The 142,388-nt window shown below is 41.8% G+C and overlaps 6 protein-coding genes and 1 non-coding gene across 31 annotated transcripts in view; 4 read left to right on the plus strand and 3 right to left on the minus strand.

Annotated features, from left to right (window-relative positions):
• The window catches only part of PHF20 (PHD finger protein 20), a 138,152-nt gene extending 108,994 nt beyond the window's left edge, over nt 1-29,158 (minus strand). For 2 of the 4 annotated variants that reach the window (XM_029219879.1, XM_029219877.1), the window contains exons 1-2: nt 21,458-21,518; nt 1,234-1,349 (exon numbers count right to left, since the gene is read on the minus strand). In XM_029219879.1, coding sequence (XP_029075712.1) covers nt 1,234-1,316 — 83 coding nt within the window. In that variant the 5' untranslated portion in view covers nt 1,317-1,349; nt 21,458-21,518. Of the gene's footprint in view, nt 1-1,233; nt 1,350-21,457; nt 21,519-29,096 lie in introns of those variants that run through there. The other 2 variants (XM_029219878.1, XM_029219880.1) reach the window with 2 other exon arrangements.
• Nucleotides 23,040-23,146, plus strand: LOC114895120. Its single transcript, XR_003793427.1, has one exon. It is a non-coding gene; the product is annotated as a U6 spliceosomal RNA (small nuclear RNA).
• Nucleotides 29,159-45,669: 16,511 nt separating the features above from the next.
• RBM39 (RNA binding motif protein 39) lies at nt 45,670-75,730 on the plus strand. 12 transcript variants are annotated; one of them, XM_029219854.1, is made up of 19 exons: nt 45,670-46,027; nt 46,640-46,703; nt 46,930-47,002; nt 48,446-48,495; nt 51,771-51,842; nt 53,113-53,307; nt 55,901-55,966; nt 56,062-56,115; nt 59,185-59,302; nt 59,820-59,972; nt 62,355-62,492; nt 64,772-64,837; nt 66,820-67,024; nt 67,568-67,645; nt 71,373-71,423; nt 73,487-73,568; nt 74,049-74,154; nt 74,599-74,677; nt 74,766-74,941. In XM_029219854.1, exons 9-19 carry the CDS (start codon nt 59,240-59,242, stop codon nt 74,864-74,866), a joined length of 1,122 nt encoding a protein of 373 aa, XP_029075687.1. In that variant the 5' UTR covers nt 45,670-46,027; nt 46,640-46,703; nt 46,930-47,002; nt 48,446-48,495; nt 51,771-51,842; nt 53,113-53,307; nt 55,901-55,966; nt 56,062-56,115; nt 59,185-59,239; the 3' UTR covers nt 74,867-74,941. The 12 variants fall into 12 exon arrangements, with proteins under 12 accessions (XP_029075687.1, XP_029075682.1, XP_029075686.1 ...); XM_029219849.1 differs by lacking the exon at nt 51,771-51,842 and having other exon boundaries at nt 48,446-48,499; XM_029219853.1 differs by lacking the exon at nt 51,771-51,842.
• A 2,087-nt stretch (nt 75,731-77,817) lies between these two features.
• Nucleotides 77,818-79,395, minus strand: ROMO1 (reactive oxygen species modulator 1). Of its 2 annotated transcripts, none has more exons than XM_029222092.1 (3): nt 79,319-79,395; nt 79,001-79,131; nt 77,818-78,013 (listed from the first exon to the last, which is right to left on the minus strand). In XM_029222092.1, exons 2-3 carry the CDS (start codon nt 79,129-79,131, stop codon nt 77,905-77,907), a joined length of 240 nt encoding a protein of 79 aa, XP_029077925.1. In that variant the 5' UTR covers nt 79,319-79,395; the 3' UTR covers nt 77,818-77,904. The 2 variants fall into 2 exon arrangements, with proteins under 2 accessions (XP_029077925.1, XP_029077926.1); XM_029222093.1 differs by having other exon boundaries at nt 79,001-79,147; nt 79,319-79,373.
• On the plus strand, nt 79,396-95,522 carry NFS1 (NFS1 cysteine desulfurase). The gene is made up of 13 exons (XM_029222094.1): nt 79,396-79,576; nt 80,193-80,302; nt 81,018-81,134; nt 82,119-82,202; nt 85,306-85,458; nt 87,647-87,740; nt 88,428-88,562; nt 91,085-91,242; nt 91,650-91,755; nt 91,835-91,916; nt 92,553-92,636; nt 93,051-93,140; nt 94,776-95,522. The coding sequence occupies exons 1-13, from the start codon at nt 79,477-79,479 to the stop codon at nt 94,837-94,839; spliced, it is 1,377 nt and encodes a 458-aa protein (XP_029077927.1). The 5' UTR covers nt 79,396-79,476; the 3' UTR covers nt 94,840-95,522.
• Nucleotides 95,523-99,993: 4,471 nt separating this feature from the next.
• LOC114894396 (RNA-binding protein 12) lies at nt 99,994-137,541 on the plus strand. Of its 10 annotated transcripts, none has more exons than XM_029220998.1 (18): nt 100,007-100,182; nt 105,583-105,635; nt 108,287-108,429; nt 129,424-129,552; nt 129,651-129,830; nt 129,984-130,058; nt 130,157-130,228; nt 130,367-130,447; nt 130,617-130,706; nt 130,824-130,910; nt 131,042-131,128; nt 131,222-131,281; nt 131,361-131,494; nt 131,600-131,654; nt 131,898-131,949; nt 136,084-136,217; nt 136,361-136,597; nt 136,809-137,145. In XM_029220998.1, the coding sequence occupies exons 4-18, from the start codon at nt 129,424-129,426 to the stop codon at nt 136,947-136,949; spliced, it is 1,614 nt and encodes a 537-aa protein (XP_029076831.1). In that variant the 5' UTR covers nt 100,007-100,182; nt 105,583-105,635; nt 108,287-108,429; the 3' UTR covers nt 136,950-137,145. The 10 variants fall into 10 exon arrangements, with proteins under 10 accessions (XP_029076830.1, XP_029076831.1, XP_029076821.1 ...); XM_029220993.1 differs by having other exon boundaries at nt 100,025-100,182; nt 105,551-105,635; nt 130,157-130,279; nt 136,809-137,541; XM_029220997.1 differs by lacking the exons at nt 105,583-105,635; nt 108,287-108,429 and having other exon boundaries at nt 99,994-100,182.
• Nucleotides 137,542-141,056: 3,515 nt separating this feature from the next.
• The window catches only part of SPAG4 (sperm associated antigen 4), a 4,434-nt gene continuing 3,102 nt past the window's right edge, over nt 141,057-142,388 (minus strand). The window contains exons 9-12 of the mRNA XM_029220999.1: nt 142,345-142,388; nt 141,843-142,010; nt 141,316-141,405; nt 141,057-141,228 (exon numbers count right to left, since the gene is read on the minus strand). The exon at nt 142,345-142,388 is cut by the window's right edge and continues 72 nt beyond it. Coding sequence (XP_029076832.1) covers nt 141,079-141,228; nt 141,316-141,405; nt 141,843-142,010; nt 142,345-142,388 — 452 coding nt within the window. The 3' untranslated portion in view covers nt 141,057-141,078. The remainder of the gene's footprint in view (nt 141,229-141,315; nt 141,406-141,842; nt 142,011-142,344) is intronic.

The raw sequence follows: 142,388 nt of genomic DNA on the forward strand, positions 1-142,388 counted from the left end.
CCAAATTTAAAAACAATTCTTTCTTTTGATTAAGCTGCCTTAAAAAAATACTGAGGGGCTTCCCTGGTGGCGCAGTGGTTGAGAGTCCGCCTGCCGATGCAGGGGACACAGGTTCGTGCCCCGGTCTGGGAAGATCCCACATGCCGCGGAACGGCTGGGCCCGTGAGCCATGGCCGCTGAGCCTGCGCGTTCCGGAGCCTGTGCTCCCTAACAGGAGAGGCCACAGCAGTGTGAGGCCCGCATACCGCAAAAAAATAAAAAATAAAAAATACTGAGGGACCAAAAAAGGGAAATAATTACAGAAATACAAACAGCCTAAAAACAACTAGGTGTTCAAAGTGTCTCTAATTTTTATATCAAATCTCTCAGCCCCAAAAGGCAGCAGAGACACTTTCTACCCCAGGCATTTCCCCTGCTTCCCTTCCCATCTTCTCTTTCTACACCCCAGGAGCTGGTCAGCCTATTTTGAGATAACCCTCAAGAGCACTATACTCTTCCTTATGAAAATTCACAGAAAGATTTGAGTTCTGAAACTCCCACTTTCACCTTAAGCATTAACAAATGACTAAATTCTAGGATATCCTCAACAACAACCATCACTTTACAGTTTATAAGGCCTTTTCCAACATATCCTATTATTTGATTCTCAGAAAAAAGTCTGTGAGGTCAATATTACTAGTACCCACATTTATAGAGGAAGCTGATGCTCAAAGTGGTTAATTACCAGCCAGAGGTCACAAGTCAATGACAAATTCGGGACTACAACCTCTCAGCCTCTGAATCTAATCATCCCTAAGATGTGATGACTGAGTTTCAACTGTACAACAACACATCCAGAAAACAGGACTTGTTCACAACACACAAGCTGTTCCAATCTAACCCCTTTTCTTCATTCTTCCCATCCCTGATCTTTCAGACAGGCAGCCAAGAGCAAGAGAGCTGCCACTATTAATCTTCCCTTCCCTGCAGCCACTCCTGCTTCTTCTTCCCATAACTCCTTCAGATGAACAGGCAGAGAAGGGAAACAAATATAACAGGATGGTCCCCTTGACACAGGGATCCCAGCAGCAAAGACAAAGGACATTCCACAGCTCTAGACTTAAGTCTCCTTCCACCTTCCAAGAGTCAAGGAGCAGGAAAACACTACAGAAAAGCCCAGGCTACCCCTCTTTATCAGTGCTGGCAAAAGTCCTTTACTGAAGGGATTTAATTAACAGAAAAATGTAAAAGTACCAGTTTTTTAATCGGTCCCGGGCTTCCAACTGGGCTCCCACTTCAAAGCTGATTCCTCGTCTGTTAGGTGGATGCTTTGTCATTTTCAGTCATCAACGGGGGCTGCCTTTATTCTCCTGAAAAAGCCAATTAAAATTTATGAAACTTAGGCAAAGTCTGCCCAGAGTGGAGTAACACTCACTACACAGAAAAGACAAACAGGCATTATTCAAAACACAAAGCTCCAGGAAACCCTGTCAGCGCCCTCCTTCACTCCTGCCCTCATCCTAACACAGGTGTGTCCTCCACTGTTCCTCCTTCTCTATTATGCAGCATCCTGTAGTCTCTGGAACTGTAAGGAGACCCTCCCTCAACACTGTTTACCAAGAATTCACCTATAAGGGGCACCTCTCAGAACACCAAAAAAAAATCACTCTCAGAACTAAATTTAATCATTTGCTGAAGTATGCAACAAATACCTGCTGAGAGATTATTTAGGAAAACAGTCATCAAGACCAAAAGAGACACAGTTCCTGGCCTCATAAAGCCTCCAGTCTACTGGGGGAAAACAAAAATGTAGCCAGTAAACAGACAAATGACTTAACTGCAAGCTGTAACTGCTATGAATTTTAAGTGCTACAAAGGAAGCGAACAAAATCTGAATGCTGATTTCTGGCCCTACTTTTGGAAGGCTGGACAAGAAAGATCTATTTATTCATTCTTTGATCTATTTATATATTTTTTGATTTATTTATATTTCTACCCATTCTTGAGTACATTCTGACAATTTATTGATATATTTTCCCAATTCTTTATCGAGCCTTTTGGTACTGGAATTGGTGGTCATTTTCTATATGAGTAAAATTTATCTTTAGGGGCTACTGGTGGTTCTGATGGAGATGCAGCCATTCTGAGCTCTTGGGGCACTTGAGCAGGTGACCTCCATAGAGCAAGGCTAGCCCTGAGTAAATTCTCTCCCACTGAACTTTGGAACCCAACAGCCTGCACTGCCAGGGCAGTATCTGCCTCATACCAGGAGGGCAATCTTTGCAATGGATGAATGAGGAATAATCACAAAAGTGGGACCTCACGGGAATTCCCTGGCCATCCAGTTGTTAGGACTCGGAGCTTTCTTTCACTGCCCTGAGCCTGGGTTCAAACGAAGATCCTGCAAGCCGTGCAGTGTGACCAAAAAAATTAAAAACGGGAAAAAAAAAAAACACAAAACTGGGTCCTCACATCTAATGTGTAATACCATCACATTTTCTTGCAATATATTACATGAAAAACCAGGATGTAAAATTACACCCCTTTGAGCTCAAATAAAACTTCATGTGCATTAAAAAAAAAAAGCAGGAAGAAAAAAAAAGGTTGTAAGTGATCTTTTCCTCTTAAACAGTTTCCTAAACTTATTGTTTTCCATAATGGAAATTTTCCATAAGAAAAAATATATGTAATGTAAAGGATGAGCTATCCATTACATTAAACAACTCATTCCGAAGGGCTGATATTGGAGAACGCACAAAGCAAATCAGACCAAGAAAGGAATGGTTGACAGTTGTAACTAAGGAATCTGAAACCTAATAAACTGAAAAGCTACGTCAAATAAGGGTATTTGGATTATATGGACCCTAGCAAAGGGAGAGTCAGAGATTTGACTGGCTATACTTCACACTCTCCAGGAAAATGAGATATGAATCTGACGTAAGTAAATCCAATCAGTAGAAGAGTCTTCACTTTGACTTAGGAGCAACACCACCTCAAATTATCTTTTTATTTTTGACTTCATGTATACCAAGTAATAGTCTCACCTCTCAGATTATATGAAAAGGTGAAGCCAGACAAGAATAAAGACAGAGTGGCACTGAAAACTCACCAGAGCAGGGCCTCCCTGGTGGCGCAGTGGTTAGGAACCCGCCTGCCAATGCAGGGGATGTGGGTTCGAACCCTGGTCCGGGAAGATCCCACATGCTGAGGAGCAACTAAGCCCATGCACCACAACTACTGAGCGCCCGTGCCACAACTACTGAAGCCCACGCAGCTAGAGCCAGTGCTTCACAACAAGAGAAGCCACCGCAATGAGAAGCCCGCGCACTGCAAAGAAGAGTAGCCCCTGCTCGCCATAACTACAGAAAAGCCTGCGTGAAGCAACGAAGACCCAGTGCAGCCAAAAATAAATAAATAAATTCTTTTTTAAATTCAAAAAAAAAACTCACCAGAGCAGCTGGTATTTATCAGACTTCATGCAGGGAGACAGCTCCCTTTTATAGATGTCATGTAATATAGTGGAATGTAACAGGATTAAGTGCTTAGCCTTTAATCCTCAGCCCCACCCTTTATTAGCTGAATGAATTTGGGTAAATTACTTAACCCCTCTGAATTTGTTTCCCCTCCCTAAAATGGGGATGGTGATAATAGTACCTATCTCCAGGCAGTGGGTGTGAAAACTAAATGAGATAATCCATTTAAGGAACACTGGTACAAAGTAAGGACTATACAGTTTGTAGCTACTAATACTTCTATTATCACAAATGAAGAAATTAGGTTTAAAGTAATTGGGCTAAGGTTCAGGAGCTAAGTGACCAGCCCCAGAACAAAAGCCCAGGTCTGCTTGATTTCTGAATTAATTCTTTTACCACACAACTTCCCTAGGATGCCTTCCATTAAAGTACAGGAGTGTGGGGACAAGGCAGTGAATGAAAATGAGCAAATTATTCTTAATGGCTCAAGAAAACCAATTCCTCCTGAGGCTGAATTGTCGAAGGTCTTCCTTATCATGAACTGAAACCTGTTTCACTGTAACTCTGACCCACTTATTTGTTTTATTTATTTATTTGTTTTATTTATTTATTTATTTATGGCTGCATTGTGCAGGAAGTGGGGGCTACTCTTCGTTGCAGTGCGTGGGCTTCTCATTGCGGTGGCTTCTTCTTCTTGTTGCAGAGCATGTTAGGCACACAGGCTTCAGTAGTTTCGGAACACAGGCTCAGTAGTTGTGGCATGCTGGCTCCAGAGCGCAGGCTCAGTAGCTGTGGTGCACAGGCTTAGTTGCTCCACGGCATGTGGGATCTTCCCGGACCAGGGATCGAACCCGCGTCCCCTGCATTGACAGGCGGATTCTTAACCACTGTGCCACTAGGGAAGTCCCTGAGCCACTTATTTGAAGCTTCACTCTCTGTTACCACACAGTACAAGACTAAGGACTAATGTGGCTTTTATGACCCATGCCCAAATCTTCCCTCCACTCCTCTGGGGGCAGCAGAGTTTGTTTTTAAATTTCACATTTATTCATTCAACAAACCATTAGTGAGCACTGTCAGTAAGGCACTGTGCTGGAAATCAGGAATCAGAAATCCAACTCAGTTGCAGCTCCAGTCCACCCAGGAAGACAAACACAAATATGAGAAGAGATGAAGGAGCTCTAACAAAGGGCAAGGTGAGGGACAATCACCGCAAAGTCTCAATTTAATTTGGCAAATCTACTGAAGAATAAAAAAGAGTTCAAGACAGAAGCAGGAATTAAAAAGATTACATAAGAAGTACGTTTTTACTCCTAAATTTAGGGGTTTTTTTAAATTTTTTTTAATTTATGTTATTTATTTATTTATTTTTGGCTGCATTGGGTCTTCGTTGCTTCACATTTAGTTTTAAACACAAATTTTTCTCAAGAGGCAAGAGGGCTAAGATTCTGTAGCTTTTAACTTACCCATTCTTCAGGGCCTTAGTTTTTTTCTACCAAAAAGCTCTAGCTTCCAGAATAGGAAAAGGAAATATGTTTAGTAAGGACATCCAGAAAAACTATGAGAAAAAATCTGATGCAATCTGTATTCACAAATGATTCCACTTAAAGACCTTGGCAGGACTTCAAACTACCCCTTTACATTCAAATTTCCCTACAGGGAATTCCCTGGTGGTCCAGTGGTTAGGACTCCACGCTTCCACTGCATGTGGCATGGGTTCGATCCCTGTAGGGAACTAAGATCCCGCAAGCTACAGAGCATGGCAAAAAAAAGATTTTTTTTTTTAAACAAGTTTTCCTACAATGTGAGCTCACTGCTACACAGGAGACAGAGAGCCCAGCTTATTTCCTTAAAAACAGTATTTGCAGTCAATGCCCCTGTATCAATGACAATGAAAACTTTAAATGTACACTGTGTAACACAGTTTAAAGGGCACTTTCACAAACAACAAACTGGGAGAAAATAACTGCAACACATATGACCAAAGGGCTAACTTCCTTTATTAACAAAGAGTGCATACAAACGAAGAACGAAAAAAGTTAAACAACTCACTTATGGGCAGAGCATATGGGCTTCCCTGGTGGCGCTGTGGTTAAGAATCCGCCTGCCAATGCAGGGGACATGGGTTCGATCCCTGGTCCAGGAATATCCCACATGCCATGGAGGAACTGAGCCTGTGCACCACAACTACTGAGCCTGTGCTCTAGAGCCCGCAAGCCACAACTACTGAGCCTGTGTCCCGAAACTACTGAAGCCTGCACACCTAGAGCCTGTGCTCCACAACAAGAGAAGCCATCACAATGAGAAGCCAGCGCACCACTACAAAGGGTAGCCCCCCCTTGCCGCAACTAGAGAAAGCCCGTGTGCAGCAACAAAGACCCAACGCAGCCAAAAATAAATAAAGAAATTTATTTATTTTTAAATGGGCAAAGTGTAAGAACTGGCAGGTTCCCAGGGAAGGGGGAGGTTTGGGGGGGGGCGGGGAAAATATAAAGGTCTAATAAGCATGTGATATTATATTATCCACGTAACCTCACCCTAAATTAAAGGAAATGCAAATCAAAATAACAATTTTTCAATTCTCAGACTAAAAATTTCAAGGTAAAATACCCAGTGTCTTCAGGGATGAGGAAAAAACGATGCTTATACACTGTTGGTAGAAGCATAAATTGGAAAATCTTTTCTAGAGGCAACTTGGCGCTATCTACAAAAATGCAAATACCTGCAACCCAGCAGTCCCCATTGCCAGTAACTTATCCGACAGATACATCCCCCAAAGTCTGCCAAATTACCTGTAAGGATGAACAATATAGTTTCATAATTTCTGCAGCTAAAATGTCCATTAAAAAAGAGGGCTAGTTAAATGAATTATGGCCATCTATATAATGGAATGTTGTACATCTATTAAAAGGAAAAATGGCTGGGCTTCTCTGGTGGTGCAGTGGTTAAGAATCTGCCTGCCAATGCAGGGGTCACGGGTTCGAGCCCTGGTCCGGGAAGATCCCACATGCCACAGAGCAACTAGGTCCATGTGCCACAACTACTGAGCCTGCGCTCTAGAGCCTGTGAGCCACAACTACTGAAACCCGTGTGCCTAGAGCCCATGCTCTGCAACAAGAGAAGCCACCACAGTAAGATGCCTGCGCACCGCAATGAAAGACTAGCCCCTGCTCGCCGCAACTAGAGAAAGCCTGCGCACAGCAACAAAGACCCAACACAGACAAAAATTAATTAATTGATTAATTTTTTTTTTAAATGGCAATCTGTAGATGCTGATATGGAGCCATCTACAAGATACACTGTGAAATAAAACAGGCATGGTGTAGAGGCCTGTGTCTGGTATTATCTCTTTAATGCAAACAGATCTATTATAGTATATGCATAAAATTATTTCTTGGAAGGAAGAAAATAACTGTTTTAAGTAGTTCCCTTAATGAAAGGAATAGAGCATGAAAATTTAACTTCTCATTCTTTACCCTTCTGTGTTGTTAGAATTTTTTAACCTTAAGAATGTACTTCTGGGGCTTCCCTGGTGGCTCAGTGGTTAAGAATCTGCCTGCCAATGCGAGGGACATGGGTTCGAGCCCTGGTCCAGGAAGATCTCACATGCCACAGAGAAACTAAGCCCGTGCGCCACAACTACTGAGCCTGCGCTCTAGAGTCCACACGCCACAACTACTGAAGCCCACACACCTAGAGCCTGTGCTCCACAACAAAAAGAAGCCACCACAATGAGAAGACTGCTCACCGCAACTAGAGAAAGCCCACGCGCAGCAACGAAGACCCAACGCAGCCATAAATAAATAAATAAAATACATTAAAAAATAAGAATGTACTTCTTTGTTTTTACTTTAATTGTCAGCAGGGATTATCTAGTTGGTAAGATTTTAATTTTGAATTACTTCTTTATATTTTTTCATATTTTTAAAAACTAGATTATTTAAATATGTAAAAGGCCTTCATCCTTAAACTATTTTCTGGACCTACACAACTGCCAAATGATGTAGTTAGGACTAAATGTGATATTCCCATTGTACAGAAAGGAAATCGAGGTGCAGAGGGGCTAACTGCTTTCAAGGTCCTCCAAGGCAGGAGACATGTCTCCTATCACAGGTAACAGGATTTTCCCAGAGGTAGACAAACCACTTCTTGAAGGCCCTTCCTCTTTCCCTTACCAAAGTCCATGCTATGCTTATACTCATGCCTCTAGACATAAACATAGTTTGAATACAGGAAGATGAAGCAATTGGGTGCTTTTCAAATGTTGCGACAGAATTATTACACCATTATATAGCAAGTAGAAATATTTAATCTTTCAGAAAGGACAACACCTAAGCCGTGAGAAAATTGGAACACTTGAACCACTGCCTGAGGCCCTGACCATGGCCATCATTTTATACCTCAATCTGGAAAAAAGGAACAAGCTGTAAAACTGCTCCTACACTTGGAGTCAGTAATTTCAATCGGAAGGACACAGTCCAGGATAAAAATAAATCATTTGTGAAAACGAGAAAAAAACAATAGCTCTTTACATACAATGCTGGGGAAGCTAGATATAACTTACATGTTTAATAATAAGGAAGGGACTTCCCTGGTGGCACAGTGGTTAAGAATCCACCTGCCAACGCAGGGGACACAGGTTCAATCCCTGGTCCAGGAAGATCCCACGTGCTGCGGAGCAACTAAGCCCGTGTGCCACAACTACTGAGTCTACGCTCTAGAGCCCACGAGCCAAAACTACTGAAGCCCGCATGCCTAAAGCCAGTGCTCCACAACAGTAGCTACGGCAATGAGAAGCCCGCGCACTACAATGAAGAGTAGCCCCCACTCGCCGCAACTAAAGAAAGCCCGCGCGCAGCAACAAAGACTCAACGCAACCAAAAAATAAATAAAATTTTTAAAAATATTAAAAATAGGGGCTTCCCTGGTGGCACAGTGGTTGGGAGTCTTCCTGCCAATGCAGGGGACGTGGGTTCGTGCCCCAGTCCGGGAGGATCCCACATGCCGCGGAGCGGCGGGGCCCATGAGCCGTGGCTGCTGGGCCTGCGCGTCCGGAGCCTGTGCTCCACGACGGGAAAGGCCGCAACAGTGAGGGGCCTGTGTACCGCCAAATAATAATAATAATAGTAAGAGAATATTTAAATAAAACCTAATGTAGTAGGACTACACTTTAAGCTCCATTAGGGAAAGGAATGACTGATACTCAACAGATGCCTAATAAATGAAATAAAGAATGTTTACTCATTCTTTATTTATGATGATGTGAACCAACCTTACAAAAGGAGAGTAGAACAAGACCTACGTAAGAAACACTGACAATAGTAATAATAACTAATTCTACAAATGTTAAGTCATGTAATCCTTACAACCACCACAGAGATAAGTACTATTATTAATCCTCATTGTAAAGATAAAACAGAGAGGAACAGAGAAAAGTGAGGGACACCCTAGGACACTCATATAGAAAGGGGCTGAGCCAGGATTTGAATCTAGGCCCTGCAGCTCCAGATTCTTAACCACTACCACACATTAGTCTATGAGCTACATCTTTGGATTCTCTTTCTTAACTCATCAAATGAGGATTAATGGCCCCTATCTCGGGTGCTAAAAGGAAAAGATTTGCAGAACTTCTGTAGCGGTCCAGAGGTTAAGACCGTGCTTCCACTGCAGGGAGTGTGGGTTCGATTCCTGGTCAGGGAACTAAGATCCCACAAGCTGCGCAGCGTAGACAAAAAAAAAGAAAGAAAGAAAGATTTGCAAAACCCCTATATGTCTAGCACAAAGTAGGTACTCAAAACACGGGAGCAGGGCTTCCCTGGTGGCGCAGTGGTTGAGAATCTGCTTGCCAATGCAGGGGACACAGGTTCGAGCCCTGGTCTGGGAAGATCCCACATGCCACGGAGCAACTAGGCCCGTGAGCCACAACTGCTGAGCCTGCGCATCTGGAGCCTGTGCTCCGCAACAAGAGAGGCCACGATAGTGAGAGGCCCGTGCACCGCGATGAAGAGTGGCCCCCGCTTGCCACAACTAGAGAAAGCCCTCGCACAGAAACGAAGGCCCAACACAGCAAAAATTAATTAATTAATTAATAAACTCCTACCCCCAACATCTTCTTTTAAAAAAAAAAAAAAAAATGGGAGCAGAATTTTCTGAATTCATAATGCATTTATATTTAATGTTGTACTGACATGGACTCTGGATTTTATTTTGGGAGAGGTTTAAGAGTACTGTAGCCATGGTAGCTGGAGGTCCTGTCTCAGCAACTGCATTGTACTCGGGGCCAGGTACTGAGGGCTCAAAGTAGCAAAGAATTTGTGATAGGTGGGCATGGAACAAGAGCTTTCAATGAGTCGGCTCTAGACCGGGTTAAGGGAAAATAAACTCTAGAAAGAATATCAACCACCAGAAACTACAGAACAGGCTTTACAATAATCTAATAGTGCTTACACCAGGCTTGAAATTCAACCTCCATTAAAGGGTGATGGTGCCTTTCAAACTGAGGGACACTGCAAGTGAAAGACCAGCTTAAATCTTTATGCCTCAGGCTTCCCTGGTGGCACAGTGGTTAAAAATCCTCCTGCCAATGCAGGGGACACGGGTTTGAGCCCTGGTCCGGGAAGATCCCACATGCCGCGGAGCAACTAAGCCCGTGCGCCACGACTACTAAGCCTGCGCTCTAGAGCCCACGAGCCACAACTACTGAGCCCACGAGCCACAACTACTGAAGCCCATGTGCCTAGAGACCATGCTCCACAACAAAAGAAGCCACCGCAATGAGAAGCCTGCACACCGTAACCAAGAGTACTCCGGGCTCTCTGCAACTAGAGAAATCCCGTGTGAAGACCCAATGCAGCCATAAATAAATACACAAACAAATAAATAAATAAACCTACCTTTAAAATAAATAAATAAATGACAAGGAGATAGATAGATAACCTACCTTTAAAATAAATAAATGACAAGGAGACAACCATGTGAAGATCCAGAGGAAGAGAATTCTAGGTAGAGGGGAAGTCCTAGAGGCAAGGTGCCTCAGGAAGGAATGAGCTCCCCTCCCCTCACAGCCCTGAGCCTAGAAGGTGGAGATGCTCCCTGCAGCCCTCACCACTGTTACAGAAAAGCATAAACAATATCAGCAGGTCCAGTGACACCTATGTCTCACAGGACGAAGCTTCCAAGGGGACTCTGCCAAAGTTCTGTCTTGGAGGAAGGCCAGGGAGTACTTAGGGATGGGAGCAGACAGGTTTCAGACTCAGATTCTGGCGAACCCTGGCTCCACTCATTGCTGGCTAAGTGAAGATGAGAAAAATCACTGAGCCTCCCTCTGTTTGCCCATCTATAAAAGCAGATTAATAACCCCTACGTCCTGGGATTCTGAGGATAAGCGAGCTAACGGATGTCAAGTGCTTGGCACAGTACACACTAAATATTCAATACTGGTGATAAAATGGCTGTGTGATAGTAGTAGCACTAGCAAAAAGGACATCAGACACAAAGGATTACAGTCAATATTATTATGCAATATTAACAAATAGTATCCAATACAAAGAACATAAAAGAGCACATCTTTAGTCCTAGGGAAGTGACAAGTTGGTTCAAGTAGGAGCAAGGGCCCCTCCATCACTATCCTCTCCTCAACAGCACAGAAAGAAGACTGGGTCTAAAGCCAACCATTACCACTCCTTCAGGCCCTTGCCCAAGTCACACTAAAGAGCTGAATTAGCCTCTTTCACTTGAGAGGGTAAGGAAGGAAACAACGGGAAGAGGGGAGGAAAGTAAGGAGGCAGGAAGAAAGAAAAAGGCCCCACCAAAAAATTCCCTTACCCTCTTCCCAGATACTTGAAATACCTTCTCTAAGAGCCAACCTTTTCCTTCCACAATTAAAATTCAGACAGACAGCAAACACAGGTTCATTCCGAATTACTGAGAATAAATTAAGTCAGTGGATCTTCCCAGAAACAATGGAAAGGGCCGAGTGCCCAGGCTTGACTCCAGAATATATTTGCTAAATGACCTTTGGCACATTACTCAACTTCACTGAGCTAATCATCTTATCCTCACAAGTTCCTTCTCCTTTTCTCCCCATCACAGTTTAAGACTCCAAGACTGGCCAATGTGCCAAGCTAGAAACATGGGCATCACCCTTGCATCTCACTCTCAGTCACCATTTTGTCACACCTACTTCTAGGTTTCTCCCATTGCCCAGTGGTTGCCCAGTTCAAGTCCCCATCAGTTCTAATCCGATTACTGCAACAACTCTCAATGGAGCGCAAAACCTCCAGCCACACCCTCCCCAGATCCAAATCAATATTGTCTTACAAACTGACTTCTGAGTGCTTATTTTATGACATACAGTATTCTGAGTGCTTTACATATACATCGTCTCATTTAGCATCTACCTCATAGGTTTGTAATGAGGATTACTATTATTCCTGTTTCAGAGGTGCAAAAACTAAGGTTCAAAAAGTAAGCTGCCCAAATGACAAAGCTACCAAGTATTGGGACAAGGAGCTGAACCCAGGTAATCTTACTAGCCAACTACTGCACTGTGGCTACTCTTCATCAATGCTGCTACAGCAATATTTCTAAAGCACAAATCTGATCGTAAGACTCCTCTGTTTAAAACACTTCAGGTTATATGTCAATTATATCTTTAATGAAGAAAAAAAAAGCTCAGTAGTTCCCCTACAGAACAGACTTCAAACTACTAGTGCAGCATCAAGGCCATCAGTGAGCTAGCCATTATGACCAAACCAAACCGGGGGTTGTTAGAAACGGGAGATTACAAGGAGAGGAGCGAACAAGCTCAGCAGAGGGCCAGCGGCATATGGTGGTTATGAGCCAGAACTTCGAAATGGGACTGCCTGGGTTTGGACCCCAGCTCCACCATTTTCCAGATAACCTTGCACAAGTCATTTCCTTTCTGAGCCTCAGGCTCCTTATCTGTAAAATGGGGATAGTACCAGTACCTATTTCATACCTTCATACAGGTGCTGTGAAGATAAAAATTACTTAGCAGAGCCTAGCACACAATAAGCTCTCATGCCGCCCACACACCAAGACTCCTTGCAGTGCTGCTTCCTCTGCCTGGTCCTTCAGACTGGGCTCAGCCATCAGCACCTCGCCAAGGGCGCTGGGCCAGGGCCCACTCCATTATTCGCCCATGGCAGCCTTGCCTGCCATCTGGACCACAACCCAGCACCCTACATTGAAATTGCCTGTTTCTGAGCCTATCTCTCCTCAGGCATTTAACTCCTCATACGCATCCCCAGCAACTAACAAGCAGCGCCCTTACTTGGCAGTCAGATGCTTGTTAAATGAGATAACCTCAGCTTCCTCATTGCCAAAAAAGGAAGAAAGATAGGAAAGAGACCTGTATCACCCACCTTAAGGGATGTAGGGATTCAAGGAGACAATCATATGGAGGCTCTTTGAAAAGTGCTATCCACAGGTAAATGTAGGAACTGTTATCACTCCATGGGGGAAGGGGGAGGAAGGCAAAGCACAGGGAACGAGGCCCCTGAAGTCTAAGAAAAGCTGTGCTCGGTTTTCAGTCACAGGGAGGGCTCCAGTCTATAAATGGTGGAAGGCAGCTCTGGAGCGGGTTTGTGTGGGTTCCTCTTAGGGAAGGGAACCTTTTTTTAAATATACCTGACTAAACTGTTCTTACAGGATTCCTTAATAGAGGCATCACTATATTACAAAGGAAAACAATTTGGAGATAGAGTCAATACCCCATGGGACCTCCAAAGACATTTTCCTAAATTACAACTGATTCACTGCCCATGGGGTTTAAAGATAAAAAGAAATTATTTAAGTCAATTAATTACCTTATTCTTTAAGTATTAACTTTTGTTCCTGGTCTTTATTATTAACACCAGAAAGTGGCTAACTTTTACTGAGTTTTCACCACAGGCTAAATCCTTGACAAATATTTCATTCCCAACAATGCAGAGAAGTTGGCAGTATTATCCCATTTTACAGAGGAGGGAAAGGAGGCTTAGAGCAAATAACTTGCCAATGGTCACCTGGCTAGGAGGAAGAGCTAGGATTTGAGAAGCAGGACCTCCTCCAAAACCCACTCTATTTATACTGCGTTTAAAAGTAAGGCCTTTGAGGCAATTCCCTGGCAGTCCAGTGATTAGGGGGCCCCGGGTTTGATCCCTGGTCCGGAAACTAAGATCCCACAAGACGTGGCCAAAAAAATTAGAAAATTGAAAAAAATAAGGCCTTTGAACAACAAGGTCCTACTGTATAGCACAGAGAACTATATTCAGTATTCTATGATAAACCATAATGGAAAAGAATATTAAAAAAAGAATATACACATATATGTATAAATGAATCACTGCTGTACAGCAGAAATTAACACAACATTGTAAATCAACTATACTTCAATTATAAAAAACCACAATTAACATAGGGGATTTTACAAACATTTTGTAAGAGGAATAAAACAAAATAATGGTAACATATACTCAACTCTTCACAGTTCACCAAGTTTTAATAATCTTCTAAATTAGATTTTCTTATTCCCATTTTATAGATTAGGAAATGGAGAGAAAAGGGTAACATTTACTGTGAGGTAGTTATGATGATACTTGAGAAAGAAAACAGAGGTCCAGATATGTTAGAAACTTGCCATGCTGGAAGTCTGCCTCCAATGTCTGTGCTACAGGGAGGGTCCCAAGACGTTTGAGCCCCATGCCCAAGTGACATGTAGCCCCAACAGAGTGGCAGATGCTAGAATGCAAACGCGGGCATTCTGCCTGCAAATTCTGATCCTTCACCACCACATACCACGCAGCCTGGACATGAAAGGTGGCCTCTTAAACTATCTTGCCTTTCTGAATTGCAGATGTATAATTCTCATATAGATCACAGTATGACCGACGTCCTACTCATCAAAGCACTTTGGACAGCATTCACCACTCCATGAGACTTAGAGACTGTCAAGCAGACCAAACCAGCCACGCACCGGGGCCTCAAGAAGCGGAGAAATGGGCTTCCCTGATGGCGCAGTGGTTGAGAGTCCGCCTGCTGATGCAGAGGACGCGGGTTCGTGCCCCGGTCCGGGAATATCCCACATGCCACGGAGCGGCTGGGCCCGTGAGCCATGGCCGCTGAGCCTGCGCGTCCGGAGCCTGTGCTCCGCAACGGGAGAGGTCACAACAGCGAGAGGTCCGCATACCAAAAAAAAAAAAAGAAGGGGAGAAATGCAGCCTCAGCTGGGAGAGTTTGGCTTTTACAATTAAGAGATGTTTACATGCTCAGGAACAGAATCTGAGATGAGGTGGCAAGGCCACCTCTTCTCCCAACAGTGCCTCAGTCCTGCGTTCCAGGCTGCCACCTGTTTGATATTGTAACTAATGTGACTTATTCAAACCTTGAGGGAGAAAAGTAAGGCAGCTGTAGAGAGGAGGATGTAAGGGCACCAGGCTTGCAGGCAAAGCAACCTGGGTCATTAGCCAAATGACCTTGGACAAATAAATTACTTAATCTCAGTTTTCCTGTCTATTAGATGAAGATAATGGATAAATTGTAAAGATTCAATAAGACCTAATAGAGTGCTCCAAACAATGCTAACTAAAATGCCCACATTTCCAGGCTAGGGTTCCACAACCTATAAATCCCAGCACCTGCATAAGCAAGGAAGGCACGTCAATCCACCTAGCCATGTGCCTTTTCCACAGGAAAAAGAGACCTCTTGAAAATCAGGTCTCTACTAGGACAAGATGAGACCTCTTACATCATCTAAGATGCCTAGGAGTCAGTCTTTAAAATCTTAGGATTATGCTCCTGACAAGGGAAAAGCTCTTATCAAATAAAACCATCATTTAAAATCCTTTCCCAGGTCCCTCCTCTTCTTCCTTCCCCTAAGTCCACTGATTCAGGAACCACCTCCCTTTCATACAACTGCCCTATTTATGTTTGGTGACTCATACCCAGCTGCTAAAATTTTACGGGATTTCTAAAAGCTCACCTCTCCCATTATTTGGCCAAAGAAAGCAAAGGACAGTTGATACCTAGCACAAGATCTAGTAAAGTTGTCACAGCATTATTACAAATCAAGGTTTCAATTTTCAACAGGTTACCCCAAAGTTAATCAATAACCTGTAAAGGTCAGTTGCTAAGATGAATTAAGACAGGGACAGCATCCTCCCTCTCCAAACTTACAATCTAACCAAGGAGGCTCTGACTAAACACACATTTTGGTTTAAAGTATGTTTATCAAAAAAAAAAAAAAAAAAAGACAAAAAAAAAGGTTTATCAAGAAACATGTAAACATCCCATCACTTCCTAGAAAGATGAGGAAGGGGGATTCGGTTATATACATCTTTGATCCCTGATTTCCAGGCAACATCAGCAGCTGCCCTTGAGAATAATCAGGTGCTCTCAAAGAACTGTTAGCTTTACTCACTGATGAAGTTATTTAAAATTTAAATTTCTTATCATTGTCCTTAGCAACTTCTTGTCAGGTTTTGTGGCTGAGTGTGTTCCTAGAAGGAAGAGCATTTAGAAGTAATTTTTAAATGAAGTTTGGGGACTTCCCTGGTGGCACAGTGGTTAAGAATCCGCCTGCCAATGCAGGGGACATGGGTTCGATCCCTGGTCCGGGAAGATCCCACATGCTGCAGAGCAACTGGGCCCATGCGCCACAACTACTGAGCCCCCGCTCTAGAGCCTGCGAGCCACAACTACTGAAGCCCACGTGCCTAGAGCCTGTGCTCTGCAGCAAGAGAAGCCACCGCAATAAGAAGCACACACACCACAGGGACCGAGTAGCCCCCGCTCGCCACAACTAGAGAAAGCCCACGCGCAGCAACAAAGACCCAATGCAGCCAAAAATAAATAAATAAAATAAATAAATTTGTTTTAAAAAAATGAAGTTTGAACTTAGGAAACGCTTTCAAATTTGATAGGGTGTTTAAGCACCTTTAAAATCCAGGATGGGGCTTCCCTGGTGGCGCAGTGGTTGAGGGTCCGCCTGCCGATGCAGGGGACGTGGGTTCGTGCCCCGGTCCGGGAGGATCCCGCGTGCTGCGGAGCGGCTGGGCCCGTGAGCCATGGCCGCTGGGCCTGCGCGTCTGGAGCGTGTGCTCCGCAATGGGAGAGGCCACAACGGTGAGAGGCCCATGTACCGCAAAAAAAAAAAAAAAAAAAAAAAAAAAAAAAAAATCCGGGGTGAAGAACCAGCTAGCTGATTTCCTTGAGACCTTGAGACAAGATGGCTAAAAGCATTACATTCATTTTCCCCAAACTCCAGCAAAAGGCAAACTACCTGTTTCATTTTTAAATTTAATTCTACCTACTCTGCTAATTCAAAGCAAAAAAGAAAGCTGGGGTGAGGAGGAGGGAAAAACATTTTTAAAATACACATCAGATAAGGGAACTTGCAAATAAACAAAATTGCATGTCAACTACAGACTCCCTCTTACTGATTCAGGGAAGTAGCTAATGTTGAATGGAGAAGTCAAGGAGGACTTCTTTGAGAAGCTTAGACAGTTTTGAATGAAATAAAGCATGGAAATGGCAGAGGACACGGAGGCAGAAGAATGCTGAAGCTGGGTGTGAAGACAAGGTGGCTGCCTCGGCTAGAAAAGAGGCAGTGGCAGAAGTGACTCGGACATGGAAATGATTGGCAGCATGCCCAAAAGAGCACGTGAAGGAAATCAGATCTGCTACAAGCTCCCACAGACACTGGGTTTCTAAGCAAGGCACGAACAAAGGCTCAGAGCAGGGTAGACCTTGGAGATAATCAGCCCCTCACTTTACAAATGGGGAGAATGAGGTCCAGTAGTATTAAGTAACTTGCCTGAGGTCTCACAGTGAGTGGAAGAGCTGGGACTAGTGCCAAATCCAGATCAAATCCGTTACTGAAGAGGATCTATCTGACACTCATGTGAGGGATGGGGGGAAGGGAGAGGACCAGGACACAAAATAGTCTAGTCATTCAGGTTTGTCCTGATTAGGGCCCAGAATAGGATCATGCTGGGAAAAGTCCACGACAGGTGATATAGCCAGGGAAATAGGTACAGATGACCTAAGACACTTAGAAAGGAAAAACCCACTAAGACTTAAAAATAGATGTGGATACAAAAGGAGAGAGCGCATCATAAGCCATGATTCCCACCAAAGAATAATGTCATATTCCCACCAGCATTCACCTTTGTGAAGCTCCATACAGAGACAAGTTAGTAGCTTCCATTCAGGGTCCAGGCACCTGCATCTCCCAGGCCCATTTCCAGGACCTAGAAAATCAAGAAGGACTCCTTGGAAATTCCAATACCTGTGACCCTGTTGACTTGGAGTATCTCAGAATCACTACCCATGGTAGGGTAATAGATGAGGAACCAGAGAGGCAAGCTGGCTGATTACTACATAGGAGTTACTAGAATGATTTTATGTCAAGAGTTATGTTTACCTTCAATCAAGAAATAGTTAAGCATTTATTTATTTATTTATTTATTACATAAATTTGTTTATTTATTTGTTTTTGGCTGTGTTGGGTCTTCATTGCTGCGCACAGGCTTTCTCTAGTTGCAGCGAGCGGGGGCTACTTTTCGTTGCAGTGCACAGGCTTCTCATTGCAGTGGCTTCTCCTGATGCAGGGAACGGGCTCTAGGCACGCAGGCTTCAGTAGTTGTGGCGTGTGGGCTCAGTAGTTGTGGCACGCAGGCTCAGTAGTTGTGGCACGCAGGCTTAGTTGCTCCGCGGCATGTGGGATCTTCCCAGACCAGGGCTCGAACCCATGTCCCCTGCATTGGCAGGCGGATTCTTAACCATTGCGCCACCAGGGAAGTCCCAAGAAATAGTTAAGCATTTAAATTTGACAAAATACATAGGAATCAAACTCCTGGAGAAGTTCCAGCCGTGATTTTAAAAGTTTAATGCTAGAATAACTACAAATGAATATAAATAGTAGTCCTCCAAAGGGGACTTGTACAAACTCTAAGGAGTGCGTGTCTAGATAAAGAGAGAATGGAAAATAATGCCCCAGCTTAAAGCTAACCACCACCTTCCTATTTTCAAAGAGAAATCTTTAACTTTGTGCACAGAACCTAACTACTCAAAGTTTAGTTCAGTAATATTAACACCACCTGGGAATTAGAAAAGACTATACTCAGGCCCCACCCTAAACCTACTGGATTAGAATCAGCATTTTAGCAAGACACTCCCCACCCCAGGTGATTTATTTGCACATTCAAGTTTGAGCAGCACTGGTGCAGAATACTTTAAGGGTGGACTATATATATAGCACTACACAGAGTACCAAACAGGCAAATAAGAGACCAAGTACCTGTTCACTTTCTGTATACCATATTTTATTAGGTACTGCTCAGACAGACCTCCAACGCTTTTTAATGAATTTGGTACTTATTAATGACCACATGACATAAATGTGGGATCCATTTCACTTCCTGAAATAACACAGTTCTAGCATTTTCATGCACATGAAATTTAAAACAGCTTAGTTGTTCTGAAAATACAATAATGATTCATTTTATTCAAGTTCCAACACTGAGTTCAGAGCACTTCACCACAAGCCCCATTAATTCCTACAGGTTCCTAGGAGTATCATTAAATCCCCCAGCATCCCTAAGAAGCAGGTGCTTGGCAAACATCCAATCTTCAAATGAGATTCAGAAGGACGTGGTCCTGAAAATGCAGTATTTTTCTGCCTTGTCCTGCCAGGGTAGCTTCTCGGGCTCAAACTCTCTCCCGCACTGAGGCCTCATACAGCTGCACACTCAAGTACTTCCCGAAAGGGAGAAAGGTCAGAGGTGTCATTATCCCATAAGCACTTGAGATTCCAGCTGTGGAGAAATTAATCTGGTTCGTTCCCGCTGAGAAGCCCTGAGTAAGATCTGGAAAGACAGAGGGAAATACAAAAGAAAGAACCTACTGAGAGGCTCTTAGGAGAGGAGAGGTCTCAGACATTTGCAGATTTTAAGGAGGGGGTTGGGGGCAAGGCTTGGCAGATAAGTGAGAGGATTACGGGGAGAGGTAAATATCCATCTCCCACTTCTCCCCCAGAAACAACAACAAAAAAAGAGTGACCAAGAGATTCCTCCAAATGACCTCCTTTCTTGATAAAAGGAAGGAAAAAAGCCAATGCAGGGAGGAAGCGTATGAGTTGGAAGCAAGACTAAAGAATCTCTTGAGGGTTTTTTGGTTTTGTTTTTTTTCCAACGAAGGGAAATAAAGCAAAGGAGAAAACAGTACCCATCTAACCAGAATCTTATAGGAAGCAAACCACCAGGAGGATTAAGAGCGCTGTGAATAACCAAAGAAATGCAAGGGGATTCCTTTCCAGTTTAAATCCAGCGCTGGGGAGTCAAGCAGCCCTGGACTTGAAGCCACTTCCAGAGCAAGGGGAGGAAAAGGGCAAATCTTTACAGCCACCAATAAGCAGAGCAGTGTCCAAAGAAAGAAAGAAACCAGAAAAATGCCCAGGGATAGGGCAAGCCAAGAGAAAAGAGCTCCTGTTAGCAGAAAAGTAAAAGATAAAGTAGACGCATGGGAGACAACATGCAGGCATCCCCTTTAGGATGGGCGGGGAGATCCTCCCCTAGGGGGAGGGGACTTCAGGAGGTAAGACTAGGAAGTGTGCACAGAAAAAAGGCCCCAGAAGCAGAGAAAGTGTGGTGCTGAAGATATTTATTCACCAGAGGAAGGAAGAGGAAATAGGTGCACTGCCCTGACAGGGAGAGCACCTAAAGGGAAAAGGGGTTCCAAAGAGGGAAGGAAGCTGAGGAAAGAAAATATCTTGAATGGCAAAAAAGCTCAAGAACCTTGGACCATCGTATGGAAATGAACAAACTCAGAAAAAAGGTGCGCCATCCGAGATTTAACAAGCACCAGGAAAGTTGCTGCACCCTGAGAATTGTGTAACCAAAAGTAGTGCATGCTGTACATCTGGAGGGCACAGGAAACAAATACACTTTCAGATATGAAAAGTCTCCCCCAGGAAATAAGGTGGTCGGACTTAGAGAACTCATGAAAAACGGTGCAACCGCAAGAATAGAGTGACTGGAAAAAGTAGTGAATTTCCTTGTGTAAATACAAATATGTATCCTAAAATTTCAGGATTTGGATCTCATTTTCGGTAGACTCTGGAAATGAGGTGCACTCCCAGATTTTGAAAGAGCAGGGAAAGGAAGCGGCCCCTAAATTTAAGAAATTCTGGAAAGCACGTTGCCAGATTTGGGGCCTGGAAAAGGGAATTCTTCCTCGATTTTGTGCGAATATAAGTACCCCAAAAACTTTGGTTATTGGACCCCAGATTTAAGACTCGCTAATGGGAAGAACCCCAAAATTTGAAAGGGGATGTTTACTCAGACTGGAGGCTCGAAAAGGTAGTGTCCTCCCAGTTTTGGGGGTCGTGGGTCAAGGGATACATCCTTAGTTGGGCAGGCTTTGGAAATTTAGATAACGTCCCAGGGTTGGAGCTTAAGAAACGGGGTGCACCGACCACATTTTCTAAAAACTATAGAGAAAGGGGACACTCCCATAGTCTGGCGCTTGAGAAAGGCGTGTGCTCCCCAGAATAGGATAAAAGAGTCAGTAAAAGAAAACGCGTTCCCAAAGCACAAGGCAACTGCAGGGGCTGCTTGTGGAGCTCTCGAGGGCCACACAGCTCAGGCTCCGGCCCTAGCGCTTACACCCCACCCCCAACACGGCCCATTCCGCGCCCCGGGCCCCGCACCCCGCGGCCCAGCCCCCTCGGGAGTCGCTGATTGGCCGCAGCCACCGTCACTCCTGCGGACAGCCCTAGGGATTGGGCGCCGCCCGCACGCCCGCCACGCTCTCAGCAGCGGTCCCCGGGCCTCCCTCCCGGCTGGGCTAGCCGGGCCAGGCGGGGAGCGGGGCCGGGTAGGAGACCGGAGCAGCGGTGGCGTCCGTCACCGATCCCGCCAGCACGGCGCGCGCGCGACGCGGGCCCGGCCCGACCCTGCCCCAGCCAGCCAGCTTCACCTCGCCGCGCCTTGCCGCGACCTCACCTCACTGGCCCGCTCCGGCTGCTCCGCTCCGGGTCCAACCGACTGAAGGACTCTGCGTGCTGCGCACCACGTGACCCCGGGGACGCGCCCAGCGTATCCCCCGCCCCCCCCACACACGCACCATCGACTCCACCGAGTGACGCAGCGCCTCAGCTGCCCCGCCCTCGGCCCCGCCCCACCCGATCACCGTGGCGACGGCTCGGGCGGGACACGCCCACTGCCCTGACGCGCGGGAACAGGCCTTCTCCCGGGTCCGGAGCACGAAGTCCCCTCTCACTCGTATGCACTTTGATCACACGAAGGCCAGGACTGGACACTATCCATCACCTGTTAATTTTGCCTCCCGAATGCATCTCGAAGCCTCCTACTTCTTTGTATCCTGCTGCCAGCACTCCAGTCTAGTCCACCATCACCTCTCTCCTAGATGATGGTTGTCCTCTCCACCCAATTACTCTTTCCTCTTCCAATCCATTCACACTCAGACAGCGGGAGCTTTTCAAAACGCAACTATATTCACAGCCATCCCCTGCTCAAAGCCCGTTGCCCGCTGTTCTTCAGATTAAGATCTAAATCTTCACTGTGTGCCAGGCTCTTCAGACTCTGTACCTAACTTTCCTCTCTCACATTGGCACGCATTCAGCTCCCCCACATTCTCAGTTCTCAGCATCTTTCAAGTCCTCAAACAAGCCAGGTTCCTTTCCGCCTCAGGGCCTTTGCACTCATTTCCCCCCCCCCCCCACTCCGCTTCACTTCATTAGCTCCTAGGAAGGGATTCCAATTGCTGGTGTGGAGAGGAGCAGTATTCTGCCTCAGGGGACCAGGTCGGAGTTGCAGCCACCCACCAAGGGTCTGAGATGTTTTTCCAGTGGGACTTGGGAAGTTCCAAAGAGGAATGCAAAACAGGGCAGCTAGATTGCACTTTTTAAATGTAAATGTAATCATGTCACTGCCCTGCTTAGAACAACCAATCTCTCCATCACATCCTCCACCCTTGCTATTTCTCTGGCTACATTGACTTGCTATCATTTCTATGGTTCTATCCAAGCTCTGTCCAGGCACTGGGCCATTGACTAGGCTGTTGCTTTTTACAAACCCTTTAACAGCTTTCAGTTTGTCATCTCCTCGGTGAGGTCCTCTTTGACTACATTAGCTAGAAAGTGCTCCCCTTGATCTCCTGGCTCGTACAGGGAAATTGCTCTCTACCTTATCACTGTTCATTTTCATCAGAGCACTTAACATAGTTTGTAATTATTTAATTTGTTTGTTCTCTTGGTTTTATTTGTCTTTTTCCCCAAAATTAGAGTTAGGAACTATCTTGTATCTACTGAACTGTCAGAACCTGACAAATAGTAGATGCTCATTATGTATCTGTGGAAGGAATGAAAGGAAAGAGAATATTTGAGGGGAAAAATGATAATTGAAAATAACGAGTAGATTCTTCTTTAATGACCTGGCTCCATAGGAGTGGTCTTTTCAAATCTGGACTGGAGGCTGAAGAGAGGATTTCCTGAGCTGATGTAGTCAGGGCAGAGGGCAGTGCTTAGGGAGAGCTTCTAGGAAACCAGGGACAAAAGGTTCAGCTGTACACACTTTGACAACACATATACAAAAGTTGTAACCATACAGAGAAGTTTAGTGTGGCCCCTGCCCAAGGATAACATGCAAATTAGTGAAGTGTTCCCTTTTTTTTTTTTTTTTTTTTTTTTTTTGCGGTACGCAGGCCTCTCACTGTTGTGGCCTCTCCCGTTGTGGAGCACAGGCTCCGGACGCGCAGGCTCAGCAGCCATGCCTCACGGGCTCAGCCGCTCCGCGGCATGTGGGATCTTCCTGGACCGGGGCATGAACCCGTGTCCCCTGCATCAACAGGCGGACTCTCAACCACTGCGCCACCAGGGAAGCCCGAAGTGTTCCATATTTTTTTAAAAATTTAAAACACCTTCTGGAATTTGAGGACCAAAAGTACCTACATGAACTCAGATAAGGGCTCAGATACAGGAAGAAAGGACCTTCCCAGGATCCTCTGGGTTTATGTTTATTAACGTGAAATTGCTCAGATTTTAGTGGCTATTGTAGCATATAGAGAATTTTTTTGCCCCGCAACTGAAGTCATGCCACGAATCCATAACCCCATACAAATATAACATGTTTCTTTACTTATTCAACCTGCACATATAGAGACCCAGGCTTGAGCTGAGCATCAAAGACACAGAGCAGGGGACTTCATTGGCGGTCCAGTGGTTAAGACTCCGTGCTTCCACCGCAGGGGCAACGGGTTTGATCCCTGGTGGGTCGGATCCCACATGCTGGCAGTGCAGCCAAAAAAAAAGACACAGAACAGAATGAGATTTAGGCCCTGCTCTCAAGGAGTTTACATCCTGGTAAAGAAATCATCACAATTTGTAAGTTAAAATTCTTTTTGTCTGTTGCAAATACAAACCTGGACACTGTTGTAAGTACAAACAAAAGAAACATGTATTACAAGGATGTTTGGGGGCCCAGAGCATGCACAGGAGGGCAGCCTTGGAAAATAAGCAGCACAGAGCAGCTCCAGCAAGAAACAGCAGCTTCTGCAGCCAGCAGCACCACACATCACAGCTGGGATTCAATCCTAACATCCCTTTGTCTTTGAGTCACTCACTCAAGAGGCAAAGTCTTGGCGGGGAGCTGATGTTGATTGGTCAATCTCAGGTCACATGGATTAGTCTAGGCTGCCAGGGGAAGAGAGAAACGATTTGCCCCTAAGGATATCCCCCCAAATGAAAAGAGAGGGGGAGGACTGATGCTGGCCAGACAAAAATAACTTCATACAAGTATGAATGAAATACCTTGAGAGTTAAGCTTTTCCTGATTAAAAAACCTGTGGAGGGCTTCCCTGGTGGCGCAGTGGTTAAGAATCCGCCTGCCACTGCAGGGAACACAGGTTCGAGCCCTGGTCCAGGAAGATCCCACATGCCACGGAGCAGCTAAGCCCATGCACCACAACTACTGAGCCTGCACTCTAGAGCCCGCGAGCCACAACTACTGAGCCCGAGTGCCACAACTACTGAAGCCTGTGCGCCCAGAGCCCATGCTGCACAACAGGAGAAGCCCACAACAGGAGAAGCCACCGCAATGAGAAGCCCGCGCACTGAAACGAAGAGTAGCCCCTGCTCACCACAACCAGAGAAAGCCTGCGTGGAGCAACGAAGACGCAACGCAGCCAAAAATAAATAGAATAAACAAAAAAAACACTGCGGAAACCTGGTTTGCTTGCTTCTGAACTGAACAGTCCTGGGCTGCTAGTCACAGAATGCCAGTTTGAAAAGTTCTGGTCTAAACTCCAGGTCTCACCACTGCCTCTTTAGCAGCTTCCATTATTCTGCCTTAAGGCCCTCCCCAGCATCTCACTAGTAGTTGGTCTCAACCTCCCAATTCTTTCTTACCTAAAACCTTTCTTTGTCTAGATAGGCATTCAATTAATAGTTGTGATTGAGTGAACAAGTGATAGAATGAATGTACAGCAGCCTCAACTCCAGAGAGTAGAATCTCTCCAACCATTTCAGAACTGTGGTCCCAGCATATAAGATGACAGCTCCACAATGAAACCCTACATACACATGAGAATATACTGTAGCACCAGAGATATTCAATACCTGCGTGGAAGTGTCCTTTCTCTCCCTAAGCATCACTTTTCTTCAACTGCAAAATGGGATGATATTTACCCTCATTCACAGAATTGTCATGATTAAGTTAAATAACATGTGAGAGTGTACTGTAAACTGCATAGTTCTAAATAAATGATTTTCCAATTGCTTTCTTACTAGATTCATTGTCTAGAGTATTCAATGTCCCTAGCTAAAGAAAAGCAGAATTAAAGAACTGAGATAGGATATTCAATTAGAAAACTGATCTTTCTCAACCTCTACCCAGCAAACCTTTATACTCTGCCCGTATGCAACCCCAAGGCATTTACAATCAGTCTGTCAAGGGAAAAGGGGAAAACTAAAACAGAAAAGCAAGCCCCTTGGCTGTGACTCACACCCACAGATCCCATGTACTCAGAGTATCACCAAGCCTGAGCATGTCAGTCTCCAAAGCAGGAACAGGGGTATGACATCTGCAGCACCAAGCTCAGTGTGAGAACTCAGGAAGTCGGAAACCACAGTCACAGCAGCATCTGAGGTCCAAAAACCTCCACAAGGCACCAGGGGCCCAAGGGAAGTGGGTTGAGTCTTTGCCCTGGTCTGAGGTCTCTCCAATCTGGGCCTGACGGAAAGTTACTGAGCTCCTCAAGCCTTACTGCTCTCCAAGTGAGGGGGAGGAGAATTAAGTAGGAATTCCAATATATTTCCAGCGTTTTGCAAGATTATATGGAGGGGGTAGGGGCAGGGAGAGAAGGACGATTTTTATTCTTGCTATAGCCACTAAAGAGAGTGATAAAATCCACCTGGACTACTTCAAGGGCAGGGGTTCTCTTCTCCTTTGTCCCTTGGGAGTCCCAGTACCTAGCACTGTTCCGTGTAATTTAAGCATACTAATACTTGTTTCTTGTGGGTTGAAACTTTTGCCAGTTTAGAGATAAAGAGAAAGGGGGAGGAGTTTAGCCCCAGAGACTACTGGAATGGAAGCTATAAAGAAGTCAATTAAAGAAACAATCTCTAAAAATCTGCTAGACTCCAGTTCACTCCCCAGATTTCTTGTAATTTAATTTTAAATAGTCATGCTGTCCCATGATTTGAATTCCAGAAATTATATAAAAGGTATACAATACAAAGTCTCCCTCAAATTTTTGTTCCTCATTTGTCTTGTTTCCATTGGTAACTGCTCCTATCTTCGCTCCCGCACCAGAGATGGAACCCATGCCCCCTGCTGTGGAAGCACTGGGTCCTAACCACTGCATCATCAACTCTTACTTTCTTATGAATCCTTTCAGTATTTCTCTATGAGTATAAGCAAAGCTGAATATAAGTTCAAATATATTTTGAACTTTTTACACAAAAGAAAGCATTGATACATGGTGTTCTCCACCCTAATTTTGTCACTAAACACACTTTGGACACCTTGTACATTTTGTACAATGGTATAAAAATAACTTTCTTATTATCTTGTTTTATTTTACTGCTACATAGTATTTCTTGTGTGGATATACTAAAACTTGCTTAATCAGTCCCCTATTTAAGGACATTTGGGTTGTTTCCAATCCCTGGCAATTTAAAAACTGTGTTCCATTTAGAAATAGTTCAACTCATGTGCAGACAGAACTGTAGTCTATTCTCTGATATGGAAAAACTGAACCACAGGGGCATTTATATATATATATATATATTTTTTTTTTTTTTTTTTTTTTTTGCTGTACGCGGGCCTCTCACTGTTGTGGCCTCTCCCGTTGTGGAGCACAGGCTCCGGACACGCAGACTCAATGGCCATGGCTCACTGGCCCAGCTGCTCCGTGGCATGTGGGATCTTCCTGGACCGGGGCACGAACCCGTGTCCCCTGGGCAGGCGGACTCTCAACCACTGCGCCCCCAGGGAAGCCCTGCATTTATAATTTTGATAGAAATTGCAAGTTACCCGCTATAGATTCCCTCAAAATATAACTCCACAGTTGCAAGAGGTGTTACAAGTCATCTTTACTTGTAACACTTAAAATCTGCAATTTATTTATAGCTTAAGAAATAGAAATGCTTTCAAGATTATTCCCATAATGTTATTCTCACTTACATGCATTCTTGATAGTGAAATGAGTGATATTCCAGTTATCCAGCTAGGAATGTGTACAACCCACTTCCACAACCATGTATGTCATACAAGTCATCATCATGTGTCTTTTTTTTTTTTTTTTGCCCCACCATACAGCTTGCAAGATCTTAGTTTCCCAACCAGACATTGAACCCAGGGCCCAGCAGTGAGAGCGCTGAATCCTAACCACTGAACCACCAGGGAATTCCCACTATGTGTCTTTAAAAAAGATGTATTAGCAATTATCTTGATGATCTTGATGTAGGGGTAAATATCTATCAGACATGCAAAGGACAAGCCATTAAGGAAAATACTATAAATTCAACAACATAAAAAAATTCTATCCATGAATATATATCTACACATGGATGGTCTCAGGGCTATAGGGAAATGAGACAGGGAATGGAGGCTAAGGAAGAATAACTCAAAGAGGGACCATTCACTTTGTTTCCAATGTTTATAAACAATGTTGCAATAAACAATTCGCTTACTGACGATCTTTCACAATGATGTTTCCAGTTGCTTACAGACAATGCTTCAATAAACAGCCTTGTACATTCAGAAAAGGAAAAAGAGGAAAATCTGGGGCTGTGTCTCGCTTAATGGAAATTGTGCGCCAAGAAGCAAATGTGTGATTGAATGTATTGGTACAATTATGCACATTTGAGGTTAAAAAAGGTAGGGGGGAGGTGAAGAACATTGATAATTGATGCTCTGCCCCTCACACCCCTCTGGACTCCTTACCTGCTTATTGACTCACTAAGACCCAAAATCTCTCCCCTGCTTCTCAGTTGTTGCACATTTGTTAGTTTGAAATCTAACCTCCTTGACGTCACCCTACCCAACCCAGCTCACAGTTCCCCTGGGCCTAAAAAAAGTCACTGAAGTCCAATCTAGATTCCAAATTCCACGATCTAAATAGTACCTCCAAAAAAGTCGTTGGATGACAATTATGGAAAAATGGGTAATCACAGGTACGCTCACACCTTATTCCACTTCCCTTGTTTTCCTTGCCTATATCACTGTCTTTTTTTTTTTCCTTGCTACTTCATAAGCACTTTTAAGGCCTTTATGCTTTTCAAAGATTTATTTACCCTACATGCTGAATCATCACCCTTCCTCTTCCCACTCCTAGAATTGTAGGAAGTAAAATAAAGACAGAAACTTGGCTAAAGTAGAAACTAAAGGTACCATAAAACCCCAAGTGTTGAAATCTTATGAATACATAAAGAGCTGGATTCTACACACTTTGAACTCTTCCTACCCTAGAGAGCCTGTGTCTTCCCACCAGGGAAGACAGGGGTAAAACCTCTGACTTTTCAAAGGCCAGTTGGAGAAATAAGTTATATTTATATTTCCTATAGAGTTTCCAAATTTTCCTTTTACCCCTGCACACCACACTCACCTTTGCCTGTCTCCCCTTCCTATTCTACTTCAAATTTTTATCCCTTTTGGAAAAAAAAATAATGACAATATCTATTGAACATTCATTGTTTGCCAGGCACTGTACTAAGCCGTTTACATGAATTATTTCATTTAATATTGACAATAACCCCTGAAGAGAGGTCCTATGTATTATAATCATTTTGCAGTTGAAGAAATGGAAGCCCAGAGAAGTTAAGTTATTCATCTAAGGTCACATTGCTAAGAATAATTTAAACACAGACAGTTTAACTCCAGGTCTCATGCTTATTAAACCTGAACTCACCAAATTCTCAGTTGAGACTCCTCTAGTTCCCCTGTTCTCAAACTCTCTCCAATCTGGCCAATTCTACAAACTATTCAAGTTGCCATTCTAACATAATACTAATAATAAGCAAAGTGACCCTTTAAAAGCATGTCAAATCATCCACTCCTTTGCACAAACGTTTATAATGTTGTGCCTTCTCTAACTGAAAGTAAATTCAAAATCTTTACCTACCAGCCATTCTTTTTTTTTTCCTCTCTTTTTTTGTGGTACGCGGGCGTCTCACTGCTGTGGCCTCTCCCCTTCCCCTTGCGGAGCACAAGCTCCAGACGCGCAAGCTCAGCGGCCCAGCCGCTCCGCGGCATGTGGGATCCTCCCAGACCGGGGCACAAACCCATGTCCCCTGCATGGGCAGGCGGACTCTCAACCACTGTGCCTCCAGAGAAGCCCTACCAGCCATTCTTGATCTGCCTCTTGTGTTCCCCAGCTCTCTGACCTCAAATTCTGTTCTCTCTGCTTTGCTCACTCCAGTTGCACTAGCATCCTTGCTTTTTCTTGAACACACTAATCTCACATCTCCCTGGGGTTTTATACTTGCTGTTCCCTCTGCCTGGAAAAATCTATCCCCAGATACCCATAAGACTGAGCACCTCATTTCCTTCTGATCTCTGTCAAGGGTCATTTTATCATAGAGGCTTTCCTTACCACCCTAAATAAAACAGTATCTTGTCTTTCTCTATCTCCCTTAATCTCATTTATTTTTCTTCAAAGCACTTATCACCACCCAGTATATTACATATTTATTTTTCTGTTAATAATCTGTTTCATATCTTTAGAATTTGAAATTCTTGAGTGCAGGGACTTTGTCTTCTTTATTGCTATAACCCCAGCGCATGGAATGCTACCCAGCATAAAACTGGTGCTTAATATTTTGCATGAATGATAATACTAAATAATATTTTTGGAGTGCTTCCATTACACCAGGCATTCTAAATACTTTACATATGTATTTTCTCATTTAATCTTTATAACAATCTTATGAGATTTAACAACCTTTTTAATGTGATGTCCAAAACTTTTCAGTGGTCTATGAACAACTAGCTCTCTGAGAAAAAAAGAAAAGGTTGATTTGTAACATTTGTGATATCTGTAGTATAAATACTCACACTGTGGCTGATTGAAGACTACTAATATGAGATCAACTGGCTCACAAAATTCCTGGACACTTATTAATTTACTCATAAGCTGGTATGAGTATGCTGCAGCACACCACTGCTACTGTTCTTAGCAGAGCATGGAAACCTCTTCACAAATTAGCCCTTATCAATCTTTCCAATGGAATCTCCTCTGACTCTCCAACTTGCCCACACAGCCCACTTTCAAATCATGAAGAATTCCTGTCTGTGTAAGAACATGCCCTGCTTGTTCTAGACTTAATTGTCATTGGGCAATGTACTTTATTTCTGAGAAGTTCTTTCATCCTTCCTCACTTTGGCTCTGTACTGATGCATCTTCAAAGCAACACCAACTAATTCAACAAACAGTAGTTACACAACCAGCACATTCCAGGCAGGATGTTAGGAGCTGGCGGGTAGAGATAAAGGAGAAGCAGTTGATATTCCCAGAGTAGCTCACAATCTGGTAGTGAAGGCAAAAGTATAAGCAATGAAGTTGAATTACAGTCTAAGAGGAGAAATAATGAGGGATTGATTGAGTCTAACAAGGGTGGGCAGGATCAAGACCAACTTCCTAAAGGAAATAAAACACAAACATCTTTACAGACAGACATTTTCAAGGCAGGGAGATACAGGCAATTTGAGAGTTCTGGAACAGATTGAGAAAGTGCTGTAGAATACACAATTAGGCTTCCTGGACCCCTCTTTGCTCCCCAAACCCTCAGTGGGAGACTCTATTCCACTCCATTATAGGAGAATTGCCAATGGGCAAGTGGTAAAAATCAATGAATAGTCACAAACACGAGGGAAATACAATAATAAGTCAATATCTTGAGAAACGTTTGCAAAAATCTTATACTTGTTGGTTATCAGCAAATCATAGCCAACAAACTAGGTGGCCATGGATCAAAGAATGCCATAGAACTTGATAGACCTGTTCAATCAGTTAGAAACATTGGAAAATATAGCAAAAAGCATTGTTGGTGGGATATGGAGAAAAGTACACATAATAAATATATAATTAAAATAAAAATTATAAAATTAAACTATGTGTCAGCCACTGATTTATATGCTTTACTTGTATTAATTCATTTAATTTTGCCACAGTTTTATAAAGCAGGTTCTATTATTATCCCACAGATATTTCACTGAGAAAACTGAGACTTAAGACAGGTTAAATAACCCACTCAATGTCACAGACATACAGCTGAATGCTGGAGCCAGCCTGTACTGGCTTGCAAGAGCTGATTATTAAATATACAGTTGCTAGGTTAAAATAGGCCATAGTAGAAATATTTACACTATGAACATTGGCAAACTCTATACATCAGGCTTCTTTTTTTAAAAAAATAAACTTATTTATCTTATTTATTTATTTTTGGCTGCGTTGGGTCTCCGTTGCTGTGCGGGGGCTCTCTCTAGTTGTGGCGAGTGGGGCTACTCTTCATTGCGGAGCACGGGCTTCTCATTGCTGTGGCTTCTCTTGCTGTGGAGCATGGGCTCTAGGTGCATGGGCTTCAGTAGTTGTGGCACACGGTGGGCTCAGTAGTTGTGGCTCACAGGCTCTAGAGCGCAGACTCAGTAGTTGTGGTGCACAGGCTTAGTTGCTCCGCAGCATGCGGGATCTTCCCGGACCAGAGCTTGAACCCATGTCCCCTACGTTGGCAGGCAGATTCCTAACCATGGCACCACCAGGGAAGTCCCTCTTTTTCTTTTTTTTTAAGAGCAAATTTATCAGCACACCATCAGTAGTCTTAGGTACTATTCCAGGCCCTGGGGATATAATAATAAACAAAATAAACAAAAATCTCAGCCTTCATGAAGTTTGAATTACAATTGAATTGCAATTCAAATAGTCTAATGTAATTCAAAAGTCTAATGGTGGGAGACAGACAATGAACAAATAAATAAATAAAATATATGGTATGTCAGATGATGACAAGTGCTATGGAGAAAAGTAAAAAAGGGGTAATAAGCATGGCACGCTACCATTTTATTTTTTATTATTTATTTATTTATTTATTTTTGGCTGCACCGCTCAGCATGCAGAATCCCAGTTCCCCGACCAGGGATGGAACCTGCCACACCCCCTTTATTTGAAGCCTGGAGTCTTAACCACTGGACTGCCAGGGAAGTCCCCACGCTACCATTTTATTTTTTTAAATAAATTTATTTATTTTATTTTTGGCTGTGTTGGGTCTTCATTACTGCACTCGGGCTTTCTCTAGTTGAGGTGAGCGGGGACTACTCTTCCTTGCGGTGCATGGACTTCTCATTGTGGTGGCTTCTCTTGTTGCGGAGCACGGGCTCTAGGTGTGCCGGCTTCAGTAGTTGTGGCTCACGGGCTCTAGAGCACAGGCTCAGTAGTTGTGGCGCACAGACTTAGTTGCTCCACGGCCTGTGGGATTTTCCCAGACCAGGGCTCGATCCCGTGTCCCCTGCATTGGCAGGTGGATTCTTCACCACTGTGCCACCAGGGAAGCTGCTACCATTTTATTTTATTTTATTTTTTAATTTATTTTGGCTGCACCAGGTGTTAGTTGCAGCAAGCGGGATCTTCATTGTGGCATGTGGGCTTCTTAGTTGTGGCATGCAAACTCTTAACTGCGGCATGCATGTGGGATCCAGTTCCCCCACCAGGGATCAAACCCAGGCCCCCTGCATTGGCAGCGCAGAGTCTTACCCACTGGACCACTAGGGAAGTCCCTCCACGCTACCATTTTAAATAGGATGGTCAGGGAAGGCCTCACTGAGAAGGTAACATCTGATTATGACCTTAAGGAAATAGGAAGGAGCAAGACCTGCGTCTGTCTTGGAGGGCACTGTTAAGGCTCTAAGAAGCACAGACATACCTTAGGTACTTAAGGGACAGCAAAGAGGCCAGTTAACTGTAACAGACAGAGAAAGGGGGAATCTGCAAAGGAGAGTGTGATAACTGTAATTAGGCATTTTTTTTTTTTACTTAAAAAGAAGGTCTTGGTAGACGTAGCTGGATAAATCATAAACTAATAGCAAAAATATAGCTCATGTTTATTGAATGTTTCCTGTGAGTCAGACACTATGCTAAGTGCTCCACATACATTATCTTACTTAATCTTCCCCATATTATTTTACTTAATCCTCAGAGCAGTCTGTGAGGCTGGGGAAACAAACTTAACTGCGAGTATAAGCAAATTGCACAGAATTATAATATGTAGGGGAACAGATGAGAGCCCGTGTCTGTTCCCACCTGCTCTATCACCTACCCTTCCCTATTAGAATTGGTAAGTGAATTTGTTCGATCCACAGGATTAATCTGAGTGAAGATGTTTCAGTGTAATTGTAGGGCCACAGAGGGGTGTTATTAGGTGTATGGGTGTGACTTGGCATATGATTATGAAAACAAAAACCTATAGACCTTAAGAAAGGCATTAAGAATTAACTGGGGCTTCCCTGGTGGCACAGTGGTTGAGAATCTGCCTGGCAATGCAGGGGACACAGGTTCGAGTCCTGGTCTGGGAAGATCCCACATGCTGTGGAGCAACTAAGCCCGTGCACCACAACTACTGAGCCTGCGCTCTAGAGCCCGTGAGCCACAACTACTGAGCCTGCGCGTCTGGAGCCTGTGCTCCGCAATGAGAGGCCGCGACAGTGAGAGGCCCGCGCACCGTGATGAAGAGTGGGCCCTGCTCGCCACCACTAGAGAAAGCCCTCACACAGAAACGAAGACCCAACACAGCCAAAAATAAAGAGAGAAAGAAAGTAAGAAAGAAAGAAAAAAAAAGAATTAACTGGAAGGATAATTTTAACTGAGGGTAATGGGAAAAGACACACAAAGAAGATAGTACTTGAACTGGACCTTGAAGAGTGGATATCAGATGCTTATATATCCGTCAAGGTCATGTAGGGTGGTAGAGACCACATGTTATTTGAAGAGAAACAATTTGATATAATGGGTTGTCAACCACATAACTGAAGAAGTAAAAGGAGAAATCTGAGCTATCATGAAGGTAGTAATTGTAGGAACATCTACAACCCTTAGGGCTGAGGAAACAAAAGGAAGAGGTTGAAATTATTAAAACACATAAACTTAGAGGAGGTGCCAAACAGAACTGAAACAGACCTCTGAAGAGGAGGCACAGCTTGGTGGGGGATTGTGTTTCTGAACTCAGAGGGGCTGGGACCAAAGCCTGTGTGAAGGAGGCACTGGGCAGTCAGTGCTCACTATACTGATTCTGGAAGTGCTGGAAAAACTGCAAACTGATTCAGCTGTTGTAATGGGAGGGAACTGCCACTGCCGGAATTAAGACACTTTGCTGGGATGCAACTGATAGAAATAGGAAGCAAGTAAGAAGTAGGCTTCTATCCTTCCTCCTCCAGCTTTGCGATATCACTCTAGTATTCTCTATTGGAAGAGCATAACAGAGAGCCAGCATATAAAGGAGAAATATTGTTTGCAGAGTCTCAGCCCTGAAATCATAGAGCAGAAGGGTAAATTTGGAGCTGATACAATAGCTAATAACTGACTCACCTTACCTGGTTTAGAAGGCTTTGCATAGGAAAACTGGACAACCACATGTAAAAGAATCAAACTGGACTACTCTCTCACACCATATACAAAAATAAATTCAAAATTTTTAATTGTTTATATTTAAAGACTTAAATGTAAGACCTGAAACCATGAAACTTCTAGAAGAAAACAAAGGCAGTGCACTCTTTGACATCGGTCGTAGTAATATTTTTTTGGATATGTCTCCTCAGGCAAGGGAAACAAAAGCAAAACAAACAAATGGGACTACATCAAACTAAAAAGCTTTTGCACAGTGAAGGAAACCATCAACAAGATGAAAAGGCCACCTACTGAATGGGAAAAGATATTTGCAAATGATATATCCCATAAGGGGTTAAAAAAAGAAGAACTCATACAACTCAATATCAAAAAAAAAAAAAAACCCCGATTAAAAACTAGGTAGAGGATCTGAAAAGGCATTTTTTCAAAGAAGACATACAGATGGCCAACAGGCACATGAGAAGATGCTCAACACATTAATCATCATGGAAATGTAAATCAAAACCACAATGAGATATCACCTCACATCTGTCAGAATGGCTATCATCAAAAAGACAACAAGTGGGACTTCCCTGGTTGCGCAGTGGTTAAGAAACCACCTGCCAACGCAGGGGACAAGGGTTCGAGCCCTCGTCCAGGAAGATCCCACGTGCAGTGGAGCAACTAAGCCCATGTGCCACAACTACTGAGCCTGCCCTCTATAGCCCGCAAGCCACAACTACTGAGCCCATGTGCCTAGAGCCCGTGCTTGGCAACAAGAGAAGCCACCGCAATGAGAAGCCCGTGCACCACAACAAAGAGCAGCCCCCGCTCGCTGCAACTAGAGAAAGCCCGCACCCAGCAACAAAGACCCAACTCAGCCATAAATAAATAAATAAATAAGTAAGTAAGTAAGACAACAAGTGTTGGCAAAGATGTAGAGAAAAGAGAACACTTGTTCACTGTTGGTGGGAATGTAAATTGGTCCACTACTATGGAAAACAGTGTGGAGAGTCCTCAAAAAACTAAAAATAGAACTACCAGATCCAACAATTCCACTCCTGGGTACTTATACAAAGAAAACAAAAATACTAATTCAAAAAGATACATGCAGACTTCCCTGGTGGCTCAGTGGTTAAGAATCCTCCTGCCAATGCAGGGGACACGGGTTCGAGCCCTGTTCTGGGAAGATCCCACATGTTGTGGAGCAACTAAGCCCACGTGCCACAACTACTGAAGCCCACGCGCCTAGAGCCTGTGCCCCGCAACAAGAGAAGCCACTTCAGTGAGAAGCATGCACACTGCAAGGAAGAGTAGTCCTTGCTCGCCGCAACTAGAGAAAGCCTGTGCACAGCAACGAAGACCCAACGCAGCCAAAAAAAAAAAAAAAAAAAGATACATGCACCCCTATGTTCATTGCAGCATTATCTAAAATAGCTAAGCTATATGGAAGCAACCAAAGTGCCCATCAACAGATTAATGGAGGGACTTGCCTGGTGGTCCAGTGACTAAGACTCCATGCTCCCAATGCAGGGGGTCTGGATTTGATCCCTGGTCAGGGAGCTAGATCCCACATGCATGCCACAACTAAGAAGCCCACATGCCGCAAGTAAAAGATCCCCCATGCTGCAACTAAGACCTGGTGCAGCCTAAATGAATATTAAAAAAAAAGATGGATAAAGAAGATGTGGTATATATATACAATGGAATATTAGCCACAAAAAAGAATGAACTCATGTTATTTGCAACAACAAGAATGGACCTAGAGGGTATTATGTTAGGTGAAATAAGTCAGACAGAGAAAGACAAATCCTGTATGATTTCACTTATATGTGGAATCTAAAAAACAAATGAACAAACATAACAAAGTAGAAACAGAGTCATAGATTCTGAGAACAAACAGGAGGTTGCCAGAGGGGAAGGAGATCAGGGGTGGAGAGAAATAAGTGAAGGAGGTTGAGAGGTACAAACTTTCAGTTGCAAAATAAATGTCATGGGTATGAAGTATACAGTGTGGGGAATATAGTCAATAATTATGTAATATCTTTGTATGGTAACAAGTGATAACTAGACTTATCATGGTGAACATTTTGAAATGCATTGAAATATTGAATTATTATATTGTGTAACAGGAGCTAACATAGTGTTGTAGGTCAATTATGCATCAACAACAAGCAAGCAAACATAGGAAATGAGATCAGATTTGTGGTTACCAGAGGTGAGGGGTTCCAGGGAAGAGGAATTAGATGAAAACAGTCAAAAGGTACAAACCTCCAGTTAAAAGATAAGTACTGGGGATGTAATGTATAACATGATAAATATAATTAACACTGTTGTGTGTTATATATGAAAGTTGTTAGGAGAGCAAATCCTAGGAGTTCCTCTCACAAGGAAAAATTTTTTTTTATTTCTTTAATTTTGTATCTATATGAGATGATAGGTGTTCACTCAACTTATTGTGGTAATCATTTCATGATGTAAGTCAAATCGTTATGTTGTATACCTTAAACTTACACAGTGCTGTATGTCAGTTATATCTCAATACAACTGAAAGAAAAATAAAAAGGTGGCTTTGCATGGTCTGGATCTTCACAAGCTTCTTTGCTATAGCCACATGGCCTCTGGCAGGTCCTTAAAGACACCATACTCCCTGTTGCTACAAGGACTTCTGCAGATTTTATTCTTTGACTAGAATGTTCCACCTATTAAATGCTCTTTCTCACACTAAATATACTTTCATAACACCAGAAACCTCTCTTGTAGCACTTGTCACAGTTGTACATCTTCATTTACTGATACCGTCTTTTGATCAAAGCCTGCCTCCTCCAGCTAGATTGTAAGGTTCAGGACAGGGACCATGACAGTTTTTGCACTCCATTGTTTGTTTACCCAGTGCCTACTTCAGTGACTGCCACATAAAAGAAATTCAATATACATTTGTTTAAAATTATTTCAATATCCTGAAAATAGTGAAACATTAGATGTGTTCTAGAAAGCAGGGATTTGGGGGGCTTTTATCTCCCTGTAGCATCTTGCTCTAGATTCTGGAGGTCCTTAGAAGACCCCCTCTTTCTTCTTTCCCCTCCTTCCTTCCTTCCTTCTCTTCTTTTTGAAACTGAGGTAAAATTCATGTAACACAAAAGAAAATTAACAATTAGCCATGCTAAACTATCCAATTTTCGTCATTTCCTGCATTCACAATGTTGTGTAAGCATCGCCACTAGCTAGTTCCAGAACATTTTCATTATCCCAAAAGGAAATCTCATACTCATTAAGTAGTCATTTCCCATTGCTCCCTCCCCCTAACCCCTGGAAACCACTAGTCTGCTTTCTGTCTCTATGGATTTATCTATTCTGAATATTTCATATACATGGAATTATATGTGACATTTTGTGTCTGGCTTCTTTCATTTAGTATAATGCTTTTGAGGTTCATCTATTTTGTAGCATATATCAGTACTTCATCCTTTTTCATGCCTGACTAATATTCTATTGTATGGATATACCACATTCAGCTCATATATTTATCACTTGATGGACATTTGTGTTGTGTTCATTTTTGGCTATCATAAATAGTACTGCTATGAACATTTGTTTACAGATATTTGTTTGAAAATATATTTTCAATTCTTTTGTGTTTATACCTAGGAGTGGAATTGCTGGGTCATATGGTTAATTCTATACTTAACTTTTTTTGTTTTAATTTTTAATTTTATTTTTGGCTGTGTTGGGTCTTTGTTGCTGTCCGTGGGCTTTCTCTAGTTGCGGCGAGCAGGGGCTACTCTTCATTGTGGTGCAAGGGCTTCTCATTGCGGTGGCTTCTCTTGTTGTGGAGAATGGGCTCTAGGCACGTGGGCTTCAGTATTTGTGGTGCATGGGCTCAGTAGTTGTGGCTGTGGGCTCTAGAGCACAGGCTCAGTAGTTGTGTGGCACATGGGTTTAGTCGCTCCGCGGCATGTGGGATCTTCCTGGACCAGGGCCCAAACCGGTGTCCCCTGCATTTGCAGGCAGATTCTTAACCACTGCTCCACCAGGGAAGACCCCATACTTAACTTTTTGAGGAACTGCCAAACTATTTTCCACAACAGTTGTACCATTTTACATTCCCACTAGCTATGTCTAAGGGTTCCACTTTCTCCATATTCTTACCAAAATCTCTTGCTTCTTTTACAACCACTGCACGCAAGTCATGTTCATATTGCACATATTCCAACTCTGATGCTTCATTTCTATCTTGAGTTAGGACCTGGTTATTTGGAGATGTTTGTGCAAGTCATGTCTCTTTGGGCCTCTTCCAGAAAATGATTGTTAAGGAACGTTTTTTCCTGCTCCAAAACAAAAAATTCTTTTTGAGTCTGTTAGAGACACACGTTCAGAGATGCTGCCTTTCTGGGCTATTCATTTTCATTCACTCGTATCACAGAATCACATGCTTTTCATTCAAAATCACTGTGGGTTGATACTTCTTTTGTTTTTCATCTGTCATTTTCAAGGTATATCTCCATCTTGTGATGCCTTGTCAGCAGGATCTTCCTCTTCATTGCTAAATTTGCTTAAATTCGAAAACTTTTGCAATGTTATGTTTGATTACATTTCTTTTTGCTTCCGTTAGCAGATGTTTTAAAACAATACTCTGCCTCCTAATTTGCAGTGTTTTATCCACATCTCTTGTTGTCGAATCAGAATATTTTGGAATAAAATATATTGCTTTCTCTGGTTCTCTAAGCTTGCTTATGCCATTCCTTCACTTTAAATAAAATTAATATTACCCAATTTGTATGCATTTGTCAAAACTCATATATTGGTAAAATTAAGATTTTTGCATTTCACTGTATGTAAAATTTACCTCATTAAAGAAAAAAAAGAATTGTGAACTAGTAAACTCAGTTTAAAATATGCAATGCTGAAGAGTTTAGGGATGATGTGTACTGATGTCTGTAATTTTGAAAAGAATTAAAAAATTAAGCTGGGGCTTCCCTGGTGGCGCAGTGGTTGAGGGTCCACCTGCCGATGCAGGGGACGCGGGTTCGTGCCCCGGTCTGGGAGGATCCCGCGTGCTGCGGAGCGGCTGGGCCCGTGAGCCATGGCTGCTGAGCCTGCACGTCCGGAGCCTGTGCTCCGCGGCGGGAGAGGCCATGACGGTGAGAGGCCCGCGTACCGCAAAAAAAAAAAAAAAAAAATTAAGCTGGATAGAAGGATGGAAAGAGGGATATGTAGATGAATAGATACGTGGTAAAGCAAATATTGAAAAATGTTAAATTTAAAATAATTGGTAGGCATACATTCTATTCTCTCAACATCTCTGTGTGATAATTTTCATAGTAAAATGTAAAAAAAAAGCAAACCTCAACTGCTCTGATGACCTATGTCAATCAGCTCTTTGCAGAAAATTCTGTGATCACTTCTACCAGTCTGATCCCATCAATTTATTTCATCCAATTCAAGTAAACAAACAAAATTTAGAGGAATAAATGGAATAATGTATAAAAATGGTTTATACACTGTGAAGAGCTATATAAACATGCTATTATTCTATGATGGTCAAGGCATTGAGCTTGCATAAAATCTTAATACAAAACACTATCTTGAACATAATTTTGTTCCTTCAAGAGTTCTCTAACTAATCTAGAAACTTTTGAAGGAAAGAGACTGTGTTTTTTATTTATTTGGTACTCACAAATTGTCCACTGAGTGCCAAAAATTCAGAGGGTACTAAATAAACAGAGAATGAATCAGTAAATGGTACATTTCACAGATCGAACTCTAAAAGAAGAGGGGAGGGGCAAGATAGGAGTAGGGTATTAAGAGGTACAAACTATTATGTATAAAATAAATAAGCTACAAGGATATATTGTACAGAACAGGAAATATAGCCAACATGTTATAATAACTATAAATGGAGTATAATCTATAAAAATTTTGAATCAATATGTAGAACATGTGGAACTAATATAATATTATCAATCAACTACACCTCAATCCAAAAAACCCCCACAAACCTCTAAAAGAGTATTTTATTTATTTATTTTTATTTTAATATTTTAAAAATATTTTCTAATTTTAATTATGCTTTATTATTTGACCTACATGCTATTTATGATTGTATTAATTTTAAATTCTTTTTTTTTTAAACCCCACATTTGTTTATTTATTTTTTTGGCTGTGTTGGGTCTTCGTTTCTGTGCGAGGGCTTCCTCTAGCTGTGGCAAGCAGGGGCCACTCTTCATCGCGGTACGCGGGTCTCTCACTACCCTCTCACGCGGGCAGATAAAAGAGTACTTTAAATTTTAAGTTATATTTTATTGAATTTTTGTCATTTTTATTTTCAATCTAAAATAGTGTTTTGCGGGACTTCCCTGGTGGCGCAGTGGTTAAGAATCCGCCTGCCAATGCAGGGGACACGGGTTTGATCCCTGGTCCGGGAAGATTCCACATGTCACGGAACAACTAAGCCCGTGCACCACAACTACTGAGCCCACGAGCCACAACTACTGAAGCCCACACGCCTACAGCCCGTGCTCCACAAGAGAAGCCACTGCAACGAGAAGCCCACACACCGCAACAAAGAGGAGCCCCTGCTTGCCACAACGAGAGAAAGCCCATGCTCATCAACAAAGACCCAATGCAGCCAAAAATAAATGAATAAATAAATAAACAAATAAATAAATAAATAAGCTTTGCAGGAGTTCCCTGGTGGCCCAGTAGTTAGGATTCCGGGCTTCACTGCCATGGCCCAGGTTCAGTCCCTGGTTGGGAGACAGATCCTGCAAGCCACATGGCACAGCCAAAAAATAAATAAAATAGTGTTTATTTATTTATTTTTGGCTGCGTTGGGTCTTCGTTGCTCTGTTATTTCTCTAGTTGCGGTGAGTGGGGGCTACTCTTTATTATGGTGCGCGGGCTTCTCGTTGCGGTGGCTTCTCTTGTTGCGGATCACAGGCTCTAGGCGCGGGCTTCAGTGGTTGCGGCACACGCGCTCGTAGTTGTGGCTTGCGGGCTCTAGAGCACAGGCTCAGTAGTTGCGACACACGGGCTTAGTTGCTCCGCAGCACGTGGCATCTTCCCAGACCGGGGCTCAAACCCGTGTCCCCTGCATTAGCAGGCAGATTCTTAGCCACTGAGCCACCAGGGAAGCCCCTTGCACAATCCTTCTGTTCATCGGATGGACAGGGGGACAAATAAGTGGCTGGTGATGTAACCCTGCAACGGCTCATCTTTTAATGACTAACCATTTACAAATTTATGCAAATTCCTTTTGGATATGTCACTACAATGACACTGACATTATGGCCAATAGACAGGCAAGTATTTGAAACAAATGCCAAATTCAATCTCTAAGTAGATTTATTAGAAAATCAAGCACAAAGTGGGGGTGGGGGGAGGGGCATGATTTGATCTGCTCAATTCAGGCAAAAGTCATATGGGTGGCAAAATTACCTCCATCAGTATGAAATGGGATTGAGTTTCTCATTGTTTTGGAAACTTAAGGCGGGGCGGGTGGGGGTAGCTCATTGTGCCCTCAGTGGCTCAAGAATTGCTGGAATCTGTCTGGGAAACCATGCAAACACAGTGTTTGGTCCAGGTCAGAAACTCTGGCCCATCAGGAACCTTGGTCCGCTAAGATAATATCTGAATTCTCTTGGAATGTTAAACTCAAAAATAGTAAAACCCTTCTGTGTCCTTTTTATACAGGTAAGTTTAAAGTCTTAAAACTTTCATATTAAGGTTAAGAATAGTTTGTATGTATCTGTATTTAAATTGTAATGTTTAGGGCTTCCCTGGTGGCGCAGTGGTTGAGAGTCCGCCTGCCGATGCAGGGGACACGGGTTCGTGTCCCGGTCCGGGAGGATCCCACATGCCGCGGAGGGGCTGGGCCAGTGAGCCATGGCTGCTGAGCCTGCGCGTCCGGAGCCTGTACTCCGCAGCGGGAGGGGCCACAACGGTGAGAGGCCCGTGTACCGCAAAAAAAAAAAAAAAATTGTAATGTTTAGGAGCTTCCCTGGTGGCGCAGTGGTTAGGAATCCACCTGCCAATGCAGGGAACACGGGTTCGATCCCTGGTCCTGGAAGATCCCACATGTCGCGGAGCAGCTAAGCCCGTGTGCCACAACTGCTGAGCCTACACTCTAGAGCCCATGCTCTGCAGCAAGAGTAGCCACCGCAATGAAGAGTAGCCACCACAGTGAAGAGTAGCCCCTGCTCACCGCAACTAGAGAAAGCCCGCACACAGCAACGAAGACCCAACGCAGCCAAAAAATAAATAAATAAAATAAATAAAATTTTTAAAAATTGTAATGTTTAAGGGAACTTGGCATACTAGAAATTCAAATAAAAAATGTGTGATTGAGTAATTGACTTGAGATTTGTGATTTTAATTGGAAAGGTATGAGACTACATAATACTTCAAAAAGTTTTAAAACTCACTTTATTTGTGATTTTAATTTTTTAGATTTAGAAGAATTGTTTACATACTTCCGAAAGTTTTAAAATACTAAAAAATAATACATCATGTTAAATTGATAGCATACTAAATTTGAAGAAACTTGCCTAACATAAATGGGACTGAGTTTTTGAAGGGAGTTTAGTCCATTCAACTGGAATTTAACTCAATATTAACAGAAAAAGTGAAGATGATTCTAAAATTTTATTTAGTTAGATTCATAAATAAAACAAATTTTCTAAGTCAGTCTTAAAGACTCAAGGAAAACTGGATAAAATGCACTTACTATAGAAGTTGAATATTAGTTTTTAAAATGCAAGTGTGAAAAATAGCATCCCCTGTCCATAAAAATCATACATGGACATTAAAAAACTCACATTGGCAAAATATAATTTTCAGCCAAATTCTCTAAATTATCTGTTACCTCCTTTATCCCTGGCGCTTAGTTATGCTGTGGTCTCCTCTTCATAAGTTTTAAGATAGAATGATATTCTTGGTGCTGGTGATGATTTAACCCAATGACCTTCACTGCAAATGACTCGAGAACAAAATGATGAAAGGGCAATGAGTCCATGAGCCAGACAGAGCGAGAGAGGTTTTGCAAAGAGAATGAAAAGCATATTATGTTTTTAATATTTTCTTTTAAATATATAAAAATACTTTTGTTTTAGAGACTGAGTTTTCCAGCAGATGTTTCTTGATTGTGTGCTTACTTGCCAGGTTCACTCTGATATTCCTGGAACAGAAAACAATTTAAGGGATATTCAATACTCAAGTGACTTAGAGCTTAAATCCTTTCTCTTCTCAAATAAGAAGTCTAGAGGTTAAGGTCGAATTCTGTCATGTTCCCAAACAAAGAAAAAAATTAAGAAGGGGCTACCACCTATGCTTTAATATTGGCACAATTAACAAGTCACAACACTTAAAGGGAAAAGAGAGGCAAAGGCTAGCTTGTCTTTTCTGATATATTATGCGTCAATATAATGTGGTGATTTTCAACATTTAAAAAATGGACTTTCCTGGTGGCGCAGTGGTTAAGACTGTGCTCCCAATGCAGGGGGCCGGGTTTGATCTCTGGCCCGGGAACTAGATCCCACATGCATGCCGCAACTAAGGAGCCCACGTGCCTCAACTAAGAAGCTGGCAAGCTACAACTAACAGCCTGCCTGCCGCAACTGAGACCTGATGCAACTAACTAAATATTAAAAATAATAAAATAAAAAATGAAAAGAGGATCTGAGTTTTTAGGAAAAGAAGTTAAGGGAATATTATTAATTATGCAAAATCTATTAACCCTCTTAAAGAAACACCTGGGTAGAAAGTTAATCGGAAATGGAAAGCCTCTCTATACTTTCCTCTAAATAATTTTGTTTAGAAATAACAGAAGTTAACTGTTTTGAGGATTAAATATTTGCCAGGCATTTTACAGCTATTACCTCATTCAATCCTCACTATACTATTAGGCTTTCATTCATTCACTCATTTATTACGTGTCCACCTGGCTGGGTATGTGACTAAGCGCTGAGAATTCACTAGTGAGCATTATCGGCCTATGTCAAGATCAAGAAGTTAAGTAATTATACTATACTCTTCACAGGAGAAAAGGGAGGGTAGGCTCTGAGAGGTTAATTTACTTGCCCAAGGTCACACAGTGCTGAAGCAGTTACAAACTCACTTCAAATCTTTGCCCTCAATCATTAAGCTGTCAACAGACTTCAAGATTTTCTCCCTTAAAAAAAAAAAAAAATTTTCTTCCTCAAGATTTGTTGCTTTTGTTATCTTTCCAAATTTTTTAAGCATTTTTGTCTTAGAATTAAAAGTCTTATAGTCAATGATCTCTCTGCCCTCCGCTTTTTCACCGTGTAGACCAAAGAACAAGTGGTGAATGTACACTCTAACTGCCAGGCATCTGGGAGACTTCAGGGGCGAGAAGCCAAGTTCCAGAGGGATGGGGGACATTTTTGAAGAAACAATAGCAACCCCGACACAAGGCCAGACTATAAATTCGAGGGTCACAAAGCTGGTCCACTGCCAAAAGAAGCAGTGTTTTTTCACCTTCACTTTGCCTTTTTCCACTACTTCCAAGGCTGTTTTGAAGCTCGACACTCGCCGCAGTGCCTAGTCCACTGGCTCCACAAGGCCGAGAAATCTAATTTTTTATTCTACACCCTTAGCTCCCTACGCCTGTACGTCTCTTTTCGACTTCTTTCTCACATGCTTTTCACTCCATCTTCACCCCGGCGGATAATCTATACATGAGCGTTTTCGTTTTATTCTATCGCCACATGGACCAGGTTGCTTTATGGCGACCTTCACAGACATCTAAATGCGAGGCTCGCGGGAGGGGTGGAAAGTCGTCAACGCTGAGGGAGAAACCTTCTGATAGTTGCTGGGAGGTGCCACGAGGGGGCGGTGACCACCATGCTCCACTCAACGGTGAGTTTTCTAGAAGATTGACAGGAAACGTACCAACCGTCTTTGCGCTAGCAATTTGAGCGATCTCGCGAGATGTGGACGCCAATCTGGAGGGGGGAGTCAAAAGCGCCTCTCTGAGTGGGGGATGGGAATATCCGTGGCGCAATCATTGCGCGAGATTAGGCCACGGTCGCTGGGCCCTATGCCTAGATCTCGCGATATTTCCGATGCTCCGGACTGAAACTAAGAGCAGCTTCTCGCGAGAGCCCGTGCTGAGGGCTCTGTGAGGCCCCGTGTGTTTGTGTGTATCTCTGTTGGTGAATGTTAGTACGGGGAAGCCGCGGCCGCCATTTCAGAGAGCTTGCCGACGCTGTCGCCGGGGTGGATCCTCCGCTGCCGAAGCCGCCTTCCTGAACTCCCGCGCGGGCTCCTCTAATCCCATTGTTTCTTTTAGATTCTCTTGGGCCTATCCGCCCTCGGAGCCCGAAATTTGGGCTGGGTGGTACTGCGGCCTGGGCCTAGCGGCTTAACAGTAGCAACAGCGGCGGCAGTAGCAACCCCCCTCTTTCCGAATACGAGCACCGCTGGGGCCCCGAAAGCCCGCACAGGTAAGGAGGCGTCGCGGACCCCCGTATTTGCATGGCTTTTCTGAGGTGTGGTTCTTTTCTGGGTTGAGGGGCACTCCTTAGGCAGTCTTAAGCGACGGGGTGGGGGGGGCAGGTTTTCGAGAAATGGGCTTCATTTCGAAGACCGCGCCCTTCTTTTTCGGTCGGGTAGATTTCAGGGTTTTCGGGTGGCATGGGCTCCAGAGAGGCCTCGGGCAGATGGCGACCTGTCCCTTCGAGGCCTGCGGCGACCGCGACCTCCCAACATGGCGCCAGCCGAATGCTGTCTTGGCACCGAACTCCTCCCAACCGAGGGAGTTTCCCTTTGCCCCTAAAATGGCAGCGCGGGTTTTTGCGCGCAAAGAGGAGCTTTCGTTCGATGCTCTCGGGTTGTTTTTTGAGGCATTACAGGCTTTTTAAAAATCGGATACTTAATCTGCTTTAGCGTTTTCGGTCTTGGGGACATTTCAGGTTTAATTGTCAAGCCTACTAAAGTGCGTCGTCCCACCTTAGTCGTTTTGTGGGTCGTCTCGGAAGTTTTGGAATATGTCCGGTAAAAAGGAAATTTAAAATTGTTTTTACTCATTGAATTTTTCATTCTTATTCTTTACCTAGGCGTTCAGAGAAAATGGCAGACGATATTGATATTGAAGCAATGCTTGAGGCTCCTTACAAGAAGGTGAGAAAAAACAAGTCGGTGAGGTTTATCTATTTCTTAATTTAGCATTATTCACGAAACTACTGCTGAAATGTAAACTAACCTCCCCGGAGCCCTCTTGATTTATCTTATCAGAGATGCATTAAGTGTAACTTACAAAAGTAAATATATGCTATTGATGTAATAATATTGTGCAGTAGTTTCACTTCAGCGTGATGAATAAATGCCCATCTATCTCTCTTTGTAGACTTGCCTAACGATATCTCACCTCTACTCCCATGAATTCACCTTTGATTCCAGTGTGAACTGTCAATCATAAGGTAGTAATTGAGTGACTTATCGCTGTACCGTGGTCCCCTAGGTAAAATGACTCAACTAAGAATTACCAGCTCCAGTTTGGTATAGCAAAAAGGTGAATGTAGTGGTTTGGGAAAGCAGCAGGGGTCCAAGAATAACACAGCATAACCAGTCTGTGGCAAGCAAATCTTTAAATAAGACAAGTCTTACAAGAAGAAATGGGTGAGATTTAAAAATTTATCCTATACATGAGACTGGTAATAGTCAATATTAAAACAGGCAGGTGATGATCTGCTCAGTTAAAAATTACTAAAATTCTTGGATCCCTGAATAAAAAAAAATTTTTAAAGCAAAAGAGGCAATATCACAACTTGAGTCACTTGATGACTGTTTTAACTGTTCTCCATATTGTTTTATTTTTAATTAGTCCCTGTCATATTTCACACATAAAACTACAAAGGAGTTATTTTGACTAATAATACAGTCTTTGACCCATTTCAGTATCACAGTAAAAGTGTCTTTTCATTCTTTCACCAGTTGGTGGTGAAAATAGCAGTATGCATGCGTTATCACTGATGTCACAAACTGTAAGCTTTGTAAATTAGCACTTATACTCCTATAACTGATGTGATCAAACTTTAAAATAAACATTGCGCTAAACCTTTTAAAAATAATACATTTGTTTTGGAGTGTATAGCTCGACCATGTGGTACCAATTTGGATGAATTCTTTAAAGCTTTAAATAGTGTATGTAGTTTTGTAATGTTTAGACTCTTGAAGCGCTACTTTCTATTTTAATGTTAAGATTCTGTCTTAGTTTAACATGGATGTAATTCCATGTAAACAGGTATGGAAGTAGGACTGGTCGATTATTAATTGACTTTCTTGGGTTCTTGGGAGTCAACATTACTAAAGCAGTGTGAATCCCTGTTTGCTTCAGGGCGAGATGTGTGACAGAGGTGGCATCAAGCTCTTACAGTCCCAACCCTCCAACGGAAATGGGCGAAGATCTCAGGAATGGCATCGGTCACAGGAAATCGATAGTGGCTGGCTGCTAGCATGGCCACATGGGGCTTAGGCAGAAATAGAGCCATGGTACTGACCAAAGGGGCCATAGCACATGGAATAAAACTCAAAACAGGACTTCATTCATGTTTTATAGAAATTCTATTTAACCACTTCAACACTGTAAATCTGGATAACTTACTATCTAACTATGTAAGAAAATAAAATTTGACGTGTTAATATGCATTTTTATTTTTGTATCTTGATGACTTAATTTGTAAGCAACAAAGTGGTTAAACACATATCCATCTAAATTTTTTTATAGCCTTCCATGTTAACTATAAATAAGTAATTAGTTTTAAAATTGTTTTGTATTTTCTTATTCCTATTCCCTTTACCCTTTGACAACTTGAAATGTTACCACTTCGTCCTCATGATGTTCTTCTATCAACCCTGCTTAGGATGAGAACAAGTTGAGCAGTGCCAACGGCCATGAAGAACGTAGCAAAAAGTAAGTTTTAAGAAGGGACCTGGGTTGGGGGGAGCTATATGTGATTGATTTTTTAAGTTGTATTCCTGTGGCTAAAGCATCAAACCCAAGGTTCTCTCCTGAAGGGTTTCTTTGCCTTTTTTGGAAAAGTAGGTTCTTTACTTTCTGGGATGAGACACTATTCGAGGATGTAAAACTACAGACTCTTTCCTTAATTTCAGGAATTGGTGTCAGGAACTTTTTGGACACCTTCCCCTCCAAGTCCATCCATGACAATCTGCATAAGAGTTCTAGTGTTAGAGCTTGTCTTTTGTCTTAAATTTATTAACTTCGGTTTAATATTATTTTATCAATGTTATCAGTAAAACTGGTATATCCACTGAAGATGGTTAGAAAGAAGAAGGTAATAACCAGGCTGTAGAGAAGTATTGTTTGTTCTAAATTACTGAAGGAGTCAGAGCTGTGAATTATTTATGCTCCTTGATGCTCCTAAAGGTTCTTTTTGTAGTAATGTTATAGCACACTTAAGTACTTCTTAATGTTCCTCTTACATGGCTTTCGTCCTCTTAAGCTTTTTAAACTCTGACAGACTTAATTGTGAGAATGGAGTTTCAAAAAGCTATGAATATTTATGCGTGTCATTTAGGTTAAAGAAGTAACCCTTAATAGGAACTCTGATACAGACTAGTACAGAGTATGGTATACAAGAAGTCTAAATAGATGCGCTTTATAAAATTTGATCCTGTTCTTGGAGTTTTCCTTCAGCTCTAAAATCATTGAGTCTTAACATCACATGGTCTGTATTATAAGCATTAAGACATTTTATTAGCCTTCGTGATGTCATATTCAAACGTTCTGTCATGTTCATGACCCCATAATGCATAATGAAAAGTGATGTAGAATAAGCCACTTACTTGGTTCTTTTTGGTGCTTTCTTCTAAGAGCTCTAAGTGCTTCATAATATACTACCTCAATATTCTCACAAGTTTGTAAGGTAGGTTAATATAATTCCATAAAATAGATGAGGACATAGACTGGATTGTCCAGGTTTTGCTACACCGATATTCTTACCCCTAGAATATTGTAATGGATCAAAATGATGCAATTTGTAGGACATGTCCTATATTTTTTCTGTTTGGGTGGGAGTCTGTTATAGCTCCTCACTAATCATGTTAGGGGTATTGGGTTGGGTTTAGTCTTGAATTGTTATGATTTGAGGCAGTCAACCAATCTTTGCGTGGTGTAATGTCCTCTGATTTTAGACCTTTTACCAAAGTAAGTTTCCTAATTGTTGTGATTTGCAATTCTGTAATCAAAACCCAGGAAGGGGTAACCATATAAATTGAAATTATCCAATCTCTAGATATCAGGCCAAGTGGATGGATAAAGATCTCACTCTAAGTGCCAAAAGAATGAGGACCTACACTATAGGGCACATGCCTTCTTTGTTGTACCGTTCTTACATGTCATTTCTTGCTACTAATACCATCTCCAGTTTATATTTGTTAATCATCCTACAACTAAGCTCATTAAGACTACCAGCCTTTTAAAAGGAAATTTAGCATTAAGCTCTCAATGACTTGTGCTTACTTAGTGGTGTTTATATATATAATGTAAAGAGTCCAATGGGACTAAATAGAACGGACAATTTAATTGGCCATAGGATTCTTTGTTTAAGGGAAGAACCTTTTCAAAACTACAGCTATCATCTAGTTTCTTTTTAAATGTACATATTATTTCTCTGTCAGACTTCTCAATCTCCTCATTCTCAGTTAAAGCTGATTAAATAAATGACTCCCTTGGTCAGTCAGTAACTGTTCACCCATTTTTTTTCTGAAGGGAATTAATCTTTCAAATTAATTTGAAAGTTATCTAGAAAAAAATTTTTGTATTTAGGCATAAATTATAAAACAAGCAGAATGTTCTTGTGTATTAGTTTTTAGTATAAATTAGGTCTCTTAACCAAAGGAACGTGCCATGTGCATTTTTCATCCTAAAAACTTCATTGTTTTTTAAAAGCCATTGAGTATTGGGATGTAGTTTTAAGGTAGTAAGAAAATGCACATTATGAGAAATTGAGAGTTGACTAGTAAATGTTTTCTTTTAAAAAATAGTAATTCTCAGTACATACATTCAATTGATTTCAGGTAATAGTAAAAGGAACTAAGTTTAATATTAACGCAAATTGGTTGTCTATTATCCTTCTTTCTGAAAAGCTATACTCCTGAGCTTGGCAAGACCTCAAAGTATGCCTTTTTAAGTACCCGAGCTTGCCTTCATGGGAGTATTATTTGTTAGTATAACCAGTTTTGCAAAGTCGCAACCAGCATCCATTCAGTTAAGCTCTTTTGGAATTTCTCAAAGGATAAAAAACAATAAATGACACAGTTGAAATATATTGGCTACTGTGGTGTGGATTATCTATAAATTTTGGAATAAATGACTTTTCTATTTTTTTTCTTATTTTCCAGAGTACTTTGCATTTAAAATTTAGATCTTCTTACATGGAAGAGGTCAAATCCAGTTATAGCAAAACACCTTTACAGCAGAGGCCATATAACCAAAAAGTCCAAAGGCCCAGCCCAGTGGACCATTTACTTCAATGATGTTCAGTACAAAATTCCACTGCCACTAAAGACTTTGGAAAGTCCCTTTTAAGTTGTAACAGGATTTGACTATTAGTGTGGATTTTGATAACCCTTCTTTAGTTAATAAATGTTCTTTGAAGCTTCATCTTGTTATAGAGAAGTACACTGCTTTCTTGCACCCTTAAATTTTTGTCTGGGCTTTATAAAGAGGATTATATTTCTGAATGTCTTAGTATGTTGCTGTCTTTTTACCTGTCTGGGGTTGCCTTCAGATGTGGGTGGGGACTCATTTATAAAAAGTCCTAGGAAGACCTTAAGTTGAAATTAGCTCTCCAATTTTCGAGTCCTTTCCTTTGGCGCAATAAATTTTGGGCCTAAAAAGAGGTAATTTGGGAGGTTGGCTGCCTTTCTGCAATGGGCCATTATAAGCAGAGCAAAACTTTATTTGTCCTTTTTGTGGGGGATGGAGTTTTTACTTTGTCCCCTAATTGATAATATTTAGGATTTTTGATTATAGCTATCTCAGAATTCTTTAGTCTAAGAGATAGTTTCAGGTTTTTAGGCAACAAAGTTAGAATGTTATCTGTTGCCCTTCTGGGCATTGCTTTGATGACTTCTGTATAAGTAATGAGTGTAGCCTAATTTTCTGTCATGTGCTACCTAGCATATACATTTCTGACAGTCAGGTGGATTATCTTGAAATTTTAGACAAAGTTTCTGCCTCCTTGGAAAGCTCTACATCTCCTTGTGATTGGAGTGTGGGTTTCAAGATTCCAGAAGGTGGGTGTCTTCATTTTCTATTTTCAATGCACTCTAAGATGACCTGCTTACAGGTTCTCTGAGGCAGACTTCAATTGCTCTTGTGCTAACTTTGCTTTGATAAGGACTAAACAGTTAATTCAATTTCCAAATGATGTAGTTGTCAAAATGTTTCATAATCTTTTAGCCACTACAAAATGACATTTAAGTGGATGAGTTTAATTTGAAATGTCTTTCAATTTATACTGAAATATCTGAAGGCACCTCTAAAATTTGGGTGATGACAGAGGTACAGATTATAAAAATTATGGAATGAGTGGGTGGTATGCTGTGAGGAATACAGAAATGAACAGGAAGATACACGACTGACTGGCTTTTTTACCTTTCAGAGCTTGAGAATTTATAAAGATTTATAAAGGTGTTGATTCTTCCTTTTGGTTGTACCCCACAGGCTTGTATAAACTGGCATAAAAATGGCATATTTCAATATCTGGTGTACTCATTGTAACTTGAAAAAGTATCTGAAGTGGTCACATTGAAGTCTGGGAGTGTCAGATTGCATTTTACGGCATTAGTTTTATTGTCCTTTGTCATTATTTGTAATAATTTTGCCCATAAAAACCGAAATAGTGATGCCTGTATGGCCCTTTGAAAGTATATAATCATATGTGCAAATTGGGTCAAAATTGGCTTACTTAAGAGAAATTAGTGTCTTTAATGGCAACTTTTTTATATGATCCAACACTAATACTTAAAGTATTCTGTTGTAACTTTGATTCTATTACTGTATGTTTTGGATTACAGTTATACTTAGTTGGCCAGATATGATAGAACTTTTAAATAAAGTTCACGAGACTTCCCTGGTACTCCAGTGGTATGTGACTCTGTGCTGCCACTGCAGGGGGCATGGGGTTCGATCCTTGGTCAGGGTTAAGATATATCCTGCATGCTGTGCAGCATGGCCAAAAAAAAAAAAAAAATTTAAAAGTTCAGGTTTTGATTTATACCTACCAATAAGTTCTCTCCTTGTTAAAGCTTTAGCTGACTCTCAAGAAAGGTCATTATAGTTCCTCTCACTCAAATGATTCATTGTCAACTGGCTGCTGATTTTCAGTAGTAGAAGGCAAAGGTGGGGTGTTGTTTGCCTTACCTAGGAATTATTTTTCCATAAGTGATTATTATGTATCATTGTATGATAGTAAAAATAGCAAAATATATCTGACCATAAAAGGAAGTATATTTTTTGCATATTCTTAAATCAGCAAGATAATGGTGACTTTTTTCTTCTCAGAAGGAAAAAAAGCAAGAGCAGAAGTCGTAGTCATGAACGAAAAAGAAGCAAAAGTAAGGAACGGAAGCGAAGTAGAGATAGAGAAAGGAAAAAGAGCAAAAGCCGTGAAAGGAAGCGGAGTAGAAGCAAAGAAAGGAGACGGAGCCGTTCAAGAAGTCGAGATCGCAGATTCAGAGGCCGTTACAGAAGTCCTTAGTATGTAACTATAATTATGATCATATTGGTTTGAGAGATTTTTCTGGGTATACAGACAGCAGCGTAACTGGAGTGACTTGAATTGTGGAATTTTATTTTTCTATATGATGAGTTAAAAAGTATTAAATAAGGATTTTGGCATTGAAAAGTCCAGTAGAAATGCATTGTGTGGACAGATACATGTTTGTTTTACTAGGCATGCAGAACATTTTCTGTTACTCCATCTAAAAATATTGCTGTGTGCCAATTCAAACTAAAGCACTAAAGTGCTTTTAAAAAAAAGATTTGATATTGTAGTGCCAAATATGTGAAAGCTTAAAGGTTTGTGAGCTATCACAGTATCCTTTACTGAACATAAAGTTTTTAAAGCTCGGATACAAATTGCAAATATGTATAGTCAGTCAAATACATAGTTAACAGTCTTGTCTGTGTGGCTGTTTTCAGCTGAAATGACAGACCAGTTGTGAATTTAGTGCATGCTTCTTGATAATGATCACACATCTTTGTATTTAAGGTGTTTTAATAGTAAGAACGCACTAAAACTGCTTTTGAAGGTTGAATCACTATGGAAATTCTGATGTGGTTAAACATGTTGGAAATGTTTTCATTAATAGTAATTTTTAAAAAGCTAAAATGTATTAATGACTTTGGAAAGAGCCTTCTTGCAGCTCTTTAAGCAGTCTAACAATCCCTAGTGATTTATGATGTTCTTTCCTGTTAGTAAATATACTGTTGTAAACTGTGGGATACGTTAAAATTAACAGTTTTAACGTTAAAACTTGAATGGTTTAAGATTGAATTCAAAGACAACAGTCCTGAATCAGAGCCTTGGCTCTTTAAATTGGTTAAACACTCTAAGAAACATTCTTAAGGTTTAGTTTTCTCATCTTTTAAGAAGGAGGTAACCACTGACAGGCTATAATAGTCTTGAATGAGAAGAGAATGTAAATTAGAGCACCCACAATACTGTTACTGATGAAATGTTTTGTTATTATTTGAAGCCAATAAAGTTAGTAATACTTGGAGTTCTGATTCAGGTTTTTCAATAAAAAGGATTCCACTCCTTGTTCTGTAAGGTCCTCTTAGCTGATTATTTTATAAACATTTTAACAGCTTAAAAAGGACCACAATGTTATTTTACGTCTGAGTGCTTTATTAGAAAATACTTTGCTTTTTATCCAATTGATCAAAATTTACTGCATTCTTTTTTACCAGAATGAACTAAATAGGGGGGAAGGATTGCTTTAATAAATTCTGAATATTATTATCTCTGATCAGTGATGAATACTTGAAGTCAGCCTGTGATTCTGGTCTGACTTAAACTCACTTGGTTCTTATGTTTGGTTTCAGGTGATTTTTAACTACCAAGGCAGTAACTGAAACTTTTATAATTGACGGGGAAAGGAAATAGCTTATAGACTCTTATTTATCCAGTAAATATATATTCTTAATGATCACTTTTAGTGTGCTTTGCAAAGGACCCATTTAATACAAATTTATTTGGAACTGCTTGGGTGTTATACGTGCACGTAGAGTCCATGAAAACAAATCCAAATGTGGATTGAAGACCACTATATATTTTCATTTTGCTACCCATCTGGTAAAGGATAGCAGGATGAGCACTAAGGGACATCTGATCTGACCTTTTAACTTAGTTTGGTCGTTCAAAATAAAAGGGCCATAAACTACTGGGCCATTTTAGAATATTGTAGACTACAGAATAAAGCTTTTTAAAAAGTTACTTTTGTGATCTTTTTCGAAAATACTCCTTTAATATGTCAAGTCCCGAAAAAAGAATTTTCCTGAGGGATTGATGAACTTCCTTCACATCTTTACCATGGACTATTTTGTCGAAAAGAACTGAGGTGTGTGACGTGCTACATATGCTTATATGCAGTCTTGGAGACTTAGCTGTTAAATGAAAAAGTTGGAGTTTCATGATTATGGAAAGAATTAGTTCCTTTATATTTTAAAAGAAACTCCTCAAGGGAATTCCCTGGTTAGGACTCTGCATTTTCACTGCCTGGGGCCTGGGTTCAGTCCCTGGTTGAGGAACTAAGATCCCACAAGCCATGCAGTGTGGCCTGAAAAAAAAAAAATAAAAAAAGAGTTCCTCAAACAAGAAGACATACATGAATGTTGTATATGTATGTATATATGAGCACATGTATATTCCTTAGGAAGGATCTGCAAAGATGCACACCAGATTGTTAATTATAGTTAGTCCTGGTGTGAGGGAAGTTCAGGATAATTTTCACATTGTGTCTTTTTTTTTTCCCCTAAATCTCAGGAACGTATTCATAAATATGTAGTTAAAGAGAACTAGACTGAAAATTGAGCATTTTCAGAATATTAAAAATCTTGAGGCTGTAACCTTTGGTCTTGGCACCTCTCAGTGGTCCAGGATGGATAACTGTAAGAGCAATTTGCCTGGGATAGAGTTAAGAGAAGAAAAAGTCTCTTTATTTCCTCTTCATAATTGAGGTGGAAAACAAGCAGCCTAAACAATGTTAAACTTGCTGGAGAGCGCATGAACGCGATCTTAGCAAGACCCTAACCCTGTAACTAGTGTAATTTTGTGTTTCCTTTTTAGCTCCGGACCAAAATTTAACAGTGCCATCCGAGGAAAGATTGGGTTGCCTCATAGCATCAAATTAAGGTTTTTAAACATACTTCTGAATTGTTTAAATTGTTTTTCAAGGAACTAACGTGGTGTACTTGTTTGGGTAACTTTTGAAACTTTTTAACTTGCAGCAGACGACGCTCCCGAAGCAAAAGTCCATTCAGAAAAGACAAGAGCCCAGTGAGGTAACTGTTGTCCCTATTTCTTTTGTTTTGTACTTTTAGCTTTTATAAAGTTTTTACAACTTATGCTACTGCTAAATTTAATGACAAATAGTAATTTGGATCATATTAAATCTTGATTGATTTTGCAGTTCTAGTATTACTAGTTTTTAAAAGATTTATTTATTTATTTTTGGCTGAGTTGGGTCTTCATTGCTGCATGCGGGCTTTCTCTTGTGGGGGCAAGCGGGGGCTACTCTTCGTTGTGGTGCATGGGCTTCTCATCACGGTGGCCTCTCGTTGCGGAGAACGGCCTCTAGGCGTGAGGGCTTCAGTAGTTGTGGCTCACGGGCTCTAGAGCGCAGGCTCAGTAGTTGTGGCGCACGGGCTTAGTTGGTCTGCGGCATGTGGGATCTTCCCGGACCGGGGCACAAACCCGTGTCCCCTGCATCGGCAGGCGGACTCTCAACCACTGCGCCACCAGGGAAGCCCCCAATTCTAGTATTATTAATGTGAATTTCTAAGTTTTCAATAACTTGCATGTGAGAAGAACAGAGCAGAAATTCCCACTTTAATGTGTAGATGTTACATGTGCTTTTATTTCCCTTTTATAGCAGCTAAAAAAAATTTTTTTTAACATCTTTATTGGAGTATAATTGCTTTACAGTGGTGTGTTAGTTTCTGCTTTATAACAAAGTGAATCAGTTACGCGTATACATACGTTCCCATATCTCTTTCCTCTTGCGTCTCCCACCCTCCCTATCCCACCCCTCTATGTGGTCACAAAGCACCGGGCTGATCTCCCTGTGCCACGTAGCTGCCTCCCACTAGCTAGCTATTTTATGTTTGGTAGTGTATATATGTCTATGCCACTCTCTCACTTTGTCACAGCTTACCCTTCCCCCTCCCCATATCCTCAAGTCCATTCTGTAGTAGGTCTGTGTCTTTATTCCTGTCTTACCCTTAGGTTCTTTGTGACCTTTTTTTTTTTCTTTGATTCCATATATATGTGTTAGCATACGGTATTTGTTTTTCTTATTCTGACTTCACTCTGTATGACAGACTCTAGGTCCATCCACCTCACTACAAATAACTCAATTTCATTTCTTTTTATGGCTGAGTATATTCCATTGTATATATGTGCCACATCTTCTTTATCTATTAATCCGATGATGGACGATTAGGTTGCTTCCATCTCCTGGCTGTTGTAAATAGAGCTGCAATGAACATTGTGGTACATGACTCTTTTTGAATTACGGTTTTCTCAAGGTATATGCCCAGTAGTGGGATTGTTGGGTCGTATGGTAGTTAATATTTGTAGTTTTTTAAGGAACCTCCATAATGTTTTTCATAGTGGCTGTATCAATTTACGTTCCCACCAGCAGTGCAAGAGTGTTCCCTTTTCTCCACACCCTCTCCAGCATTTATTGTTTCTAGATTTTTTGATGATGGCCATTCTGACCGGTGTGAGGTGATATCTCATTGTAGTTTTGATTTGCATTTCTCTAATGATAAGTGATGTTGAGCATTCTTTCATGTGTTGGCAGTGTGTCTAAAACTTTTTAATGGTAGCTGTAGAAAACTTTAGCCTTGACTCACCTTTGGAGTTAATAAATTTTAAGTTATTGAAATAACTTCTTGTGGGAAAGTAGTTGAAATAGTCATGAGTTTTATCATTTGGCTCCATTACTTGAGAAAAGTATTTAATTTCCAAAATCGTAACCGAGTTGACTTGATTTCAAGTAGTAATATTATGTTTTTGAGTGTTTCTGCGAGGTATTTTCCTCTTAAAAAAAGATAAGACTGATCTATCCAGTCTACCATTTTGGTTCAAGGAATGTTTTGTTAACACGATAACATTGTTTTTTTACTGATGTTCTGGCTTCCCTTAAAAAGGTACCTTTTAACTTTTGAGTCTATCTTCTTGTTTGACGTATTCTAACTGTAGGATTTAGTGATAGCCTTAATGTTCTTAAAGGCGCTCTTTGTAACAGATACTGAGTTTTTGTTTAATATTTAGTTTTCTTTCATGGGAAAACTCCCGTTTAGTTCTCATTCTTTGGATATAGTCAGCTTTGTACCGCTGTTATACGGTAATAGGTTTAAAATTACTTGCAGATTTCTCAAGGGGATGTAACGTGAGTTTTGTAAAGTTCTTCCGGAGAATGTCCAGAACATGGTTAAGAAAGAGCATGTTTATGCTTACATTTTTAAGGATTTACTTAGAACCTTAATCTTAGTAGAATTATTTATAATAATGTCAGTAGACAATGTTATTTTTCCTTGACGTTCATTAAGTTAAATTTATCTCTTGTGCTCTTTTACTTTTCTCACATATTTGGGCACTTTTAGTTTCCTCGGTAAATTTAGAAGTGTACACCATCTATTTGTAAGCATGAGTAGATTAAATCCCACTATTGTTATTTGGCTAGATAATCTCTTGCTTTTCATTTTTGACTTGCTAATTGTTCCTGTCTCTGTATTCTATAACCATCAAGTATTTTTTCGGGTATTGAATTTGTAGAGTCTTAGTAAGACTGATGTAATTCTGATAAACAGCTGCCTCAGTATTCCATGTATCTCTCTCAGTTTGTGAAAAAAAATTCTTAGAGTCAAATAGTTTTCATCATTTGGGGTTTTACTCTCAAGTTTGTCATTTGTGATTATGAAACTTAATTTTATTTTATGATTTCCTTTTGGGGAAACATCCTTTCTACTAATTTGGACCAGTCCAACATTAGTGTGGACTCAGGGGTTATTACTTGTGACTGTCATTAAACTCTCAGGCTTCTGATTGGCCCTTTATTATCCTGGAGAGAGTACCATTTGTAAGATTGAGAGGCCAGTGGACTTTGGTCCTGATAATGTAAGATACTATCAGAAGAAACATTTAGAAATTATCATCATATTGAAGGCATTGAGTCACACTGAATTATTTTATGGACATTTTATATACATCATAGTTAAAGTGGGCTTGGGAGTAGTGACAGACTGGTTTCAGGAAAGTTTATTCTGTTTACTGAAAATGTGCATTAAGAGTTATTTTAAAAGAATAAGTTATAAAGTTAATTCTATATTCTTTACCCCTGTTAGGGAGCCTATTGATAATCTGACTCCTGAGGAAAGAGATGCAAGGACCGTTTTCTGCATGCAGCTGGCAGCAAGAATTCGGCCAAGAGATTTGGAAGAGTTTTTCTCCACAGTAGGAAAGGTAATCTAAGCCTGTTTACAGAGCTAATTTAAGTAGAAACTGCAAACAACATTTTAACAATTGTCAGTGTGACAGATAAAATTAGAAAACATCTAAATACATTTTTTTGTTTGGTGGAATTTAGTTAGGGAATTTTTTTTTTTTTAATATTTATTTATTTGGCTGCATCGGGTCTTAATTGCGGCCTGCAAACTCTTAGTTGCGGCATGTGGGATCTAGTTCCCTGACCAGGGATCTAACCCGGCCCCCTGCATTGGAAGTGGAGAATCTTAGCCACTGGACGAAGTCCAGGGAATTTATTTTTGATACCATTTCTTTTTGCCTCACTTGGAAGTTAATAGTGTTGGAATTGATGTATGTTGATAAATGAATTGGGCCTACAAATTTACCTATTTAAAAAAATCTTTTTAATGGCTTGCTTTGCAATATCATAAATATGCCTCCTATCTTTTGAAATTATTATACTTACTGTGAATGGTTGCACAAACAGAACCTAAAGTGTGTGTTTTCTTTTTAGGTTCGAGATGTGAGGATGATTTCTGATAGAAATTCAAGACGTTCCAAAGGAATTGCTTATGTGGAATTTGTCGATGTTAGCTCAGTGCCTCTAGCAATAGGATTAACTGGCCAGCGGGTTTTAGGAGTGCCAATCATAGTACAAGCGTCACAGGTAACTTTTTTCTTGGTTAAGAATTTGATCATTGGTAGTGTTAGAAACTTGTTTCTTAGAGTTGTGTTGTAACGCCTTGAGCCTTACACAATCACCACTTCCTACCGTAAGTCAGATGTTCTCAGGGTAGCTTTTTTAAAAAAAATTTGCCTTGATTTCTTTGATAATTTTGTATTCTTAATAACATCCTGTTCCATTTTAGTGTAAGTTGTAAATACCTATTTCATGGAAAAGACTTGGGAACTTGTTCTAGAATTTTACTGATTTGTGATGACTTCTTATTTGGGGATAGAAGCATCTAAGAACATGTTTTCCCCTTCTGATCTTTTAAATGGAATGGTTTTGACATTTTTAGTAAATTTAATATTTTCGCTGTTTTAAAATACATACTTGGGAAAGATTTTATATAATAAGAATAGTTTGAACAGCTAGCTGTTAGTTCTAGCATTTCTTGAAAGTAAGGTGTTTCAGACTAATTTGGAGAATGTTTTGCAAGATAATCCAAATTATGATTTAATTCCTCTTTGCTGATGCTCCACAATAAATGAGTGTTGCCTTTGTAAAAATGAAATTAGTGTTAATATTTTAGTTCATTTAGGTATGGAAAAATTGGGATATATCATTCTACTGAGTATATGTATATATATTTTTTTGTGGTACGCGGGCCTCTCACTGTTGTGGCCTCTCTGGTTGCGGAGCACAGACTCCAGACGCGCAGGCTCAGCGGCCATGGCTCATGGGCCCAGCCGCTCCGCGGCATGTGGGATCTTCCCGGACCGGGGCACGAACCTGTGTCCCCTGCATTGGCTCTCGACCACTGCGCCACCAGGGAAGCCCCTTTATTGAGTATATTAACGTGAAAGTATTTTTTTGATTTTTCATCAGTACCTTTTTGTACTAAGAAGCAAGTTGATTTCTGTGACTACCTGATAACTTAGATTTTTTAAATGGAGAATATAGGATTTAAAGAATTTATTTTTGGCCTTGCCGAGCGGCTTGTGGGATCTTAGTTCCCCCACAAGGGGTTGAACCGGGCCATGGCAGTGGCAAAAGTGCCGAGTTCTAACCACTGGACTGCCAAGGAATTCCTGAGGATTTAAAGAATATTTTTTGAGCGATACAAAATAACAGTTGCTATGTTCGTTCCTTTTCAAACCCCTGAAACAAATACTCCTCATAACTCCTGAAAAATCTGGTTACTCATCAAGCTTTTACATCATTTTGTAGTTAGGCACAAAATTTGTAACCAGATCTTAAGTGAAATTCCAGTTTCACTGTTAAGCTGTAACTGTGGTCAGATTACTACTTTCTATCTCTAAAAGACGATGTGGTAGGTCCTACATAGTGTTGTAGCAGTATGTAATATTGGGTACTTATCATTTGGTTATATGTCACAGTAAGAAAAGAATTGTTAGGAAGCAGGCTGGGGGGAATCATTGCTCAATTCATTTCTCATGATGGAGGACAAACCTAATAGTGTGTACGTTGGCCTGGCAAAGGGCTCAGAAGAATCACATTGATAAATGAGATTTTGAATTCATTTAACTTTAACCTCCTATTATGCCCCAGTTTGTTAAAGGAGTTTGTGTTAGAATATAAATTGAGAACTGTTTCCTTTGAGAAGTACTTGGTATGGGAAAAAATGACTGCTGAACTGAATGGTTTACTTAGTTTGATTTATATTGATGTTAGTCCTTTTAAGATGGACAGCCAGTTGGTGTACTGTACGTTGAGTAACAGTGATATTGAGAGCACATGAATAATGAGTGTATTTAACACTTCCAGGAGATAATCTTGTATTTCCACATTTGGCATATCTGTTACCAGGATGCTGCTTTAGACTGGCATAATGTAGGGTTTTTTTTAATTTTTTAAAAAATTTTATTATTTAATTTTGGCTGCATTGGGTCTTTGTTGCTGTGTGCAGGCTTTCTCTAGTTGCAGTGAGTGGAGGCTACTCTTGGTTGTGGTGCGTGGGCTTCTCATTGCAGTGGGTTCTCTTGTTGCGGAGCACGGGCTCTAGGTGCTCTGGCTTCAGTAGTTGTGGCACATGGGCTCAGTAGTTATGGCTCGCAGGCTCTAGAGCACAGGCTCAGTAGTTGTGGCGCATGGGCTTAGCTGCTCCGTGGCATGTGGGATCTTCCTGGACCAGGGCTCGAACCCGTGTCCCCTGCATTGGCAAGCATATTCTTAACCACTGCGCCACCAGGGAAGTCCCCAATATTCTTTTATGTATGACTTACACTTAGCATAATTTGGTATCAGTTGTCATTAAGCAAACCTAAGGTATGAGTGGGATTTGCTACTCTGCTCAAAATGGTATTTATTCATTCTTAAGTGGATGTGTGATGTGCCTTATGTGTTGTCTTAACTAACTTGTAGGCAGAAAAAAACAGAGCTGCAGCAATGGCAAACAATCTACAAAAGGGAAGTGCTGGACCTATGAGGCTCTATGTGGGCTCGTTACACTTTAACATAACTGAAGATATGCTTCGGGGGATCTTTGAGCCTTTTGGAAGGGTAAGTCCCAAGTTTTTTAGTGGATCCTAAATCTTGAAACAAATGTAACTGCACAATAATTTATTTGCTTTGTCATGTTTCTAAGAGATTAATGTTAGGATTGGAGTGGTTCTATAAAGTTTTTGAGACAACTTAGATCAAGATAGTTTCCCTGAAGATAGCATTTGAAGACAGAATCTGTCAACATTTGTAATGCTACAGTGCAATGCATAGTATTAGCTTCAATTATTAAAAAATCGACCTGAATGATAAAATGCACTCTGCATTGGAGCAAGAGATTTTTTTTTTCTTGGTTTGTTTCTTAGGATAGTATTTCTTACTGAAAATTTAAGGGTATATAAGCTTCTCTGTACTTAATATGTAAGGAATTAGAATTAGACTATTTATGCCCATTTAGTCCTCTTTTTTTTTTTTTTTTTAAAGAACTCAGCTTTTTATTGAACGTGCTACTAAAGAGGTTTAGTCAAAAGGACCAAAGCTCATGTCATCATCAGACTCTTCAGATTTCTCTTTCTTTGCTTCTACTTTCTTCTCCTCAGCTGGGGCAGCAGTGGTGGAGGGGACAGGACCTCCTGCTGGTGTAGCACCAGCTGCTGGGGCAGGTCCACCTGCCCCCACATTGCAGATGAGGCTCGCGATGTTGACATTGGCCAAAGCCTTTGCAAACAAGCCTGGCCAGAAAGGTTCAACATTTACACCGGCTGCTTTAATGAGGGCATTGATCCGTGACTGTCACCTCATTGTCGTGTAGGATGAGGGCCGAGTAGATGCAGGCGAGCTCCGAGATGGTGCGGGCGAGGGCTAGGCAGGGTCTGCCGGGCGCGGTGCTAGTTGCCGGATGAAGTGAGGGCCTCACCCCAACGCGGCCTTAGCTTCCTCGGAAGGACCGAGCACCTTAGCAGAAGCTGAGGAAAAGGTTTTTGTTTTTTTTTTTTTAATTGAGATAAAATTGATACAGCATTGTCTAAGCTTAAGGTGTACGACATAGTGATTAAACTTACATGCATCATGAAATTATTACAATAGGTTTAATGAACATCTGTCATCTTATACAGATACAACATTAAAGAAATAGATAACACATTTTTTTCCTTTGTGACGAGAACATTTAGGATTTACTCTTGAGCCTTAATTTATGGTATACAGCAGTGTAATAATACATTACATCCCTAGTACTGATTTATAACTGGAAGTTTGTACCTTTAGACTACTTTCATCTAATTTTTCCCTCCACCCTCTACCCCCGACCCCTCACCTCTCTGTTAGCCACAAATCTGATCTTTTTTTCCATGAGTCTGTTTTTGAAGTACAGTTGAATTGCAACACTAATAGTTCCTGGTACACAACATAGTAACTTGATATTTTTATGCATTTTTTCCAAAAGAATCACCAGGGTAAGTCTAATTCTCCTCATTTTAGAAGAGATGTTAGAATAAATGTTACTAGTAGGCTGTGCTCTGGTTTAAAAAATTCATTGTGTGGCCATGAATAAAAATCTTGGTTCCTGTCGTACCCCGTCCACTACTTAATCTTTATGGCCCTTGGATATACATTTCGTTGTTTTCTTTCACTACCCCACTCAACCCCTTTGTTAAACTGTTTCATGTGTCAATAATGATAAAGTTGGGGTGTTGAATTTTGTGGGTGCTTTATATTTATTGGAAATATACACATATTAATGGTGCACAAATCATAATTGTATGAGTTGGTCAGTCATTACAAAATGAATGCGTTCCTGAAACAACCAGAACATGAAATATAATATGTGGGTGCTGTTTTTTAATTGTTCATGCTTCCTTTGTATGACCGAGTTTGTTGGGATATTGTGATGTAGTAAATACAGTTCCCTCAGTTAAGGTGAACAATCATTGCTTTGTAGCATATTCACAGTGTTGTGCAACCATCAGCCACATCCCATTGTTGTTTTTAGTTATTCCAACATTTCAGGCAATTTATTGTGTCTGGCGTAATTGAGAATTAACATTTGGTGTATTTTAGCAAAGGGGAAGAAAAAAGGTTGATTTTGTTTTTAACATTGTATTCTGCAGAGGATTTCAGAGTTTTAGTGGGTTTTGATGCAAAAGACTCCCCAGTGCATAACTTCGTGTTTAGGAAGTTCCTCAGCCTCTAGAAAGAAGATTTTTTGGGTATGAGGGATTGTGATATGTTTTCTATTATGTTTTAGGGGGAGCCATTTTAAAATCATGTTTCAAGGGGTAAAATACTTTTGCCCCCCCTTTTTCATTTATATAAATAATAATTGTGGTTTTCATTTTTAGATTGAAAGTATCCAGCTCATGATGGATAGTGAAACAGGTCGATCCAAGGGGTATGGATTTATTACGGTAAGCATTTAACCATGATTAACATGACTTAAAAGTTTTTGATTTGAATAGCGTAGTGTAAAGCTTTACTGGTTATTGATAGTGGGGAAGGAGGTAAGGTTAATATTTTCAAGTGGTTTAACTTATTTTGCTGTTAGTAGCCAATTCTTAGTAGCTAAAGGTGTCCACCAAATGTGAAACTTAAAGCAGTTTGCTATCATTCTGTTTATGGTCAGTTTGGTTAGCCAACTGTTCATGTAATTGAAGTCATTCACTCCTTTAGGATTTCTTCAGTCTCTTTTGTGACACAGGATGTTAGTTGCATAAAGGTCTCTTGGAATTCTCTTACTTTTTATATGGACACGTCGGACAACCATGACCAGGATTGCCTTATTAAAAGCGCTTGTAGCTGACCGTTGAAGCCCAGTGCCTGAATAGGGTATGAAGTGGCAGCTTGGAATAATTGTGAATGGAGGTGCCCTTTTAAAAGTAAACTGTTTATATATTAATGTTCATGATGCAATCCAATTACATGAGAACAGTTTTTCAAATTATTTTTTAACCTTGGAAAGTGCTGGAAACACATTTTTAGTTTAAAATACAGATAGTTGTCACCACTGCTGCCATTATACACAAAAAATTTTAAAAATACAGAGATCCCAGATTTTATCAAGAAATTACAATTGTGTCTTATAACCAAATTTAAATAAAACTGAAACCTATTCTGTAGTGATAATACGTTCCACTGTTCAGTGGGATTTTATCTATCTCAGTGTGTGTTGGTGAAAAGAAAAAAGTTATAAAACACCAACATGCTGATTTGTTACTAGTAACATTAGCATGATCTCCCCCTCCCCCCAAAAAAAGGTGTTCAAGGGATTTTACATGCAACTTACAAATATTTCTTCCTACTACTGTCTAAAGTATTTAGTGTTCTATGTGCTAGATTTAGTGCTTGAATATTTGCTCAGTGGCCATATTTTCACTAGAACACTACTAAATGTCATGTAAACAATGAAGACATTTTGCAAAGCATTTTAATTTTTTAACAAAAATCAAGTATGAACTATTTCCTATGACTTACTGATTTGTATGCAAAGCTAGATTATGTAGGGACTTTCCTGGTGGTCCAGTGGCTAAGACTCCGAGCTCCCAATGCAGGGGCCCCGGGGTTTGATCCCTGGTCAGGGAACTAGATCCCACATGCCACAACTAAGGGTTCGCATACTACAGCCAAGCTCCTGCATGTGGCAACGAAGATCCCGCCTACCACAACTAAGGCTTGGTGCAGTCAAATAAATAAAGAAATATATTTTTTAAAGCAAGATCATGTAAATCTACATGGTTCTGTTGTGTGTGTAAATGTTTTTATATTTTGTAACTACTATCTGTAATTGTTCCCATCTCAATAATGGAAAAAAAATATTTTTAAACAATTCATTCTGATGAAAGATGAAGCTGTGGAATTAGAATATAGCCCGTTCTTCCATTATATTAAAACCAGATTGTGTGAATTAAAGTTTTATTGTGTCTGCGTCCTGAAATTAAGACTAATACTTAACTGGCAATAAAACAATGACTCCGAATTTTGTATTAAAAATTAAGTTTTGTATTAAAAACCTGAGTTGAACTTTTAATTTTCCTGAATAGTGTACTTTTAAGAGAGAAAAGAAGCAACATTTTAATTTATTCCAGCATATTAAAAAGGGTTTTGATGTTTGAAAAACTACTTTTCACATTTTGTTACTGAGATTCTTTATTCCCAAAGACAGGTGTCATTACTTGATAATGTCTTGCCCTTTAAACCACCACATTAATAAATGTAATATGCGTAAACTTTGGTGGTCTGATAATTTAGGTTATATTACTTATAGCTTGAACTTGTTACTTTATCATCCTTGCAGATGTAATTATTGAATATACTAGCTTTAATAAGTAAGGGTTTCTTTACCTTGCATATGTAAATAATTGCTGGACTTTTTATCCCCCTCTCAATTGTATAGTTTTCTGATTCAGAATGTGCCAAGAAAGCTTTGGAACAACTTAATGGATTTGAGCTAGCAGGAAGGCCGATGAAAGTTGGTCATGTTACTGAACGTACTGATGCTTCCAGTGCTAGCTCATTTTTGGACAGTGATGAACTGGAAAGGACTGGAATTGACTTGGGAACAACTGGTCGTCTCCAGTTAATGGCTAGGCTCGCAGAGGGTAAGTTTATCCTAGTGTTGTGAATGATTTGTTGATACCGTAATGAGAAAGGTAACCATGTAGACAAATAAATGGAAAATTATTTTTTCTTATTTTGGGGTTGACTGTTATCCTTGGGCGGCACATGCGGTTTCATAGGTGAAATTCATTGCCTTAATTATAATGGAATCTACTTTATGATGGTGCTTTTTGAGTACCACAGCATATGTTACAGGATTTCTTTTGCTTTCTATTATATCCTCATACTTCAGAATAAATTGAGTTGCAGTGCTTAATACTATGTCCTGCCTGTACAGTTGGCCTCCCATATCTGTGAGTTCTGCATCTGAGTAAGGAGGGCAGACTTTATCACGCCACTTTATGTAAGGGACTTGAGCATTTGTGGATTTTGATATCCGAGGAGATCCTGGAAATAATCTCACCTGCCCTGCTACCAAAGACCACTGTAATTTGTTTTAATGAAGTGACTTTTGTATTAAGCAACCAGAAAACTAGGATTTTCCCACTCTTAAAGCAGGGACGTTAAGACCTATTCTTTTACAGGTACAGGCTTGCAGATCCCACCAGCAGCACAGCAGGCTTTGCAAATGAGTGGCTCTCTGGCATTTGGTGCTGTGGCAGGTAGGAATTGAATCTTTTCTATTTGAAATCATTGTTTTTTCACCTAATTCGAAAATTTGCCAAATTTTTGCATTTAAAAGGACTTACTGAGAATTCAATTCATCAAGTACTTTTAACTTACAGATTTCAAGAGTTCATGTAAGGAAGTGGTGATACAGGACATAATTATCCACTCATAATAAACTGTCAGGGTATTCTTGAACCCTGCATACCAATTTTTAGTTGAAATTGCTGTTGTATTTTGGGTTTGTTTTGATTGATTGATTGATTGATTGATTCTTTTGGCTGCATCAGGTCTTAGTTGCGACATACGGGATCTTTTGTTGCAGCACGTGGGCTCCTCTCTAGTTGTGGCATGCGGGTTTTCTCTCTAGTTGTGGTGTGCAGGTGTCAGGGTGTGTGAGCTCTGTAGCTTGCAGCATGCGAGCTCAGTAGTTGAGGCGCGTGGGCTTAGTTGCCACGTGGCATGTGGGATCTTAGTTCCCTGACTAGGGATCTGACCCGTGTCCCGTGCACTATAAGGCGGATTCTTTTATCATTGGACCACCAGGGAAGTCCCCGTACGTTGTTAAGTCTTTTTAAATGTGTCACTTTTATTGAAGACCAAAAAGTTTATATTGTTTCAAAGGAAAAATAGTTTTTGTAATGTTTTTGTTTGGAAAGCTACCAGAGGCCTTTGAATCAAGCTTTATGTAAAATAATTACAGTGTTAAGAGTGCAGAGAATACTGCTTTCCTAATTAGAACATACTACAGTTGATCCTTGAACAACATGCGTTTGAACTGCAAGGGTTTACTTATACACATGGATTTTTTTCAGTTGTAAATACCACATGGTTAAATCCATGAATTTGGAAGGACTAAGGATATAGAGGGTCTACTATAAGTTACATACGGGTTTTCAACTGCTCAGATGGTTGGTGTCCCTAATCCCCAAGTTGTTCAAAGGTCAACTGTATTTTGAGATTTTGAGTTATAGAATGAAGTGCCTGGAGAGGTGAGGAAAAGAGGGAGAGAATTGATATTTCTTACAATTATGTAACAATGGGTTTAGTTTATGAATCACATTGTTTTCTTCTCTTTTGTGGCTCAGGTACTTGAAATTAACCCAAATCTATGAGCTAGGATAGTATTAAGTTTTGAGATGTTGAAGTCTTGCTTTTAGAATATCTGAGAAGAACCGTTTGTAGTTTGTACTTTAGATGACAAGAAACACTAACCCAAGAAAGTATGGCAATATAAGATCATGGTACTGCATCTGAATATATAAAAAGTTCTGTGTGGTTGCTTCATGATTTCCTTTTCAATTGAAAAGCCATTAATTAACAGAGAGGATCGTTTCTGCATCTGCATTATTCTTTATAGGGGGCACTTCTGTGTTTTCCTTTTTTTAGTGAATATTTGAAAGTTTGTGAGTACTTTAGGGTCTTGTGCTTCCTTTCAAACTGATATATTTTGAAATCTGATGGGTAGTTTTTTAAAATTACTGACAATCATGTTAGTGTATTCATATGAGAAGGACAGTTATAACTATTAATGCATTTCTGTATTTATGAATAAATTATTGTTTTGATTTAAACAAGTATTAGACATTTAATTTCTTTGCAGTGAACACGTAGTCATAGAATGTCACATACTGTAATTGAAGATACTAAAGGAAACCCATCATTTCAGAAATATATCCTAGTCTCTGGTTTGACAGTTACTATTTTACCTGAAAACTGTATCCGTGTATTGCTTCCCATTGTTAGGTCATTCTTTCAATAATTTAGAAAAATGCTAGTGTTTACCATATTCTAGATATTTCACTAGAGGCTGGTGCCTTTAGGGATTTAATACAAATACATATGATTCATTTCTAAACAATCTTCTGTTATATCCTGGCTGCTGTATCAAATATGTTGATTTGGTTTGTAAACAATATCTTCGCCTGTAGTTTTTCAGTGTTAGACATTATTACTTCCCTAAGCCATTATTTCTCTTACGATGAATGAAGAATGACTATACTTCCCTGGGCACACTTAACTGGGTAGTTTATATTAAGGCTGAAAATTCTAAATGTCCATGGATTGCTTAAAATAGCCATTTAGTTAACTATTTGTTAGTTATACTCCCCCTTTTTAGTGTTGATAGATGATTTTAAAGTTTCGTACTGTTTTCTTAAAACTTCCAGTAAATTGCTATTACTACTGAATTAATAATCAGCACTCTATTCTAAGGTAAATATTTACATAACTGGTATTTTTCTTCTGTCGTTAAAACCTTACATATTCCTTGTTAAAATAAGATAAATCGCTGAGTGTTGATGTCAATATTTGAGGCCCTTGTTGCCGAAGTTCTTAAAAGTTGTTTTTTGAAACCAAGAGTGGCCTATCACTATATCCACATGTCTTTATTCTGGAAGTTTAACGGGTCTTTGCTAAGATAAGTTAGTTCTTATCTGTATGAAACCCATGCTTTGTTTCCTAACCTGTTAACAAATGACCTGAAGAACCATTTTTGAAATTTTGATTTATATACACTTAATATAGCATGGATTTCTGATACCTATACATTTTTTCCCATTTTAGGGAAAAAAAGACAAATTGCTTTATAATTTAAAGTTTATTGACAATGTTCCTATGGTCATATCTTCAAGTTCCTTCAGTATACACCAGTTACATTTCTTCAACTCCCTGGGATGCCAGTTTTGAGCACCTAGGACCCAGGTATTCTTACATCCACATGTGACTTGGGCTGCAGATCCCTTTTCATTTTTGCCTATGTTTTATGATCATTTTGTATACTCAACAAGAAGCCCAAATGGTAATAAAGTATTGCAGTTGAATCACGTGTTACTGAAAATAAGGTTACTGAATTCAAACAATTTCTATGTTGTATATATCTATAGTTTTTAAACTTCAAGATACTTTTGGATACTGTGACATTTTCTTCACTTTTCACACTTGCTGCTGCTTTCACTTGATGGCAGGTTTCTCTTAATTGGCCTTCTCATGTAGAATTTTAATGATTATATGAGAAAATATATTGGTAGAAATCACCATTCTGTTTATTTTTAATACAGACTAGATGGTTAGATTTTTCTTGTACTACATATAGTAAATCTGATTAGATTTCATTCCTGCCTCATTAAATTTCCAGAATAGGCCAGGAAATCAGACCTAATAAAACTACCACCTTCTGGGCTGGACATGACAACTTAAAAGAACTTAAATAATATATACATATGGTTAGAATGGGGTTTTTCACTACTTAATCGGTAGATTATTGAAAGTGTTTGACGTGTACTGTTGCAGTATTTACTCTTTCACCATAAACTTCTAAAGTTTAAAATGCTTACTGACACTGATAGAACAATAAATAGTTGAATATCCCAAGTACTTGGAATTGAATTCTCAAGATCAGGGTTTTCATGCATTTTTCTGACCGGTGTGCTTCCCTTTCCCCATTTCCCATTATTCCCATGTGAAGAGTAGTATAGTGGAATGCCTTTGAGATGTGGAAGAGTTCTAGGAATAGGAATAGAGAGGCATACGTTTCCTAGGATAGGAGGAAAGAAAAAGGCCCCACAGCCTTGTCAATGAGGAATGGGGAAGGAGGTTTGGCTGCCAGGTTTTACTATAAGTTCATTTTGATAAACCCTGCTACCATAGTCCTCTTTTATTAATGCTTTCCTGACATTTACCCTGTTAGTTGAGGCTCTTCATTGTTCCTGCACTGAGCTGTAGAATTCTCTTTTGTTATAGATTTGCAAACAAGACTTTCCCAACAGACTGAAGGTGAGTTGAGTTTTTTATTTGTTTTTGAAGTGGATGTTAATGTAGCAGGACATAGTTGTGTATATATATTTTATCATAATTATTACTGTAGTTTGTATTTTGGGCCCAGTTTTGTCAGAATGACATACAGTGTCATTAACAGTAAGCCAGAAGGCCTAATCCAAGTCATTACAATTACATGAATAAAGATGATAAATGTCCATGCTTTTTTTGCTATAGCTTGCTTAGAATTATTTTCAACTTTGTATGCCTATCTTTGTGTTCTGATTGTACATTTTATATAGATGTCAGAAAATGAAACTTGTCATTTTGGTAGACAAATCTTTTAGAACATGGAGTCTGTGAACTTAATATAAGGTTAGGAAGAACTAACTCCAGTGATTTGTGTAAGCAGTACCAAGCAATGAGATTATCCAGAACTAAATTGCATGCAGATTTCAGAGATTGTGAAACAATTTATAAAATAGGCTATTTTCTTAGTTTTCAATTATCAAGTAAATCTCTGCCACTTAATACAGCATTTTGTTGCAGTAATTTACAGGATATACTTAAAGTCATTTAGGTAAATGATTCTGTATGAAAAAGGTCTTTTCTTGTTCCTTGATAGTCAGGAATTAAATGTGTATCTTAATTTTTTCAGCAAAAGAGACAATTGTACTCAATCTTTTTTTTTTTCCTAACAGATTTTTAAAAGTAGAACTGGTGGATTTTCCTCTTAGTTATATTTCTATGCTGAATTCATTGTGTTCTGCATTCATCTAGGTTGAGCTGGAATATTTCCATGATACATTTTCTAATATTTTTCAGTATTCATAGCATACAGTGACCTTCTAGTGTTTTTTCCAAGCATACTTCATTCCATTTGTTTATGATAAAGGTACACAGTGGGCTTCGTTTTTTTATTGTAATATAAGCACACTTGCATCTTTAACTTTCTTCAATAGAATTTGACGTTAGTTATCTTAGCATTTTTATTTTCATACAAAGTTTTATGAACGACAAATACTTGTTTATTGAAGTAAACTATAAAGAAGCAAAAAGCACTTGTTACTCTATCAGAAACTATCTTTTTTATGATGTATTTCATGCACAGCCCTAGTTTTTATTCAGTGGAATGTTTCTTATACTTACTCAGGTTATTGTTCATTTTAATTACCATAATTTCTAATGCACTGTTTTATCCATAGCTTTGTTTATTATTGTTATGTATTGGAATGAAATTTGGTCAAATATTATGATTACGGTGAGTTCTGTAACAGCTACTGGTAATGTTTTCTAAGCCACATAAAAAAAAGCAATGGAGCAACTGTCTTGGAAAATGCACTTCAAACTTAAAACCAACATTGGTTTAAATTTGCTCCTAAGTATTAGTGTCCAGTAGTTTTTTACTTTTAACAATGACTATTATAGATACATATTACTCTTCTTAGTGTTTTCTCCTGCTAGAACAGACCTAATCATTTTAAAAATATTAATTTGATGTTGTAGTAGGTTTTATAGTCCTAAGATGTTAAATCTTAAATACTTGGATGGTTTTATGTATATTATTTTTAAAACTTTATCCTTTTATAATGTTTATATATTTCAAAGAAAATATGTAACTATATATTCATAGGCAGAAACATAAGAAATAAAACATGGTATAGATTTAGTTGGCATTTTAATACTGTATTTGCATCATCCCCTGCTTCTCAGGGTATTAACTCCAGCAGTCCTACGAAATCAGTCTTGTTTTTATTTTCTTGTTTGTATTATTGATATTTGTCTAAATGAATTTTCACTACATTTAAGGTTTAACTTCCCTTCTAAAAACAAAAGTCCCAACTTGGGATCAGCTATTTCAAATACTAAGTTGTCTTAGCTTTCTGGCAGCTAAAATGGGGTATTGTTATATACACTGATGTTTGATAGCATTATTGAATATGGTGAATTAGTGAAGTGACTGACTACCCTAGTTTCACCCTGTGGGTCCAGTGGTTATATTGGGCTTTGTTTTATTCATAGGGATATTCTGATGCATTTTCCATGAAACTGATTTCTCCCTTTCTCTTTTTTTTTTTTAGCTTCAGCATTAGCTGCAGCTGCCTCTGTTCAACCTCTTGCAACACAGTGTTTCCAACTCTCCAACATGTTTAACCCTCAAACGTAAGTAATATACTTTGGTCAAGTTCAAAAGGGTATGCTGTGAAATCTTTAATGTTTAACTTGTCTAAGTTAACATTTAGCATGTTTTCAACATCTTTCGTAGTTCAAACACTGCCACAATTTTGATCCTTTTAGTATAATTATTTTCCTGCACATTATGAATTGTTTCCCTTGAATGTGTTTGTAAGATTGGAATTCATTTGAAAGCTTTGTAGATTTTATGTTTTCCATTTATATCTAGTAGTTTTCTGTGAAGTTTGTATCAGTATTTATTTGTATCACCAGTATACTCTTTTCCTGGTCCTATGAAATGGTGATAAACTTGGTATAAGTATCTTTGAAAGATGTCAATTAACCACTTAAATGTTAAGCAAATGATTTTTAAAATAACACACTTAAGATTTTTTAGACAGATTGGAATATATGTGTATCATTTTATAAGTTTGAGTAGTGTCTCATAGATTTAATACTTTGTTACAGAGAAGAAGAAGTTGGATGGGATACAGAGATTAAAGATGATGTGATTGAAGAATGTAATAAACATGGAGGAGTTATTCATATTTATGTTGACAAAAATTCAGCTCAGGTATTTTGTTACTTTCTTGTGTCTTATTTTTCACACACTTGGGACATATTATGATCACTGTCTTTCCTTAGAGCGTGTTGGGGTTTTTTGTTTTCTCCTGAGAGAAGCTTTAGCATACTGACTAAATACACTCCCTACAAAGTAAAGACACTTTTAAAATAGTTCAGGTCATCATGTAGCATTATTGTTGCTGGTTAGTGTTCAAAGGTTGCCATGAAATTCTGGCACCTTGATTTCATTTTTCAGCAGCTTTCACATCATAGAAGATAGTAACAAGGCCAGTTTTGGGGATGATGAAGTATTTTCAGTAAATTTCTAGGTTATATATATTAGCTAGTGGAACAATTATGTAGTTATAGAGCAGTTTTTCTATAGGTAACTTGAATAAACCTTTTGTAATCCATGTTGTATATCACACCTTTAACCTTTTTTGTTGTATTTTAGGGCAATGTGTATGTGAAGTGCCCATCAATTGCTGCAGCCATTGCTGCTGTCAATGCATTGCATGGCAGGTGGTTTGCTGGTGAGTTTGACCTTTTTTCTGAGTGATTGTTTTTAATGGTCTAATCTAAGTGAAGAAGCTAAACGACCATATGTGTTTCTTTCAACAGGTAAAATGATAACAGCAGCGTATGTACCTCTTCCAACTTACCACAACCTCTTTCCTGATTCCATGACAGCAACACAACTACTGGTTCCAAGTAGACGATGAAGGAAAATATAGTCCCTTATGTACATAGCTTTTTTTCTTTCTTGAGAATTCATCTTGAGTTATCTTTTATTTAGATAAAAATAAAGAGGCAAGGGTCTGCTGTCATTTGTATACAGTTCCTGTTACCTTGAAAAAATAAAAATGTTAACAGGAATGCAGTGTGCTCATTCTCCCTAACTAGCAAATCCCACTGTATACAAAGCTGTTCTCTTGTTCTGCCTTTTAAATGTACATGTAGAAAATTACATTAAGGATCTATAGGAATAGCTCTAGGGGAACAAATGTGCTTAACATAAAAAGGCAGACAGGGATGTAATGATGTTTTTAATGTTTCAGAAGCCTAACTTTTTACACTGCAGTTACATTTCACTAATGTTGATATTTGGTTAATGGTTTAGCAGAGGTTTCTGGAATACATAGTTTATGGAAATTCAAGACAGCTAAAAGGGCTGTTTGATTAACATCTCATCTTGCATTCTGATCAACTGGCAAGAAAAGGAGATTTCAAAATTACATTTCTGGATGGTATCTTTTCAATTAATGTATCTGTAAAAGTTTCTTTGTAAATATTATGTGTTCGGGTGTGTCTAAGATTCCAAACAAAATGATCCCTGCATTTCCTCAAGATGTTTAGTGACAGTCTGGTAAGCAAAGCAGTCTGAGCAAGAAATAGGAAATGCAGAAATAGGTTTTGTCTGGTTGCATATAATCTTTGCTCTTTTTAAGCTCTGTGAGCTCTGAAATATATTTTTGGGTTACTTCAGTGTGTTTGACAAGACAGCTTGATATTTCTATCAAACAAATGACTTTCATATTGCAACAATCTTTGTAAGAACCACTCAAATAAAATTCTCTTAAAAAGGCCACAAGAAATCTTCATTTTTGAAATGTTTTAAAGTCACAGAAACTTGGAAATAGAATATTAGTTTCTTTGACTTTTTAGTTGCCTCTTTGGGAAAATTCTTAGTGAAACTGTTGCCCTCAAGTTGTCCCTCTACATTCCTCTGTATCAGTCTTGGTACCGTACTACTTATTTAGGGTATTATATCAAAACTGAGGAACTTACCTAAAAGAAAACCAAACTGATTTGACCAGGCCTCAAACCTGGGCATCCTTAAGTCTCTCCTACGTTTTCTGGACATATTTGTGGGGGGAAAAAATGCCTTGTTATTTAAAAGCAAATACCGGAGAAAATGGTGTAAGTTCAAACTGGTTTCCCAAATTGATTTAACTGCATTTTTGAGCTTTAACTTGACTTGGGCAGCAACCCTTCATGATTTATACTCTGAACTCTGCTTCAAGTTTTTTGTCTAGGTTGAATCTTTTGAGTAGGGGATGATGCTGCTAATTGCTCCTTCCAATACTGATTTCCTCACCTGCCTGAACTTCTGTTACTACTGTATTGATTTGTTAGGGCTGAATCATAAGTATTACAGTTTATTCAGATATCAAGATAACTCAGTTTGAATTTAGAGGCATCACAGTTTTCTACCAACCCTTTTGAGGGATGTTTGTAATTCCCTTACTTGCTTCAGTTATTTAACCTGAAGAAAAATTTCAAGATTCGACTTTATTTTTGAACACCAGGCAGCAGTGTTATTGGGTGGCAGAGACATACATAATGCCAACTTTTTTCTTTCCAGATTATCTCCTAGTAATTAAAAATGTATTCTTGGATCAAGTTACTATCAGGTTTGTTCTGTCATTCCTTTCTAGGGAACTGGGCCAGCAAAGGTGCCTTCAGATGTTATTTAATCTCATCTGTTAAGACGTGGCAAAAATTTGCCCACCACCAAAGAATGAAATTTGGGTTGTAGGGCTTCCCTGGTGGCGCAGTGGTTACGAATCCGCCTGCCAATGCAGGGGACACAGGTTCGAGCCCTGGTCCAGGAAGATTCCACATGCTGCAGAGCAACTAAGCCCGTGCGCCACAACTACTGAAGCCCGTGCCCCTAGAGCCTGTGCTCCACCAGAGAAGATACGACAATGAGAAACCCGTGCAAGAGTAGCCCTTGCTCACCGCAACTAGAGAAAGCCCGTGCACAGCAACGGAGACCCAACACAGCCAAAGCTAGATAAAAGAAATTTGGGTTGTAAATGATGTTCAAAGCAAATTTGTTAAAGAGTTCAGTCAAACAGAAGATAGCTCAAATGGCTATTCGGAGTGAGATCCTTTAATCAATTCCTGAGACAACATCCAATTTGGTTGTGAATTTTTTAGGTGCTGTAATTTCTGGGAGTGTCCTTGATTGCAGTTAGATCTGAGTGTCTTTATGCCCCCCAAATATTCCAGTGTAGTTTATTATAACATTACCATCTTCTTAATGATTGAGAAATATTTGAGGGGAACTCAGCAATATCAAGGAATATGTTGCTTGTACAGGTGAGGGAAACGAAACTACCTTAAGCCAATTAATAGAATGGGGGGGTCAGTTGGTAAAGTTTACATCTTCACTGGTGGCTGGTTAGAAAATTATCTGGGATTCATGAAGCTGAGAGGTTAGTTTGAATTTGTTCTTTTTCTGATCAAGTCATATCTGAAGGGCAATATTTGGGTGAACAATGTAATAGCTAACCTTGTGACCTTGAGGAAAATCTAGACTTAACATTTTAAAGGTGAAAAACTAATAGCATCAACCTTAAAGGGTTGAATAATAAGGATTTACTAGAATCTGTGAAAAGTCCCAGGTATGCAGAATCATTCTAAACTATTTTTAAAAAGTTGGGTCTTCGTTGTGGCATGTGGGATCTAGTTCCCTGAGCAGGGATCAAACCTGGGTCCCCTGCATTGGGAGCACCTAGTCTTAGCCACTGGACCACCAGGGAAGTCCCCCCCAACTTTGGATTAACAGAAAGGTCTTGTGAAACAAGACACCAAACCTCACTAGCTCACCTGCAAAGATCTCTAACCAAGCTGGGTAACAGGCTGAGAGAAAAAATGCTTCTAACAAACTCAGAATACTCAGACTTGTTTTATTATAGTACATGGGCTGGGAATGATGGGAGGGGGTGGATGTTGTGGGCAACCACTGCCCTGATCAGCACCGGATGCCCATCCCAATGGCCATGAATGTGCCAAAGGTGCCGCCACTCTGCATCATGGTTTTCCCGATGCCGCCCATCAGCTCCCGACCCCGCATTCCGATCCTGAGAGGAGGAAACCAAGATGGGGCCAATTGGGAACAAAAATGCAGGGAGGAACATTAACTGCCCTTTTCCAATTTGTGTTTATAATGGGCACTGCTGAAGTCTGGCAGGATATTATCTCTTCCCATATGGGTTGTGTAATGCCAAGGAAAAGGGTCCATTAGGGTCTCTAGGTGGATTCTGATGAATGTGTCAACTGACTTCTGTTTGTGGGAGGCAACAAAAGCAGTATAAAGTACATGGACAGGGAAACCATTTTTTTGTGCTGGTTTACGATCCAATAAGACATCTGTCTTTTAGACGGTTTCCTAGTGTTAAAAGAATGATAGGGATGTCAGACCTGGGTTCAAGAACTAAGAATGCAATTTACAGGCTGTGTCAAGTGTAAAATGAGGAGCACAGCATTCACAGCCCTGTTGTGATAACGGCCTTTAGCACCGTGACTGACAGTGCTCAGTAAATGATAATTTATAATCTGGAAAAATGGGAATAGTCTCTTTTATGTGTGAAAATGACAGGGTGTAGAGTTTATCTGCTTAATTTCTACATCCTGTTCCCAGTAAATTTAATCGTTTGTTTCGCTATGCGCAATTGGAAATAAATATAACAGCAGGAAGACGGTAAGAATAGCCTTTTATTGAGCACTTAACACGTGCCAGATTGTGTGCTAAGTGTGGTCTGATTTGAGCCTTATAACTATATGACGTAGAGGTTACTGCCCTCATTTTACACTTGAAACCCAGGCTCCAACTTGACTAAGTTTACAAAATGAGTAAGGGGCCATTGAGTGTTTGAGTCAGAGCTCATATTCTCAACCATTTAGGCTTCCAACCTGTCCTCCCAGATTGAAGGTGGTTAGGAAATCAGTGTCGCTCGTTAGAGGGCAGCGAGGGAATTGGAAAGAAGTAGGCTCTATTCCAGCGGCAGGCCGAGTGGGGCGGGAAAGTCCGGTAGTCCCGCCCGGAGATCACGGCCCATGCCCCTCACCTGAGACAGGAAAAGGTGCCGAAGAGCGCCCCGGCTGCCATGCCCACGGCGCAACCCATCACAAAGCCCATCTTCACGCGGTCGAAGCAGCTTGGCTGTGACTGTCCATAGGGGCCCACGGCCACCGGCATCTGCGGGGTTCGAAGGCTTGGGGAGTGTGGGCCTAGCCGCCAGCCCGAGTCGGGCAGGGGGCGTAGGAGGTGGGGCAGGGAGCGGGCCGGGGGGTTCGGGGAAATCCGGGAAGGCAAAGAAGGGTGTAGCCCGGCTCCATCACCCTCTGAGCGTTCGAGTCCCCGCGCCACGGTGCCCCAACCTTACCTTGCTCGCGGCCTTGGTCGCTCAGCTCTACGTCTCACACGGAACGCGAGGCGGAGCGCACTCGAGGCCAGAGGAACCGCTTCCGGGGCGCGGAGTAGTACTTCCGGGGGGCTGTAGCTGGGGACTCCGGCCGCTTCGGGCGCAGGGCTGCCACCGAGATGATGCTACTGAGAACCTCTTGGAGGCTGGTGGCCGCGGCCGCCCCCGCCGCTCTGTGGCCGAGGGCGAGGGCACCCACTCGGGGGCTGCGCCTGCGCGGTACGCTCCGGGGCTCGCTCGCTGCCACTTCCCCGGAGGCGAGGATCTCTCCCCTGGGCGCGGGGACGCACCTGCATATTCAGGAACCTCCCTCTTCCGCCCGCTACCCAGACCCTCTGACCCTTCCTCTTGGCTGCACCCCTCAAACTTTCTCATGCCGGCCCTCCGAACGGTTGACTTCGCCGCGCGCCCCCCTCCCGCACTTCAGATCCTTCCCTGCAGGCCCTCAGAGCCCTTGATGCTCGGCCTTCGGACCTCTCCTGGCCAAATTTTAGAGATGCCAGTCGTCCAGCCAGTAACCTTTGAAGGAGATCTTACATACCGTCTCCACATTCCTTCTCAGTGGCTTTGCCCTTTCAGAGGTCTCCTCACTCCCAACTATGCAATTTGAATGTTGTCTCAGCAACCCCCTCCAAGAACCCTGTCTCTCTCCCTTACCTCTTTTTACAGTTGGCTCAAGTTTTCTGATGTTTTGTTTCCTTTTCCACTGAGATTCGACCTCAGCACCCCTTAAATTTATCTCACCTCCATCCAGCTTTTCCCTTCTGCTGTCTTGGACGCCCTGTGTGCAGAGTTGCATCCTCTCACGTGGCCACTCCGTTCTATTTTTTGTCAGTTGTAGACCATGGTCCCCAGTCTGCTGTTCCCTCAGATGCAGCCACTGCTCCGGAGGCGGAATCAGTGCTGCGACCTCTGTATATGGATGTGCAAGCTACAACTCCTCTGGTAAGGATCGAGGGGCAGCTTTCCCCAAGCTGTTTTTAGGAATTATATTGTAGAAGTGGCAATGCACAGAAATGGCTGAATCCCTGTAGAAGTAAGAGCCATTGAGAACTGTGTGTTGGGAAAAACAATGAGCCAGGAGTCAGGAGGCTTAAGCTGTAATCCTGTAGAAATGGCTTTACTACTTACTAGCTATTGATCTTGGACACATCACTCAGTGCAGGCACTCTGGTAGTAGTTAAAAGCATAGGCTCTGGAATTAGCTGGATTGCTACTTACTACGTGAATTTGGGCAAGAATTAAATAGGTTAAAAGACATAAAGTAGCCCTTAGAACAGCGCCTGGCGCATGATAAACACTTGAATATTAATGCACGTTTTCATCAACATGTGGACTCTGTCATGTCCTGGGCTCTCGTAGATCACATTTCTTGGCAGGAGTGGAAACACCTGCAGACACGGCTATCAGGACAGGGCAATGTTTGTAGATTATCTGAGCAGATGGTAGAATAATCTGATTTAAGATGGGTTGGTAGGGGAGTATATTAGGCTAACATTTGATTAGTACCTGAGGGGATGGAAGAATGTTTGAGGCCTAATCTAGGCAGGGTCTGAAGGGTTGGGAGTGTGCTGAGGCAGGTTGGGCAGGTCTCAGGGGATGGAGTGGGGCCCGAGTAAACTATGGGCTCAAGGAGACTGATCTATTCTCTTATGCTCAGGACCCTCGGGTGCTTGATGCCATGCTCCCTTACCTAGTCAACTACTATGGGAACCCACATTCCCGGACACATGCTTATGGCTGGGAGAGTGAGGCAGCCATGGAACGTGCTCGCCAGGTTAGTACAGAGGACTCCAGGAGGTTCTGATGTCAGAGGGTCAGTGGGAGGCATTTCTTTTTTTGTAGCTGTGGGTGGAGGTGGAAGTGGCTTGGGGCTCTCTCAGGAAGAGATTCAAAGAACAGGCCTTTGGAGTCTCTCTGAAGGCATTTGATTAGTTCCCACATTTCCTAGCTAAGTGACCTTTGGCAAGTTATCTGATTTCTCGAAGCCTCAGTTTCCTCACACTGAAAATGGAGATTGGGAAGGGCCTGGGTTCGATCCCTGGTTGGGGAACTAAGATCCTGCAATCCGCCCAACATGGCCAAAAAAAGAAAGAAAGAAAGAAAAAGAAAATAGAAATTGTAGTAGTTCCTACTTCTTGGGGTTATTGGGTGGATTAAATCAGACAATTCTGGTGACGTGTTTATATATATATTTATTTATTTATTTTTGGCTGTGTTGGGTCTTCGTTTCTGTGCACGGGCTTTCTCTAGTTGCAGCAAGCGGGGTCCACTCTTCATCACGGTGTGCGGGCCTCTCACTGTCGCAGCCTCTCTTGTTGCAGAGCACAGGCTCCAGACGCGCAGGGTCAGTAGTTGTGGCTCACGGGCCTAGTTGCTCCGCGGCATGTGGGATCTTCCCAGACCAGGGCTCCAACCTGTGTCCCCTGCATTGGCAGGCAGATTCTCAACCACTGCGCCACCAGGGATGCCCTGGTGATGTGTTTATTAACATGATGCGTATACATACTAAGAGCTCAATAAGTGCTTTTTCAAAAACACCAAAGTTGTTATTTTGTATTGGGCTGGAAAAGAGCCTGGGATCTGGGATGTAGCTGAATATATCCCCTTGTCTGATTCTAGTGGGTACAGAGCTGCTTCTTGAGCAGTTGATAGAATGCAGTGGAGCTCTTCTTGCTCCAGACCTTTGTCTTAGTTGTCTCTGCAGCTGCATTCCTGCCTAGGGAACTGATGCTACTTATTTTTGTTTCTTGGCTTGCAGCAAGTAGCATCTCTGATTGGGGCTGATCCTCGTGAGATTATCTTCACTAGTGGCGCTACTGAATCCAACAACATAGCAATTAAGGTAAGAGAAGGGAACCAAAGGGCATATCTGGGCTTTCCTGACCTGGGAGGTGGTGTCCTGCCATCATTTAGGCTCATATATATTTCCCAGCTACCCACTTTCACCCTATTGTGAAGAAAATACAGACACATACTCTTTCTGATTTGTTGCTTCCTTCAGCCCTTTGCAGTCTACTCTATCTTAAGTCTTTGCTCCTGTTGAACTGAGTTCAGTGAGGTAGTTGGATAGGAAAGGAGGTGGCTCTTGGACCATCAACTATGTGGTGTTTTGGATGGCAGCTACTTCAAAGAGTAAATAATGGTGACTCAAGCCTTTTCCCCATCCTGTTGATCTAGTCACAGTGAAGTCCAGAATACACTTGTTATTGGATATATTTCTCTGCTTCTTGTTACCAGCTTCACACATATCTGTGATTTCAGGGCTGCCTTCCTCTCAGCCTTCCCTTTCTTTCTGATGAGATCTGTCTGCAGCAAGTTCCTCCTGTTTTCTTTAGATGTCCCCGTTTTGTACTGGTTGCTGTGGTGCCTTCTGCAGACATTCACTTGATCACCCATTCTGAGATTAGTCACTCTATCCTTAGGACCTACCGATCTTCGGTGCTAACAAAAGTAAAATTCCAGTCTCAGTAGTCATGTTGGTGTTTCACAGAACATAAACACGTCTGACTGGGTCTGGTTGCCAGGGTCACTTGTGTAAATACCAAGGCTCTGATAAATTGTGGGCTGCTGTAGGTTCAACTCTGGCTCTACCCCCTCTCACCACTGTCTCTCACCTGTGTTGCAAGTATGGCTTTTTCTGACCTTGGACTGAGTAAAGGAGGCCTAGACATAGGCCAGGTTCCAGAGTCATCAGTACTCTGCCTGATCCCTTTAGAAGGAAGGTATCCTTCCTTGGGACTGCAGAGGCCACAGAGCCAGGGGTGTGGTCTCTCCAAAGATGAGAATGGTTTCTGGAATGGGGAGCATTTTCAGAACTTAGAAAATGTTTGCTTTGAAGGTTTCTGCAGATTCCCAAACCTAGAGGCCAAGGATTGCTAGAGTAGTTGCGACAGCTTTCCTCTGGTCTCCTGGACGGGTGGAGTAAATATCTGTCTGCTGTTAGAGGATTTGGGTAAGTGAGATAGGAGGTGGGGAGGGAACTTCTGATGTTTTCATTTTTATGTTCCTTGTCCTCAAGAACATACAGTTTTTATGTAGTTATAATTTTGGCCTAATTAGTTTCATATTCTGCTTTTAAAATAGTATTCTTATAAGCTCTGGGAGGGACTGGGTTGCACATTTTATTTTAATTTTTTTTAAGGAATTCATGCATATGTGGTGAGATTTTTTTTTTTAACCCTATGGAAAGGTTTAAAATAAAGTGTAGGTCTTCCACTTCTTCCTCCCCTATTCTGACCTCAAGTCTGTTTAGTATTGTTCTAGAAAACAAATTATACATATGAATACATATGTTCTAGAAAACAAATTATACATATGGATACATATGAATTTGCTTTTAATATTTTCACATATTGTAGCATGCTACATTTATTCTTCTGTAACCATTAATAACATATCCTATGTTTTTCCATTTCAAACTCGATAGTTTTTAATATAACTAACTATATTCTTTTTCATGGAGTTGTGTTATTGCAGTTTACTGTTCATTTCTCTGTTGTTGGTGTTTAATCTTTCTATTTTTTTAAGGATTGTAAATATAACTAAAGCATATTTTGTCTCTAAAGTTTCATCTATCCTTTGAAATATTTCCCTAAGGCAGGGGTCCCCAACCCCCGGGGCCATGGACCGCTACCGGTCTATGAACCAGGCTGCACAGCAGGAGGTGAGCGGCAGACGGGCGAGCGAGTGAAGCTTCATCTGCCGCTCCCCATCGCTCTCATTACTGCCTGAACCCTGCCCTTCCCCCCCAACATCCATGGAAGAACTGTCTTCCATGAAACCGGTCCCTGGGCCAAAAAGGTTGGGGACCGCTGCCCTAAGGTAAATTCCCAAAAGAGGAATCACAGTAAAGAGTGTGAATTCAGCTTTTAAGACATCTTTGTAAATGATTTCTGAAGAGATTATAGTGTAAATAATGCTATCAGCAAGGAATGCGTCTATGAGTTTCACTTCTGCACTGCCAGCTTTGGGTATCACCATATTTGCATGTTTTGTATTTAAATAGAAATAAAAGAGACAGACTTTTCCTGGGATGCAAGGATAGCAATGTTCCCCATTTTCCACCTATGGTACAATAAAAAATATATTTGGTCTTTGTCCTGTGTTCCTGGCACAGGGCTTCTAAAACCTTGCAGTTTCCTGAATGCTAGGAATGTGTTTTGTTATTCATAACAAGCCCCTTTGCCATACCTGAGTTTCTGGTGATGAAGTGATTCATGGTGGGCCCTTAGATAGTTTCAAGGGACATGCTGGCCACTCCAGAAGGACCAAGAATGTGATTAGAGAGTTGTAACTTTCATCTGGGGAAGAGAGGGGGGCTGGAGATTGAGTCCAGTCATATGGCCAATGATTTAATCAGTTGTGCCTGTGTTATGAAACCCCCATAAAAACTCTGGAAAACAAAACTCAGAGGAGCTTCCAGGTTGGCAAACTCATGGTTGTACTGGAAGGTGGCATTCTTAGATTTACGGGGAGAGGGCATGGAAACTCTGTGCCCCTCCCTGCCCCAGAACTCACCCTGTGCATCTCTTCCATTTGGCTGTTCCTGGGTTGTATCCTTTGTGATAAAGCTATGGTAGTAATATAGTGTTTTCATTGAGTTCTGTGAATCATAGAGAATTATTGAACCTTAGGGGACTGTGGGAAGCCCTGTATTTGTAGCCAGCTGGGGAAGTATGGGTGGGTGACTTGTGACACCTAGGCCTTACGGCTGGCATCTGAAGTAGAGGCAGTCTTGTGGGACTGAGGCCCTTAACCTGTGGGATTTGCACTAATTTGGGATAGTTAGTGTCAGAATTAAATTGAATTATAGGACATGCAATTGGTGTCAGATAATTGATGTTGGAGCATGCTGCCTTTGTCCACTTACTCCCTACAACTAGGATGGAAGTCACTGCTGTCTCTCTGAGTATATTCTTCTTCCTTTCACCACTGCCAATTTCTAGGGGGTGGCCAGGTTCTACAGATCACGGAAAAAGCACTTGATCACCACGCAGACAGAACACAAATGTGTCTTGGACTCCTGCCGCTCACTGGAAGCTGAGGGCTTTCAGGTCACCTACCTCCCAGTGAAGAAGAGTGGGATCATCGACCTGAAGGTAAGAGGGACAAAATAGGAGGAGCCTGGCTTCAGCCTATAAATCTATCTCTTCAGCCTCAGCTGGAGCTTGAAGGACTAGATCTAATGGTGACGGAGGGGTTTAGAGAAATAGGCCTTGCAGTGTGACTCAGAGTATGTTCCCCTTGAGTGTGTAGCATCCTCCTTTTCTGTGGAAGATTTGTTTCTCAGCTTTGTTGGTGCTTCCTGGTCTGTGTGACAGCCACCGCGGGAAAGCTCTGGCCTCCTTCTCCCTGCACTGATGTTTCTCATCCTTCAAAAGAGTAGGTGTAGTTTTTGTGAATAATATTTCCCTTTTTGGCCCATATCTTTATATGTCAATTTTGGGTCCAGGTATCTTCTCCACCAAATTTTGGATATCAGCATCCCTAGACATCTCTAGACAAATCCATCCCTGGACAGATCCCTGTGATGTGCAAATAGAGATAATTTTACTATTTTCTTTGCAACCTGGAGGGCTTTTATTTCTTTTTTTTGCCCAGTTGAATAAAAGTGGTGAGAGCAGATACCCTTGTTTTCTTCCTGATCTTAGATGAAAGCTTTCACCATTAAGTAGGATGTTAGTCCCTGCCGTCAAGGAGCTTATATTCTAGTGAAGGGGAGAGTTAACATGTAAACAAACACATAAATGAAATAATTATGAATTGGGATATATGCAATAAAGGAAGTAAACAAGAAACTGAGAGAAACATAACATTGAGAACCTACATTAGACCAGTGTCAGGGAAAGCATAATAGATGTTGGGAGGTTGATTACTAGTTTCTTTAAGATAAATATTTTAGTCAAATGTGGTCTCTACCTCAGTGTTGAAAATAGTAGCCTTGTTTTTTACTACTTACTTTGTTCTTTGCTGCTTTTTACTCTGACAACCTTATGTAGGAAAGCCTCCCCCTCTTTTTTTATTAAACTTTTAACTTTTAAATAATTATAGATTCTCATGCAGTTGTCAGAAGTAATACAGAGAGATCTCATGTACCCTCTATCAGTTTCCCTTAATGATAACATCTTACAGAAGTATAGTATAATATTACAACCAGGATATTGATGTTGATAGAATCTATCCATCTTGCTCTGATTTCCCCAGTTTTACTTGTACGCACTTGTGTGTGTGTTTAGCTCTGTGCAGTTTCATCACATGTGTAGTTTCATTGTAACTATCACTACAATGACACTTCATGGTCTTTTTTTTTTAAGATTGATTAATTAATTATTTTAATTTTGGCTGCGTCGGGCCTTAGTTGTGGCACGCAGGATCTTTGTTGAGGCATGCAGGATCTTTCGTTGCGGCGCACAGGCTGTTCATTGTGGTGCGCGGGCTTCTCTCTGGTTGCGGCCTGCGGGTTTTCTCTTCTCTAGTTGTGGCACGCAGGCTCCAGGGCGCGCGAGCTCGGTAGTTGTGGTGCATGGGCTTAGTTGCCCCATGGCATGTGGGATCTTAGTTCCCTGACCACGGATCAAACCCAGATCAGATCCGCCTGCATTGTTAAGGCGGATTCTTTACCACTGGACCACCAGGGAAGTCCCATGGTCTTCTTTTAAAACCACTAATTTGATCTCCGTTTCTTTAATTTTGTCTTTTCACTAATGTTACGTAAATGGAATAATATAGTACATAACCTTTTGGGATTGGCTCTTTTAATTTAGCATAAGTCTTTGGCGAGTCATTTAAGTTGTTGCATGTCTCAGTAGTCTGTACCTTTTATTGCTGAATAGTATTCCATGTAATGGAAGTACACAGTTTCTTTAACCATTTACCTGTTGAAGGACATCTGGGTTGTTTCTAGGTTTTGGCTATTATGAATAAAGCTACCATGAACATTTATGTATCGGTTTTTTGGTGTGAATTTAAGTTTACATTTCCCTGAGGTAATGCCCAAGAGTGCAATTACTGGGTCATATGGTAATTTCATGTTTATTTTTATAAGAAACAAAAACTACCAAACTGTTTTTCAGTGTGGTTGTACCATTTTAGGTTCCCACCAGTCGTATATGAGTGATCCAGTTTCTTTGCCTCCTCGCCAGCATTTTGTGTTGTCACTATTTTAATTTTACCCACTCCGGTAGGTGTGTAGTGAAAGGCCCCTTTTCAAGACTAAGCTTGCATACATTCTGAGTTAGGGAGGACTTTGTTGGTACTATATAGTTTCCTTACTCCTGATGTTCTTAGGAACTAGAGGCTGCCATCCAGCCGGATACCAGTCTGGTCTCAGTCATGACTGTGAACAATGAGATTGGAGTGAAGCAGCCCATTGCAGAAATAGGTGAGTATCATGGGTGGACACTGACGCTTGCCCACCACTGAGATCCATCTGAGGAGCAGGACTGGACTAGGAGCTGTAACACTTTATAGAATGAGGTAAGGAAACTAAGAGAGAGAGAGCTTCAGTTCCTTGTTCAAGGACATATTGTAAATAGCACAGCTAGTATTTGAATCCAGGTGTAGTACCCTTTATGTTGTTTTCATTTTATTGCACTTGGTGCAGAAAACAAAACAAAAAACCTCCACCTTTTTTCTCTTCCTCTTTTACCTTTTTTGTTTTAGAACATCTCTTTACTATGCTCATAGAGCCAGAGGCACTCGCCCTGTAACCTCTTAGGTACATTAGCAAATAGATCTGTTAATCTTTGCTTCTTTTAAATCAAAAGGATCTAAAAGTTAATCTGATATATTGAAAGGCCAGTGTTAATGAGGTAGGAAGAGTCTTATGAATCAGAATATCGGGGGTGTTTTGATTGGGTGTTTTGCACTTGCTCTTGTTTATTCTAGTCAAGGACACTAGAGCTGAGAATGAGAGACAGAGACAGAAAGAGAGAGAAGTGATTTACTATGTGGCTAGTGGCCAATGCCATGTATAATTTTGCCTTAGATCTCATGGTACCTTGTGGGACCACTGCCAGGTTACTTCCTAACATTGTGCTCTGGTTCTTCCCCTTTGTTGTTTTCTCAGGGCACATTTGCAGTTCCAGAAAGGTGTATTTCCATACTGATGCAGCCCAGGCTGTTGGAAAAATCCCACTCGACGTCAACGACATGAAAATTGATCTCATGAGCATCAGTGGTCACAAAATCTATGGTCCGAAAGGTACTAGCCCCTCCTAGAGTTCCTCCTCTCTGGACCTCCCGGCAAACTCTTTGACAGGTGTTCCTGGGACTCATTGGGGACTCTCACTGCTCTCAGAGGAAATTGTATATTCAGAGTGCCCTGCAGAATGCAAGTGTCATTTAGCAATAGCTAGGAACATGTGCTTATTGGTAGCTTCTAGCAGTTACTATATAGCAGGCCATTCTTCACTGGTCTCTTTAGAAAATACTTTCATGTAGATGTTAATTTGGTTGAGGAACAAAGGTTTTGTCATATCAAATGAGCTGGATAAGTCCAGTTATCTTGTCTACCCCACTGTGATTTGCAGATCAATATTCTTTGAGTTCTTCATTCCCTCGTGTCTTGCTTTAGCCTTAGGGGAAGATTGTATGGGCTTTTATGTTTCTTGGTGTTTGTTCCTAGTTTTAGTAGTCTTTGCTCCTATTAATCTCTCAAGGATACTTGTCTGTTTCCTATGGTCCTATTGGCCTAGGAATGTTTTCTAGGTGGAATTCTGCCTCTGCACCCCAATCTTTGGGAAGAGACTATTGTCCTCTATTTTATGGAGGTACCCATCCAAAATGAACAACTCCTCCTCTGTCTCTTGGGTGAGGGCCTGTGGTGGTTGGTTATGCCAGTACGCTTGCTGTGTCTGCGGGGTGTGTCATCTGGATGTACACCTTGTAGAAAAAGGTGTGATAACTCCTGGAAGTATATAAGAGAGACTTCTTCTAAAGGCTCCCAGAGGTTGTAAAGAGTGTTTTTGTAAGCCCAACAGGTGTTCTATCTTTAACTAAAATTGGCTTATTGGCTTTTTTTGTACATAAATCTGTTTTGATAAAATTAACTCATATTGAGCAGAAGCTCTGATCAGCACGTAAACGTGTACAGGTATCCCTCACTATCCAAACTCTTGCTTGCTGAACTCAGGATCTAAATAGATTTAGATAACATTGTATCCTTCACTATCCAGATGTAGTATCTGAGCACTGACTCTCTGAACCTGGGAACTGCAGAGATTCAGACAGTGTAGGATACTTGAATTTGATTTTATTTTAATGGGGAAATGAAATATTTCTTAAATGCAGTTTGGCACATAAATTATTTTAAAACTAGGGTCCTTCATAATAAATTTGGGAACCATTGCCTTACTTGCTATGGTACCTGTAGTCTCTGCCTCAATAAGTCAGTAGTTGTTCTGTGAGGGAGAAGGTGACCTTCAGCAAGTGCTCACTCTATTCAAAACCCTTGGCTACTTAGTGAATACCTTTGTACATTCATGCTCATATTTTGGTATGAAATTCCTATAAACAGATTTGCTGAGTCACAAGTTGTATACGTTTTTAAGTTTTGATAGACCCTAGGAGATTATGCTAATTTTTACTTCCATTCTGACTTCTCCCCTTTTTTTCCCCTCAAGGTTTTAATTTTTTTCTAAATTAAAAATTTTTATTCTATTTAGACAAGGTAATATGGTTCAAAATTCAAAAGCTGCAAAAAAGTACACTGTGGAAAGTCTCTCACCTCTGTCTCTAAGCCATGCAGTTCCCCCTAGGGAGACAGTTTCTTGAGTATTTTTCTAGAACTATTTTATGCATTTATAATCACATATATGGGACTTCCCTGGTGGCACAGTGTTTAGGAATCTGCCTGCCAGTGTAGGGGACACGGGTTTGAGCCCTGGTCTGGGAAGATCCCACATGCCGTGGAGCAACTAAGCCTGTGCACTGAAACTACTGAACCTGCGCTCTAGAGCCCACGAGCCACAGCTGCTGAGCCCGCGTGCCACAACTATTGAAGCCCGCGCCACCTAGAGCCCGTGCTCCACAACAACAGTAGCCACCGCAATGAGAAGCCCGCACACCACAATGAAGAGTAGGCCCCGCCCACCGCAACTAGAGAAAGCCCCTGCACGGCAACCAAGACCCAACGTGGCCAAAAATAAATAAATAAATACATTTATAATCACATATATACTTCCCCCCTTCCCCTTTTTACTCAAACAGTAGCATACTACACTCATTGCATCTTCACCTAACAATGCATCTTTAATTTTTTTAAACTAAAGTACAGATATTATTCACATTTCACCAGTGTTCTAACAATGTATCTTGGAGATTTTATAGTGGTAGTACAGGAGCTTCCTCATTCTTTTATACACCTCCTTTGAATTTCAGGCATGGATGTACCATAATTTATTTGCCCATTTTCCTGATTATGGACATCTAAGTTGTTTCCAATTTTTTGCTATTATGAATAATGCTGCATTGCATGATGTCATTTTATACATGCATAGGGAGCTACTTTAAACCATTTTGGCTGTCACTCCTTCTGGTATAAAATAATTTTGATAAATATTATGTTTTTGCTGCTGTTTCTTCTTTTCCCCCAATCTTTTTTTTTTGAATAATGTCAAGCTTACAGAAAAGTTGAAAGAATATTTTGACCCCTTTGAAAAGTGATATTTTGTTTCATCTGCATTTTCCTTTTTCTCTTTTTTTGTAATAAACTTTGTTTCCCAGGGGTTGGTGCCATCTACATTCGCCGCCGGCCCCGTGTGCGTGTGGAGGCCCTGCAGAGTGGAGGGGGGCAGGAGCGGGGCATGCGGTCTGGGACAGTCCCAACACCCTTGGTGGTGGGGCTGGGGGCTGCGTGTGAGGTGGCACAGCAAGAGATGGAGGTATGCGGAGAGCAGTTCCCTCCCACAGATTCTTCCCCTGTGCTGGGTCTCCTGTGTTGAGGCTTCTGGGCATGACTGGGTCAGATCTTTGCCAGAAGAGGAGGTTTAAGAAAACCATCTTTGTCCCAGTGCTGCTGGCATCTTATTGAGGGAGGTGTTATGGGCTCCAAAATCCAGGCCCTTCAGTAGTTATCAGCTCATTTATTCTGGGTTATTGAAACCATCTGTCCAGTTATTGAGCATCTCTGTGCTCAGTGCTGGGGATACAGTGGTCTCCATGAGCAACACAGGGCAATAGGTGGGTCAGATGCACAGTCACTTCTGGGCACCGGGCAGGGCTCCTCGTCCTGTGTGTTTCTGAGCTGTTAATGGTCACTATGCTTAGTCCTCCCTTGCCTGCTCCTCAGTATGACCACAAGCGGATCTCCAAGTTAGCAGAACGACTGACACGGAAGATAATGAAGAGCCTTCCAGACGTGGTGATGAATGGGGACCCTGAGCACCATTACCCAGGTACAGACGTGCCCATTCTGTCCCCATCTGGAAGAGCTGGAGACTCTGAGCCTTCTCTCATAGTAATTCACTCTTCCAGGCTGTATCAACCTCTCCTTTGCATATGTGGAAGGGGAGAGTCTGCTGATGGCACTCAAGGATGTTGCCTTATCCTCGGGAAGGTGAGTTGGATTGGATAGACAGGGACTGTGGCAGGACCAGTTAGTCTGGCTTTAAGTGTTAGGTTAATAAGCTTCCCACTGTGGAGATGACAGGCACAAGAGCTCTTAGTTGAGAGTAAAAGTCATTTTGTAAGCACCTAATTTTAGCTGGCTGGGCACAGGCTAAAGTTTGCCACCCTAGGAGGGCCTCCTGTGGTAGAGTTTTGTGCCTTTTGTGGTCCCAGGAGATGCATGTATCTGTTCTAGTGTTATTCTGGTAGTTCTCTTACAGGCCTCCAGAGTTCAAGGATGCTTCAGAGGCCACCAAGGGTTTAGCTGCTGTCCAGGCCTGTACAGATAATGCATTTGGTTGTAGGGGAGTGAGCACCTGGTGCTCTGCTGCCTCTTGGTGTCACACCTAGCTCACGTGGTATCATGCTCTGTCATGCTTTGGCAGTGTCCTTCTCAAGGAGGTTATCCTCCACAGGGGCCAGAGCAGCTAGCAGCGTCTGGCCCTTTCGCTGTGTCAGATTAGAATGTCTCTTTTGTCTCCATGGTATGACTCCAGGAGTCTGGGGGTGGGAGCAAGACTGGAGGTTTGTGGCCAAAAGCAGATTTATTGCTGAACTGAGCAAGGCTCTGTGTCTTTCTCCTCAGTGCCTGCACCTCTGCATCCCTGGAGCCCTCTTACGTCCTTCGAGCAATTGGCACTGATGAGGATTTAGCTCACTCTTCTATCAGGTCAGTCATTTGAGCTGCAGCATTTATGGAAGGCATCCTCTTTTGTATTATTCTTCTCCTGTTAGAGTCTTCCTCAATTTAGTTAAACTTATCCCTTCTTCATTCTTCATGAAAGTTTCTCGAGCAGTGTTTTGCAGACCTCATTGACTGTCACCTGGGAAGTCTGTGAAAGATGAAGAGGTCTGAGTGCCACACTAGAGATTCTGATTCATTAGGTTTGGAGGAGGAGTAGGAAACTTCTAGAGTGATTCTCAGGTGGCGCACAGACCATGTTCGGAGAAACTCTGCCCTCTAGGGGAAGGACCATGTTCTCTCCATGTCTTTTGTGGAGTAGATCCTCACTGAGTATTTGCTGAATGAATTTACCCTGGTGCCACAGGTCTGATGCAGAGCTCCTCTCTGTGTCTTTTTCAGGTTTGGAATCGGCCGTTTCACTACAGAGGAGGAAGTAGACTACACAGTGGAGAAGTGCATTTACCATGTGAAGCGTCTTCGAGAAATGAGGTATGCACTATTGTACCAGAGACCCTTTGGAAGAAATTGCTGTGCTGGCTCCTCTCTTATCCTTAGGCTGTGTATTCACACTGCCAGAAATTAAAGTTTGAGAATCCTTGAATTTTAGGATTTAGAGATACCACAAAGCAGGAAAGTGGATCTTCTTGGCTACTTGTTTTCAGAGTATGAAAAGGTGTCTTTAAAAACTAAAGAACTGGGGCTTCCCTGGCGGCGCAGTGGTTGGGAGTCCGCCTGCCGATGCAGGGGACACGGGTTCGTGCCCCGGTCTGGGAGGATCCCACATGCCGGGAGCGGCTGGGCCCGTGAGCCATGGCCGCTAAGCCTGCGCGTCCGGAGCCTGTGCTCCGCAACGGGAGAGGCCACAACAGTGAGAGGCCCGTGTACAGCAAAAAAAAAAACAACAAACAAACAAACAAAAAAAAAAACTAAAGAACTGGACTTCCCTGGTGGCGCAGTGGTTAAGAATCCGCCTGCCAATGCAGGGGACACGGGTTTGGGCCCTGGTCCGGGAATATCCCACATGCCGCGGAGCAACTAAGCCCGTGCGCCACAACTACTGAGCCTGCGCTCTAGAGCCCGCGAGCCACAACTACTGAAGCCTGAGCACCTAGAGCCTGTACTCTGCAACAAAAGAAGCCACCGCAGTGAGAAGCCTGCGCACCACAACAGAGCCCCACTCGCCACAACTAGAGAAAGCCCGCACACAGCAACGAAGACCCAACACAGCCAAAAATAAAAATAAATTAAAAAATTTTTAAATGAATAAATAAATAAAATAAAATAACGGGGAATTCCCTGGCGGTCCAGTGGTTAAGACTCTGCACTTCAGGGCTTCCCTGGTGGTGCAGTGGTTGAGAATCTGCCTGCTAATGCAGGGGGCACGGGTTCGAGCCCTGGTCTGGGAAGATCCCACGTGCCGCAGACCAACTAGGTCCGTGAGCCACAACTACTGAGCCTGCGCGTCTGGAGCCTGTGCTCCGCAACAAGAGAGGCCGCGATAGTGAGAGGCCCGCGCACTGTGATGAAGAGTGGCCCCCACTTGCTACAACTAGAGAAAGCCCTCGCACAGAAACGAAGACCCAACACAGCCAAAAATAAATAAATAAATAAATAAATTTTAAAATAAATAAATAAATACTCCTGTTCTCTGTTCAAAGAAAAAAAGACTTGCACTTCCACTGCAGGGGGCATGGGTTCAATCCCTGGTCAGGGAACTAAGATCCTACAAGCCATGCAGCCAAATAAATAAAATTTAATTAAATAATGAAAAACATCTGAATTTATTCAGTTCTTTAGGGTTTTTTTTGTTGTTTTTTTTGGCTGCGTGGGGTCTTCTTTGCTGCATGTTGGCTTTCTATAGCAGCGGCGAGCAGGGGCTTCTCTTGTTGCGGAGCACAGGCTCTAGGTGCACGGGCTTCAGTAGTTGTGGCACGCGGGCTTCAGTAGTTGTTGCTTACATATAGCTGAGAAAGACTTGATAACCTCTTGTGTTGGGGTCTATCAGGGCAAGGAGGTAGAGGAGAGACAAGAGCAGATGGAGGCAAGTCAAGGCTTACAGCCTAGTAGCCAGTGCTGGCTGCTTCCTAAGCCTTCACTCATCCAAATACCTCTTCTCTTTGGCAGCCCTCTCTGGGAGATGGTGCAGGATGGCATTGACCTCAAGAGCATCAAGTGGACCCAACACTAGAAGAGTGGGCCTCTGACTTTGTGCTGGCCTGGCGTCTCCTGCCTCATCAACCCATGCACAGCCAGGTACCTTGTTACCCCCAGTGGCTGCTCCATGTTCACACCAGAATTGGTATAGCCCGGTTGACTTCAGCATTGGCCTGCTTCCAAGACAGAAACATGAGAAAACTATCTTTCTCCAGCCTCAGCTCCTTTGGTGGGGTACACTACCCATTTCTCTCCAGGAGTCCTTCTGTGGCCTTGTAGTGAGTGGATGTTCTCATCCTGAAACAGGAGGGACATTTGCTATGAATGATATTGCTACTGCTTGGGGAGCCCATACCCTTGGTGGGGGGAGCCCGAGGAACCAGAAGAAGGCTCTTTGTTCAGGGACCCTGATGCTCTACTTGGACATTTGAGTTGTTGCTTACTGCTGCTCAGAGAGATTGACTCCTTCAGAATCAAGCATAATCATCTACGATTTCATCTTTTTTGTGGCTCCAAAGGCTACCTTTTCATATTGACTATAGACTGAACAGCAAGTTTCTTAGAAGGCTTGTCTCCTTTGTGTTCTTGTCCTTCTTTTCTTTTGACCTAATGGAGCCAGAAATATGTGTATGACTCTACCTATTATTGTACTAATTTATGTTTCTTTTAAAAAAATTGTTAATTTGCAAATTAGAGAAATAAAATCACCTTCCTCTATTTATTCTGTGACTTTATGAGAGGCTCAGGGAGAATTCCAATCTGTACTTGGGAATTGTGGAGTAAGACTACCACTCCACTTAATTTCCATAGCTGAGTCTGCTTGCCTATCTCTTCCATCAACAATTTGCATGCCTCTCAGGTGCCTGACATTATTCTGGATATTGGGGATAAACTGGTTAACAGGATCAAAAAGGACCCTCACTGAGCTTTCATTCTAGTAGACAGAAAGTAAAAATTAAACAAAAAGGCTATTATAGATTGTGATGAGTGCTATGGCAGAAATAGAGTGGTAAGGGGAAGTAATGGAGAAAACCTACCATGCTGGGTGTACTAGGAAAGATTTTTTGAGCAAGTGTTAAGCAAAAAACATGATTTCTAGCCATCGAAAGAGCTAGGGATGAGTGAGGAATAAGAAGGAACAGCAAGAGCAAAGGGCCTGAGGCATAAAAAAACATGGTGTGTTTGAGAAACTGAGAGAAGGCCAAAATAGCCAGAGTAGAATTTTTCCATTTGTGGGTCTGAAACCACAGGTGGGATGTTACCAGCACTAGAAAGGGTGAGAGAAAAAATTTTAGAGTACATCACACAGATATTTTTAAAAATTTTATTGAAGTATAGTTGATTTACAGTGTTGTGTTAATTTCTACTGTACAGCAAAGTTACTCAGTTAAACATATATATACTCTTTCTCATATTCTTTTCCATTATGGTTTATCACAGGATATTGAATATAGTTCCCTGTGCTATACAGTAGAACCTTGTTGTTTATCCATCCTATACATACTAGTTTGCATCTGCTAATCCCGAACTCCCAATCCTCGCCCCCCCACCCTTGGCAACCACTAGTCTGTTCTCTATGTCTGTAAGTCTGTTTCTGTTTCGTAGATACGTTCATTTGTGTCATATTTTAGATTCCACATATAAGTAATATATGGTATTTGTCTTTCTCTTTCTGACTTACTTTGCTTAGTATGATAATCTCTAGGTCCATCCATGTTGCTGCTGATGGCATTATTGCCGTGGAGTGCGGCGATGGGGCTGGCAATGCAGGTGATAAAAGAATTTACTGGGTCAGAAGTGAGGGTAGAAAGCGAGATTTATTGAATACACTGCAAGGGAGCAGCAGGCGAGACCAAGAGGGGGTCTGCTGGGGGAGAGAACTGGGCTTCTTTTATGGTCTCTTCTGGTCACCCTTGGGCGTCAAGAGCATTTGTCCCTGGGAAGGGGCCCTTGGGGCTTGGGGACCTCCCTGTGGCGCATGGGGCCTTTGAGTGGGGGATGGCCCTCCCCCTTGAGGGAGAGAGGGACAGTCCCGTTTCCAGTGGCCACGTTGCTTGCGGTTGAGACAAGGCCCTAGAGGCTTGGAACATTCCCAACTGAAGAGCCCTGGTTGGCTGCAGTGGAAGCAGGAATGGGCCAGGGCGGCTGTCCCCTTTGGTTGGCTGGGACAAGCCATGGGGGTGCCCGAAATGGACAGCAAGCTAACAATTGCGGTTGCCATATATTGGGCCTGCCGTTTGTTTACCTCTTTCATCTTCCCGTTTAGCCCTTTGGACTCTCAAGGCTTCCTCCCGGTTATTAAAGACCTTGAAGGCCGTATCTAATAGGACGACAAAGGGAATTTGGGGTCCCTGTTCAAGTTTTTGGAGTTTTGTCTGATATCAGGTGAAGCTTGGCTGGTAAAGTGAACGGCCAGAATAGCTAGTCCCTCTGGACTCTCAGGGTTTAGGTTTGTGTATTTATGCATAGTTTCAGCTAAGCGGGCTTGAAATAAGGTAGGGTTTTCAGAGAAGTCCTGGGTTATTTCATGAAGTTTGTTGTAAGTTACTGGCTTGATGACGGCCTTTTTCACCCCCTCAATTAGGCAGGTAATCATGTAATCTCAGCAGCCTTGTCCTCATGTAGGCCCTGTGTCGGTGGCCTGATATGTCCAATTTGGTTCTGTGTCAGGGACAGCCCCAGGTGGCTGGGCATTGTCAGGGGTGCAGGCATGTGCTTCATCTGCCCAAGCCCACCCTAGGGACCAAATACAGGACTTTTCCTCTAGGGTACAACAGGTGGTCAAGACAACGTAGATGTCCTGTCAGGTCAGATCGAAAGCCACCGTGAGTTCCTCTGAATTCCCGAATAAAATTGGTGGGGTCCTGACCAAAAGATCCCAATTTAGTTTTGATTTGTGACAAGTCAGACATAGGCAAGGGGATGTGAACTTGAATAGTGCCTTTTCTCCATTGGCCACCTCATGGAGAGGCAAGAGATTTTCAGGGGGTTGAGGGTGTTCAGATATGAGGCACCTGAACAGGGGTGGGAAGGTGAGAGGGTGTCGGGATAGGAAGGGGAATGGTAGGAGGGGAGCGGGTTAAGAGGAGTGCGTGGGAGATTAAAGGAGGGATGTTGGAGAATATCTGTGTCAGGCTTCGAGGGCAGAATTTGGAGAGGCATATGCGACAGGTTTGTCCTAATTTGGGGTTTTGTGACAGGGCCATGAAGGCCTGAATGTAGGGGACCTCAGAGTCCTTCCCGAGTTTTGACAAAAGAGATCAAGCTGCAGGATGGTGTTATAGTTTAGGGACCTGTTGAGAGGCCAGACCTCCTGATCCGGAACCAAATGTCGCAGAGAGTTTGGAAATCAAATTTAATCCAATTTTTTTTTTTGGCCACACTGTGCGGCTTGTGGGAGGCTTTGGGGATCTTTGTTCCCAGACCAGGGATTGAACCCGGGGCCACAGCAGTGAAAGTGCGAAGTCCTAACCACTGGACTGCCAGGGAACTTCCAAGTCCAATTTTTAAGAATACATCCCAAAGGTGAGTCAGCAAGAATAGAGGGTGTTAGACCCATATTGGACCTTAACCAGGCACAGCGTCTACCGAAAAGGCATCCCTAGAGACTTCCCAGTAGCGCAGTGGATAAGACTCCGCGCTCCCAGTGCCGGGGACCCAGGTTCCAGCGGCAACTAAGGAGCCCACGTGCTACAACTAAGGAGCCAGCGAGCCGCAACTAAGGACCCTGCCTGCTGCAACTAAGACCCGGCACAACCAAATAAATAAATATTAACAAAACCAAACCAAACAACAAAAGGCATCCCTAGAGGAAAACAGGCCTCATGCCCTGTCCGCGAGGGACCTGAGGTTGCACTCTAGACTGGGGCTACCCCCGAACAGAGGACCTCTTGAGGCACCTTCTGTCTGACAGAGGCTTCCTGAGGCCCGGCCGATCACCCCAAGACCAGGAAGGGAAGTGGGTCTCGGGCCAACCCAGAGGGGGAAACTCACTGGTTTTGTGGCCACTCGTTTGAAGTACCTGGAGATGTTGGCGGATCAGGATGCACGGTCGTCAAGGGAGGATGTAAAGAGAAAGGGGATCTCACAGTGTGCCTGGATTCGCCCCAACGAGCTGCTGCTGCCGACTGCGCCAGCCGTTGGAAGTGAGGAGTCCCAAGGCTAGGGCCAAAGGACACTGCCACCCCATCAGGCAGGAATGGTCGCTCAGTACGGGACCGGGTTTTAGGTCTTCGATAGAGTCGCCTCGGCCAGGACGCTTTAATCCCCGGTCTCCAGGGACCTCAGACCATAGGCAGTGTTGAAGAGGCGAAAAGACCGTTTCCAGAACTTACCCCTTAGGTCGACAGCGAGTCGGAGTCCCGTCCCGCAGGCCTTTACCTCCCGCTGAGGAGTAGCCCAGGCTGGGGACCTTCAATTGCCTGGAGTCAGTAGGCTGATCGCTACGTGGTGGAAGACAGATCGGAAAGGGCAGAGAGAGCACCCTACCCGCCACCAAAATAACGCGGAGTGTGGTGATGGGGATGGCAACGCGGGCGGTAAAAGAATTTACTGAGCCAGGGACTTCCCTGGCAGTCCAGTGGTTAGGACTCTGCGCTTCCACTGCTGGGGGCAGGGGTTCGATCCCTGGTGGGGGAACTAAGACCCTGCATGCCGTGGTGCGGCAAAAAAAAAAAGAAAGAAAAAAAAAGGAATTTACTGAGCCAGAAGTGAGGGTACGAGTAGTTCTGGCACACAGGCTTAGCTGCTCCTCAGCATGTGGGATCTTCCCGGACCAGGGATCGAACCCGTGTCCCCTGCATTGGCGGGCGGATTCTTAACCAATGCCCCACCAGGGAAGTCCTGGATTGAAATTTTTAAACGGGAAAAAAATCAGATTTTGGTTCTTCTGTCAGGGCATCATCAGTAGAACTAGGCACCATTTTGTGGTCCATTTAATCCTCAATACAATTCTGCGAGGTAGGCAGTATTTCCCTCCTTTCGCAGAAGCTCGAAGAAGTGAAGCAATTGCACGAAGCCCAACGCCAGATACTGTTCGGATTCCAACAAGCAGCTTCACTCCCTTAAGGCGGAGCTACCAAGCAAAAGTCGCCGAGCTCCTCTGCCACAAACACAAGCAACTTCCGGGAGCTACCCGAGAACCTCCGCGCGCTTGCGCCGCCCCACCCCGCCCCGTGACGTCAACCATTCCATCCCGCCCTTTCTGGAACGCGGAGCTGCTGAGCGGGCCGGCGGCCATCTTGTGAAGCGGCTAAAGAGGTGGTGGCTGCTGTGGGCTCCGGGAAGCCGTTCGGTCTGGGGCTACCGACCGCGGGGCGGAGGCACTCGCGCGGGGGGTAACTCGGGTCTGGGTTCGGGTGCCGCGCAGCTTTCCCCGGTAAGACTCCCGCAGCCCCGGAACGGGCGGGGCTGTGCGGGGCTCGAGCCGCCCCTTGGTAGCCCGGGGCGGGGCCTTCGGAGGCCTCGGAGCCCGCCGCAGTGAGCTCCCTACGCTGAAGGGTCGGGGCATGGCTGCGAGGGGCCTGGGGCGCCGCTTGTGCCTCTCGGTCCTGAGAGGGTGCAAGTAGGACACAAGAGAGGAGGAGCCTGCCTACCGAAGAGGGGACGAGGCCGTAGCGAGGACGCCCCCGTGGTCTGAGAGGGAGGAGGCCAGAACTGGGTGGCCCAGCGGCCTGCGAACGAACGGGGACTGCAGTGAAAATACACTACATCCCGAATGAGCAAGATTCTCTATGCCCCCACGTGGGGCAGAGGTTAACTGTGCCCCGAAGTGAGGAGATAATCGTAGTGAGGACACTCCCTCCACCGGAAGTGGAATGGAGGCCCCGGTGGCCTACCAGAAAAAGGGGACTACAGTCTCTGGACACACGTGGGGGGAAGGAGCTGTAGTCGGTGCTCTCCCGTGAGTGTAGGAAGGAAGTCGGAATTGGCCGTCTTCTTGGCCTTAAGGTGGAGGCGGTTGCAGTGAAACGCTTCCAAAGCCCAGCGTTGGGGCGGGGCTTACCCTCCGGGGTGTCGTTAATTTGAGAAGCCGGCCCCGGTAGCGTGGCGTGAGTCCGCCTCCCGGGCCTCTTGGTCCCCGAGTAGGGAGGGGGCTGCTAAGAGCATCACCTTTACGCGTCCCTTGGGAGAGAGCCTCCAGCATCGAAGAAGGAGGAGGTCCAATGGGATGTGGAGGCTGGGTGATTTTGATGGAGAGTGAACGGAGTTTCTCTTTTGAAGGCTGGAGGTGGTAGTTTTCGGCCACGTGAAGTGGGTGCGAGGGGCTTTGAGAATCTGCAGGTTCATGACGGGGATGGTCACTAGTGCAGGAGGCTTAGCTGCTAGATTGTAAGTGCATGGACTGTATGTGTGCTTCCAATGTGTGATTTATAGTGAAAAATTTGAGCTCCGGTGAGGGTTACTCTCGGTTATTCAGCCCTGAACCTGCCGAGAGTTGTATACTGAAAATAGCAGGCTCCGTAAGAGAGGTTTCTGGACTCTAAAACCCTCCTTGACTCCGGATTCCCAGAGATGACCTAATGTAAATTGGGATAGTTGGCAGGAACCATTTTATATTATTTAAGACTAGGGTGATGCCAGTCAATATAAGCTACTAACAAAAAAATGTGATTGCAACAGAAGGTTTTGTTGAAGGAGAGACTTGTGACGAGTATTTCTTTTAGAGCTTCTTGCTTGAATGGTTGTAAATGGTATAATTTTTGTAAAATGCAGTACTAGCAACATGAATTGCTTTGGACTTTGTTATCTAGTTTACATTGTTAATGCATTTCAGAGCCTTTGCAGTTGAAGAAAAAAATCCTAGAAGTCTGGACGTACAGGCCGTTCCTGTTGGATTTTGTTTTTCAATTATAGAAATATAATACAAGACTGGTTGTATTTGTTTTTGAAATTTGGTAGTTTTGATAGCGTGGAGGATTCTGGATTTAGTGGAAGGAAATTGTGCTCAGGCATTTTCCAAGAATATTAAAACAATTGGGAAGAACTGTTACAGGTGGTTAAAAAAATTTATGGTAATTAATATTTGAAGAAAAATGTTTGGCGTGTTTATATAAAAGTTGAGGATGTGCTTGGTATTATTACTGGAAAAAAATGACGCAGGGAATGCATTTTTATATCATTTATATGCTTGATTATATATTGATTATTTTGTTTATGGATTGTGATGCATAATTTCAATTTTTCTTATGTTCATATCTGTTAGGTGAAAAATGTGAAGATTTAGAAACCATTGTGGTAGTTACTTGGAACATACTGTTATGTGCTAATACCAGAAAACTTCAGGCTTCTTTCACTTTCTTTGACATACCAAATGACTTGATTTTTGCGTGAGTTTGGGGGTTGTTGGTACAATCTGTAGATGTGAAACTTGATTTTGTGGGCCAGTGTGTTCCAGGTGCTGAAATCCACAGACAACGTTCATGCTGTTTTTATTCCATTTTGTAGATAGTCACTCCATCATTTCATTTGAATATTTTCTTCTGTAGATGAGGTAGGAAGAACTGTCAGTAACCGTTGCACAAAAGATGTTTTTAGATATCCCTCCCTAAAATGCAGGGACTGTCATCCATTTCTGTAATCTTCTGCCTGGCCCATAACTGCTTGATGAATATTTGTGAATAAGTGAATATTGTTAAGTGTTTTAGGTCAACTAAGAAAAATCACTCAATCTTTAGTTTTATCAGATTTTACTACCACCACACATACACATTTTGGTTTGCGCAGAGTTTAGTTCATTAAGTTTAAAGCCTTAAAACCAGTAGTGAGGGTGAATGTGGTTGGCTAGGTTAGAAGAAATATTGTTTCTTTGAAGTTTAAAGCAAGTAAGATAACGAACATTTTTGTTGGCATTTGGGGGGATTGAAAAATAACTTAATATTGTAGTGTTTTTGGCAAGAGAATAAATATCTTATTTAGAAATGTCTTTTGATTTGCTGTCTTTGAATACTGACTGGAGGTTAATGGGAAAGTTGAGTAACATGCTATCAAAGGTTTATATCTCCCTCAGTGTCAGAAGAATTGTTTTATTAAGAATGGTCCCAGAACCTGAAATGTGTTCCATTTGGGGATGGGGACAAAATCAAGTTGATGAAGCTGTGTTTTTTTCCATAATGCATACCATAATATGATTATGCTGTTTGTAGCATTGTGCCCATTATGATTGGTTCTCTGTTGCTCATCTCTGTGGTGAACATTTGAAGGGTGATTGTTTCTTTTGAATCTGAAGAACTTAGGTCTGCTGTACCCTGGTTCTTGTTGATCAAAGACTTACTATTGAACAAAGGTAAAATTCACTTTTGGATGTTTATTATCAAATGAAGAGTGGAAATGGTCGAGTTCTGATTTTTGCCTTGGCTTCCTGGTAAAGAGGATTGTTGTCAGACATTATCCTGCAATTCCAAGTTTCTGGAATGGCTAGTATTTAAGAAAATCTGTCTTGTCATAATAATATGCTAAACTTTTGTAGTAGTTTTTTGTAATTGTGCATACATCTGGAATTTGCAAGAAACAAAGCCATTATGTGGCTTAATTCTCAAGATAAAGTGCAAAAGTATACTAAAGCTTCTTGTCTTAGATCTTCTGAAGTACATCAATGGATTTAATGGCAAATCAAGCCCATTTTCTCTTTCCGTTATGCTCTCTGAATAGGTAAAACATGTATTTTAGGTGTTTTGTTGCTTAGGATTGTTTCAGTCTTATCTTTCTAAAACTCACCAAAGTTTAGAGGTGACTGGAGTGAATTTTTAAAAGTCACTGGAGTGACTGGTATCCTACATTCAGTTGCTAGCTGACAGAACGCAGGAATAAGTAGGTTCCTGGAAAATAGTGATACTTCTATTAAATTATTGTGCCCCTTTCGTTGAAACAAAATACTTTTGTTGAAAACAAAAGTATTTGAGTTCTCAATTTCTATTTGAAGGAAGAGCCATAACACCAAGAGTTGTGAAGTTCTGGCTGCTAACCTGAGCTTTCTGTGTACTTTCTTTTGGCATGGGGTGAGGTGTATCTTCCCTTGTGCTGAAATAGAAAAGATTAACAAATTTATGAATAGATTGATTTTGTACTTTAAATTGAATGAGTTGAACTAGGGATTTGCTGAATTCAGCTGGGCCTTTCACCTTTTCTCCTTGTTCAGTAATTTCTGGCAACCCTGTAAACATTTTAGGGAGTAGACCTAGAATGTTTTCTTTGGGCTTAACTGGCTGACCCCGAACTTGTTCCTCTCCAGTGGACATATGGTACCTTCTTGGATCTGGAAGGAAAGGGGCTGAGGAACCTGTTTCCCTTACCTTCAGGCCATGCGTCCTGGCCCCACACCAGACCTTTTGAATTGGAATCTTCAGTAGGAGTCATCACAAGTGTTTAACTAAAAAATTACCCTGATTCTGAGGCTCATAGAGTTAAACTTGTACATTTAGAAAAAAAATATTGCAATAATTCATGCTCTTCCCTGTTGAGTGTAAACTTTATGTAAAGCAAGCTTTTTTCTGTTTTACATTTCCCTTTGTGACCCGTTAGATAAACTACTAGATGTGGCTTGTTTTTAAATGAAGGCTTAAAATTCTAGATTTAATTTAATTTAAATTCTAGATTTAATTTAATTAATCAATCTAGAGGATCGATTGTACATTTAAAAGATTAACACAATGCTCTGGGCTTCTGAAGGTGTTGCTTATGAGATACAGCATATCTTTTTGTGGCAAAACAATCTCACTGTTCTTTAGTAACTTGAGTGGTTGTCCAGGTGATGTTTAGCTTGTTCTTTAGAAAAAGTTTGGAGTAATGCTAAAACGTTTGAATATGTCTTTCTGGTGATGAATATTAAGCTCAATGGTGGTATCTTGATCTTGAAAGATAGTTAAAAATAAGCATCATCATTCTAAGTAGGTGTCTATGGGTAATCTTATACCTAACAGTGACAATTTTCTTCTACTCTTTTGAATATAGTTGTCTAATCATTTGGTCATATAAATTGCTTGTAAATTGTTCATAACTTCACTAGTTTGGGAGAAATTCCAGTGAAAGATGAGTGACCTGTTTTTACTTTGGAAGGACTCTTAATATGCCGGACTTTTTTTTTTTTTTTTTTAACAAGTTTCTTGGAACCATTTTGGTGTTAGAAGAAAAAGCACTCTTCCTTAATATATTGAACTCTAGTGGTTTTAACCAGGAATTAGTCCTTATAGGCCAGACCTTTCACTTCACTTATGTTTTTTTTGTTGTTTGATTGCTATTTTGGTGCAAAGGAAAATATGTTGAAAGAGTAATTGCAGTAATTTCCATGAATATCCTTGAATTGATGACTTAATTTGTCCAGGAACTGTTACTATGTGAACTTGTGCTTTTTCATCAAAAATTTGGTGGGAACCTGAGGAAATAGGTCGCCGTTGGACTTGTGTTATGGAATTTTCTGGACTGGTTTAATCATCAAGTGATTAAAGCAATTACCAGCTGTGAAGCCGATCTTTATGACTGTTTTAGTTTTCGATTGATTCTTTCTTGGGCTAATTTATGACACATTCTTGATGTATGTAAATGTATAATGCTTTGAGAGAAAGCAACTTGAAAGCAACCAAATAATAAACGTGTGGGATTTTGGTACGTCTTTTTTTTTTTTTCCTAATACATTGTAATGATGTACTCCGGTGGTTTCAGACTCGCCCTTTAATATACAGTTCAGTGTGGCCTGTGCGTGTTTTGTGTTTCCTGCATTGATTTTTGCCTCCATTTATTCTCTATTGCAGTCTAAAAGTTGGTTTTAATTGGTTGCCCACAGGATTGACTTGGCCTCTACTTCTTGTTAAGAAAATACATCTCTTGTTTTATCAGGTAAGAGATTTTGAATAGAGGGTTTATTTTTATACAAAATAAATTGAGATAGCTTATTAAATAACATGAAAATATGTGTAATAACTAAATTGTGGTTTTTTGTTTGTAATAAGCTTATTTGAGGGATGGGAGAGGGGTGGACTGGGTGTCTTGAACAGTTGTTGCTTCCTTTGGGAGTCAGTTTTCTATGGATGCATTTCTTCTGCTGAATTCCTGATTATTAGGCAGTAAGTAGCTGTTTTTTTCCCCTCAGTAGCATTCTAGACTAACTACAAATATGGGTGCTTGTTATTGGTACGGTTTTTTAATATTCCTTTGCGGAATAGGTATAGAAAATGGGTCATGTTTAGAGTACAAATTGACTTTAGGTGGAACCTTAGTGATTGGAACCTAACTTCTTGTTAAATAACTAAGGTAAGCTCAAGCAAGATAGGTTGAAATGACTCATCTGTCAAACAGGTACTTTGTAGCAGAATAGCATATCTTACTTCACGTTTTTCAGAACCTAAAAACTCTTCCTGTTTAGATGACTTTATGAATAAATCTTGTGCACTGCTTTGGTTTACTCAGCCCTTTTCTAGATGGTAATTTGGGAAGACTTTCAATATCATGTTTTCACATGTACCTTGTACAGACTTTCACTAAATCCCTTCCCTCAGCTGCAGATGGTTTGAAGACTTAATTGTGTAGGTCACTTTAGCCCTGTGCTTAATTCTTGGGACCATAGCAAATTTCCATTTTATTGTGCTAATGCAAACTAACATCTCTCTCTCTCTTTCTCAAGTTTTGGGGATCTAGATTACCCATGATGTTTCCCCCAGTTAGTGATTAAGTGATTTTTGAAGTTGAACGGAATGCTATCTCATCTTTGCGTACAGCCAATATTCTAGAGTTAGTAAGGAGTGAGAATTTGATTCAATGAATCGGAACCTTCTTGATGAACTTCTTAAAGACTGCTAAATAGTACATAAGGGCAAAAGAGTCTGTTGGTGTGACGTTTTTAGTATTAATTTTTCTTGTTGACGCTTGCAGACCAAAAATGGAAAGCTTCCCCCGCCCCTTCCCAAATTTCTAATGTTTTATATGGTCTCGTTTTCTGTTTGCCAGTCCATCTTTCTGGATTAAGTTTGAAGGTGGCTTTTATTTTTGTGTATGTGTGTGTGAGAAAAGTGTAAAAGCCAAACAATATATTACTCTTTTGTGTGCAGCAATTGTAATATTGAGATATAATTGCAGATTTTGTTGCCTTAAATTAGTATTCATGTAATATTTGACATTGAAAAACTGCTTTCACGGAGTTATAGAATTCTTAGCGCTTGGAGCAGGAAACTTTGCTCTTCTAATGTTCTCATTTGAAAAGTGATGAAACCAAAGCTCAAATAATTTATAATTTTGCTAAGATCACAGAGCCAGTTTAATATAGGTTTATATTTAAAAGTTGATTTTAAAAATGGCTTGGATAACACCCTTTGTTGTTAACCATATAAATTTCAAATTAATATTTTTTTCAGTCGCAAGAGTTTGTTTTGGATTACTTTATACATGGCTGCCCTTCCATTTACTCTTAGAAACCATATGAATTGAAATACTGAAATTGTATTTAAGTCTGGGAGAAACTTTTCTTTTTTGATTATATCAAAATGGACATTATCTACAGAGATTAGTGAGTACCCAGAAATTCCACAGGAGTTATTTTGGGTCACAACCACTGAATAAAGTTCGTACACTAGTTCAAAAATAAAAAAATCCCTCTTTTTCATTATCAGCCCTCCCCTGTGGGATAAACAAGACTTTTTATTAAATGGAGGGCATGAGAATGAGTCTTTGGACCTGGGTTTTAATTAAAATAGCCATGGTGAATGGCACTGTAACCAGGTCCTACTTTTGGAATGATGACTACAGGTAACTGATATTTTGGCTGTTTTACTCAGTATTTCTTCTGGATACTTAGTATGTATTAACCTTTTATGTAATACGTAATTCCATATGTCATTTTCTTTAATAAGTAAAGCTATTTCTCTAATAAATAAAGTGGTTTCATCCTAGGATGAAATATGAAATCAGTTCTCATTTGAGACTTGAATCTGCTTTAGTGTTAAGTATTATTTGAAATTCATTATTATTCCCGCTTTGTTTCTGTTGTTTTGAGATTAAACCATGTAAAATGATACCAATAATTCTACAAAGTTGTCAAAACTTTATAAGGAAGATGCTGAGCCAGTTTTAAATATTAACTTTGATACATCTTTTGTATCTTTTCCCCTGTAGATTGTTAAACTTTGTTTCCTGATTTGACTTACACATTTCTTTTAAATCTTATTGAATAATTAGTGGTCTGAATGATGATATAATTGGTGATTTTCTTGTCCTATGGTGGTTTTTTCCTGAAATTTTTGAGTCTTGGGGCTGACTCAAACACACTTCTAAGTGTTTTCAGAATTAATGCCTTTTGGATGTTGAAATTGGGTTTTACATTGTAAATGGCATATAATATTCAGTTTTTAGAATATCCAAATTTAAAAAACGACATTGCTTGTGATAGTTTGAGGGAATACTTGAGGGCCTAATACGGTAGATGGTCATTCTTGTAGCTGAAAACTTGGTGTGATAAACAGGAGTCTGACCTGGCCGTTGCCTTTTCTCATCTGCAGGTGTGTGTGGTTTCAGCGCAGCATGGCTGTGGTCATCCGTTTGCAAGGTCTCCCAATTGTGGCGGGGACCATGGACATTCGCCACTTCTTCTCTGGATTGACCATCCCTGATGGGGGCGTGCATATTGTAGGGGGTGAACTGGGTGAGGCTTTCATCGTTTTTGCCACTGATGAAGATGCAAGGCTTGGTATGATGCGCACAGGTGGTACAATTAAAGGGTCAAAAGTAACACTATTGTTGAGTAGTAAAACGGAAATGCAGAATATGATTGAACTGAGTCGTAGGCGTTTTGAAACTGCCAACTTAGATATACCACCAGCAAATGCTAGTAGATCAGGACCTCCACCTAGTTCAGGAATGAGTGGCAGGGTAAACTTGCCTACGACAGTACCCAACTTTAATAATCCCTCACCCAGTGTAGTTACTGCCGCCACTTCTGTTCATGAAAGCAACAAAAACGTACAGACATTTTCCACAGCCAGCATAGGAACGGCTCCTCCAAATATGGGGGCCTCCTTTGGGAGCCCAACGTTTAGCTCAACCATTCCGAGCACAGCCTCTCCAATGAACACAGTCCCACCTCCACCAATTCCTCCAATCCCAGCGATGCCATCTTTGCCGCCAATGCCGTCCATTCCTCCAATACCAGTTCCTCCCCCGGTACCTACATTGCCTCCTGTGCCTCCTGTGCCCCCAATACCCCCAGTCCCTTCTGTGCCACCCATGACCCCACTGCCACCCATGTCAGGCATGCCACCCTTGAACCCGCCACCTGTGGCACCTCTACCTGCTGGAATGAATGGCTCTGGAGCACCTATGAATCTGAACAATAACCTGAACCCTGTGTTTCTGGGTCCATTGAATCCTGTTAACCCTATCCAGATGAACTCTCAAAGCAGTGTGAAACCACTTCCCATCAACCCTGATGATCTGTATGTCAGTGTGCATGGAATGCCCTTTTCTGCAATGGAAAATGATGTCAGAGATTTTTTCCATGGGCTCCGTGTTGATGCCGTGCATTTGTTGAAAGATCATGTAGGTCGAAATAATGGGAATGGATTGGTTAAGTTTCTCTCCCCTCAAGATACATTTGAAGCCTTGAAGCGAAACAGAATGCTGATGATTCAACGCTATGTGGAAGTTAGTCCTGCCACTGAAAGACAGTGGGTAGCTGCTGGAGGCCATATCACTTTTAAGCAAAGTATAGGACCTTCTGGACAAACCCATCCCCCTCCTCAGGCACTTCCCAGGTCAAAATCGCCCAGTGGGCAGAAAAGGTCAAGGTCAAGATCACCACACGAGGCTGGTTTTTGTGTTTACTTGAAAGGGCTACCCTTTGAAGCAGAAAACAAACATGTCATTGATTTTTTTAAAAAGTTGGATATTGTGGAAGATAGTATTTATATTGCTTATGGACCCAATGGGAAAGCAACGGGTGAAGGCTTCGTAGAGTTCAGGAATGAGGCTGACTATAAGGCTGCTCTGTGTCGTCATAAACAATACATGGGCAATCGCTTTATTCAAGTTCATCCAATTACCAAGAAAGGTATGCTAGAAAAGATAGATATGATTCGAAAAAGATTGCAGAACTTCAGCTATGACCAGAGGGAAATGATGTTAAATCCGGAAGGGGATGTCACCTCTGCCAAAGTCTGTGCGCATATAACAAATATTCCCTTCAGCATTACCAAGATGGATGTTCTCCAGTTCCTAGAAGGAATCCCAGTGGATGAAAATGCTGTACATGTTCTTGTTGATAACAATGGGCAAGGTCTAGGACAGGCATTGGTTCAGTTTAAAAATGAAGATGATGCACGTAAGTCTGAACGCTTACACCGTAAAAAACTTAATGGGAGAGAAGCTTTTGTTCATGTAGTTACTCTAGAAGATATGAGAGAGATTGAGAAAAATCCTCCTGCCCAAGGAAAAAAGGGGTTAAAGATGCCTGTGCCAGGTAATCCCACAGTTCCAGGAATTCCCAGTGTGGGAATGCCCAGTGCGGGAATGCCCAATGCAGGAATGCCCAATACAGGAATGCCTGCTGCAGGAATGCCCGGTGCTGGAATGCCCGGTGTCGGAATACCCAGTGCGGGAATGCCTAGTGCGGGAATGCCTAGTGCAGGAGGTGAAGAGCATGCCTTCTTGACTGTAGGATCTAAGGAGGCCAACAATGGGCCTCCATTTAACTTTCCTGGTAATTTTGGTGGGTCAAATGCCTTTGGACCACCACTCCCTCCTCCAGGATTAGGAGGGGCCTTTGGTGATGCTAGGCCTGGAATGCCTTCAGTTGGAAATAGTGGTTTGCCTGGTCTAGGACTGGATGTTCCAGGTTTTGGAGGTGGACCAAATAATTTAAGTGGACCAGGATTTGGAGGGGGCCCTCAGAATTTTGGAAATGGCCCTGGTAGCTTAGGTGGCCCCCCTGGCTTTGGAAGCGGCCCTCCTGGCCTTGGAAGTGCCCCTGGGCATTTGAGTGGGCCTCCAGCCTTTGGCCCTGGCCCTGGCCCAGGCCCAGGCCCAGTCCATGTTGGTGGTCCTCCTGGCTTTGGATCTAGTTCTGGAAAACCAGGACCAACAGTAATCAAAGTACAGAACATGCCCTTCACTGTGTCTATTGATGAGATTTTAGATTTCTTTTATGGCTATCAAGTGATCCCAGGCTCAGTGTGTTTAAAATACAATGAAAAAGGTATGCCCACAGGTGAAGCTATGGTGGCTTTCGAATCTCGGGATGAAGCCACAGCTGCTGTCATTGACTTAAATGACAGACCTATTGGCTCTAGGAAAGTAAAACTCGTATTAGGGTAGCTGTTCACATCAGTTCTTCATAGGGTAGATATAGTCTTCATAGTGCTGTGATTAATGCATTCAGATTGTTTTCCTAGTGTTTCCAGGTTAGAGCCTGTGGATTGTTTCAATTGCATATAGATTGGTTTCCATAACATAGAGCATTGGTTTACTGTTTACAGAAGACTCACTACCAGAGAGAACACAAAAATGATTTTGGCATACTATTAGAGAAACCATTTGTAAAACTCAAATGACCACATAAAGCTTATCCAGGAGTCTAGATTGGTTTTGTTTTATACCATATGGGGTGAAGAAAATAGAAATGTCAATAGAGCTCATTGAGGGTGCTCTTGCCAGCTGCTGAAAAATAGAAGCTGGCTACTCTTGGAATTTGGTTTAAAGCTGGACAGATTTGCTTTGTTATAGGGTCAAAGCTTTGTCTAAAGTCCTCATTTTCTTTAAAAATTGAATAAAATCTCTGTATACAGATTCACTGTATGTACCTTTATTGCTTCTTGAGGGTTCTTGCTGTATAGACAGTCCTTCTGAAGTTGCTGCTTTATTTGCCTAATTGACTCATTTGTAAATGAGCAGAATTGTTTTGTTGATGTTTTTCTAATATAAAACTCCACACTTGGTTTGTGCTATAACCTTGAACTTTGATTTCTAATGTCAGTCACACTTAAAACTGTGTGGAATAAGACGTTTGCCACAAAAATAAAATATGGAGTCCTCTACCTACCAGAGCCTTTTTGGTTTGACCGCCAAGTTTTAGTCAGTTTAAAAATTGTTCATGTTGTTTGGATGGCATCAAAAACCAGAAACCACTTTTAATGGTCATTGTTTAAGATGCCTGATTTGAAGTCTTGCCCAAGATGGACTGATGTTCTGGCAATTTCCTTCTGTCCCAAATTTATGTGAAATTTTGACCTGTAACTAAACAAAAAGGGTCCATTCATAAGAAAGCATTATTATATATAGGTCTTTAAAATTGTAGTTGAAATTGTTAGCTTTGTTAGCAGTAGTGTTAACAGAATAAAAGGTCCATAAGTTGGTCCATAGATCATTATATATTTAATCCTGTTAATTGGAGGCTTTTTGGTCTAGTTGTTTGATCAGGAGCCTGGTTACAAAAATTCCTTATACAGAGCACAAGTGCAGCTGCCAGAGGGGAGAGAATTGAGGCTCCTTGCCCTTTCATACTCTGGCATTCAGGACTAAGGCAGGAGGACCACGTGGGTTCTGGTTGGTGAGTGTCCTTGTCACGAAAACATTTGCCTTACAACGTCCTGCTCACTGCCACAAAAGGCTCTACTTATAGTTACTTTTCTTCTTAGTTAAAATGCTCTAAAGATGTGTCACATTATATTATAAACATGGAATGGGAGATTGGTGAGATATCATGAAAAACAAATTTTGTCTTTTACATGGGCCTCTGTCTTGGTTTGAAACATCCCCAACATTTCCTACAAATCAATTTACTTACAGAGGGGTCAGCCTTTTAAAAGAAATATTTTCTATTTAAGAAAAATAGTGCCTTTTGGGTGTTGCAATTCAGTGGAACACTGAAATACAGCGTCGTGTAATTTAGAGTTAAGAGTGGCAACAGTTCATTTGTGTGCTAAGATTTGGAAAGCTTTTTCATCACTACAATCTTAGAGGATTGACAGTACAGGATATTTTGTTTAGGGAAAGGATTATTTAGACTTTCAAAGAAGAAATGGCTGTGTTGTGGGTCTTTTGCTAATTCACGAATACAAATTTGCTTTGACAGATAACTAGGTATTGCCTCCTCAACTAAAAAAGCAATATGATGTTTGTATATGCTGTTCAATTTAAGTTTTCTGTTAAGTAATCATTTCTCATTCCAAAGACAGAGTGCAAAAAACTTCAGCGCTGCTTGGGAGTCTTATTTCAACTGCAGATTATTTTCCCCATTGGAAAGCTGACTATTTTCATTTTAGAAAAATGGGTTGTTTGAAGATGAAAGTCTTTTTATCTTTTTTCACAGTTTATTTTGGTTATGTGTTCATACGTTCTTATTAAATATTTCATATACTTTATTGCAACTACTTTGTTATTTCTACGTTTTAGATTAATGCTGAAAAGGAAAACTTGATTTCATTGTTCATCAAATTAAATAAATTAAGAAAATAGTGGTTTGTGTAGAAATTGGAGAGAATTGTGTTTCATATTTGGTTGAATCACAACAGTGCTTCTCTTGTTGTGAAATGTAATTAAATGCTTTGCCCTCTGGTACTTGATTTTTGTGTATCTGAGACTTATTAACATAGTGCTAACTGCTAAGCATACTGTTCATCTTGTTCTGGGCATTGGAGTTTGACTTTTTAAAAAATTCTTGAAAATATGTTCTGTGCAACTATTCATACCTCTCTTACCTGCAAATTTTCTCGTAAGAACTAGGTTTGGGGGGAAAATTTACATTATTTTCTCATTTGCTTTGTATGGTATGAAGGATTTGTAAAGCTTCGCTTAAAGTGGTGTGTATTTGTAAACACTATCATGATATTTTCAATCTTATGTGTAAATTTTATTGCCTGTTTTTGGTGACTCTGACATTAATAGAAGAGAAACTTTTCCATTAGGTTTAAACCTTCCCCCCCACCCCCCATTTTTTTGTTTGCTTGGTTTTTTTTTTTTTTAGCTTAAAGGGTTAGAGAAATCTACAAGATGTATTTTATAAATAAGCAAACTTGTAAACTTTTCCTGAACTTTAGTGAAACAGTTGGTAAGCAAAATTTGGAGGTGTGTTCTGTGTTTCCACTGCAGTTTGGATGTATAATTATTAGTGGCTTTTTTTTTTAATGCAACACTGTTAAGTGAAATGTAGTTTCTAGCTTTGTGCTCCAAGTTGTCAAAGCATTGTTAGTGGAAATTCCATTAGGAAACTTTATTCAGAATTTCAGAGAGGTAACAGTGTAATTAGGTCAGTCTTAACCCACTGGATGAAAATCTAGGGCTGTGTATGGAAGTAAGCAAACATACATTTTGGGTGGAAATAGATAAAAATAAGGATGCACGAAAGCCTTAATCAAACTCAAAGTCCCTTTTATTGGATTCCGTCATTGTGTAGAGGTGTGGGTCAAGGTTTAAAAATAAATCCACTCATCAGTTGAAGAACACTTTAAAAATGTGTAAAGAAAATGTAAAATTGCTGCTAGTCAAATCTTCTGGGAAGAATTTCTGGCAGTGATCACTTTTAAAAATTATTTCCCACTCTTGCAAACATTTAAATTGTTTTACTGGCAGTTCTGTAGTAGTCCAAACTTTAGAAACCAAACACAATAAAATAACTCATTGCCAATGTGGCCACAACAGTGCCAGCAAATACTGCCTTGGCTTCATTCAGCAGAGATTTTTGTTTATATAGATAAAGTCTTGAATACTGTTCAATAAACTTGTCACGAAATAAAACAGGCTGATGCTTTTAATGCTTTGACTGTACATGAGTACTCTACTGAGCTATACCATCAGGTATTTGGGGTTTTTTTAAAAACTCCTGAAAATATTTTGTGCCTTTGGAAAGGTGGCTTTGGTGATCTTGGAGGTAACAATTGTTGCTTATCCTTGTCTGCTAATGCTGAAGTGTGGAAAGAAGAGGATACCTGGAACTGCAGGGAGGAATCTTGACTCTAGGTCAGATCTGTGGTATCCACCTTTTCAGACTTAACATGAGTTTTGCTAGCAAGTCACTTTGTTATGTGGACTCAGAAAGAACTGAAAGCCAGATACTCCTTTTCACAAAAGGAGTTTTAAAGGGGGCTGTGAATTGTTTTTTAAAAACTGATTACTTTAGGAAATGGGAAAACAAATTTTCAGAATACATTGTCAGTTGCACATACCTCTAAAGCTTTGTTTTTCTTTTTTGTTTACTTATTTGTTTTTGCATTAGTATGTGAGGTATTTGAGGTGGGGAAGAGGGGAGAGGAATCAAAAATATAGCTGCTGTCCGACATTGATGCTCTGGTTTTGTCCTTTCCACATTGGTTCAACTTCTACTGAAAAAATTAGCAAATAAAAAGTTTCTGTAAACTCCGCAGAGTCTCTTAAAAAAAAAAAAATCTGGATTGGACTTGCAGAGAAATTAGTGGGTTGTTCCTTTTAACCAAGACTCTTGAAAAATGTTTGTAACTTTTATCTTTATCATGAAAGTTGTAGCCTGTATTTGAGTTTGAATACCGAATTTGTTTTAGAGAGGTTTAGACTAGACATAATTAATTCCAGGTAGTTGCTGATCTGTTTTTAAAATTACGACAGTTTGACTAAGCATTTGAAAAATCACAGAGTGAAATCGGCTGCCTAAGGATATCCAGAATGGCGTTTACCATCTTAAAGGGGTGGACTATGTGCTAATATGTCTCCGTTTATTGCTCAGGAGTGATCACTCAACTTCTGTAATTCATTGTTGTCTGCTTTCCATTGTTTTACATCAAGTAATAGTCTATCAGTTTTGTGCATCGCCACCGTTCTCCTTACCCCCCAAAAGTAGAGCTTTTACGGGATATGGTAGAATCCAAACTTATGGCTATCCTTTTTAATTAAAAAAATTGCTTGATACCAGTTTTGTCTTTTTAGCATAAAATCTTTAGATCACACTGACTTACTGTAAAATGTTCTGGAAAGAGTGTACTCTCGTGGTGGCACAGTTCTCTGATGCTGTAGTGACTTTTCTGGGAAAATTCTTCTGTTCAAAAAATAAGCAAGCTCATCTCTTATTGGTGCCTGCTCATGTAAATCTTAATTCTTCACTGTGCTATTCCTTGGTGCCTTGAGCTATTTTTGTGCCAGAGGATCTCACAAGCATCCTAGAATAATGGGTCGTTTTCTGGATCAACATAACTAGCAACAAGCAACTAAGGTGGCAGCTGCTTTTCTACATATTGCTCTACTACTGAAGGGGCAAAAAGCCACCTGATGCAAACATTCCAGCCCCAGGGACAGAGGGCAGCACTCTAAAACTCTGAGGACAGGGAAGTAGTGTAGTGCTCATTAACCATATTCCTTGAATTCTGTCAAGAGTCCCAGGAACCTCTCCCCAGCAAAAATGTTGACCATTAGGTCATAGAGACTAAGCAAACACCAGCTGTAGAGAAGTGGTTAAATAGCACAGCAGAGCATTGGAGTTGGCACCCTAGCTGTTCCGAACATCTGGACTGTGATTTCAGTGACTTAATAGTTTCATGTCATTTTTCCTAGTCAACTGATGGCCTGCCATTTCATGTTGAGAGAAGGAGGAGGTGACTATTTGGGGAAAATAGAGCTATGAGAACATAATTAAATATGGACAGAGTTAAAGATGTTGAATAAGCATAACACATCCCAGTATTACAATGTAGCAAGCTATGCTATGTTCAAACAGACCGCCCCTTAGTGTTTGATTCCCTCTCTATTTTGATGGTCTCAGTTTTCCCCTTTTACCTGCTTGTATAGTAAGCCTGCTGGTAACCAGCACTATGAGTTTTACTTAGACTGAAGCCGCCTCACTGGTGTCTCTGTAGCCCTAACCTCCTAATTGGGGTGGGGGTGGGTGTGAGTTCACTCACAGCTCTTGATTAGTGAAATAAGATTTGTCACTTACACATTTGTGCTACACATCAAATGTAACAACCACATTGTACTGCAAATCACTTGTTAGTCCTCGAAGAGTGGGAACGTCTTAAGAAGGGTAAAGAAGTTCAGCTACTTAAGGGGTCTTAAATCGTACTAACAGGTGCTGTTGCTAATTTCATTTTTCTTTTGTTCCACACTTCCCCACACGTTGGGGCGTCATGTCCTTTATACATAACTCCTTTCTGTAGTGTGGGCCCAGCAGGATCCCTTGGCTATAAATCTGGCTTAAGTGGTGGAAAGACAAATACACCTCTTACTGAAGTAGATAATGCTGATTACCTTTGCTTCTGTGACCAGTGAATTGACAGGTTGGAATTGGAAACATCTGTTAACTCCAAACTTTTAAGACAATTTCACATGGATATACAGCTTAGCCATAGCTGTAACCCATGCTAATTAAATGTTTTGAGTGGTGTTGTGCACCTAGCACTTAACACATTGTGTTGGAAAAGGAAATTTAAAAAATGCCTGTTCTTCAAGACTTTAAAGTCCTAAATGATGCAAGTAAGTGCTCAGTTGTACTTATACATGTTCAGGGTATACTCATGACTCACAGGAACTAGATAAAGGGTTTCCTGGCCAGCTGCTGAATGGTCAGACAGAAATAAGTGTAATGGAATCCTTAGGTGTAAGCTGAGGGAAGGTGCGATCTCTAACCAGTGTTCTTGGGGACACAATACTGTTAGTTTAGTAAAATGAAATGACTGTGTGAGGGAGCACAGTAGCAGTATCTAAAATTGTGCCTGTCCTGAAAGCTCTTAAAGTTGTCCCATAACAGCGTAGCTTGAGGTTTTGGCAGCCTAACTGGTATGACTGAGCTGAATGGTCTACAGAGCAGGTAGGCAGGCAAGGCAAAGGTTGGTTCTAGGGATGTCCTGGCCTAGCAGAGGGACAGAACCTTTTATCTTTTTAATAATCTTTTGACTAGCCGCCAGATAACAAATGCTCTAATACGTTCATAAACAACTCAGAATTAAGTGAATTTCCCCATCAATTTAACCACGTATATGCATAGTTGTCTACCTGAAATTCATTCCTTTGTGGTTTTAGATCAATTTGACACAGTTTTAGCTTTTCTGTCTGAAATGTCCACCTTTTGGTTCTTGTTCTTCTAGGCCAACACTGTCCAATAGAATTTTCTCCAATGGAAATGTTCTCATGTGTACTAATATGGTAATTAAATTTTAATAGCTATGTGTGGCTAGTGGCTACTGTATTGAACAGCACAACTGTAGATTCACAGTGCAGCAGCAGATTTCCTCTCCCAGGTCTGATCTTTGGAGATCTTGTTAGGCAGCACTATCCAGTAGAAATAAGAATCACTTGACGTCACTTAAAATTTTCTAGTAGCCACATTTATAAAAGGTTAAAAGGAACAAGTGAAATTTAAGAATACACTTAATACAACATTGTAAAGCAACTACACTCCAATAAAAATTAAAATATATATATATTTAACCCAGTAGATCTTAAATGTTACAGTTTCAGCTTATACTCAATATAAGATTATTGAGCTATTTTACATTTTTGTTTTTGTACTAAGTTTTCAAAATTCAGTGTATATTTTACAGCACATTGTGATTGGAACTAAGCATTATTTCAAGTATTCAATAGCTGCGTGTGGTTAGGGGCTACCCTTTTGGACAGCACAGATTTAGAATATTTAAAAAGTTATTCACTGCCATTTCTCTCCTAGTTTTGCCGCCTCTTTCAGCTGTTTCTTCACTTTTGAGTATTCAAATTTTGTTGCATTCCTCCTAACCTTTACCCCTCCTGTTGTGTTTGCAGGTTAGTTTTGTTTTTGAGAATTTGCCTCAGTTACCTTTTTTATGGGCAACACTGGAGGTTAACTAGGTGACAGTTTTATATTGTAAAATTACTAATCCTGCACTAGAAGCAGCCACAGAAGTAGAATCTCTCCCCTCCACTCTGTACGCCATCCACAATGGCAAGTGGGCAAGTCATTGTGTGTCTGTAACGTAGCGTCTTTATTTTTGAAATCCTCTCTCTTTTAATTTCTCAGCTTTCCTAACATATTGAATTCTGAAGATCAACCCATCTTAAGATTTCCCATGTATCCCAAGTAAATTTATTCCAGTGAGGGGGCTTGCGTTATCAGCAGTAGGTTGGTTTCTTTTCCAGGGGCTCTGGTCTGCTGCTTTTGTTCATTAACTCAACACCTTTTGTGCCATTGGTCACACTGCACACTGGAGATGCACAAGTTCTTGTTGATGCCCTTGCCCTGGAGATGGTAAGGAAGGTGGTCCAGTACTGTTGTCTTAGACACTCTGCAGGCAATAGAGAGGCAGGTGTCTCATTTAAAGAACATAGATTAAATATATAGATTCCACCAGGGCAGGATGAGGGCAAAGGTGGCTGCCCAGTAGGTGTTCTTTGAAAATTTTGGTAGAAGTCACATTTTCTACTTTATTTGCTGTATTCGTGCTTGTTATTTGAAGTTTATTCGTTTGATTCCTTTGCCTTGGCAGACAAATAGGGAGAACGTGTGGTGGGTGCAGAATTATTTTTGATCTGTGTGCAAGATTAGTGTAGATCATGGGAAGAGGCCACATGAGCCTCACTGCTCTTTTAGTGGCCAAGTGGACTTCAGATTGAACTGGATTACACAAGGTGTGAGCTGTTGGTAAAATGGATGGAAATCACATCCTTAGGGAAGCGAGTTGTGGTTCATCCAAGTTACTGTGTGTCCCAGGGCTAGTTATTTCCTTTCTCTGTCTTTAGTAGTAATGGGATTAATTAACAAAATGGGGTGAAATTAGATAATCTCATTATATTCAGTTTTAAATTTCTGTGATTCTGTGAACCCAGCTATTTCATTTCTTTCTGGAAATCTGTAGTTAATTTGAACCTTAAAAGAGAGACCAGTGGAACTAAAAGTTTTGGTCTGGCTACTGCTTGTGATAGCAGTTCCACACTTAAGCTTGAGAACTTCATTAGGAGAGAAAAGAGGGAAGGGTCTTCATTTCCCTTTTTGGAGGCTGTTCCTTTCCTGCCATTTAGGTCCTCTGGAGCAGGTAGACCGAGGCATTCCTCCTGGGTGTCTCGTCAGCCAACAAGTAGATGATACCATACAGTAAAAGGATCCGTTTATGAGCACTGAAGAGAGGAGCAGTTAACACATGTAGGGCACTTACAGTGGGTCAGGCAGGGGGCACTTTCCATGGTTAGCCCCATTTAATTCTCAAAATAATCCTCTAAAGTTGGCACTGTTATTATCCCCACTTTACAGATGGAGAAATCCAGGCAAAGAGAAGCAAAATAACTTGCCCAAAGTCTCATTGATAAGGGGTGAACAGAGATTATTCAGTCATCATCTGTCTGCATGACTCCAGAGGCAGAGCCCCTCCTTTCCTCGTTGTTTCCTTCCTCTCCCTGACTTTTGTGGGGGGAGATATGGGAGGCCAGTGGCAGCACTCTTCTGTCATGGGTCCCGAGCTGGCTGGGGAAGGGGCTCCAGCCTTGTGCCAATGCTCCAAATGCTTATTTTGAAGTAAGAAGGTGGCGGCTTTGTTTAAGCACATTCAAAGTCACGAGGGGAAAAATGTCCACTCAGATACAGTTCTATCTTGGTGGAAGGCCATGTGTTCCTTCTTGGTTTGCTTCCTTTCCCATATCTAATTCTCTCCTCAAGCTAGCTTCCCTTTGGAGAGTTGCACACAGGTTGGATTTGTCCATTTTTTGGATAAGTCTTTTTGGGACGTTGTAGCTGGATCAGTGGCTTCCAAACTTTTTTGACCATTGTAGAATACAGCGGGATGGGAAACCCTGTGACCATTTACTATACCGTTATTTTCCCACTTTTCACTTTTTGTGTGAACATGCACATTTTAAGCTTTCTAATATTGCCAAATGCTGCATGGCAGCCAGACTTCCTAGTATTATATGGATCTAAATCAAATTATTGCATAAGATTTTCGCTTATAAACACGTTAGTAGCTCTTAGTCAGATGTATGAATAAAGAATGTGTAGTTTTGTAGTAAGGATTTGCATATTGGATTCAGTTCGTGACCTAAGAGGACTGTCCTTGAGGCTGCTGATTTAAATTTGGGGAATTCCTGAGTTATAGAGGGAGAGGCAGGGGTAGAAATACTTTGTCTACCTTCATCATGTCCTTTGAGGCAGAGAGGGAAACGAAGAGTGGTGGTGATGGGTGTAGTTTGTCTTTTTCAATCTTATGAGAAAAGAGTACTCCGTTGGGTGGTGTTCTCCTATTGGGAGCTTATGGAGAATTTCCTGATAGGTTTTCAAGATTTGATCCAGCATCTCAGCTGCTCCAGTGTGCCAAGGTAGGCAACACGAGTGAGGGCGTGGCTTTGGTTTGTGAATGAGTGATCCTGCCATACAGATGGGTGCTGTGTTCCTCCTCACAGCCTGGAAATGGGGTTGAAGTCTGGTGCCTTGCCTTGTTAGGCTTTTGGGAATGGAGGAAGGCAGTGTAACTCCTGAACGTGAACAACTGAAGAGTTTCAGCTCAGTTGGCACTGAATTGGATCCAACTAGATCCAGGAGGAAAGATCTGTTCTTGGATTTATAAGAGCCAAGATTGAATCTCCCGAGGCAGGAGAGGGGAAGCCAAAGAAAATGAAGGGTGAGTTACTGCCTATTGGCAGTGAGATTCCCTATCAACAGTCACGTGCTAGTCAACTGGCTAGCTGGGCAAAGGGAAGCCCTGATTTTTAGCATTTGCCCAATTTCTGTGGTTTAAAACTTAACGAGGCCACCTGCTTACAAAATTCCTTTACAATTCTCTCTTGCAAACTGTACAAGCCTGCTCTGGCACGCTGCTGCAAGCCTCCCTCAGGTGTTTTGAATTCCCATTCTGTGCTCAGGTCTGTTCTGTGTGACATAGGAGATGCTGAAGCAGCGTCTTTTCTAAAGAAGCTTGTTATTTCATTGACAGGAGCTAGAAACATTGACGGGGTACAATTGTGGTGTGGCTTGAGTATAGCAGTCCAGAATGAGAAGTTGTTGAGTGCTGGAAAGATCATGAAAAGGGGAGCATATGAGAGCTAGGCTTGAAGGATAATAATAGCTAACACTTACTGGTGATAATAGTATCAGACTCTGTACTAAGCATCTTGCATACAATGTTTATGTCAATCTTCAGAAATAGATAATATCCCTTACTTTACACCTGAGTAAAATTTTTGCCTAAATTACAGAGATAGGACATCATTCTGGTGAGTGTGTAATAGTATCTCATTGTGGCTAGAAAGGAGTAAAGCCAGTACTTGGAGCCTGGTTACTTCACTGCAGAACTCATACTCTTGCCCACTATATCAGATTGCTATTAAATATAAGAAGGGAGGTTATTTCAGTAGAGAAGGGTGTTAACTACAGTCTAAAGTCTTAAGACTAGGTGGGAGTCAGAATAAGCGTCTGGTCCTCATTTTACTTAACGATGTATATGTCTCCATAACCAAATCACTTCTTCCCTCTCTGCCTTGAATTGAGGAACTTGGATAAGATGATCACTCAGTTCCTTTTAATTTCTGACATTTTGTGAATTTTAAGTTATAAAAATGAGAGTGTATATAGCTTCTTTAAGGAATACTGGAGAAAGTGCCCTGCCAGGGTATGAGGCTTGGGAAGCACTAAGGTTGGCTGGCGATGGGGGTAAGCAGAGGAAAGCGGTCTACAAGGGCGAGTGAAGGGAATGAGACTCCAAGTGGTAGAAAGCAAAAGCAGGAAAGGTTGGTGCTGAATACTCAGTTGTTTCCATTTGCACTTTCCCAGATGGAAAGGTGTGGATTGTGGGTGCAAACAGAGTTAACAAGCTAGGCTTTTGTATTGAATATTCCTGGAAAGCTCACTTCTCCCTTGATGGCTTCTGCAGCAGGCCAGGGCTAGATTTGGGTTATTTCTGAGAATCCTTGGATTATCACTCCTTTCTTTTAGCATTAGTTCAGCAGTTATTTATAAAGCACCTGCTATGTATGAGTCACTGGAATGGAAATAAGACAGATCTGGTCCATCCCCTATTGAATTTATATAATCTGGTAGGGGAAATAGATAATAAGCAAGTAAGTTACACATTTTGATAGGTTTATGAGAAGCTGGGTTTTGTTGGTTTGGAATCAGGGAAGATCTCTGACTTCAACATAGAAAAGAGATCGGAAGGGACTGAGAGTGGAAATGGGGAGACCAGAAGGAGACTATTACAGACATCCAGGCAAGACACGCTGATTCAGAAGAGAGTGCACAAAGACCTGGCGAGTATTAGCCAGATGTCTCTTACAAAAATAAATGAAAAAAATTTCTGAGGCTCCTTTTATTGAGTCACTTAAATGTAATATTTAATAAACTTCTGTAAAGCTCCAGTCCTATAAAGGATGCTGACAATCCCATGAGATTAATGAGACTAGATGAAAGGTAAATGAGGATGGTGTAAAGTATGTACCTGTTAAAGGGATAGGGGACAGAAGAGTGACATGAACTAGTTTTAACTACAGAAGATTTCCAAACAGAGGTAGGTTTGGAGGTAAATTTTAAAGGAGATAAATAGGATTTAGGAGATACTAATAATCTCATGCATTAGATGATTTAAAGGGAATATGACTCAAAGGATAGAAAACTGCACATTATAAAGATTTGCTTATAAGAGTCACTAATTCCAATGAGAAAGTAGAAGTCAGATTTGTGAAAAAACAAAACTAGTTATCCAGGAAGCTCTGACCTCTCAGAATGAAATCTAGCCCCGTGTGCTCCTGGGGCATATGTGGGCCCACAGCATTCTGGTTGGGGTTTTAGTCTGGGCAGAGAAGAAACTGAAAAAAGATAGAATAGGACCAGCTGTGGAGAAAGTGGTAGAAATGGTAACAGACTAGAAAAGAATAGTCTATTAGAAATAGAGGCTTAGCACAGGAGGAAGCTCCTGACCCTCTGCATGTATTTGGCCCCCACCAAAAGCATCTCTTTCTGGGATCTTTCAGAAGTTATGGAGTGAGGGGAAGGGCAGCAGTTCCAGTTGTTGCCTGTAATCTTACCACCACAGTTAATTACTGCTAATGCTCTCATAGTTCACAACATTTTTTTTTTTTTTTTGGCCGTGCTGCGCGGTATGTGGGATCAGGGATCAAACCCGTGCCCCCTGCAGTGGAAGCTTGGAGTCTTAACCACTGGACCACCAGGGAAGGCCCACAACAAAGTCTTTATCAGGGATAAACCTGTAGCCCTCCATTTAAATTTTTCCCCAACATTTTATTATGAAAACTTTCAACATAAGAAAAGTTGAAAAAATGATACAGTGAATTCCCATGTATCCACCATTTAGATTCTACAGTTTATATTTTCCTATATTTGTTTTACCACATCTATCCATTCAGCACACCATTTTAATTTTCGGTGCATTTCATAGAAGTTGTGAGCATCAGCACACTTCACCCATAAATATTTCCATATGCCTTATCCTGAGCTGAATATTTGTTTATGGGTTTGGGGTAGGGGTTGATAAAATTTACATGCAGTAGGATGTATATACCTTAAGTGTACCATTGGATGAAAATGACAAATTCACCTATGACTCACATTCCTACCTAGGTAAAGGACTTTCACATTCTCCCTAGAGTTCTCTTCTGCCTCTTCGCAGTTAATACCTCCCCCTCCCCTGGGGGACGGGGGAAGAACAACCACTATTCTGAATTTTTTCACCATAGATTAGTTTTGCCTGTCATAAAACTTTATAAAGTGTAACTATGCATTTTATGCTTCAGGTTCATCCATGTTGCAGATATTAATAGTTTGTTCTTTTGCTGAGTAGTTTTCTATTACATATACAAACATTATGGTTTGTTTATCCATTCTCATATTGATGGACAACTGGGCTGTTTCAGATTTTTGGCTATTATGAATAAAGCTGCCATGAACATTCATGTACAAATCTTTTTGTGAACATAATGTTTTTATTTATTTTGGATAAAAATCTAGAGTGTAATTGCTCTTGGGCTAGATATACGTTTGGTTTTCTAGTAAGCTGCCAGACCGTCAAAATGGTACATTAGTGCCTTCACTAACAACGTATGAGAATTCCACATCCTTGCTAACATTTGGTATTGTCAGTTTTTTACTTTTAGCCATTGTGATGGGTATGTAGTAGTATCTCATTGTGGTTTTAATTTGTATTTCGTTGATAACTAGTGCTATTGATCACTTCCTTTGATTATTTCCAATTCATATGTTTTCCTTTATGAAGTATCAGATCAATTTTTTTGCCCATTTTTAAATTGACTATCATTTAACATTGAATTCTAGGAGTCCTGCATTGTAGAAGAGTACAACTTCTGCATTACTGCTGGACATTAGTTCAAATGGAAAAGGCATGAAGGTTTGAGTTGAGCAGAAGCACACTTACCATTTATTCAGTAAATGGTTATGAGTACCAACTAAGCATTAGTATTAGGGATACAGAAATAATACCTAGCCCCAGTTCCAAGGAGCCAAGATTATGAGGGTAGACAGACAAAAGTAAAAATTCTGATGTAGTGGTTTCACCGTTAAGTCACTAAATATTTACTGAGTACCTACTATAGGATAGGTACTGTTGTAGGTATTGTACATATAGAGGTAGGCGAACCAGACATAGTTCCTACTCTAATACAGCTTATTTGTTTTCTGGAGTGTATGTGGGGGAAGACAGTGCAGAGCCCCTGAGATGGGGAATGAGATTGATGTTGAGTGTATGTGGATCAGAAATGAAACCTGGCTGGAACGTACTTGCATGACTAGATGATTAGTTAGGTGATGGTCAGGTCTTGCAGGGCTTTGTAGACCATGGTAAGAACTTTGGATTTTATTTTGAGTGTTTTGGGAAGCCATTCCAGAGTTTTAAGCAGAGAAGCGGCATGAGCTGGTTTCCGTTCGGCTAATAAACGCTGTGAGTGTGTATGTGTGTGTCCGCGCGCATGCACGTGCATGTGCAAACACACACATACAGAAAAACTGGTGAAGAAACCACTGCAGTCATCCAGAGGAGAGATAAACCCAACCTGGGGAAGGTGGGCAAAACTTCATATAAGAATAATGTCACAGCATAACCATGGATGACAAGGCATTTGCTAGGCAGAAAAGTCAGAGGTATCAGCGTGTGTTGTGTCTGTGTGTTTGAGAAACGAGAAATAGCTTTGGATGACTAGTTGGGTGGATGGTGGAACGGCAGGAGGTAGAACAGTCTAAGAAGGGCTTTGAAGGTTGAATTACAGGTGCAGGGTCATCGTATTAGACAATTACTTAGTTCTGTATAGATGGGCCCTCTGGAGTTGTGCCACAAGGTGGCCATGCTAGGGAGTTAGGCTTTGAAACTAAGGGCCATGAGCAGCTACTATACAGGGCTTCTATCTAGAGATTTTCTGGAAGCTGGCGTCAGGGATGACTAGGTAAGGCACTGGTATGGGTGAAAAACCAGGGAGGAGGCAAGAAACAATGGGGCCTGAAGTAAGGTAGAAGTTGTTGAAGTGAAGGTATAGAGGCTTTGGAGTTAGAATGAATTGTCATGAGGACATGAGGTGTGGATTAGGGCAAAAAGCTAATGAGTCCCTTTATAAAATACAAAACAAACAGTATAAAATATTGAAACAATACAGAAGTGTATAAGAGTGTGTAAAATTCTCACCTTTATTCCATTCCTCTGAGGTGTACCTAAAAGTTGCATTTATTTGGTGTGTCTTCCATTTTTTGTGTGTATTTATTTTGTATATGTATTTAAATCTATTGTATATACACATACAATTGAAGTTTAAAATGGGGTTATAGTCTTCTTACCATTTTTTTGCAACTTTATTTTTTCATATGATACCAGTATACTTCTGCCTTAATTGTTTATTTACCCGCTACTTGGCATTCCATTGACTAAGTACCGTAATTTACTTAGTCACCACCTAATTGATAGACCTTTAAGTGGTCTCAGGTTTTTTACTGTTCTGAGCAATGGTGAAATGATCATTCTTCTTTATTTGTCTCTGTACTATGCAAAGACTGCCTGAGAGAATGTGTGAGGTGAGAAGCATGGAGTCGGATTATGACGGGGGAAGTTGTGGTTCTGTTCCCTCAGGAGTATGTATTGTGCTCTGGATCTGTCCTTGGGGAACCTCCAAAGCAGTGATCAGGCTGGTCAGAAGTCTAAAAGCCACATTCTAGTGGCAATATTCAAAAGAACTGGGGCTATTTCTCCAGATTTTAGCTTGCAGTTCACTGCTTCCAGGTATCAGATGGTTCTCAGAGGGAGACGGAATAAGGTTTTCTTGGGGAATTTTAGATGGGAAGAAATAGGAATAATGCGTAGAAGTGAGAATTCAACAGACTTGGGTTAGTTTGGGTAGGACTTTATGGAGCAGGACTTTCTGATGATTGGATTATAAGAGTGGTGGGTTTTCCATCATTGGGTGCATTCAAGCAGAGACTGAGGTGCTATGGAGGGGACAGTATGTGAAGCAAGTTGAACTCTAAGAATCATTCCAATTTTGGTTGATAACAGCATTCAAGACAGAGACCATGAGGCACTAAGATGGGAATAACACTAACTGGGCAGGGTTGGGAGAGGGATTGACTGAGGGTCAGTTTAGGGGAGGTTGAGGCTGGAGGCGTCCTGGGGTATAGTGCTGGGAAACCTGGAATGCTGAGTGAAGCTGGGTGAGAGATCTGACCTCGTCTGCACTCTTGGTACAGATGGTCGCAGGCGTATCGGTCAGGGGGACATAGGGTTAGTGAGGAGTCTGAGGATAACTGTTATGGTGACTTAGGAGGCGGGGTTTATATGAGAGTCATGGTGATCCATGCAAGAAGGTAGTGTTTCTAGCAAAAGGAATGGATGGAGAACCTTGGTGCTGTTTGATTGCCAGTCAGTTTGGAGATGGCTAAGCTGGGAGCAGAGGCTGGAGATGGCCTTTTGGATTTCATGCAGCAAATATTTATTAGGTGCTTGAGACAGAGCAGTGAATAGAACAGACAGATATCCCTTCCCTCATGGAGGTTACATTCTAGTGGGGAAGACAAATTACATAAATATATATAGTATATTAAGACAGTGATAAATGCTAAATAGAAAAAATAGGAAATGGGTATGTGATGTATCAGTGGTAGTAGGCTTGAAATTTTAGAGTGGCCAGAAAAGGAGAAACTTTTCCTTCAAACTGGAGATTATTTTTTTTAAAATTTATTTTGGGCTGCGTTGGGTCTTCGTTGCTGCGCGCGGGCTTTCTCTCTAGTTGCGACGAGCGGGGGCTGCTCACTGCAGTGGCTTCTCTTGTTTCAGGGCACAGGCTCTAGGAGCACAGGCTTCAGTAGTTGTGGCTCGCGGGCTCTAGAGTTGCAGGCCCAGTAGTTGTGGCGCACGGGCTTAGTTGCTCCACGGTATGTGGGATATTCCCAGACCAGGGCTCGAACCTGTGTCCCCTGCATTGGCAGGCAGATTCTTAACCACTGTGCCACCAGGGAAGCCCAAGAAGATGATTTTGAATAGAGACCTAGAGAGAATGTGAGGGAACAGCAAGCCGTGTGGGTTATATGAGGGAAGAAAATTCTAGGCATTGAGGTAGAAACAAGCATATTTGAGGAATGACAAGCAGACCTGTGTTGCCAGAATGGAGTGAGCAAGAAGGTGTTAGGAGATCAAGTTAGAGAGATCTAGATCTTTCAAAACCTTGTAGGCCAATGCAGAGTTTGGATTTTTTCTAAGCAATGGGAAATCATTATTGGGTTTGGGTAGAGGTATGACATGACCTATGTTTTAACAGGATCACCCTGGTTGCTGTATTGAGAGTAGCCTGTTGGTGTGAGGATGAGGGAGTAGAGGTGAGGATGGCATAGGATAAGGGAGACCTGTTAAAAGAGGGTAATGCAGTAAGCCTGGTGAGAGATGATGATGGCTTGGACTAGGTAGTGCAAATAGTGAGGAGTTGGGGCTTCCCTGGTGGCGCAGTGGTTGAGAGTCTGCCTGCCGATGCAGGGGACACGGGTTCGTGCCCCGGTCCGGGAAGATCCCACATGCCGCGGAGCGGCTGCGCCCGTGAGCCATGGCCGCTGAGCCTGCGCGTCCGGAGCCTGTGCTCCGCAACGGGAGAGGCCACAACAGTGAGAGGCCCGCATACCGCAAAAAAAAAAAAAAAAAAAAAAATAGTGAGGAGTTGGACCTGAACAGCTGATTATAGGCTAGGAGAATCCGTGTCGGGGATCATAACTCTGCCTCAAGGTGTAGGGCCCCAGGGTTAGTGGGAAATCATTGGAGGAAGAGACTTTGGGGAGCAGAATCTAGATCATGGCTGTATTGGGGGCAGTATTGGGCTTGGAACTTGGATTAGGGTCTGGTCTGGGGCCAGTAAAGGCATCAGAGTGAGATTCATTGGTCTGTGAGAAGATCAGGGTTGGAGTCTGGGTCTGGGGAATGTTATTAGGATTGGGACCAGTTTTGGGCTGAGGACTAGTTTGGGGTCAGAGTTGTTGTTGGAGGCCAGTACACTTTTTCTGCATCTTCCTGTCATATTCTTGGACCAGGGTTGGTTGTAACCACCATCTCCCATCCCATTGAGCTTACCCAGGGGGATTGGAGGAATATGGAAGCTATAGGGCCTTCTCTTCCTTGGGTGTCATGGGGGTAGACACAGGCTCAGCCCTGCCTGGTTGAAGCCAGCTGACTTTACAAGTTGGGACCTACAGTCAGGGAGGGGTGAGGAAGGTGCTTGATTCAGGTCTTTTTCCCCCCAGATGGCCCACTGTGTGACCTTGGTTCAGCTGTCCATTTCATGTGACCACCTCATTGACAAGGACATCAGCTCCAAGTCTGACCCACTCTGCGTCCTTTTACAGGATGTGGGAGGGGGCAAATGGGCTGAGGTAAGAAGGACTATGGGGGATAAAGTTGTGGAGGGAGGCTAGGACTCTTTTGGGTTGGAAGGTGCATGACTGTGATGCTTATTGGCTTCTGCCCACAGCTTGGCCGGACTGAGCGAATACGGAACTGTTCGAGCCCTGAGTTCTCCAAGACTCTGCAGCTTGAGTACCACTTTGAAACAGTCCAAAAGCTCCGATTTGGCATCTATGACATAGACAACAAGACACCTGAGCTGGGGGATGATGACTTCCTAGGAGGGGCTGAGTGTTCCCTAGGACAGGTATGCAGAGCCAGGGATTAGAATCCTTCAGACACAGGTCAAGTAAGAGCGCTGTCAGATAAACCAGACTGCTTGGAACTTGGAGGTTGGGGTCAAACAGGACCTGGCCTTGTCTGAGACCTTGGTACCCCACCCACCCCTGCTCTGCCCCAGATTGTGTCCAGTCGGATACTAACTCTACCCTTGATGCTGAAGCCTGGAAAACCTGCTGGGCGAGGGACCATCACGGTAAGGAGGAACTCTGCTGGGGTTTGTGGGTGGTTGTGTACTTATATCCATGAGGAATTCATGAGATGGTACAGTCTCCTGCTTCTTCCCCTACCTAGGTCTCAGCTCAGGAGCTAAAGGATAGTCGTGTAGTGACCATGGAGGTGGAGGCCAGAAACCTAGATAAGAAGGTGTGTGTGGAAGGAGGCCTTGGGAGTTCAAGAATCAAGTGGACAGGGATGGTGTGTTGGAAGGGGAAGGGTGGGAAGGTCTTTCATAGTGGTTGTCAGGTGCCTGAGTCTAAACTGTGGTCTCTGTGATATTGACAGGACTTCCTGGGAAAATCGGATCCGTTCTTGGAGTTTTTCCATCAGGGTGATGGGAAATGGCACCTGGCATACAGATCTGAGGTGTGAGACTCTTGGGATTGGGTATGATGGGGTAGGAGAGAATCTCCTGGGGCTTGTGATTACCAGGGTTTGGAGCACAGGGCTAAAGAGTCTGCATATGGGTAAGAAGAATGGCAGCTCCCCACATGCCAACGTAGAGCTCACTAGAGGCCTTGCCCTCCACCTTCAGGTCATCAAGAACAACCTGAACCCTACTTGGAAGCGCTTCTCTGTTCCCCTTCAACATTTCTGTGGGGGAGACCCCAGCACACCCATCCAGGTGAGGAGCTTGCCTCCTGAGTGGACTGAGCAGGGGCAGAGAGCCTGGGGAGGGATTTATTCTCACCTGCCACCTGCCTCCTGGTCTTTATATACACACACACACCTTCCCTCCTAGGTGCGATGCTCAGATTATGACAGTGATGGTTCACATGACCTCATTGGTACTTTCCACACCAGCTTGGCCCAGCTGCAAGCAGTCCCAGTGAGTGCTGGCTCAGGGTTATTGAGGTGGGCCTAGGGGCTGCAGCTCCAGGAAGAGAGGGAGGGCAGGGCAGCTCCAATCCTAGCTAATGCTCTAGAAGTTTCCTACTCTAATTTTTCTTTCCTTACCAGGCTGAGTTTGAATGCATCCACCTTGAGAAACAGCAGAAAAAGAAAAGCTACAAGAACTCTGGAACTATCTGTGTCAAGATTTGTCAGGTGAGACAATAGCCCATGTGACCCAGTCTCTGACTTCTAAGCTCCGTGACCCCAACCCCTTCACTCCAGCTATGACCGTGGTTTCATCTACAGGTAGAAACAGAATATTCATTCTTGGACTATGTGATGGGAGGCTGTCAAATCAACTTCACTGTAAGTTGCTTCATCAGGGGCAGGAGCACAGATCCAGGGCGCAAGGTGGCCTTCAGCTCCCCTCCTCTCCTCCTCCCAGGTGGGTGTGGACTTCACGGGCTCCAATGGAGACCCTTCCTCACCTGATTCCCTGCACTACCTGAGCCCAACAGGGGTCAATGAGTACCTGACAGCACTGTGGAGTGTGGGCAGTGTGGTTCAGGACTATGATTCGTAAGTAACTTTGTCTCTTGCCCGTCCCCACTTCCTGCAGATGCTTTAGCCTCTGGGCTCATGGTCCTCTCACTGCTTCTTCCCCCATTCACTGTCTTCCCACAGGGACAAGCTGTTCCCAGCATTTGGATTTGGGGCCCAGGTACCCCCTGACTGGCAGGTGAGTGTTTTTTTCCCCTCCCCTACTCCTGTTTTTAGTTTCAGGGTCCTGATTTTGGGGGATGTGGTAAACTTGCTGCTTGGCATCCCAGAGTTGCAGGGATGTATCCTTACAGGCATGTATATAACAAATGCTCAGGACTAAATACCTCCTGTATGTTGCTTGGTACATACCATAATGCCCTTTTTCTTAGCACAAAAGTGGTCATGGGGAAAGAACCCCATTTTTTTTTCTTGCCCTCAGGTCTCCCATGAATTTGCCTTGAACTTCAACCCTAACAACCCCTACTGTGCAGGTAAGTCCCCGATCCTCCAGCGTAAGGTATATCTGTCCATATCTAGAGAGGCAAGGGAGAATGGGGGTGGGGAGATAGACACCTGACTCCATTGGCCAGAGGAGTGGATTTTAGAGCTAGGCCTCTGGAGTCAAATCTTCATCCTGCCACTTGCTAATCATATGACTTGGGGCCAGTTGCTTAGCTTTTGTGTGCTTTGGCTTCATAATAAGACTAAATATTATAGGATATTGAGTATTTAAGAAGATGCATATAAAGTTTGAAGCAGTAAGCCTGGCACATACTAACTGTTCTCTAAACTATGAGAGCTGTTATATTATCATTATTATCTTTGCCTAGAAGTTCACAGGGCATCAGTGGAAGCCTTGGTGCCTCCCTGCAGCGCTATTCAGGGTACTTTTTGCCCCACACTCTTTTGTCTAGAGAGGGCCAAACCCAGTGTTTCCCTAGCACCCACACAAGAGCAACAAGCTGAAGTGGAAAACTTGACCTGACCTGATCTGACCTGGGTTTTTATTTTTGACATGGGTTCAGACTTAGAGAAAAGTTGCAAGAATAGTTACAGGGATTCAGGTCACTGGGGATCCGGGGTCAGGGCCTGGGTCACAGGGGCTGTTGTTTACCTTCATCCAGATTCCTCAGACATGGACATTTTACCACATTTGCTGTGTCATTCTCTCACTCAGATTTTCTCTCTTCCTCCTCTCTCTCTCTATATATATACATTTTTTTTTCCATAAATGTTTGAGAACTGTGGTGAATAATCCCTGCCCCAAGTTTGCCTCCGTGGCCCCATCGACTTTGCACTCATCAGCATCTGCATGGCCCGTTATCCCCGAATCCTTCAGTGTTCCCTAAAGTCAGAGACATCCTCTTACATAACCACAGTGCAATTCTCAAAATCAGGAAAGTAACATCAGTACAATACTATTAGTCTATAAAATTTATTCACAATTTTCCAGTTGTCCTCTTTTATAGCAAAAGAAAATCTTGGATCACACATTTCATTCAGTTGTCTTCCAGAGTTCTTCATGTCTTTCATGATATTGACATTTTTTAAGGTTAAAAGCCAGATCATTTGTAGAATGTCCTTCAGTTTGGGTTAACCTGATATTTCCTCATAATTAGATTCAAATTATGCATTTTGGGCGGGAATACCACAGAAGCCATGCTGTGTATTCAGGAGGCACATGATGTTGATTTATCCTCTTACAAGTCATATTAACTTCCATCACTTGGTTAAGGTAGAGTCTACCAGGTTTCTCTACTATACAAGTACTGTTTTTTTCTTTTTTTTTTTGCGGTACACGGGCCTCTCACTGTTGTGGCCTCTCCCGTTGCGGAGCAACAGGCTCCAGACGCGCAGGCTCAGCGGCCATGGCTCACGGGCGCAGCCGCTTCGCCGCATGTGGGATCTTCCCGGGCCGGGGCACGAACCCGTGTCCCCTGCATCGGCAGGCGGACTCTCAACCACTGCTGTTTTTTTCTTTATATGTAATTAAAAAAAATTCTTTTTATGAAGTATAGTTGATTTACAATGTTGTGTTAGTTTCCAGTGTACAGCAAAGTGATTCAGTTTATATATATATATATATATATATATATATACAGTTTATATACACATACACACACATATATATCTTTCTCATATTCTTTTCCATTATGGCTTATTACAGGACATTGAATATAGTTCCCTGTGTTACACAGTAGGACCTTGTGTTTATCTATTTTATGTATGTAATTTGTATTGGCTAATCCCAAACTCCTAATTGATCCCTCCCCTAATAGCCCTTTCCCCTTCGTTAACCATAAATTTGTTTTCTATGTCTGTGAGTCTGTTTCTGTTTTGTACACAAGTTCATTTGTATCATATTTTAAAATATTTCACTTTTTATTTATTTATTTGGTTGCGCTGGGTCTTAGTTGTGGCAGGCGGCCTCCTTAGTTGCAGCTCGTGGGCTCCTTAATTGAGGCCACCAGGCTCCTTAGTTGTGGCATGCGAACTCATAGTTGCGGCATGCATGTGGGATCTAGTTCCCTGACCAGGGATTGAACCCAGGCCCCGTGCATTGGGAGCTCAGTCTTAACCACTGTACCACCAGGGAAGTCCCTGTATCATATTTTAGATTCCACATATGAGTGTTATTAGTCTTTCTCTTTCTGACTGACTTAGTGTGATAATCTCTAGGTCCATCCATGTTGATGCAAATGGCAATATTTCACTCCTTTTTATGGCTGAGTAGTATTCCACTGTGTGTGTGTGTATGTGTCACGTCTTTTTTTTAATTCTAATTTTTAATCATTTTTAATTAATTTATTTTTATTTTTTGGCCGTGCCGCGTGGCATGTGGGATCTTAGTTCCCCGACCAGGGATCAAACCCATGCCCCCTGCAGTGGAAGCACAGAGTCCTAACCACTGGACCACCAGGGAATTCTGTGCATTTCTCTGATAATTAGCGATGTTGAGCATCTTTTCATGTGCCTGTTGGCCATCTGTATGTCTTTTTTTTTTTTTTAATAGATGTATCTATTTTTGGCTGCATTGGGTCTTCATTACTGCATGTGGGCTTTCTCTAGTTGTGGCAAGCAGGAGCTACTCTTCGTTGTGGTGCATGGGCTTCTCATTGCGGTGGCTTCTATTGTTGTGGAGCACGGGCTCTAGGCGTGCAGGCTTCATTAGTTGTGGCTTGTGGGCTCTAGAGCACAGGCTCAGTAGTTGTGGTGCATGGGCTTAGTTGCTTCACGGCATGTGGGATCTTCCCAGACCAGGGCTCGAACCGTGTCCCCTGCATAAGTAGGCGGATTCTCTTTTTTTTGCGGTACGTGGGCCTCTCACCGTTGTGGCCTCTCGCGTTGCGGAGCACAGGCTCTAGACGCGCAGGCTCAGCGGCCACAGCTCACGGGCCCAGCCGCTCCGTGGCATGTGGGATCTTCCCGGACCGGGGCACGAACCCGTGTCCCCTGCGTCGGCAGGCGTACTCTCAACCACTGCGCCACCAGGGAAGCCCGGTAGGCGGATTCTTAACCACTGTGCCACCAGAGAAGTCCCTGTATGTCTTCTTTAAAGAAGTGTCTGTTTAGGTCTTTTGCCCATTTTTCGATTGGGTTGTTTTTTTTGTTACTGAGTTCTGTGAGCTGTTTGTATATTTTAGAGATTAATCCCTTGTCAGTCGTATCATTTCCAAATATTTTCTCGCAGTCTGTAGGTTGTCTTTTCGTTTTGTTTACGGTTTCCTTTGCTGTACAGAAGCTTGTAAGTTTGATTAGGTCCCATTTGTTTATTTTTGCTTTTATTTCTATTTCCTTGGGAGACCGACTTAGGAAAACATTGGTACAATTTATGTCAGAGAATGTTTTGCCTATGTTCTCTTTTAGGAGTTTTATGGTGTCCTGTCTTATATTTAAGTCTTTAAGCCATTTTGAGTTTATTTTTGTGTATGGTGTGAGGGAGTGTTCTAACTTCACTGGTTTGCACGCAGCGGTCCAGCTTTCCCAACAGCACTTGCTGAAGAGACTGTCTTTTCTCCATTGTATATTCTTGCCTCCTTTATCAAGGGTAATTGACCATAGGTGTGTGAGTCTGTTTTTTTTCCTTTTAATTAATAATTAATAAGTATCCTTTGGGAGGATACTTAGAGGCTGTATAAATATCCAATCACTCATCAGTTTTTACCCTCTAGTTTTAGAATCCATTGATGATCCTTGCCTGAATCAATTATCTCTGATTGTCAAATGATTCTATAATTTCTCCTTCTACATTTATTAAGGAAGAACGTTTTCTTCTCTCCCATTATTTAATATCTCTGTGGATTCTTATGTTATTAAATGGGTTATAATTCATTATTTTATTAAGTGGGTTATAATCTGATGCTCTCAGCACTCCTAGATTTGTTCAGGGGATTCCCCCTAATCTGGGTTTTAATTCAAGCTGTGATTTAGGGCATGTGCCTTTCCTCTCTTTGGCCTTAATTTTCTCATCTGTAGGAGAGGGTTAAGAACTGTGGGTTACAGGGATGATTGAATGAAATGCATCCAGGTTCCTAAATCTCCTTGGCCAGTATAGAGTGATGTCAGGACTAGCTGAACCCTGACAGGCCCAGTATTTTATAGTATTCTTTGCCTTTCTTCTCTAGGCATCCAGGGCATTGTGGATGCTTACCGCCAGGCCCTGCCCCAAGTTCGGCTCTATGGCCCCACCAACTTTGCACCCATCATCAACCATGTGGCTAGGTTTGCAGCCCAGGCTGCACAGCAGAGGACGGCCTCGGTGAGGGTCATGGGAGGTAGTGGGTGGGGAGAGGGGACTTGGTCAGGGCCTCCCTTGTAACAGGAGGCTTCTTGTCAGTGTGGGAATATGTGGCTGGAATGTTTAGAGGGTCTGCCTCAGTATATGAACGAACTTGCCCTTAGCAATACTTCGTGCTGTTGCTGCTGACCGATGGTGCTGTGACAGATGTGGAGGCCACACGTGAGGCTGTGGTTCGTGCCTCCTTCCTGCCCATGTCAGTGATCATCGTGGGTGTGGGTGGTGCTGACTTCGAGGCCATGGAGCAGCTGGATGCTGATGGTGGACCCCTGCGTACACGCTCTGGGGAGGCAGCTGCTCGTGACATAGTGCAGTTTGTGCCCTACCGCCGCTTCCAGAATGTGAGTAGGGACAAGCTTGGTGGAGTCTGTCCACCGAGAGGTGGAGTTTAGTCTTCCACCTCTCCCTGATGTGAGTGGGGATACTTACCCTTTCATCTGAGCCTGGGGCAGGGTCGGGTGTTGGATTTTGTATCCTTTCTGGGGTATGAAATGTAGACCTGGGGAAGCTGTCATGGGTCATCACTGAACTTGCCCCTCTTCTCCTTGGCAGGCCCCTCGAGAGGCACTGGCGCAGACTGTACTTGCAGAAGTACCCACGCAACTGGTCTCCTACTTCAAGGCCCAAGGTTGGGCCCCACTCAAAGCACTTCCACCTGCAGCCAAGGGCCCTGCACAGGTCCCTCAGGCCTAGATTCCCTTGGAGGGGTAGACTGTGGCCAGTCCTCAGTCCTGTGTTCCTAAGGTCCCCCAGCCCTGAACACACATTCCCTAGTGCTAGCACTTTATGTTTTATACTTTTATGCTTACTTTTATACTTGCTATAGCCACCCTTGATGTCACCTGCTTGTCCCTGGAGCCTCTCATTCAATAAAGATCAATGAAGACCATACTTTGCTACCACTCTGTGTTTCTGGGTGGGAATCTGCTACTAGCCACGTTTTCTTCTCCTCTCTGAGCTTATTTGTTGACCTTAGGGATTGTTGAGTGAAGGATTCATCTGATATAATAGCCCCACTCAAAGAAATTGGGTATTCCTGGTCACATATCTAGAGACACTGACTCTGTTTTTGAAAATGCAAAGACTGAATGTAAGCCAAACACCTAGCCTGTCCTGCCTCAGAGCAGAGCTGAGCTGTGAACACAGACAAGGTGGAAAGTGCTAGGGGAGGGGTGAGTTTTAAGACGGAGCAGGAGCTATGCTAGACTTCCTGGAGGGATGGAGCAGTGGTGGTTCTAGTCCTAAAAATAGGCTATAAGCCTAAATTTTTTAATAGCTAATTTTTTTTCTTACTAGAAAATAAATATGTATATTCATTTTAGGAAAAAATAAATATCACCCAAACTCCTATGTCCCAATAAAATATTTGGTGCATATTTTTTAATACTTTATGCATATTTTTAGTGATACATGTTTTTTTGTTTTACAAAATTGGGATCATACCATACATACTATTTTAGTATGCTTTAAATGTTTTTAAAATGTGTGCTAGTTAGTACAAAATTATTTCAAATACAAATATTGTATAAAATAGATTATGGAGCAGGGTATATTTTCTAGGTCTCACAGATTTTTCCCTAAATAGATATTATACTGTTTGCACTTTGTTTTTTTATATTTTGGGTATTTTATCCATTAGAACTTACTGCTGACCTCATTTTTTCTAATACTTGTGTATGAGTGTACTATAGCTTATTTAGCCAATCCCTAATTTATCAAGATTTGGGTCCCTTCTAGTTTTCTTCTGTTATAACAAACAGTGCTGTAAGGAATATCCTTCTACATTTATCTGTGCATTTACAGGAATGTTTCTGAAGGATTTATTCCTACAAGTGAAAATGCTCAAAAGGTAGGAATATTTAACATTTTAATAGATATTATAAATTGCCTTTCATAACAGTTTTTTACCCATTTTGTTAATCTGACAGGCAAAAAAAATCTCATTTTTAGTTTGAATTTATTTATGAAGGCTAGGTATCATTTTATATGTTTATTTGTCGATTGTATTTCTTCTGAACAGCCTTTTTTTTTTTTTTTTTTTTTTTTTTGTTTGCAAGGCAAATTTTATTGCGCTACAGTTGCAGATTATATAGACTAGAAAAAGGAAGGTTGCCAGATGGTGGTTTACATTATCTACAGACTGTCTCGGCTCAAGGTTAACTTCCCTGGGAGGAAACCCATAAACCCAGAATCATCAAAAATAACCTGCATGTGCAGGGGGGAGACAGCTTTGCTTGTCTCATTTTACATTCTTTCTGATCTCTGGGCCCTGATGATTTATCTCCCATGGAATGGAACAAGGAGGGGAACAAGTAGGGACAGTCCCTTCGAGCAGCGGCAGCATGCCTGGCATGTCCTTACCTGCTCTCAAGGCTGACTGCTTCCCACAGGTCCCCCTTTTTTATTTTTTAACTTTTGCTGCAAAATAATTCCATGAAGTTTAGTGCCAAGAGTAGTATACTGTTGCATGAGGATACGAAACAGACATGAGAAGATTATTATCAATAATAGGCAAATTATGGCCAGGGTAATAAATCCTGACAACCTTCCAGTAATCCAAGACTGAGGGTTTAACCACTTTAAATGATCCAGTAAAGTTTGAATTACATCTTCTGGCAAAACATCATCAAGATGTGTATTTTGTATATCCTGAATTTCAGCATTTAATTTCTTAAGATCAAGACTAATATTATTACAGTCACTGTACTTTTTTTTTTTTTTAACATTGAAGGTAGGGCTTTACTTGTTCTATTTTTGTTCCCTCCATATTTTTTTTTTTAAACATCTTTATTGGGGTATAATTGCTTTACAATGGTGTGTTAGTTTCTGCTTTATAACAAAGTGAATCAGTTATACATATACATATGTTCCCATATGTCTTCCCTCTTGCGTCTCCCTCCCTCCCACTCTCCCTATCCCACCCCTCCAGGCTGTCACAAAGCACCGAGCTAATATCCCTGTGCCTTGCGGCTGCTTCCCCCTAGCTATCTACCTTACTACGTTTGTTAGTGTGTATATGTCCATGACTCTCTCTCGCCCTGTCACAGCTCACCCTTCCCCCTCCCCATATCCTCAAGTCCGTTCTCCAGTAGGTCTGCGTCTTTATTCCTGTCTTACCCCTAGGTTCTTCATGACATTTTTTTCCCTTAAATTCCCTGAACAGCCTTTTTATAGATTGTTGTTGTTGTCCTTATAGCCCTTATTCTGTTACAGTTATTCAGTTATTAATACATGTTGAAAATATTTCCTCCAAGGCTATTGTCTTTTCAGTTATAGTATCTTTTGGTCTATGTAACTCTTCGGATATGGAAATTAAAAATTTTTATGTATACCAACCTAGCTTGCTTTTTAAGAAATTATTCATATATCATTATTTACTTTTCATGACATTAAACATTCCCTTATATTACCATTTCTATCATCTCCGTATTATTTTTGTAGTGTACTTTGTCTTCTTAGATACTATTTCCAGTTTTTTCCTTCATGAACAACAGTAGGATGGACATCCTTAAAGTATTAACTTAGATTATACCTAGGTATCCTTTGGATCCATGCTTAGAAGTGGAATTGCAGTGATTAAAAAGTATAAAAAAATTTAAGGCTTGGGGCTTCCCTGGTGGCGCAGTGGTTGAGAGTCCGCCTGCCGATGCAGGGGACACGGGTTCGTGCCCTGGTCTGGGAAGATCCCACATGCCGCGGAGCGGCTAGGCCCGTGAGCCATGGCTGCTGAGCCTGCGCGTCCGGAGCCTGTGCTCCGCAACGGGAGAGGCCACAACAGTGAGAGGCCTGCGTACCGCAAAAAAAATTTAAGGCTTTTGGTACTTACTATGAAGTTGCCCTCTAGAAAAGCTGTATTAGTTCATTAGTTAGAAAACCTTAGGCTTTAAGAGTAATAACCCCAAAATTTAAACAGATGGATGCATGTTCCACTCCCCCCACATACTCATGCATTCCACTTTCTAGAGGTGTAACCACTGTTAATAGTCTATATATTCTTCCAAAACATGAACACACTACAAAGGATCCTAATAGTCAAGATGTTGCATGTTTCTTTGTTCACACTTGTTTTCCTTTTCTCGGCCTGGGTAGAACTCATTAACCCTTTAATGTCCATCTCCTCCCTCTTTTTCCCTCCCATTCTACTTTTGACCCTTAGAGTGAAGAGTTGTTGGATCAATGAATTCTCCCATTTTCTGGAGCATCATCTCTCCCCTATCAGGCTCCTTGAGGGCAGGGACTGGTAAATACTAGACCACCTGTACTGTCCCTAGCATAGTCGTGCACTCAGGTTCCAGTAAAGACAACCTGAGTAAAGGCGACCAGGCCTGCATCAACTCTGACTCAGATGCTTCCTAGAGGTTCTCAAGTCTCCCTAGTTTTTACCCGAAGGGGTAGTTCCTCCTCCACCTGCACCTAGCAAGAGTTGGGGTGAGAATTGAGGTGCACAAGCATGGCTTCATGCTGACTGGCAGCTCTGCAAGAGGGTGGTAGGCTTGGGGTACTGCTGTGTTTGAGCTCTTCGTTAGCTGTGTGACCTTGAGCAACTTTCCTGACCTGAGTGGCTTCTGCCTCTGTGGCTGTGAAGATTAGTTAGGGTAAGGCATGTAACGTCCAGAGTACTGTCTTGTGCACATGGTAAACACTCCATAAACACCATCTACTGCTGCGCCCTCAAAGAGGGCGTTTTGGTAGACGCCCCAACCATGTTTATATACCAAAGGCAACTAGAGCGCCACACACCCCTCTTCCCGCAGTAGCCCTCCCAGCACTGATCCAGCTTCTTTCAGCATAGACCTCCACTCTACTCCAACAATCAGCATGTTTAATGGGCCCCCCCTGTGGCACTGTCCCCTGCCCCCTCTGAGGTTTGAATGCCATGGGCTCGGACTCGATACAAGCATGTGAAATGGGGGTGGCCCCAGTTGCTTAGAATCTGGATCTTCACCTTGGGAAAGGCAGCTGGGGGGTCATTCTGGGGAGACAAATGGATCATGCCAAGGCCTGGTCTCCCAAGGACTGCCTTCCTCCCCAATATTCCTTCACTGTGAGACAAACATACCTCTAGGTGGAAAGTCTGAATCTCAGATTTCTCTACATTGAAGGTGAATTTCCCCAAGAAAACTTCAGTCTCATCATCAACCTGGAGGCCCTAGTAAGTGAAGAATGAGTGGAGGAACAGTGAGGCACAGGTGGAGGAGGGAGAGTAACTGTTTAGCACCAATTCTGTTCAGTATCTGTATGCATACTCTCATTTATTTTTTGGTGTTAGGATAGTATAGTGTGGAATGTGGGCTCAAAGAAATCAAGTTGCAAATTTTAGTTCGACCACTTGCACTTCATAGGTTGTTGTGTGGATGCAAGGATATATAATCCATGTAAAGTACTCTGCACAGAGTAAGCACTCAATAAACCATAACTAATATTTGAATATGGTTATAATTATAACCTGCAGCAGCCTTGAGAGGCAAGTGGTAGTATCTCCATTTTATGGATGAGCGAGCAAAGACTCAGTAGCCTCAGTTTTCATGACTGCCTTGTGCTCTCTAGGCAAAAATCCCCCACCTCCTTGGCCTCAGCCCCACTTACATAGACTGCGAAGTCACGCGGGGCGCTCTTGGCTCCCCGGGTGTGTGCCACGCTGGGCGGTGGATGCTGCAGAGTGATGTCGCTCAGCTGCACACGACCCGGCAACTGGATCACCACCTGGCCCTGGTCGCCCTCAAAAGCCCAGCAATTCCCAGGGAACACATCTGGCTGCAGGCGGGCAGACAGACACACAGCCCATCAGAACCACAGGACAGGTTGACCCCATCATGGGCCCCGCCCAGTCCTCCAACCCCAGCCCGGTGTCTGCCCAGGGCCCCAGTACCTAGCAGGGCCAGGTCTCTCCAGTATCACGTTGTCCTCGGCCTCACCCAGAGCCTCACCCCAAACAAGCCAGGCCCTGCCTCCAGGACTTCTGCCCAGCAGGGCCCCGCCTGGCGCCACGCCCTCAGTTCAGTCAGGTCCCACCCCAGGGGAGCTGCGGGGGTCCTTTTCCCAGAGTCCCGCCCCAGGTCCCGTTCAGGGATCTAGGTTCCAGGCCCACCTCCAGGATAACCGTGGGCGGTCGCGCATAGTTCCAGAAGCTGA

Source organism: Monodon monoceros, unplaced genomic scaffold (genome assembly GCF_005190385.1).
Source record: "Monodon monoceros isolate NGI ecotype Baffin Bay Population unplaced genomic scaffold, NGI_Narwhal_1 Super_Scaffold_13, whole genome shotgun sequence".
NCBI lineage: Eukaryota > Metazoa > Chordata > Mammalia > Artiodactyla > Monodontidae > Monodon > Monodon monoceros.

Bases quoted from the DNA above. Each gene is read 5' to 3' on its own strand.
- RBM39 (XM_029219846.1), top strand. From the start codon at position 46,653: ATGGCAGACGATATTGATATTGAAGCAATGCTTGAGGCTCCTTACAAG. The intron at 48,496-53,112 runs GTAAGTTTTAAG...TTTTCTTCTCAG, and splicing joins CATGAAGAACGTAGCAAAAA to AAGGAAAAAAAGCAAGAGCA. The intron at 62,493-64,771 runs GTAAGTCCCAAG...TTTCATTTTTAG, and splicing joins TCTTTGAGCCTTTTGGAAGG to ATTGAAAGTATCCAGCTCAT.
- ROMO1 (XM_029222092.1), bottom strand. From the start codon at position 79,131: ATGCCGGTGGCCGTGGGCCCCTATGGACAGTCACAGCCAAGCTGCTTC. The intron at 78,014-79,000 runs GTGAGGGGCATG...TCCTCCTCTCAG, and splicing joins GGCACCTTTTCCTGTCTCAG to GATCGGAATGCGGGGTCGGG.
- NFS1 (XM_029222094.1), top strand. From the start codon at position 79,477: ATGATGCTACTGAGAACCTCTTGGAGGCTGGTGGCCGCGGCCGCCCCC. The intron at 88,563-91,084 runs GTACTAGCCCCT...TTTGTTTCCCAG, and splicing joins CAAAATCTATGGTCCGAAAG to GGGTTGGTGCCATCTACATT. The intron at 91,243-91,649 runs GTATGCGGAGAG...CCTGCTCCTCAG, and splicing joins TGGCACAGCAAGAGATGGAG to TATGACCACAAGCGGATCTC.
- LOC114894396 (XM_029220988.1), top strand. From the start codon at position 108,309: ATGGCTGTGGTCATCCGTTTGCAAGGTCTCCCAATTGTGGCGGGGACC.